Here is a 142,379-nt window from a genome sequence, read left to right on the forward strand (position 1 = left end):
TGAACCAGAAACAATGTTTGTTTGTTCATTTTGTTTTTGAGACAGAGTCTCTCTACATAACTCCAGCTGTGCTGGAACTCACTCTGTAGACCAGGATGGCCTCAAACTCATGGAGAAGTTCTGCTTTCTGCCTCCCAAGTGCTGAGATTAAAGACCAACATGCCTGGTAATTTGCCCTTCTGAAAAAACGTACCACCCCCATCAACACCTGAGGTGGGAGGGAGAACTACCCCTTTCCCCCACCAGCTGAAACCTGAGGCAGGTGGGAGGCAGCAGGCCCTGCACCTCTGGGCAACACAATAGAGCCAGCTCTATTAGTGGAGGCGAGGGTGAGTCAGCCTGAAGTGTGAGCATGGGAGAGCTGTCCCCATTACTCATCTGTCACGTGGTGGATAAATTCCCACCCACCCCAGCAGCGCCTGAGGCAGGTGAGATAGCTTGCCCTGAGGTCCTAAGAGTGGGAGAACTGTCCCTGCCCCTCATCAACTGTAGCACTTGGGAGAGTGGCCATACACCACAGCTGGGCAACACAGAGCTGGCCCTGAAGGTGTAGGTGTAGGAGAGCAACCCTGAGGATTTAGAAGCAGAACTGGCCCCACCCCTTCTCCTTGCTGCAAGGGGCGAACTAGCCAGGTGAGGACAGGGGAGAGCTGGCAGGCTGGCCAACCCTGTAACTACCCAGGCCCAGAACCAGGGTTACGAGTTGACCCATCCCAACATCCACCACCATCTGTGATCTACTGGAGCATGTGAAGGGACCAGTCCAGCAGACCCAAAATTGCAGGATCTCCATGACACAGGGCAACAGCAGGATAATCCACAGGAGTTCCAGTGAGGTGCAACACTAATATCGTAGCAGAAACCAGAGGCATCGAACCAGACCAATGAGTCTGCAATGAACACTCACAAGTAAAGCTGTACAGACACACACACACATACATACACACACACACACACACACACACACACACACACACTACATGACTATGGGTTCTTGGAGGTCAGAGATAAGTTTGCTGGGAGTGGTTTCTTTGCAGCATGAGAGTTCCTGGGATCGAACTTACGTCATGAGGCTTAGAATAGAGCACTCTTCCTACAAAGCAGTCTCTCCACTAGCCCCTTCCTGAAAGTATTGACTTCATCAGCTGATAATCTAACAATTCTGAGTACTCAGACAAAGGAGCCTATTGTGAGCCTCAGTCTACATATATCAGCAAGTTTCTTCCTTTATTGTTTTTCTAGAGTTTCCTTGTGTAGTCCTGGCTGTCCTGGAACTAGTTCTGGTCACAAAGATCCACCTACCTTTGCCACCCAAATGCTGGGATTAAAGGAGTGTGCTTTAATCTGCCTGGCTTCTCCTCATATCTTAAAGTTATTAATTGAAAATATAAAAAACATTTAGAGATTTAATCATGATTTGGGGTTAATAACAAGAGAGAAACTTAGGGGTGAAGCAAAATTGTTTATTTATTAACAAACTATTTATAGCTATTTAACTGATTTAACCAATGAGGTTATGTACTTAAGATTTGAACACACATATTGCTTAAACAGGCCAAGTTCAAAGAAAGATTGATTTAACCAATCAAACCATTGTGCCAAGGTCAACAAACCAAGATTATTCCAAAGGAGTTGGCTATAAAGAGACCATTAAACCAAGGGAAGTTGGAACCCATGGCATTTACCTCTCTGAAGAGTGACCTTTTTTTCCTGACCTCACAAAACTTCAGTTTCTGAGTTCCATTTTCTCTTTAAAGCAAGATTTGTGTTTGTGTTCGGTTTTTTGTTTGTTTGCTTTATTGTTCTTAAATATGTTTGGGTTGGTGTCATAGATGCTCTTAGGTGAAAGTTTGATTAAAAGTATCTTTTTACTAAAGAAGCCTACACAGAACTTGTAATAAGGGGGAGAGAGATGGAGAGACACCTCAGCAGTGAAGAGTACTGGCTGTTCTTGCACAGAGGACCAGGGTTCCATCACTCACATCAGGGCGTTCACAATTGCTGGTCAACTCCAGCAACAGGGGATGCAACACCCTCTCCTGGGCTCTGTGGGCTCTGCATCCACGTGGTGTAAAATACTTCCCTGTAGGCACTCACACATACAAAAAATAAACTTTAAAACAATCTTTAAAAAAAAAAAAAAAAAAAAAAAAAAAGCAGTTGAAGCCAGGTGGTGGTGCACGCAATTTAATCCCGGTGCTCAGGAGGCAGAGACAGGTAGATCTTTGTGAGTTCAAGGCCAACATGGTCTACAGAGGGAGTTCCAGGACAGCAAAGGTTACACAGAGAAACCCCCGCTTAAAAAAAAAAAGAAAAAAGAAAAAAAAAAAAAAAGAACAAAACAAAACCAAAAAAGAAAAACAAAGAAAGTTGAATTTCACTCACAGATAATATATTTTAGTATGGTTATAATAAAAAATCCAAGTTAGGATAATTTTTTTTGTTTTGTTTTCTGGTTTTTTGAGACAGGGTTTCCTCTGTATAGCTTTGTAGGCTAGGCTGGCCTTGAACTCACAGAGATCTGCCTGCCTCCTGAGTGCTGGAATTAAAGGCTCACGCCACTGCCTGGCAAAAACAAAACTTTCTGGGCAAAGTGGCATAATTAGAATTCCAGAATCACAACAGGACTTAGGAATTAGCATTGGAGCCTTTCTTCTTGCCAAAGGTGGGCACGACATTGAAAATGAAATGGCTGACTGCACTCGACGCTTGGCCGGGCCTGTTGTCTTTTTTCTTTTCCTGTTTGGCCACCTTGGTAGTTTGACCTCTCACTTTTTCAGAACAAGCCAGGGAACCATGAATTTTACCTCCTAGAATGCAGCCAGCTACTTCCGGAGTGGTAGCCTCTACGCCATACTAGTCTAGGGTGGCCTCATCCTCCAGTTACATGACTTGAACTTGCAGGGCAATGCCTTCCAGTGAGGCCACAGGAGCTTTGATCTGGGCTACCTTCGATGGCCAGTCACCTCGAGGGTGTGTAGTTCCTGGGCGCCACTAACCCTCGGACACTGAAGCTGCTATGTCGAAGGAGTAAAGAAAGAGGTTATATTTTACTGCTTGCTTCTTGGGACTTGACAGTTTTAGACTGTTCTTTTTCTATGTATACTTCACAGCAGGCGTTAGATGTTTAACGAATTAGGTAAGATGTACTTTCCCCTGACGTTGTGAAACTATTGTCATAACACCACACTTTAATCAGCAGTACACATCTATGAAGGACTTTGTCATCTGCTTAGAGCAGGAAAAACTGAAGTAGAATGAAGGTAGCTAAGATTACTACTGATATCGTTAATTATGTTGTGTAATCAACACCAGTTTCTACTTCTTTTTGGCCTTAAAAAGTCTATTTGGGGGTAGAAAAACAAAACAAAACAAAAAATTTTAAAAAGCTCACAAACTACTTGCTCAGAAAGGGAAGTCTGAATTATTTCCCTTAATGTAAAGACTCAGAAGAGGAATTAAACTGCAAAACTGCCTTTGGGGTGTTTTTTTTTTTTTCCCCTTCATTTTTGTTTTTCAAGACAGGGTTTCTCTGTGCAGCTTTGGAGCTTGTCCTGAAACTCGCTCTGTAAACCAGGCTGGCCTCGAACTCAGATCTGCCTGCCTCTGCCTCCCGAGTGTTGGGACTAAAGACTTATGCCACCAACGACCGGCGCCTTTGAATTTTTGAACAGGTTTTCTTCCTACAAGGATGAGTAAACTCTCTACCAGTAACTTATATCCCTAACCGTTTTCTGAGAAATTGTGTCCTGTTAAATTGCCCAGACTGGTCTTGGATTCAGCACCTTCCTGACTCATTTTCCAGTAACCAGAAATACTGGAGTACACCACCACCACTGATTTAAAATTACTACTTAAATATGTTATTAGGCCATGAGCCTCAATATTAACTAAATACTTGCTATTAGAAGCTGTGTAGCTCATTGGGAAATGAGTGCTTCCCTAGGACCCTGGATTCCATTGTCAACACTGGGAAAGGAAGAGTAGGGATTGCTGATCCATCCATGCAGGGTGAACGTACTCTGGAGTGACTATGCTATGAGTAAGCTAACTTCAGAATTAAAATACCCCTGAATCTTCCAATTGAAAAGAAAATGCTTCCTCCTTAACATCAATTTTTACCTTGACCTCTCTTCAGCCTTGGCAGACCTGATTAGGCTGCTTTCGAACTTAAAAATCAACACGCCTGCCTCGGCCTTTCATTTGCTACCACTTTCGGCCCACGACACTGATACACACACGTGTTATTTTAACATTTCTTTTTAAAATTCCCCACACTCTACATCCGGCATGGCACCGACTGAGTCACTAGCGATGACTGGGTCCGGACTGCAGACGAAGACATCTGTTTCAGGTAATCCTCAGTGAATCCCGGAATAGGACTCGAAGTCCACACCTCCTTCAGATTCCCGATCATCGATCATCTGACAGGGAGGTGACGTTCTCCACGCCGGGGATTTTCGTAGTGGCGACACTTGCCACTTCCGGTGGGCGGCGGGAGCCCGTGACGTGGACGGCGAGTCCGTGCACGGTCCTCCGGGCCCGGCCACGGGACTATCAGGTGGCCTCGGGGCAGCTCCGCCAGGACAGAGAGCGCCCAGCCGGAACCGGAAGTGCCACGTGTCCCCACTGTGCCTGCGCGGCGCGGCCGGCGGCTCCTCCCAGGGCCTGCCTCCTCTCCGGGTTCGGCTGGCGCCTCCGAGCCCGGCGTTTGCGGCCCCGCCGGCCAGACTCCCGAGCCTCTCCGCGCCCAGGCCGGGTCGTGGTCGCCGGCGGGCTGAGGAGACCGAGACGCCATGCTTCGGCCTTGACCTGCCGCCCTCAGGCCTTCAGCTTCCTCCCCTCGGCTTCCTTCTCCGAGCTCTCGGTCGACCCCGACGACTCCGTCCTACCCTGAGAACCCCGGGCGCCATGGCCCAGCCCGGGATCCCGGCCGCCCGCGGCGCCACAGCCAGCCTCCAGGCCCAGAACGGGGCTGCCTCGGCCTCGGGATCTCCCTACACCAACGGTGAGTGCCGCATGGGGGCGGGGAGGACGGCACGGCCAGGGTCCGAGGTCTCCGGGCCGGCTCAGCCCCGGGAACGGCGGTAGAGGTGCACCTGCAGAGCTGCGTTGGGGAGAGTGTTTCACATGTATTTATACATTCAGTCAGCAAACAGTAAGCACCTGCGGTATGCTGCGTCTGCGATAAACAACTATTTCACATGTATTTATTCAGTCAGCAAACAGTAAGCACCTGCGGTATGCAGTGTCTGAGTTAAACAAGAGGTGAAAAAGAATCGCGGGCGAAATCAGTTCCTCAGAACTGCTTTACAAGGGAGGTCATAGTGTCTGAGTGCCATCACCCTCCTCGCCACCTCAGTCCGCTGTCCTTGAGGGCAGGATTCATCTCGGGTCTGTAAGATCCAAGCGCCGAGGGATGCTGGTCGTGTTTATTAGTTCGAGTTTGCGGAGATGAATGAACGACTCCGCCTTTGGCAGACCCCTCTAGGACTTACTCATCCCTCCAGCGATTTTTCTCCAAGGGTCTTCCTACAGCGGCCCCTGGGCCGCCTGTGCAGTTTTTCGGTTGTGGAAGAACCTCCTCACTTGGAACGTAGTTAGATACAACCCTCTAAACCCGAGGAGAGTGTACATCTGGCACTATAATTTATCACTTGGCATGAGAATATCTTATAATATGATACCTCTTCTAGGATTCCTGGAGCTTTTCTAAGTGTGAATTGCTAAGCGTATTTTAATTGATATAATAAAGACATTTTCTGCCTACTTACAAATTAGCCTACAAGTCTTTGCTTCATGGGAAGAAGACAGGGAGAATAATACTAAAGTACTCACTGTGCCCATTGAAGTCTGAGAAAATAGCCAGTGACTAAAATTGCTGGTTACAATGCATTTAAAGAAGACTACTGTTTTCCTTACAAAGAGGGCTCTTTATAATCCTTAAAAATGTCTGTGGGTAGGCAGCTCTGTGGGCAGGGCAACAAGCTAGAAGTATTGACAAGTTAACTTCAATTGGTTCTTAAGTTTATAGTAACAGATTATGTAAACTCCATTTTGTTCAGTGACAGAAGCATTTACATAGAAGATGAAGTCATTCTCTTTGAGGTGAAAACAATTGAGCAAGGTGTCTCTGGTGTGGGTTTTTCTTATAAATTTCACTTAAATGGCAAATTCTGCAAATGTGCCTGTGAGATTACATACAAGTATAGTTGTCAGGATTTTGAAACACTGCAGGAATTTAATTCGTATGATAGGTTGTGCTGGAGGTATTTAATTGATTTTAGTTAGTTTTTTTGAGACAGTGTCTCATTCTGTATGTCCAGTTGGCCTGAACTTGTGGCAATCCTCCTGTCTCAGCTGCCTGAGTGTCTGGATTACAGAGCAGGAACTTTCATGTCTCCACTTACTTTGTCTTTTGGTCAAAGCACCTGTTGCACATTCACGTTCTGACCTTGGGGATAAAAGAGACTAAGAGAACACTCACATGTGGGTTGTTTAGAGCCATTTGGGAATTCAGATGTGGAACTGGTGATTGTGCTTTAGTGTGGTAGGAGCTGGAAAAAAATGTGGCCAATAAAAGTAAGGAGTTTAACTGCAAATGTAACAGCCATCACATCAGGCTCCCCCCCCCCCACCTTGGTTATAAGGGTGATTTTTGTTTGTTTGTTCTGTTTTTATTTTCCAAGACAGGGTTTCTCTGTGTAGCTTTGGCTATTCTGGAACTAATTCTGTAGACCAGGCTGGCCTCGAGCTCACAGAGATCCACCTGCTCTGCCTCCCAAGTGCTGCGATTAAAGGTGTGTGCCACCACTACCTAGCTATAATAACCATTTTTAACATTTTGTTTTGAGTCAGTGTCTTTCTTTGTAGTCCTGGCTGACCTGCAATTCACTATGTAGGCCAGGTTGGCCTCAAAATCACCGAGGTTCACCTGCCTCTATATTGGGAGCACAGGATTAAAGGCGTGTACCACCACACCTGGTAGCTAATTGTGTTTGAAAATTCTTAGGTGTTGGTTTAATGTGCTTGTGTAAGTTACCATGCTACAGTACCACTAGATCTCAAGATATCATTTAGATTTAACCAAGACTTAGCAAGAGTGGCTATTTTCATTTTCTGTAAGTTGCTTTCTTGCTATATTCTTTATACTAAATAAACTATTTTGCTCAGCAATATGGTATTATGTTGCATTACAACCTAAAGATTGTCTAGAAAGGTTTCCCACAGGTTTTTGTTTTTTTTTTTTTTTTTGTTTTTGTTTTTGTTTTTTCAAAACCAAAGGTTTCTCTGTGTAGCATTGTAGATCAGGCTGTCCTCGAATTCACAGAGATCTACCTGCCTCTGTCTCCTGATTGCTGAGTTTAAAGGTGTGCACCTCCACTGCCCAGCTTACCCCCAGGTTTTTTGTTTTTGTTTGTTTGTTTTTTGTTTTTGAAGACAGGGTTTCACTGTGGCTTTGGAGCCTGTCCTGGAACTAGCTCTCATAGACCAGGCTGGTCTTGAACTCACAGATATCCACCTGCCTTTGTCTCCCGAGTGCTGGGATCACAGGTGTGCACCACCACTGCCGGGCCTTTCCCCCAGGTTTTTAATACTGACTTGTATATTTCCATTGCAGTATGTTGATAGTGAGGCTGCAAGATAACTTCAACTGATACCTTATCCTGATGATCGTAATAAGGCTAAAGGGAAATAAGAGTTCCTGTCATTCTGTACCTCCTTTGCTAGCTTTTAAACCAACTTGCTACAGCAGTTAAGAGACTGAAAGTTTATTAACTTCATTTCTGTGTGATGTCTATGTAACACTTCTATTTACACATAGCCCTGAAGCTGAGAGGGTCAATCTCCTTTCACCTTCCTTTGGTAGGCTGTAATTTTGTAAGAGTATCTGACTTCCCTCGACTTGTAAGTCCTGTGACTTCAGAGCCCACATAGTGTCTAGCACATTTAAGAATTACTAGTTTGGGAGGCTGAAGACATGGCTCAGTAGTTAAGAGCACCTGCTGCTCTTGTAGAGGACCAGGGTTCAAGTCCCAGCACCCATGAAGTGGCTCACAACCAACCACTTCAGTTCCAGGATTGGTATCTGTCTTCCTCTGCTGGCCTCTGTGAGCACCAGATAGGCATGTGGTGCACAGATACACAAAAAGTACTTACAAACGTTTTATTAAAAAGTTTCTGTCAAGCAGGGTGTTGGTGGCATACACCTTTAATCCTAGTACTTGGAAGGCAGAGGCAGGTGGATCTCTGTGAGTTCGAGGCCAGGCTGGTCTACAGAGTGTTCCAGGACAGGCTCCAAAAGGAATACAGAGAAATTCTGTCTTGAAAAACAAAAAAAAAAAAAAGGAAAAAAAACATTCCCAATTTTGTTGAACAAAAGCTTTAGAATCAACTGTTTGCAGTTCAAGTCAGTGAATATGTAGTAATTAAATTAGAGTACATTTTCAGTTTATATAATTCAAATTATGTATGTATTTATTTGCTTGTTTTAGTTTCTTGAACAGGGTTTCTCTGGCTGTCCTGGAACTTTCTTTGTAGACTAGGCGTTCTTGAACTCACATAGAATGAGTTCTGTCTGCTCTACCTCTGGAGTACTGGGATTAAATGGGGCTTAAAGGTGTGCACCACCACTGTCTGGCTTTTATGTATTTTAAAGTAAGTGTGTGTGTGTGTGTGTGTGTGTGTGCATCCATGTTTCCGTGTCACATGTGTGAAGGTGCCTTCAGAGACCAAAAGAGAGCATCAGATCCCCTGGAGCTGGAGTTACAGGCAGTTGTGAGCTACCTGATATGGGTGCTTGCAGATGAAATTGGGTCCTTTGGAAGAGTAGCAAGTGCTCTTAGCGGTATATGAGCAGTCTTTATTCAGAAACAGGCCCTGAATAAAGGTGGTATCTAGTCCCTCCCATGTTTATTGTTTTCAGAATGGGCAGAAACTGAACTCCCATAATCCTTTGTGTACCTCTGTACATTGTTGTAGGCCAGAGATAACATTAAGTGGTGAAGCACCTGCTTAACATGTACAAGGCTTGGGTTCAATGCTGAGTACTGCAAAAAGAAAAAAAGCAAAGCTCGAAGAAGGTAACACTGTTGCATGTAGTAGCCATTGAACTGCTTTTCTCTCTCTCTGCTGATTGACCATGGCTCTGGAAAGAGAGACATAGTAACTAACAGGAGCTAGCACTCACTGTTCAGGTACAGTGCTTCCAGGCACTGGCCAATGGCACACTTTGTCATCTGATTACCCACTTTTCTTCTCCTTGATCCCAGGACCCAGATCCTTGAACTAGTGTGGGAATCAGGGATCAAAGCCTTATTTTTTGTCTCCTTATATAGGTATATACCTATAACTACAGCAAAGAGTTGCTGGCTTTTTGTTTTTGTTTTGAGACAGGGTTTCTCTGTGAAGAAGCTCTGGCTGTTCTGGAACTCCATCTGTAGACCAGGCTGTTCTCAAACTCAGAGATCTGTCTGCCTCTGCCTCCCGAGTGCTGGGATTAAAGGTGGTTTTTGTTTGCTTGTGTGTGTGCTGACAACTTTTAAGAGTGCTTCTTTCTGTTAATATTTAGTCCATTCTGTTCCTGTCCCATCATAGACTTTCCTGTTTTCTTTTGTTGTTATTATCCCTCAGTCTCATAGTCCTCTCTATCCTGTGTATATATATGTAAGTATCTAACAGGTCCTTAGGCTTGTGAGGCAAACACTCTACCTCTGAGCTCCTGAAATTGCTCCTACCCTAGCTTTGATTCTCAGAATTTGCTTTCCTCCTTTTTTTCCCCTTTCTTTTTTCCTTTTGGTTTTTCAAGATACAGTTTCTCTGTGTAGCCCTGGCTGTCCTGGAACTCTCTCTCTCTCTCTGTAGACCAGACTAGCAGGAAACTCACATGATCTGCCTGCCTCTGCCTTCCTAGTGCTGGGCTTAAAGGTGTGTGCCACCACTGCCTGGCACTTTCTCTTTTTGTTACTGTTTTGTTTTATGGTTCTGAGAAGCAAGACCAAGCTCTCAGCATGTTAGGCAGACACTTCACTACTGAGCTGCATCCTCAACTCCCTCCCCCCTTTTAAGCATTTGTGTATATACGTGTACATATATGTGTGAGTGCCATCAGAAGCCAGAAGAGGGTGTCTAATCCCCTGGAGCTGGAGTTACATGGAGCTGTGGGCCATGTAATGTGGTGCTGGGTACTGACCTCTAGTCATCTGAAAGAGCAGCAAATGCTCTTAACTATGCCTTCAGCCTTATTTGTTTGTTTTTTTGAGACTGGGTCTCATGTAGCTCAGACTGACCTCAAATTAACTATGCAACAAAGATGTCTGTAAATTTCTGATCTTTAAGCCTCCACTTCACAAATGCTGTGGTTATTGGTTTATGCCACCACAACTATCTTTTCTTTCCTTTTGTTTTTGTTGACAAATTCTTCAGGTGAAGAATGTATTTTGATTAATAATGTGAGATGAGGTACTAAGTTAGATCCCCTAGGTTGTCAGATTCCCTGGGACTGGATTTTCAGGTTTGTGAGTTACCCTGTGAGTGCAGAGAATTGAACCCAGATTCTTTGTAAGAATAGCCAGTGCTTTTAACCACTGAGCCACCTCTCCAACCCCTCTGAATTAATTTAAAATTAGTGTTTCTTTTGGGTAAATGTTCGATAGTTGACCACTATAAACTGCCTGCTAAGTAGTGGTTCAGTATATAATGTACTAGTGAATGAATGGCTGAAGAATGAAAAGGCCCTCAGTCTTTGTCCTACTTAGAATTTTAAGGAAAACCATTAGGGACATATCTGCTTCCTTTACATTTTTGTTTATTCATTTATTATATGATACTGAAGATTAAACACTGGGCTTCCTGTGTGCTTGGCGAGCAACATCCCACCCTTTTTTGTGTTTTTAAAATTTGAGACAGTCTCAGTGAGTTTCTCAGGCTGGCCTCGAGCTCATTCTGTCACCTACCTCAGCCTCCCAAGTTACAGGCCTGAACTGCCAGCCTTTTTCTTCTACATGGACTTTTATGTGAAAGAGGTAGTTAATTCAGTGTGTTCTTAATTGTTTACTAGGCTTACTAAGGAAATTTATAAATTGTGATTTTGTATTAATTGGTGTGATACTATTTTACATTCTACTTATGAATAATAAGGACATCAATGATTCTAAAAGTTATCGTGTACCAGTGAGTTTTTTGTTTGTTTTGGGGTAGCTGGAGATTGAACACAGCCTCTCATAGCTAAGGGGCATGCTGTCATAGAGCACATAGTCAGGCACTCCTCTCCCACTTTAAACTTTATTTTAGACAGTGTCTTGGTAAGTTACCAAAGCTTGACTGAACATCTGTATGTAGTGTTTGTATGTATGCTCCTCACCCCTGTGCTGCCACTGCCATTTCTCTCAGGACAGAAACTTACTGTGTAGCCATGGTTGGCCTACAACATGGCTGGCCTATGGTCTACAGAGTGAGTTCAGGACAGACTCTGAAGCTACACAGAGAAACCCTGTCAAAAAAGAAAGAAAAGGAAGAAAGAAAGGAAGGAAGGGGCTGGTCTTACACCTGATGAAGTGTTCCTGTGTCTGCTTCCAGCTTGTTAGAATTACAGATGTATGCCATAACATCCACTTTAAATCACTGGTTTCTAGGTCCATTCTGAAATCTATGTGAATGGTCAGTACATGAGGCATGTACTCTCCTAGGATTCTGTTATTTATTTATTTGTTTGTTTCTGGCTGGTTGGGAGGAGTGAAGAAGTGCCTCTTACTATATGTAGCTCAGGCAGGCCTCCAACTCACAGCAATCCTCTAGTATTTGCCTTCCAAGTACTGGGATTACAAGTGTGAATTACTGTCTTAGGGTTTCTGTTGCTGTGAAGAAAGGAAAACATTTAATGGGGGCTCACTTACAGTTCAGAGGTTTAGTCCATTATTGTCATGGTGGGAAATGGCTGTGTATAGGCAGACATGGTGTTGGAGCTGAGAGTCCTACATCTTAGTCAGGGGCAACAGGAAGTGATCTGAACACTAATTTGGCCTCTGTGGTGGTTTGAATGAAAATGGACCCCATAGACTCATAGAGAGAGGCAGTATTAGAGGATGTGGCCTTGTTAGAGGAAGTGTGTCACTGGGGCTTTGAAGTTCCAGATGCTCAGCCAGGCCCAGTGTGCTTCTCTCTTCCTGCTGCCTGCAGATCTCAGCTCCTTCTCCAGCACCATGTTCTGCCTGTGCTGCCACTGTATTTCCTGCTATGATGATAATAGACTAAACCTCTGAACTGGTAAACCAGCTCCAATTAAATGTTTTCCTTTATAAGATTAGCCATAGCCATGCAGTGGTGGCACACACCTTTAATCCCATATCTTGGGAAGCAGAGGCAGGCAGATCTCTGTGAGTTCGAGGTTCAGGGCAGCCTGGTCTACAGAATGAGAACTAGGCCAGCCAGGACTACACACAGAGAAACCCAGTCTCGAAAAACAAAACAAAAAGAGTGCCGTGGTCATGGTGTTTCTTCACTGCAATTGAAACCCTAACTAAGACAGCCTCTGTTTCCTCACGTTCCTCAGATTGTCCCTAACAGAGCCACAGATAAAGTAAAAATGCTTGCTGGCTATGGTGACATATGCTTACAATCCCAGCTCTTGTTAGGTAGAGGCAGAGGATCAAGGAGTTCAAGTCCAGCCTTTCCTACATAACAAACTCAAGACCAGCTAGGGCATATGAGATGCTGTCTTAAAAAGAACAAGGAAACCAAACAACCAAAAAACTAAATCCCATGGGGCCAGAGAGATGGCTCAGTAGTTAAAAGAATTTCCTACTCTTCTAGAGAATCCAAGTTCTATTCCCAGTATTTACATCAGGCAGTTTACAACTACCTATAACTCAAGCCCTAGGGGTTCCAACCCCTCTTGTCTCTGTGGGCACCCTCATGCAGATACATACACATAATTACAAGTAATAAAATAAATCTTATTTTTTTTTTTAATACAAAAGCCGGGGAAGAAAAAGTATTTAGGGCATTTAATTTTGGTTTGGTTTGGTTTTTGAGACAGGGTCTCACTATATAGTTCTGGCTGTCCTGGAACCCACCAGGTAGACCAGGCGGGCCTCAAACTCAAGATCCACTTGCCTTTGCCTCCCTAGCACTGGAATAGAAAAAGTGTGTGTCACCCTGCCAAGCTACTTATGAAGGGTTTTTAATGCAGTCTTACCAGGGAAATGAGAAGAAGAAGTAGATACGCAATTAGGGGAAACAAATGACTTTGAGAAATAGTTGTCCCTCCTACACTTGTTTTAAGATAATGGAGTGCAAAACACTGAGTGAGAAATAAATTGCTCAGTAATTGCTATGAAGGGAATGTTACTGCTGGTGTTTCCAAGCACCTGTGAGGTCTGTGGGGGAGGCAGGGGCACTGTGAAGAGGTCAGGAGCAAAGGAACAAACACTGCTTCTCTGTGCTTGCCCTCACACAGCAGAGAGCTCTCCTGTGATCACCCTGGGGTGTGGGCACATGCACTTCTTCAGTGGACACCAACTGCAACAACTACAGCCACCCTGTCCTGTTCAGTTATGACCCCATCCACCTGGAGATACCATCAGATTCTTCAGGTCAAATAAGGATTCAGCCCCATAAATTGCTTCAGATGTGGTAACAAGTCCAGGTTTCTGACCTGTGCTTCTGATTGGCTATATCAGTGAATCCCATGACCTTCCTGCTTGGATGCAGTAATTTGGTAGACAGTTCACAGTACATGGGGAAGCATTGGTAATGGTTCCTATGGGCAGGGCATGGGGGAGGGTGACCATCTTAGACCGTCTATATCTTCAGCAACCTTGAAGGTCATCACATCTATAGGATGGGATAGTTTTATGACAGTGACCAGGTATGTAGTATGGAAGATCACCCCCAACAGGGTCTCTGTTGCTTAGGCTGGTCTCATACTCTGAGGTCACAGAGATCCTCCTGCCTCAGCCTCTGGAAATCTGAGATTATGGGCATGAGCTACCTACTGCACCTGGCACTAGTATGCAGACTTAAAGAAACAACACTTTTGCCAAGCAGTTGTGGCACACACCTTTAATCCCAGCACTTGGGAGACAGAGACAGGTGGATCTCTATGAGTTTGAGGCCAGCCTGGTCTACAGAGCGAGTTCCAGGACAGTCTCCAAAGGTACACAGAGAAACCCTGTCTTGAAAAACAAAAAAACAAAACAAACAAACAACAACAACAAAAAAAAAACCCAATACTATTTTGCTTAGTGTGTGTATGTGAGTGTGTGTGGTGGGTTGTACACATGCCATGGTGCCACATAGGAGGACAGAGGACATCTTTGGTGAATTGGTTCTCTTCTACTGTTATATATAGCAAATGGCCTTTCCCCAAGGAGCCATCTTAGTAGCCCAAATTTCAGAACATTACTACCCCCAAAGACAATCAAAATCCTTACTCATCACTCTAGTGCCTCAACCACGCATGAATCGGCCTTTGTGTCTGGATTTTCCTATCCTGGACATTGTATATAGGTTAATTATACAATGCATGTCTAATTACACTCTCCTGTGTCTGGCTTCTTTCAGTGAAAAGATAGTGTGTGTGGTGGTGGGAAGTGAACTCAGGGCCTCATACATAACAGCAGATGCTGAGCTTGAACTCCAGTCCCCACATGTAGTAGCATTTTAAGGTTTATTCATTTATAGCCTATTAGTGCTTTGTTTTTTTTATGACAAATCCCACAGGGTTATCCTGTTGATGGTGGTGATTGTTTCCATTTTGGGGATATTGTCTTAGACACAGTTCTAGTGTCTAAGTGACACATGACCAAGGCAACTCTTAAAAAAAAAGGAAACTGTTAGCAGCTTGCTTACAGTTTCAGAGGCCTAGTCCATCAATAACATGGCAGGAACCGTGGTGGCATACATGGCACTAGAGCAGTAGCTAAGAGACACATCCTTATCTGCAGGCCACAGGAAGAGAGAGAACTGGGCTTGGCATGGGCTTTTGAAACCTCAAAGCCCACCCCCAGAGACACAAGCCTACACCTCCTAGTCCTCCTCAAATAGTGCCATTCCCTGATGACTAAGCATTCAAATGCATGAGCATATGGAGCCATTCTTATTCAAATCACCACATTCTACTCCCTGGCTTCCATATGCTTTTAGCCATATTGTAATGCAAAATGCATTTAGTACAACTTCAAAAGTCCCCATATTTTTTCAGCCTCAGCACTGCTTAGAAGTCTAAAGTTCAGCCAGGTGTTGGTGGTGCATGTTTTTAATCCCAGCACTTGAGGAGGCAGAGATAGGTAGGTAGATCTCTGAGTTCGAGGGCAGCCTGATCTACAGAGTGAGTTTCAGGATAGCGATTAGCTATACAAAGAAACCGTATTTCAAAAAACAAAACCAAAACAAGAAATTTAAGTCTTTTCTGAGACTTATGGGGTTATCTTAACTGTAAGCTCTTATAAAATCAAAATAAAAAAAGCAGGTCACATTTCTAATTTGCAGTGGCACAGAATATACATTACCATTTCAAAATGGGGGAAAAGGAGCATAGTGAGGAAATATTGTGCCAAAGCAAGACCTAAAACCATCGGGGCAAACTCCAAAGTCTGCATCTTTATGTCTGATAATCAAAGCACTCCTCAGATCTGCAACTCCTTTCAGCTTTGTTGACTGCTGGTTCCACACCTGAGGTGTGTGGCACGTATCCCACGAGTCTGGCATCTCCATCCTCTTGAAGTATTCAATGAAATCCAGGTTCCACCTTAACAGCTTCACACAGTGGTCTCTCTACTCAGGGGTGTCCCTAACACATACATGTCCTTGACAGCTTTCCTTAGCATTGGAAGGAGATTCCATATTCCCTTTCTTGTATCCCTGACTCTAAAACTAGAACCACATGGCCAAAGCTGCCAAGTTTGGCTATTTGATGGGGATAGAACTTGGCCCCCTTATTCAATTATATCTGCACCAGTTTTCTGTTGTATGTGGTTTCCTTTACTCCCTAAGCTTTTCCTTGATTCCTTTTCACACCTGGAAGCCTAGCTGGGTGTGGTCTTGCCCAGAGGTCACCATTCTGTTTACTTCAATTAGCTCCAGGCTTTTCTTTTTAAACTGGAGCACTAGACTTAGCTTCATTAGTTTCCTGGTGCTCCTTTTCCCTCAAACTATGCATGTTTTTTTTTCTCTCTCTCTTTTCTTAAGATTTGTTTATTTATTATGTACTCAGTATTCTGCCTGCATCTATGCCTGCATGCCAGAAAGAGAGCACCGGATCTTATTGTAGATGTTGCTGGGAATTGAACTCTGGACCTCTGGAAGAACAATCAGTGTTCCCAAACTCTGAGCTATCTCTCCAGCCCACATGTTTTATTTCTTGTTGCCTCACTTATTACTTTTCATTGTAGATCAGGCAGATATTTAGAAGGACAAGAAATGGCCACAAGAATGATTTCTAGGCCACTTGCTACTCTTCTTTCCTCTCTGAAATTTCTTGAGCTGGGCCCCACCGTTCAAAATTCCCTTAGCACTGTCTTCCATTCTCCTACTAGGATGGCCCATTAAGCCTGGTTTAAAAGTATCCAACTGCTTTTCTAGTCTGAATCCCAATGTCTTCCAGGTTCCTCCAACAAACAGTATGGTCAGGCCTGTCACATAATACTTCAATCTGTGGTACCAACTTCTGTCTTATTCTCTGTTCCATTGCTATGAAGAGACACCATGACCAAAGTAACTGTTAAGAGTATGTTTTTTTCCCTGCCGGCCCCAAATAACACACAGAGATGCTGTATTAGATATAAAGCTGTAGGCCAGTTACTAGTTTCTTATCACTAGCTCTCTTAAATATTAACCCATTTCTATTAATCTAAGTATTTCCACGTGGTCTCATCTTACCAGAGAGAGGGCCGGGACCTCTGTTCCCTCAAATCTCTACATGTTGACTCCTCCCTACTACTTCCTCTCTCCTCCTAGTCTCCTAGTCCCGCCTATCTTGCTTTCCTTTTGGTCAACAGTGCTTTATTCATTAATCAATATGACAAACATATTTACAGAATGACATCTTCCATCATCTCTTCTTTTCTGTCTAAAATAAAAAGAAGGGCTTTAACTTTAACATAGTAATATATATAAAACAAAACAGTTATCAAACAAGAACTATAGTTAACAATATTTAGTTTATTAACATTTAGCAAGATTTAAAGAAAATATTTCATCATTTATCTTATCTTTGTGAGTCTGAAGTCCTATATGTAACTTATCTTTAATCCTAACTAAGGAAAATTATAACCATAGCTATCTGTCTTTAACTCCATCAAAAACCACAGAAGGATAATATATAAACTCTAGAAATGACAGAGACATCTTGCTACTTGATCAGTCACCTGAAGTTTTTTTGTAATGTTCTATCTTTATCCTATAGGCCACAGTGTGTCTGGCAGACTCCTCAGCAAAGCAGGAAACTTTAAACTATCAGTATTTGTAATTTGTCAGTCACCTTTTTTTGTGTCCTGCAGTCTGGCAGACTCTTCTTCCATGAAGCAAGAATCCTGTAGCAATGTCCATCTTGTATCAGCAGTCACTTTCCTGTGGGTCCTGCATGTCCAGTTTATACAGCATAAAGTCAAACAGACTAGAGCAGTATCTTGCCCAAATGGCTAGTCTTGCCATTTTGAAAGCAAACTCCATGACAAGTTTCTTTGATGTCCATCTTCCTTTCTGACATAAGTGGTGTTACCAGGAGCAGTTACGTCTCATTGTCAAGAAAAACCCTAAACCATTTTAAATGCCATATTCTGTAAGTCTTTGAAAGGTTTGAAGAATGTCTATTTATCTCAAGTACATCTCTGTATATCTAGAAATCCTAACTAACAACTATAAGTTTTGACTATTATAGGTAACTATGATCTGTGCTAAGTTATACATTATATTTTTAAATGAGTTATATAAACACAATACCTAAACATATCACAAAATTGACCTTAAATTTGTATCAATATGTGAAAATCCATATCAAAACAAAGTATTTATATCTATAAGTAACGGTTTAAAAAACTAATTATTTATGAATGCTCTGTATGTACACCCAAATTTCAGAAGAAGGCATCAGATGTCTTTACAGATGGTTGTGAGCCACCATGTAGTTGCTAGGAACTGAACTCAGGACTTCTGGAAGAACATCTAGTGTTCTTAACAGCTGAGCCATCTCACTAGCTCCCTAAGATAACTCTTAGAAAGGGAAGCATTTAATTGGGGGCTGGCTTACAGTTTCAGAGGCTTAGTCCATTATCATCATGGTGGGAGCATGGCAGCACTATGGATATTGTAAATAATGCTGCTGCAAGCATTTGTGTGAAGTCACTGCAACGTAAGGGGATTGCAAGCTCATTTGGTAACCGTTTAAAATGTTGAGAGCAGGAGTGATAGATGCATGCGCTACATTCCCACTAGCATGCTGACTCCGTTACTGCACTCTTTTTTGTTTTAACCACCTGATTTGTCTGGGTGGCTATCTTGGTTTCATTTTTGTTTCTTGTTCTCCAGTGTCTATTATGCTGAATAAATATCTGGTCTTAGATTTTATTTATTTATTTATTTATTTATTTATTTATTTATTTATTTATTTATTTGTGTGTGTGTGTGTATGTAGGTGTAAGTGTCTTTGCCTGTGTGTGGCCAGAAGAAGGTCTAAGCGTCCCCCTACCCCAGCTGGAGTCCCGGGTGTTTATGGAATACCTGGTTTGTTCTCTTCCTGCTAGACTCTAGTCTTCATGATGACACATCAAGTTTTCTTATCTACTGAGCCATCTCTGTGGCCCCAAGTTAATGTCTGTGCATATAATTATTAAACATGTATGTTTTGCTTCTCTTTCCATTTTTCTTTCTTCACTTCTCTTTGTGGTGATATATTATTTATGATTTATTAAAGCTTGCCTGAGGATTCAGAAAGCAGAGTCAGCCACAAGCCATAGGAGTCAGGTACACAACTTTAATCCCAATAGCCAGAAGCTAGGAGGTAGTGGTACATACCTTTAATCCTAGGACTTGGTCCAAGGCAACCCAGATCTACACATGATTGATCCAGTCCAAAAAGTCACACAAAGATGATCTCAGCACCTGGGATTACATGCCTTTAATCCCAGTATTAGAGAGAGATATAAGACAGGAGCAAGGTCTCAGTATCTGCCATTCATTCTCCAGCCACACTGAGGAGAGGAAGACATTTAGTCTCAGGATTCTATAGTCACACTGAGGCGAGGCAGTAGGATCAGCCCATTCAGCCTGAGGTAGTGATAAGAGCTAATGGCCTACTACTTTACTTTTCTAATCTTCAGCTTGAAGTTTGAACCCCAGTATCTGTCTCTGGGTCTTTCATTTATCGTGTTGCATCTCTTTTCTTCTGACAGGATTTATCTGTGTAACAGCCCTGGCTGTCCTGGAACTTGCTTTGTAGACCAAGGTGGCCTTACTCTCACAGAGATCCATCTGCCTTTGCCTCTCAAGTGCAGGAATTAAAAAAGCAGTGGTTCTCAACCTTTCTAATGCTGTCACCCTGTAATACAGTTTCACATTATGGGGACCCACATGAAGAGCCCTGCTCCTCAACAAAAGCAGCCATTGTCCTTAACTGTTTATTCATCTCTCTAGCCCCTGAGTGTAATAATAGTTAATATTTTGTTGGTTTTATGTGTGAGTGTGTTTTGACAGGTTCTCACTGTTGTAGCCCTTAGCTGGCTTGGAACTCTCTATGTAAATCAGGCTAGCTTTGAAATTCCAGAGATCTGCCTACCTCTGCCTCCCAAGTGCTAGGATTAAAACCATACATAAACTGGTGCACAATTCTGGCACTTGGAAGGCAGAGGCAGGTGGATCTTTGGGTTCCAGGTCTGCCTGGTCTATAGGAGTTCTAGTACAGCCAGGGCTACATAGAGAAACTTTGTCTCAAAAAACCAAACCAAACAAACAACAAAAGTATATACCACCATTCTCAGTTTGGTCCTGGTTGTCTTGAAACTCACCATGTAGACCAGGCTGGCTTCAAACTCACAGACCTACCTGCCTCTGCCTCCCTAGTGCTGGGATTAAAGGCTTGTGCCCCCATGCCCAGCATATAGTATATGCTCTTCCCTCATGACAATGCTGTCTTCAGGCCCTTGTTTTGATTTTCTGATACAGAGTCTCACTGTAACCCAGGTGTCTTGGAATTTACAATCATCCTGCATAAATGTTCTGAGTGCTATACTTACAGTAAGTATAGCTCCTGCGTATTGAAATCAGGATTTTGTATGAACCCCATTCTTAGCCCTATTGTTGTGTCTTTAAAAGTATTGTTATATTTGTTTGTAAGACTAATTTTCCTTCTTTCTTACCTGAAGGTCCTGTTCAAAATACACTGATGTCATCACAAGTGTCATCGAGCCAAGGATATGATTCCCAGCTTCCAGGATCCTACCCTCGTCCAATGCCAGCAAAGACTTTGGATCCAGTCTCTGCACAGTTGAACTATGGTGGTTCTCAGGGATCTGGGCAGACTCTTAATAGACCACTTGTGGCTTCCAATCCAGTACCACCTCCACTTCACAGTGGTCCTGTTACCCGAATGCCACCACCTACTTCTCAGAACCTAGCTGCTACACCAATGCCTTCTGCTAGCTTTCTTCCTGGAGCCAACCCACCACCACCTTTGAATTGGCAATATAACTATCAATCTACAGGACCACAGACTAACCATTTTCCTCATGTAGCTCAACCTACTATGTCTGGGAATACAAACTTAACAGCACAGCATCAGTATGTTTCTTCTGGAGACCCTGCCAGCTTCATAAAGCCAGGTACTGAGGAATGTGTGAAATGTAGAAATGTAAAACTTGCTCCTTTAGATTTGCCCTGAATACATGAAGCTTTATAGAAAGATGGTTTTTAAAATCAATTAATCGTTAAATAAGTTTCTTTTTATATCTTCAAGTTAATAACTTGCTTACATTCCATTCCATTCCTGAATTCTTACTGCTTTTGCTTCGTAGGTATTTCATTTTTCTTTCCTTTTTTAAGGAGACACGGTCTTGTTATGATGTCTATGCTGAATTGCAATTCCTGTACCCAAGCCTCCCAAACATCTGGTTCTCTAAGCTATCTTTTCTTTCAGTCTCTCCTAAGATTTCCAGGGACTTAGGTTTTTGTGCAGTCATTTCCATAGGCCTAAAAGATGATAGGTGTGACACGTGCCTTTTTAAACCATAGCATTTGGGATATACACACATGCAAAGAGGTTTGGTGATACCCTAAAAATAATAAATATTTAATAAAAGTTACTCCTAGTTATTAGTGGAAATGGTATGACAACAGTCATGTGGAGAGTGAACTGAAGGGGCTGGGTGTAACAGTTGTGCAGTCCCGGGGTGTGTGAACTGAAGGGGCTGGGTGTAACAGTTGTGCAGTCCCGGGGTGTGTGAACTGAAGGGTCTGGGTCTAACAGTTGTGCAGTCCCAGAGAGAGTGAACTGAAGGGGCTGGGTCTAACAGTTGTGCAGTCACTGGAGAGTGAACTGAAGGGGCTGGGTCTAACAGTTGTGCAGTCACGGGGTGTGTGAACTGAAGGGTCTGGGTCTAACAGTTGTGCAGTCCCGGGGAGAGTGAACTGAAGGGTCTGGGTCTAACAGTTGTGCAGTCACTGGAGAGTGAACTGAAGGGGCTGGGTCTAACAGTTGTGCAGTCACGGGGTGTGTGAACTGAAGGGGCTGGGTCTAACAGTTGTGCAGTCCCGGGGAGAGTGAACTGAAGGGTCTGGGTCTAACAGTTGTGCAGTCCCGGGGAGAGTGAACTGAAGGGGCTGGGTCTAACAGTTGTGCAGTCACGGGGTGTGTGAACTGAAGGGGCTGGGTCTAACAGTTGTGCAGTCACTGGGAGAGTGAACTGAAGGGTCTGGGCTCCACCACTTTGTCTGTTTTTCTTTCAGCCTTTTCTTTGGGGAGATAGGATATTCTTTAGTTTGGGCCAACCTTGTCCTTGAGTATATTATGCAGCTAAAGATGACCTTGAAATGGTCTCCTGCCTATATGTCCCTAGTGCAGGGACATGGGAATGTGGTTAAATTGCAGCTGTGTGCTTATCAAGTGCCAGGACCTTAGGTCAGTCTCGAGGACTGCCCACTCTACCCTCTACCACCATTAGATCACTTTCAGCAGCTAACAAATTACATGCTTGGTAGAAAGTATTTGTATATAGTTAAGGGAATATGAATAAAAGAAGATAGCTATTGATATTAGCCATTTCATTTGGAAGCTTTTACTGGTTCATTTCCTCAGAGTATGTGCTAAGAATAAATCTGAAGATCTCAGGTTGATGAGATGGCTCAGTGGGTAAAAGTGCCTATGCAAGCTTGGTTATCTGGGTTCAGTTGCTAGAACATGCAATGGTAGAAGAGAACTAACTACAGATAGTTGTCCTCTGACCTCCACACAGTTGTGTGTGTCTTGTGCCCCCTCGCATCATTCATACACATGCACATAATAATAATAAAATATGCTGGGCATAGTAGCACATGGCTGTAATTCCACAACATGTGAAACAAGGCAGGTGTACTAAGGCTTGCCTGGGCTATACAGAGATTAAAAATGTATATTGAAGCCTGGTGGTGATGGCACACGCCTTTAATCCCAGTGCTTGGGAAGCAGAGGCAGGTAGATCTCTGTAAGTTCAAGACTAGCCTGCTCTACAGAGCTAGTGCTAGGATAGGCTCCAAAACTACACAGAGGAACCCTGTCTTGAAAAAAAAAAACTATTAAAAACTATTTTAAAGACTGGAAAGATGGCTCAGCTGTCAAGAGTGCTTGTTGTGCAGTCATGAGGACAGGCGTTTAGACATCAGTACTCATGTAATAAATAAGCCAAATAGCCTGGACATACCTATAACTACAGCTCTGAGGGATCCAGCACCCTCTTTAGGCATTGGGCATCTGCACACATGTATACATACAGATACACAAACACAAATAATAATAATAATGAGTCTAAAATAAAACGAAGAACTATTTCATCTACTTTCCCAGTTGCTCAAAAGGCTTAGGCAGGAAGATTACTTAAGTCCAGGATTTGGGGTCTTTCCTGAGCAACATTCTCAAGTAAATAACCAATCAACTACATCACTCAGGAGGCAAAGGCAGTTGGATCTCTATGAGTTGAAGCTTAGCCTGATCTGTATAATGAGTTCAGACCAGTGAGGGCTACAAAGTGAGACCCAGGCTCTAAAGATAGATAGACAGATAGATAAAATAAGTACAACCTTGGTGGAAAGGGTACATGATCAATAACCTAAAATTTCCTTGGCCTTAAAAAAAAGCTCTAAGGTAGAATACTTTGACACCAGCATTGTGTTTAGAAAAACATAAATAATGATCATTCCCACATAAAAAAACAAGGGCCGGGAGTGTGGGTACAGTAGCATGGGCCTGTAATCCCAGTACTTGGTAGGCTGAGGCCAGAAAAAAAAAATCACAGTTTAAGGCCAGCCTGCTAAGATTATATCTTTAAAGAAACAGAATGAGAATTGTATAAACTTTAAAATGAAAGTAAAAAAGATATATAGCTCTCTAAAAAAAAAATCTGTTTTAATTTCTATATTCACTTCTTGTACTTGATAGTGTTAAACTAAAAACTCTAGTATCAAGCTGGGTGTGGCAGTTCCTACCTGTAATACTGCTAACTTGGAACTAAGCCATGAGATTGCCATGACTTTAAAGCCGACAGAATAAGATCCTGTCTCAAAATACAAAACAATAACAACAACAACAACATACACACACTGCAGTAATGAGATGGTTCAGTGGGTTAAGAGGTACCATCTATCAACATTGGTAACATAAGTTTCTTCTATCCCTATTACACTGTTCACTTGAGAGAAGGCTAGAACTGACTTCCACAAGTTGTCCGCTGAACACCAGATGTGTGACTCACACAGGAAATAACTGTCATTAAAAACCGGAGCTGGGTTAAGAGCACTGGCTGCTCTTCCAGAGGATCCAGGTTCAATTCCCAGCACCCACATGGCAGCTCACAACTGTCTGTAACTCCCAAGACCTGACACCTTTACACAGACATACATGCAGACAAAACACACCAATGCACATAAAATAAGTAGTAGTAGTAGTAGTAGTAGTAGTAGTAGTAATATCCTAACCCTACTTTGACACAGGACATTAAAAGAAAAAGAAAAAAGCCTAATGTAAGTTATACCTGTTTCTAGTCTCACATTCTGTTTTCTAGTTTTTTTGTTGTTTGTATGTTTGTTTCTGCATTTTTTACCCTCACATTAATTAGCTTTTAGGGATCTGAAAAGGCCAAGTCCAGAACTCTGACTCTTCTTGTTATAAATAGGTATTGATCAATTTAACACTTGCCTAGCATGTGCTAGGTAGCCATTGGGACCAATTTCTAGCAGTGAAGAAACAGGAATTACTCTGTCTATAAAAAGTCTATTTTATGGCCTAGCATGGTGGTGCACACCTTTAGGCCTGGTCTGCAGAGTAAATTCCAGGACAGCCAGGGCTACATAGAGAAACCTTGTCTTGAAATACTTTTTAAACAAGTCTTTTGTGAAATATAGCATTTTCTGAATTAAAACGTGTTCTAAGATATGAAAAACACCCGTAAGCTAACTTGTGTTTTGTTAAACATTAAGCCATTGGAACTTTGTGGTTAGACATCTTTTGGTGGTGTCATGGTCATAGATTCTTATTAATGCTGAGTTGGGAGTGCACCTTGCCCTTTGTTCTTTTAAATTGTGTGTACTGTCATAGATGAATGGGTGCTTTCTTGATAAGGAAGCTGCATGGCAGCAATCTTTACTTTCCCACTGAACACTGATTAATTTTTGCTAAATCAATAAGGTTTATTAATAACAAAGATTTTTCCATTTGGTCCTGGAGAATTTAGCAGTATAAGATGACTTTTTCAAATTTTTCATATTTGGCTGTCTTTGTTCCTTTGGTTTTATAAAATACATGTTTACTATAAGTAAAATATATTAACTATATCACTAACAAGTATAAAAACAAGGAGGTTTTATTTAGTTTTGTTTTTTATGTTTTGGAACCTGGCCTAGGGGATACATGCCTATCATCCCAGCACATGAATAGCTGGAGAGATGATTCAGTGCCTAAGAGCACTGGCTGCTCTTATAGAAGAAGAAGAAGCAGGTTTGGCTCCCAGCATTCACATTAGTTAGCTCACAACCATCATTCCAGCTCCAGGAGATTTGTTGCCCTTTGCTTGTCTCTATGGGTACCGCATGCGTATATATTCACAGACATACATACAGGCAAAGGCCCATACACATAAAATAAAAATAAGTAAATCTTAAAAATAAATGAGCATTCAGGAGGCTGAGGTAGGAGAATCATGACTTCAAGGCTATATAGTGAGCTCTGTCTTAAAAAACTGGAGAATGGCTCAAAGTAGAGCTCAATCAGTAGAGTGTTTGCCCAGCTGAAGATCTGTGTGTGTACCCCCAGTTCTCCTGAATCTCATAAATGAGGCATGACAGCATGTCCTCAGGAGGTAAAGCAGGAAGATCAGGGTTCAAGATCATCTTCTGCCATATAATGACTTGGAGGCTCATCTGTGCCATATGAGGCCCCATCTCAAATAGGTACACAGACAGACGGACCAACCGGCCAAAGGACTGGAGAGGTGACTCTAGAGCTAAGAGTGTATACTACTTTTTACAAAGGACTTGAGTTCAAGTCCCAGCACCCACATAGCACTGAAAACTGTCTATAACTCTGGCTGCAGGGGATCTAATGTCCTCTTCTGGCCCCTACCAGCCAGCACGGCATGCATATGGTGAATATACATCACTCATGTACACACATTCATATAAATAATAATCTTCTTTTAAAATTTAGATTTTTGTTCAATAATGTTTTGCCTGCATCTATGTTTGTTTGTTTTGTTTTTTGGACATAGCTCCTCTGTGTTAACATCCCTGGCTTTATTGGAACTTTTTCTATAGACCAGACTGGCCTCAAACTCACAGAGACTACCTGCCCCTGTCTCCCAAGTGCTGTGATTAAAGCTGTGAGCCACTAAGTTCAGCTGCCTGCATCTGTCTATGTAAGTGCACTACATGCATGCCTCATACTGTGCCAGAGGTTAAAAGAGGGCATCAGCTTCCCTGGAACAGGAGTTATAGATAGTTGTAAACCCAGTGTAGGTTCTGGGAATCAAACCTGGGTCATCTGCAAGAGCCTCTTATTTGGTTAGTGTGTGAATGTGTGAGTAAATGCCACGGTGCAGATGAGGTTAGAGGACAACTTGTAGTAACAGCCTTGTCTGTCCCAGAACTAACTAGCTTTGTAGATCAGGTTGGCTTCAAACTCACAGATATCCACCTGCTTTGTCTCTCAAATGCCGGGATTAAATGTGTTTGCCAACACTGCCCAGCATAATCTATCTGTCTGTCTGTCTGTCTCCTCTCCCCCCCCCCCCCAGACAGGGTTTCTCTTTGTTTCCCAGACTGTTGTGGAATTTACTCTATAGACCAGGCTGGCCTCAAACTCAGAAGGATTAGCCTGTCTTTGCCTGCATGCTGGGATTAAAGGTAAATGCAGCTATTCTTGGCCATAATCTCATTTTTAAACAGAGGAAAGTGAGAAGGAACTCCCCATAATGACATTAGAGATCGAGCCACCAAGGGAGGAGTGCCCTGTAATTTCATTTTTAACAAGTTATACCATAATAAAAACAAAATAGCTGGGTGGTGGTGGCGTACGCCTTTAATCCCAGCACTTGGGAAGCAGAGTCAGATGAATCTTTATGAGTTCAAAGATAGCCTGGTCTAATCCCAAAGTGATAAAGAAGCCATTGGAGAGGAGGGGAGGTGACTTAAGTTTTAGATGCTGAGAGCCACGTTTAAAATACCTCAGGCTAATTACTGTTCATTTTGGTGAAGGAACTTGTTTTCACAGGGTATATTAATTGGATTGTACTTGGAGGACAGTATCATTCCTGCTGTTAATAAAATTGTTTTACATCGAGGTTTTTTTCTTTAGTGGAGAGATGATAGTTCTTTTTGTGAAATTTTAGTATTGAGGTCTTAGGGTGTAAACACCTTCTTTTTAACTACTAGAAGCCCTTAACCTGTTATATTTCCTTTATTTTGAAAATGGTTGGTTGCTTTCTATTAGATGGTTTGTGCTATTTTTAGTAATCCTAGTTCATCTAAACACAGCTTATTTTCTTGACCATTGAAGTTTGTAACCTAAAGGTAGAATTCCACTTTTTTAAGGAGCTAGCACAGTCTTTCCCTCTCTCCCTTCCTTAGGAAGTAGCTATTGCCAAAGTGATCGGGTAGCTGGTGGCTCTTGCATAATGGGATGTGCTTTGTGGATGGACACCGGGGGTCAGTGTTCATGATGACATTTGGTTGCTCTCCAAATGGTTATACCCCATTCCAGAAGTTTGAAATGTGTAATTTGAAATCCTTAATAAAATTGGATCTACTTTTATTAAAAAAAAAAAAAAAAAAAAAAAAAGGGAGACAGAAAAAAGAAGATTGAAGAATTAGTTCAATACTCTATTTTTAGCAAGTAAACAAAATTAATAAACTGTGCTGGACATGGTCACAACACACTATGGTAATCCCAGTATATGAGAAGCTGAGGCAAGAGGATTACATCATGTTTGAGGCCACCCTTGATTATATAGTGAGGACCTGTATTTAAAACAATTACTGCTGAGCATGGAGGCAGAGGCAGGTGGATCTCTGTGTGTTCAAGGCCAGCCTGGTCTACAGAGTGAGTGCCAGGACAGCCAAGTCTACACAGAAAAACCCTATCTCGAACCACCCCCCCCCAAAAAAAAATTTTTTTTTCATTCATTTTAATTTATTCTTGGGATATTCCATATGGTTTCTTAAAGTTTTTATGATCAGATAGTGAAATAGATAATCAGAATATATCAGAATATTCTGCTTACCCTAGAAGTGATTTGATGATGATGTGTGCATGTACTTTGTGGAGACAGGTCTTCCAGTACAGCTTGGACGGACTCCCAGCTTCCTGAGTTTATGGGTTGCTGGTTTATTTATATTGCATTAAGAACTGACAGATAAGAAGCATGGTAAAAAAGAGTTATAAAATGTAGACTGTACATTGAATGTCAAATTTAGGAAGTTACTGTATTTCTATTAGTTTATTGGTGGCTATTTTTATTTTAAAATTCAATTTAGAAATCTGCTTGGTTTTAGTAAAGATTGTTGGAGACCTTTGTCTTAAATTTGTACATGACATGAAAAACCCATGTTTCCATAGGTTCTGCACTTCCCTTACAGAATCCACCTCTGCCTACCACTTTTCAGCCAGGAGCTCCTCCAGCTGGAGGCCCACCTCCCCAGAAAGCACCTCCTAGGGCTGCTGTATTCCCACCTTCATTGAATTCAACTGTCAACCACGAAGGTAAGTAAATGGAAGCCAAAGCCACTGCTCAGATTCTCAGTTTAGGATGGAAAGGAAGATGTGGAGAGCATCCCGTGCTTTAAAAGTCTGTTTCTAGATATGTTAGACTATTGTATCATCTTTCTTCAATCTTCAGGGGAAAAACAGATTCCAAGACTGATGTTCCTTTTTCACAAAGCTGCATCTAAGTTATTTGAAACATTGGTATATTTGGAGGCTAGCCTATGTTGCATGATATCTCATCTCAAAAAGCAAAAATTTAAAAACTTGTGTTTTTTTTTTTAAATTTATTCTGCTTTATTTGCTTTTGTTTGTTTGTTGTTTTGTGGTGCTGAGCATCAAATCTAGGATCTTGTGTGTGCTAGGCAAACACTGTATTATTGTGTAGCAGTTAGCCAGCAACTTCCTTTAAGCATACACACACTCCTACCTTCTGGTAGGCTGTGTGTTTTGCCTGCATTTATGTTTTCACCACATGTATGCCGGCTACCCAGGTGGGCCAGAAGTCCATCAAGGTCTTTGAAACTGTAATTATAAGGCAGATTTGAGCTGACATCCAGGTTCTGGGAATTGGACCTGGATCCTCTGGAAGAGTAGCCAGTGCTTTAACCACTGAACCATCTCTAGTCCAGCAGCTTCTTTTTTACTTGTTTATTTTTTTTATGTGCTGAGCTGGGAATTGAACCCAGGGATTTATGTGTGCCAAGCAATCTTTCAGCTACTAAGATATATTCTTGGCTTTTTTCCTGCAATATTTAAATTTTTATTTTCTTTTTTTTTTTTTGGCTTTTTGAGATGGGGTTTCTCTGTGGCTTTGGAGGCTGTCCTGGAACTAGCTCTGTAGACCAAGCTGGTCCCAAATTCACAGAGATCCGCCTGCATCTGCCTCCTGAGTGCTGGGATTAAAGGTGTGCACCACAAGGCCCAGCTATTTTTTTAAAATACATTTTTATTAAATGTGTGTGTGTGTACATGCAAACATGCAAGAGTCAGAGTACAATTTATAGAAGTTGGCTCACTCCTTCCATCATATGGTTTCATTCCTTTACACCTTCCTAGTAATCAACTCATCTATATGCTTGATGGTAGGCACATTTAAACATTTATTCTTTTTGGAGGTAGAGGCAGAAGGATCTCTGTGAACTCAAGGTCAGCCAGGTCTACAGAGCTAGTTCTAGAACAGCTGAGGCTACACAGAGAAACTCTTCCTTGAAAAACCAATAAACAAGAGGATTTGTTATTATTTCTCAGTGTGTATCTGTGTGTGGATATGTGCACATATGTGCAGTGCTCTCAGATACAAGAACCAGATCTCTGTGGAGTTACAGATGTTTATGAGCTCTTCTAAAAAAGCAGTAAGTGCTCTTAACCACTGAGCCATCTCTCTATCCAGATTTTGTTGTTTGGGATGGTTTTGTTTTTGAGCTAGGGGTTTGCAATGTAGCCTTGCATGAAACTCACCATGTAAACTAGGCTGGCCTCAAACTTACAGAGGTCTACCTGTATCTGCCCTCCCAGTGCTAGGATTAAAGGTGTGTGCCTCAGCACCTGGCAACATTTGACACTTCATAGGCTATGATTTAAGTTATTTTTTAAGGATTTCTAAATTTTTAGGTATTAGTTCATTTTGTAGAGAAACTATAGCAGTCATTCTTCTTTAAATCTTGTTGATGGATTTCCATTTTAGGTGTTACATCAAATCCCAATAATGGATCTATGGTGGCTCATAGTACTTACGATCAAATTGAAGGAGGAGGCTTCTTAGGTGAGATGCTAATGAACAATTTTCTTTCTTCTCTGATCATAGAAGTAATATGTGTTCATTGAAGGAAACAGAGAAAAAAGTTTATGTTATGTATATGTACCCACTGTTAATATTTTTTTTACCTCTAGGCATTCTAAATTGGAGCTTCGGGCTTTATGTGCCCAATTTTAATTAATTATACATGTTTAAATTCATGTACCTAAGCCCCTAAATTGCATTTAGGATGAATTTGTTAAAGGTTTTTTTTTTTAAATGAAATTTAGTCTAAATATGAAATTTATTATATGATATGGATGTAAATGAAGAATGCTGAACTTATTTCTGTGTTTATGGCTGTAGTCTACACTAACTAGATATTGATCTTGCTATTACTTGTTACTAATGATTGTTTCTCTTTAAGTTGATAAATGAAACTAATTCAAAAGGATTGATGTTATAATTTTCATAATTTAATGGATTATTATGGTGTATTATGTACTGTGGAACATAAAATAGAACTTAAAAGTTACCTTGTTTCTAGCAACACCACAGCTTATTAATCAGAACCCCAAAATGAGCCGAAGTGTGGGATATGCATACCCCTCCCTACCACCTGGCTACCAGAACACAGCGCCATCTAGTTCAGCTGGAATGCCACCCTCGTCCCTGAATTACCCAAGTGGCCCACAGGCCTTTACTCAGGTAAACCTTTTTTTTTTTTTACCTTTTGGTAAAAGGTACATTGAACATTTTATAGCCATTTAGAATAAAAATATTTCATAAGGCGTTTTTAAAGATTTATTTTTATTTATTATGGATACAATGTTCCTCCTGAATGCCAGAAGAGGGCACCAGATCTCATTATAGATGGTTGTTAGCCTCTATGTGGGGGAATTAAAGTTAGGACCTCTGGAAGAGCAGCCAGTGCTCCCAACCTCTGAGCCATCTTTCCAGCCCCATTTCATAAGACTTTTGTTTTGTACGTACTAACTTCTCTAGAACCTCAGCATGGCCAGGAGTTTAGAGGATGCTCTTCTAACCAAACTCTATACACCTACAAAGGTTATTCACTTTGAATCTGTTTGTAGACTTCTTTAGGTGCTAATCATTTAACTGCAAGCATGAGTGGATTAAGTCTACATCCAGAAGGTCTAAGAATTGTCAATCTTCTTCAAGAAAGGAACATGCTTCCCTCGACACCTTTGAGGCCTCCAGTTCCAAATTTGCATGAAGACATTCAGAAACTCAACTGTAATCCAGAGTAAGCCTTCAAATAGTGTTTCTTATGACAGTGTCTATGTTCGTAAGTTTTCTGGTGTGTTTTTTAGGTGTTACGAACAAGCAGTACAGGTAGACTGTGTATCTTAAGATAGCACTATTATTGCATACCTAATTTCTGTGTATTCTAAATAAAGAAATGGAGTCAGTTGGCAGTCTTTAAGAGTGCAGCCATGCTGCTTCCCAAGATTATTCATTTTCTGAATTACCTGGAAAGCCTGACTCTTCCTCTTCTGTCACCCTTGTTCTTAGCATGCTTTCCCTAACACTTTGGACTTCCTACTGAAGCTTCCTCCCAGCCATGTGGTTCCTTGTCTACCATGAGTCTGACCTCTAAGCCAGCTTAAGCAGCATGGCAGTTTATAAGAGTTGCAGCTTTTGGCAGTGCCTTGGTGGCGCACGCCTTTGATCCCAGCACTCAGGAGGCAGAGACAGAGACAGGTGGGCTCTGTGAGTTTGAGGCCAGCCTGGTCTACAAGAGCTAGTTCCAGGACAGCTTCCAAAGCCACAGAGAAACCCTGTCTCGAAAAACCAAAAAGTTAAAAATTAAAAAAAAAAAAAAAAGAGTTGCCGCTTTCCTGGTCTGGTTTTTCCTTTTAAACTCTAGTAAAAGTGTCCTGGAACTTAAAAAAAAAAATGGTCTAGGGAATGGGTTTATGTCCTTGAATTGATTGTTCCTTTTATTGGCTCTAATAAGATTATTATATTCATGATCATTAGATTAGCTACATTTCAAAGTACATAGCCATGCCTGTCCTAAAATTCACTGCGTAGACCAGGTTGGTCTCAAACTCGTAGGTATCAGCCTGCCTCTGCCTCCGGATGCTGGGATTCAAGGTGTTTGCTACCATGCCCAGCCTGGCCTCAAACTTCATCCTTGACTTAGTCTCCAAAATTCAAAGCCATTATGATCAGCTCTTTTAGTCCCTAAATCATTTAAATGTATGTAATAAAGACTCATCAATTACAGAATTTGTTATTTTGACATAATATTTTTAAAAGCTTTAGTAAAACTGCTTTTTAATAACCTTTGACCTTGTGTATGTGTGCACACATAGTCCTAGCTATTTGGTCAAGTGACATACGAGGATCACTTGAGCCTAGGAGTACAAGACCAGCTTAGGTGGCATACCAAAGCCCATCGAAATAAATAAACAAATAAATAAATAAATATGTGTATTACATAATGAATTGTTTAAAAAATAAAGTTTTGTTTGAGGATTTGAGTCAACACCTATTGATTCCAAGGTAATAATTATTAGTCCAGACTATTTTACACAGAAGCCAGATAAGACTATTCTTCATGATTAGTAGGTCTTTGATTTAATTTTTTATTTTAGTTTCTTGAGACATGGTCTCACTGTGACCCAGACTAACTTCAAAAATGTAATCCTAGTGCCTCAGCTTCCTGGGACCTGGATTCATGGTTATGTGTGGCATACATGGCAATTTAAATATTTTAATAATATAAAATGTAAGGTCTATGATTCATTTGTAATCTTATCTAAGATAAAAATATGCACTTTTTATTTTATTTTATTTGTTGTAAATAATGATTTCACGTGACATGTGCATTTTCTCCACCAACAGGTTATTTCGATGCACTTTGACTAACATCCCTCAGACTCAGGCCTTACTGAATAAAGCCAAGCTTCCTTTGGGGCTGCTTCTCCACCCTTTCAAAGACCTAGAGGTATGCTTCTTTTAGAGGAAGTAAATGTTTTGTGGAAATTATCTTAAATGGTAAAGTATTTCTGCAACAGTGTAAGAGTGAATGTAAAGTCTGTTATGTGGCAAACTTACTTTCATTTTAATTTTTAATTTCAACCAACAATTTTATTATAATTTAAGAACAAGGTAGAAGAAGATTTATTGAAAAACTCAAGGGATGCTATATAGATGGACATAACAACAGCAACAAAAAAATTGTACCCAGGCATGGTAGTACACACTTGCGATTCCAACTCTCAGGGAACTAAGAGCAGGATTTTGAATTTAAGGCAAGCCTGGGCTATATACTGAGATATTTTAAGAAAAAATAATTTCTTTATTCTTATTTTATATGCATTGATGTTTGCCTTCCTGTATGTCTGTGTAAAGGTGTCAGATCTTGGAGTCACAAACTGCTGTTATTTGCCATGTGAATGCTGGGAATTGAACCCAAGTTCTCTGGAAGATTAGTCAGTGCTCTTAACCACTGAGCTATCTCTCCAGCCCCTGAGACACTTCTTTAAAAATAAACAAACAAACAAACAAAAAAAAAAAAACTGAACTACTCTATTTAACTAAATTGTAAATTACCATTAAAGTAGTTTATCCTAGCTTTTCCAGTCAGATGCTTTTGCAGTGAAGTCAATTGCTCTAAGAAGTTGATTAAAGGCGTGCACCACCAACGCCCAGCTTTTTTTTTTTTTCCTAATTTTTTTTTCTTTTATTATGTATACATGCTTGCTTGCTAGAAGAGGGAATCAGATCTCAGTTCAGATGGTTTGAGCCACCATGTGGTTGCTGAGAATTGAACTCAGGACCTCTAGAAGAGCAGACAGTGCTCTTAACCTCTGAGCCATCTCTCTAGCCCTGACTCATAAGTCTTAATATAGTTGATAATATAAAGTCAAGACTATGCAACAGTTTCATTCCTCATTATTTTAGAATATACTTTATCTTCTGAGAGCTGAGACAGAAAGATTACCTAAATCCAGGAGTTTGAAACTAATCTGGGCAACATGGTGAGACCTATCTAATCAAAAGGGAATGTTGTTCCTACTTCCTTTATATTTTTCCTTGAAAACACATTGTTTTCTTGGTCTGCAGTGTGAATGCTTAGTGAAAAGATGAATACTTTTCTAATTGATACCTTTCACTATGGACTGACGCCACTCCCATGTGGTGTTTTGAGAGTAGCTCTGGCTCTGCAGCCTAGGCTGGCCTCAGGCTTGCTGCCTCCCTTGCTTCTTCTCCTACACTCTGGCCCCAGATGTGAGCCTCTGCCCACACTTTTTGCCCTAGGTTTCACTCCAGAGTTAAAATGTCTTGCTAGTTATTTGGAAGGGATAGATTAATGTCTTCTTGCTCAACTTAATGAACATTGCCTTTAACAACTTAGCTTTTGGTTTTTTTTGGTTTTTTTTTTCCCAGCAATTGCCTGTGGTCACCTCCAGTACAATTGTGAGATGCCGTTCATGTAGGACTTACATTAACCCTTTTGTCAACTTTCTTGATCAAAGAAGGTGGAAATGTAACTTATGTTATCGAGTCAATGATGGTATGTATTTTTTAAACACTGTCTTAAAAAAACATATTTATGTCAGGTGATGGTAGTACCTGTGAGTTCAAGGCCAGCATGGTCTACAGAGTGAGTTCCAGGACAGCCATGGCTACACAGAGAAACCCCATCTCAAAAAAGCAAAAACAAAAAATTTATTTTAATTGTGATTATGTGTGTAGGTATATGTGCCCGTTAAATACAGGTACCCTTGAAGACCAGAGGCATCTGATCCCTCTGCACCTGGAGTTCCAGATGGTTGTGAGCTGCCAGATGTGGGAACTGAATTGGGATCCTCCACAAAAGCAGTATACACTCTTAATGATGAGCTGTTTCTCCAGCCCCCTGAAACATTTTCTAATTTTTACTTGCAATGTGCATAAAACCAGACAATAAAGTACAGAATGACAAGAGCTGGGCTTGGTGGTTCACTTCTTTAATCCCAGCACTTAGAAGGTAGAGCAGATAGATCTCTGAGTGAGAAACCAGCCGGTCTATACATAGAAAGAGATTCTGTCTTGAGAAAGACAGAGAGAGCACAAGTACGTGAGATTCTAACCACTAGGGAGCCTGAGCAGGATGGTAGTAATGGTGAAAGCCTAGTTCAAGAAAAACAGCCCTTAGCTGGGCAGTGGTGGTGCACACCTTTAATCCCAGAACTTGGGAGGCACATGCAGGTGGATCTCTGTGAGTTCAAAGCCAACCTGGTTTACAGAGTGAATTCCAGGACAGCTAGGACTATTACAAAGAGAAACCCTATCTTGAAAAAAAGAAAAACAGCCCTTTTATTTACTTGATCTACAGATAATTAGTCTCTTTTTTTAGTTCAGATAGCTATTGTTAACTTTTTTTATACCTTTATACATAAAAATGAGTACTTTTGGGTAGAAATGAGATAATTTTGAGGCACTAGTTTACATTTATTATATTGAGATTATAGTGGAATAGTTCACAGTACTGTTTAAGTTTTTTGTTTTATTTGGTACATTTTTTTCCTGTATCCCTGGTTAGTCTGAAATCACTGTGTAGCTAAGGATGCCTTGAGCTTCTGATCCTCTTTCCTCTTCCTACTAAGTGCTGGGGTTACAGGTATATGCTGCCATATCTGGTTTATGTAGTGCTGGAGGTTGAACCCAGGACGTCTTCCATATTAGGCAAGCACTCTTCCATCTAAGCTATGTCTCCAGCCATAAATATTTTATTTTGAAATTAATTTGTGTAATTTCCCCCTAGGGTGATAGAAAGTAAGTTAATAAGTACCAGTTGCTTTATTCCCTCACTGCTTTTGAAGAGTGGGTCAGTACTAGGTTAGCTGAATGAGTGTGATCAGTAACTGAAGAAGAGGTGTGCTTTCTCAGTAACTACTTCATAATTTATATTTGAAGGGCATCCTATTATCAACAGCATTCTGTTGGGATCCTTAGCACTTGGGAGACAGAGGCAGCAGGTTATGTTATCCCTGGACTATATAGGAGAGTTCAGAGCAGTCTGGGCAGACTACATGACAGCATGACTCAGAGAGACAGAAGAGAGAGAAAAGAGAACAGGAGAGGAAACGATTAAATAACTTTTTGGAAGAAATTTAATTAGAGATGAGACTATAGTTGAGTGTGGTGTCACATACCTGTGATTTGCGCCCTTGAAGAGGCTAAGGCTGACCTGGGCTACAAAACAAAACCAAGTATATTCTCTACTTTATAAAAATTCAGGGAAAAAAAATGTAGTGTTTAATTCACCTAATCTTTTGTTGTTGTTGTTTTGGTTTTATTTATTTGTTTGTTTTTTTGAGACGGGGTTTCTCTGTGTAGCCCTGACTATCCTAGAACTAGCTCTGTAGATCAGGCTGGCCTCAAACTGGAATTAAAGATGTGCATAACCACCACTGGCTTTCATCTTTAAAATCTTGAGTATATGTGCACAAATGAAGTTTTGATAAAAGTTATAGCCTCCTAGCCAGGTGGAGGTGGTGCATGCCTTTAATTCCAGCATTCGGGAGGCAGAGGCAGGTAGATCTCTGTGAGTTCAAGGCCAGCCTGGACTACAGAGCCAGTTTCAGGACAGCCTCCAAAGCCACAGAGAAACCCTGTCTCCAAACCCCCCGCCCCCCAAAAAAGTTGTAGCCTCCTTCATATGCCATTGAGCTATTTAATAAACTGTACCTTACCCTTTGAATACATAAAGATTTTAGATTGGTGTAGTCATTGTGACTTATTTGCTAATTTTTAAATCACATTTATTTATTTTGTGTATAGGGGGGTGGGAGACACATGCCACACACATATGCACATGGAGATAAGAGGACAGCTTGTCAGGACTCAGTTCTCTTCATTCCCCAATGTGAGTTCCAGGGGTCAAACTCAGGTTGTTAGACTTGACTGCAGCTACCCTGATCAGCTGTGTCATCTTCCTGACCCTTTACTTTTTGAGACAGGGACTCGAATTATACCCCTGGTTGGCCTGGAATTTATTTGCTAGGTAGCCTAGGCTGCCACCTAATTTGGTCACACACCCCCACCCCCCACCCCTGGCCTCAGTCTCTCACATGCTGGGATTATAGGCATGCGTCACTTCACCCAGGCTAAAGATTCAAACAATTTCTGGGAAGCTAGGTTTCAGTGACAGCTCTGAGCATAGTGAATAACAAGTTGGGGCAGTTGGTGTTGTATAAAGGCAATTGGTATTTATGAAACTTGTTGATTCCTCCTGGCTTTCACCCTGAAGCACTTGCACCTCCATTTTCTGGTAGCACCCAGCCTTCGTGCCTTCTGGGTCAAAGGTTAATTTTTGTACATTTGTGAGATTTTGGAAAACAAGTGGCATTTAATGTAAGTCTGAGAGGCTAGCCTGCTCTTCAGATTGAGTTTCAGGACAGCCAGGACTATTACACAGAGAAACTCTGTCTCAAAAAACAAACAACAACAAAAAGAATTTAGACAGGACATCAAGTGCTGGGGAAAGTCACAGTGATTACAGTTGTCAGCAAAGCCTCTTATTGCCATCTAGTGTGGGAGTTTAAATGGAGCCTTTGTAAAAGTCATTGTGTTACTTTATTTTTTGCTTGGATTAAATTAATCACAACACCGTAAAGTAAAATATCCAAGTACAAGGTATTGAATTAATCCTTTTATCAATATATTGTTTGTGTTGCATAGTTCCTGAAGAATTCATGTACAACCCTTTAACCAGAGTTTATGGAGAACCTCACAGAAGGCCTGAAGTTCAGAACGCTACTATTGAGTTTATGGCTCCTTCAGAATACATGGTAAGCATTCTTTTTGTTTCTTTGTTTGTTTTTCCAGATAGGGTTTCCTGAGTAGCTTTGTAGCCTGTCTTGGAAATTGTTCTGTAGATCAGGCTGGCCTTGAACTCACAGAGATCCACTTTCTCTGCCTCCCAAGTGCTGGGACTAAAGGTGTACACCACCAATGCCTGGCATGGTAAGCATTCTTTTACTTTTCTTTTTTAAAGGAGGGGTTATGCTGATTATTTTATTTTATTTTGCAAAAGGATCTTGCTATGTATTCATGGTTGGCCTGGCATTTGCTAATTTGCTGAGATAGCTTCAGAGTTCCCATAATTCTGCTTTAGTCTTCCAAGTGATGTAATTATGGTTGTGAGCCATAACCCCAACTATAATATTGAATTTTAAGAAAAACAATATAATAACCTTCAACAAAATTCTGTTCTTAGCTGAGAAGATACTTATCTGACAAGTAGAAATGCTTGCTGTGCAGGCCCAGGACTTGAGTCCCATCCCTGGAACCCACACCAAGGTGCAAGGAGAAAAACAGATCCTGAGAGTTGACTTCCATACATTCTCTATAGTGTGCATGTACCCACAGTGCACACATCAGCATGTTTGTGCACATGTATGCACATACACGCATGTAGTTAGAATAAGATATTCAGAGAGTAAAGGTGTGTAAGGTTCCATGTTAGTGTATAAATGGATGTTTTCTCTCCTGCCCACTGGTTCCCAAATAACCATTCAGAGGCTTATATTAAATACAAACACTTTGCCGATAGCTCAGACTTATTAAGTAGTTCTCACATTTAAATTAATCCATTTATATTAATCTGTGTATTACCACATGGCTTGTGGCTTTATCTGTCCTCTAACATCTTGCCTTCCCAGCAGCCAGCTTGGGTCTCCCTCACTCTGCCCTTCTTCCCTTCCTTAGTTTGTTTTTTCTGCCTAACCTTATCCTGCCTGGCTATTGGTCAGTCAGCTTCTTTACTAAACCAATCAGAGCATAATTTACACAGTGTACAGGAATATTCCACAGCATCAGTATCTTGTCTGTATCAAGCAATTTGTAATAAAATATTGTGATCATATTTATATTTCATATATTTCAGTCAAATATGACTTCTGTATTTTACAAATAATGCTGTGTAATCCAAGCACTTAAGAGGTAGAGGCAGGAGGATTAGAAGTTCAAGCCTGCCTTATATGTGAGTTAGGTCAGTGGTGGGCTATATAAAATAATTTCCAAAACAAAACAAAAAAACCCCAGTGGCTGGAGATATGGTTTAGGGGTTAAGCACTCTGACTGCTCTTACAAGAGGACCCAAGTTGTAATTCTGATTTCAGGAGATCTGAATCCTTCTTCTGGTCTCTGTTTGGACTGTATCTGAGTAGTACACACACACACATACATATATACATGCTGGTATTCACACATACACATAAAACAAAGCAAATAAATAAAACACAGAGCCCAGGCCTCTTGATTTAGGATTTCTTTCTTTTACTAAGCCTTAATTGCATCTAATAAAAAGGAGTGTGATAATGATACTACCGTGTAATACCATCGTTTGTTTGTTTGTTTGAGATGGGTTTTTCTGTATTGTTTTTGGAACTTGTCCTGGAACTTGCTCTATAGACTAGGCTGGCCTCAAACTCATAGAGATCTGCCTGTCTCTGCCTCCCGAGTGCTGGGACTAAAGGTGTGAGCCACCAATGCCTGGCTAATACCAATCTTTATTACTAGTTTATTATTGTTGTGTGTGTGTGTGTGTGTGATCCTGTAAGACAGAGAGCAACCTCTAATGTCATTCCTCAGGTGTCATCCATCATGATTTTTGCTCTTTTTTGTTTGAACCAGGGTCTCGTTATGTAGCCCTGATTGTCCTGGAACACTGGAGACCAGACTCGCCTAGAACTCATAGAGATCCGCCTACCTCTGCCTCTTGAGAGAAACTGGGATTTTGGGAATGCATTACTAAGCCAACCCACCTTGGTTTTTGCTTGTTTGTTTGTTTGAGACAGGATCTCTCATTGACCTGGGACTCGTTGATTAGGGTGGGCTAACTAGTTAGAGAGCCCAAAGGACCCTCCTGTCTTGGCCTCCTCAGCACTGTTTACAAACTCATGCCAACACGTTAGATTTTTCACATGGGTTCTGGGGATTAAACTTGGGTCTTCATGCTGGTATGGCAAGCATTTCAAGTGAGCTGTCTCGCTATTTTAGAGTATGTATATATAGTATTTTTGTACTTATATGTAAGGTTGAATCCATTTTACTAGATAATTTTTGAGGGAGTCTGACCTTTTTTTTTTTTTTTTTTTTTTTTTTTTTATTCTTTGAGTTGCTGAAGTGATTAGTAAAGTTCTCTGCACTTTCTCTGTCAAATTAAAGAGCCCAAGCATCTGCTGTTTCAGCCAAATGTGGTGGCACATGCTTTTAATCCTAGCATTCAGGAGGTAGAGGCAGGAGGATCCCTGTGAGTTCGAGGCTAACCTGTCTACAGAGTGAGTTCCAGGACAGCCAGGATTAGAGAAACCCTCTCAAAAACAAAACAAAAAAGATGATGATGATGATGATGAAGAAATTTGCTCAATAGACAAGCCAATCATAATCGTATAAGTTATCAAATAATCATGAAGTAAACTACCTTTGTTAGTAATGTCTTGACCACTACCTACCTTAACATTAGGTGTTGCAGAGATGTCTCAGGGATTAAAAACACTGGTAGACTTCCAAGAGACCCAGATTTGATTCTTAGCACGTACATGAGAGCTGATGCCCATCTGTACTGCAGTTTCAGGGGATCCAACATTTCCCTTCTGGCTTCCAGGGTGTCTGTACATGGTGCACAAGCATGCAGGAAAGCACTCTACACATCTTAAAAAAAATAAGAGCAGAGCATTTCCAGCAGTGCCGGAGCCTTGTGATGGCACATACTCTTTCCTGCTTGGAGAGATCTCTTCTGAACTGTGCAAACACACTTCTCTTCCCTTATATTTGAAATAAGTAGTGTCTTCAAAATGAGCAATCAGTTTGTTTCAAAGATATGTCAGCTTAGACCTTACTTAGAGCTTGTGGTAGATGGGAAATAGTTCACTGTTGCCTCCACTTAGCCCTTTAATAGTGCTTATGTTGTAGTTTTGCTGTCTGTGACCTCAGCATGTAAATTTAAATGTAATACTGTTGGATGTATTTAATGGAATTCTTTTTCCCTCTAGTTACGACCACCACAACCTCCAGTGTACCTCTTTGTGTTTGATGTATCTCACAACGCAATAGAAACTGGATACTTGAATTCGGTTTGTCAGAGTTTGTTAGACAATCTGGATCTGTAAGTGTTGTAATTCAGCTTAATTTGAAAGAGATAGTGTTTTCAAAATGAACACTTAGTTTATTTTAAAGGTGCATAAAGATGTTCTAAAGGACCACTTAAATGGGTTGGGATAGCTTAAGCCATACTTAGAGTACTGGGAAGAGGAGTCTGAGGAGCCCCTGTGCCTGTCACCTTCAACATGCTGCTGGTTTGCTTCATGGAGCCCTCTTTCATACACCTTTTCTACTTGCCTATTTTCAACCAAGCCTCGGCCATCACACCATATTACCTTTCAATACCTCCAGGCTTTTTAAGTACAAGATCTTGCTCTGTAGTCAGGGCAGGCCTCAAACTCACTGTGTAACTCAGATTGGCTCCACACCTCCAGCACTCTTCTTGCCTTGGCCTCTTGAGTGCTGGTATTATAGACATGAACCACTGTGCCTAGTCATGGTATGATTTTTCACTTATATATACGTATTTTTAAAAATTTTATTTACTTTTTACATCAGACCCCACAGTTTCTTTTCCTTCTCTCTTCTCCTCGAAGTCCTGCCTGTCTTCCCCCGTCCACTCCTCCTCCATTCTCTTCAGAAAAGGGCAGGCCTCCCATGGATATGAACCAGCCATGCTCTTATATCAAGATGCATGGAGACTAGGCACCTCCTCTCCTATTAAGGCTGGACAAGGCGACCTAATAGGAAAGAAGGGTCCCCAAAGCAGACAGCAGAGTCAGACAGCCCCTGCTCCCACTGTTAGAAGAGTCCCACAAGAAGACCAAGCTACACAATTGTAACATATGTGCTGAGGGCCTAGGTCCATCCTGTGCAGGTCCATCATTTCAGTTTCTGTGAGCCCCTATGAGCCCAAGTTAGTTGATTCTATGGGTTTTCTTGTCATGTCCTTGACCCCTCTGGCTTCTATAATCCTTCCTCCCCTTCTTCATAGGATTCCCCAAATTCTACTATTGTTGAGCTGTGGGTCTCTGGATCTGTTTCCATCACTTGTGGATGAAGTCTTTGTGATGACAATTGGGCTAGGCACAAATCTATAAGTATAGCAGAATATCATTAGGAATCATTTCATTGACTTTCTGTGATGGGGACAGGTTTTCAAGACAGGATTTCTCTGTTTAACATTCCTGGCTGTCCTGAAAAATTACTCTGTAGACCAGGCTGACCATGAGATCTGCCTGCTTCTGCCTCCCAAGTGCTGGCATGTGCCACCACTACCCGGCTTCACCCAGTTTAATGCATATGTTTTAAATGTTATGTACACATGATAGAATTTATAAAAATTAGTGTGACTAGGCATTATTTCATCACAACTCCTTCACATTGGCCAAAAGGGCATTCTTGCTCCTGTCTGTGTTTGTATCTCATGTTCTAGGCTGTATATTATGTGGTGACTGTGTGTGGCTGAGAGGGAACATTAAGTTACCCAAGCATGGAAAAGGCTGGAAGCTAGTTCCTTTCTCACTCATTTTGTTCCATATATTGGGTCCTTTAAAACAAATACTTTTGCTCCTTTTTGTTCTTAAAGGTATTAAGTAAAATAAAAGGTTTATGTAATTCTTTTAAATAGATACAGTAGCTAAATTTACATTTCATTTTAATTCCTTTTTTTAAGATTTTGGTTTTTTATGTGTATATGAGTGTTTTGCTTGCATTTATTTATGTGTACCATATGTGTGCCAGGTGCCAGAGGAGGTCAGAAAAGAACATTCAGTCTCTGGAACTGAAGTTACAGATGGTTGTGAGCTGCTATGTGGTTGCTGGGATTAAATTGGGTCCTCTTCAAGAGCAGCCAGTGCTCTTAACCACTGAGCCATCTCCAGCCCCTACAATGCATTTTAAAATGCTATATCATTTTTTGAAGCATTCTTTTTTCCTGTGGTGCTAGAGACTGAACCCAGGGCCTTAACACCTGTCTGCCATGTTCTCTACCACTGAGCTAAATCCCCAGCCCCTGCATTTTTTTTCTTGATAACTTGAAATTCAGCCCAGTTTTGTACAGATTTTTCAGGTTTTTAAAAAACTCACATATGCCAAGAAATTATTTATAACTATATAGAAGCAGTTGATTTTAAACTGCTGTAGTATTGCTGCTTTTTGTTGACAATTTGGTTTTTCACTTGAGGAGGTTGTTTTCACAGCAGGTAAACATTGGCTGATGTAAATACCTATTTATCCTGGGCCACTTTCTCTACTATTTCATTGAATGCTTACCTGTGACACTTAGCAGAGAGAGAGTGTGTGTGTGTGCACAAACACTGATTAAAACTTCCTTATAAATTTATTTCTAGGCTTCCTGGCAACACTAGGACAAAAATTGGCTTCATAACATTTGATAGCACTATCCATTTCTACAGTCTTCAAGAAGGTCTCTCCCAACCTCAGATGCTAATTGTTTCAGATATTGATGGTAGGTATTATATACCTAAACTCACTGAACTGCCTGGAGAATTTTCCTGAGTGCTTGGTGAATCAGAAATATGTGACATGACGCTAGTATAATGAAGAAATTTTTTTTTTTTTTCCCCAGAGCTCAAACCACTGAATAGCTCAGGCTGGCCTTAAACTTGTGTGACACCATACCAGCCTGAAGAGAAGTGTTGGGTAGAAAAATATTAGATTGATGGAGTTGTCAGAATCTTTAAGTTCAGTCTCTTATCAGAAAGCAAAAGGGTTGTGGAGGAGAAGTGATTTCTGAGCAGGGAACACAGACATGTTTCTGTTAGAGCTTATGAAAGATGTAGCATTGCAGAAGCGCCTGAGGACCTCGGGTGGAGCTGTGCGGGTGAGTTCCTAGCGGTACCACCCAGACACAAAAGAACTTGAGTACAGATTGGGAAGAAAAAGAGATCTTGAAGCTCAAAAAAGACCCTGAAGAAACAGTCAGTTAGTTAATGATTCCAAGACTACTCAGTGAGGGAAAACTAGACACACGAAAGAATGAGACTGTACTGTTTAAAGAGATTAAGTAGGCCAAATGTGGTAGCACCTGTGACCCCCCTGAGCTTGGAAGAAGTTGCCCAGGAGAATCACTACAGTCTGAGGTTACCCTAGTCTGCATTGTGAGGGCCAGGCAGCCAGGGATAAATAATGAGACTCTGTCTCAAAAAAACAAACAAAAAGAAGTAAACTTGAGTTAAAAATAGATTTATTAATTTAAAAAATATTTTTTAAAAAAATATTTTTTAAAAAAGGCCATGTGTGGTGGGACACATCTTTAATTCTGGCACCCAGAGGCAGAGGCAGGTGGACACAGAATTCCATGCTAGCCTGGTCTACACAGTGAATTCCAGGACAGCCAAGGCTATGTAGTGAGGCACTGTCTTTTAAAAAAAGAAGAGTTAAAAATATAAAACCTGGGGTCTGGAGAGATGGCTCAGAGGTTAAGAGCACTGGCTGCTCCTCCTGAGATCCTGAGTTTATTTTCCAGTAACCACATGGTGGCTCACAACCATCTGTAATGAGATCTGGTGCCCTCTTCTGGTGTGCAGGTAACATGCAAGCAGAACACTGTATACATAATAAATAAATAAAAAATTTTTAAAAAGTAGATGGAGAAAATGGACTCCTGCGTGCTGTCTTCTGAATTCCAAGTGAATGCTGTGTGTCTCCCTCAATTGCACACAAACAAACAAATAAGTAAATAACTTTGCTGATAGACTGGAGTGGCTCAGTTGATAATTTCTTATCTAATATTCATAGATCCCTAAGTATGATGGAAATAAAACCATGCATGGGCCATGTGTTGGGAGCACACACCTTTAATAATCCTAGTACTCGGGAGGCAGAAGCAGGTGGATCTCAGTGACTTTGAGGCCAGCCTGGTCTACAGAGCTAGCTTCAAAGCAATACAGAGAAACCCTGTCTAGAAAAACAAAAAACAAACAAAAACAAAAAAACCATGCATGGTAAGACTGGTCAATAGTGGTGTGTTCCTTTTAATCCTAGTACTTAGGAGGCAGAGCCAGGTGAATCTCTGTGAGTTTGAGGCCAGCTGGGGCTGCAGAGCAAGTTCTAGGACAGCTAGAACTGTTACACAGAAACACTGCCATGAAAAACAAAAATCCAATGCCTGGTGATAAATACCCAAAATCCCATCACTTAACATTCAGAGGCAACCCAGCACTTAGAAGGTAAAGACAGCCAGATCACTGTGAGTTCAAGGCCAGTTCAGCTGGTCTGTATAGCAAGTTTCAGGCCAGCTGGGGATATACACACACAGTAAAGCCCTGCCTCCAAAAATTAAACAAACAAACAAATAAATAAAAAGCAGGAGGGTTCAAGTTCAGATTCATCCTCAGCTACATAGTGAATTCAATGACAGCTTGGAATATGTGAGAGCCTGTCTCAAAACCAAATTTTTGATATGTATGGTCCCATATACTTGTAATACCAGCCATTGGGAGGTATTACAGAATTTTAAGACCAGCCTGAAATACATAGTAAAGCCCTGTCTTAATAGGCTTTTGTGGCTAGGAAAGTAAGTAATAGAGTGCTCATTCACAAGCAAGGCCCTGGGTTTGAGCTCTAGCATTGCAAAAGAAAAACAAAATACCAGTTTATCAGAGAACATAGCATATAGAAAACAGCCCATAGGAGGGAAAAAAATACTTGTAATTATATATCTGATAATGAACTTACTTTATCTATGTGTATGTGTGTCTGTTTCTGCTGATGTCAGCAGGGGCCAGAGGGCATTAGATCCCCTGAAGGTAGAGTTACAGGCAGTTGAGTGCCTGACATGGGTGCTGGGATTTGAACTAGCATTCTCTGGAAGAACAACTCTGAACCGTATCTCCAGGCCTAATAATCAATTTAATGTGGATAATACATTCAAAATTTATTTTTCTTAGGAATTAAATTCCTCTTCTTAGATGGAATCAAACTTGAAAGAAAACATGGGTACATGGAAAATTATAAGGGATCAGTTCTATATTATCAAAAAGTAAGGATTTTAATGAAGGTTCTAAAAATAAGTTAAAAAAAAAAATTGTTTTCAGACAAGGTCTCATGCACCCTGGATTGGCCTTGAGCAGGAGTTTTTCTTTTAACGGTAGTTTATAAGTTGGGCATGGTAGTGCACACCTGTGGTTTCTGCATTAGTGACACAAAAGTGGCAAGATGATCCAAGTCAGTTTGGGCTACATGGTAAGACCCTGTCTCAAAACCAAACAAGGGGCTAAGGAGATAGCTCTGTCAGTAAAGTACTTGCCTTGCAAACCTAAGGACCTGAGTTCCACCTCCAGAACCAACTTAAGAATATCAGGCGTGGTGGTGTACTTGAAAGACAGTCAGACAGATCCCTGGGCCTAGCAGGCCAGCCAGTCTAGTCTAATAGATGAGCTCCAGACCAATGAAAGATCTTGTGTCAAAGGAAGTGGTTGGCATTTCTGAAGATGCTACTTAAGACTGTCTTCTGGGTTTTACATGCACTGGCATATATAGCACATGGACATTAAAAATTAAAAACAAAACAAACCATATCACCAAACGAGTAAATGAAAGAACAAATATTCTGAGAGGCTCACCTAAAGTGATCAGAGCAGCTTCTGGTTCACCTGCATTTGTAGTCCAATTAGTAGGGCACTGGTTTGGAATTTGCTTTATAAAGAAGCATCTGCCTTCTGAATAACAAAAATATTAATAAACTGTTATTTCGGATAAAAAACAAAGCAATCTTGCTGAACTTAGTGGTGCACACTTTTAAGCCTGGGAGGGAGGCAGAGGCAGGCAAGCTTGGTCTATAGAGTGAGTTTGAGGACAGCCAGAGCTACATAGTGAGACCTTGTCTCTAAATAAAACAAAACAAAATTATTTTTGTATGTTCCGTTAATCATTGTCTGCAAAAGTCAGAAGGTAATGTTGGATAGCCTGGAACTGAAATTACTGATGGTTGTGAGCCACGTGGATGCTGAGAAGTGAACGTAGGTCCTCAGAAGAGCAGCTAGTGATCTTAACCACTGACCTACCTCTCTAATCCCATAGCTGGCTTCCTAATATTAAAAATGTGTCTTTAACAGGTATAGTAACCACATACTATTAATTGTAGCACTTGGGAAACAAAGGTAAGTGGATCTCTTGTGAGTTCCAGGTCGGACTGGTCTACATTAATAGTGTCAGGGCAGCCTAGGCTACACAGTGAAATCCTATCTCAAACAACAACAACAACAAAAGATAAATAATAAAATGAATGCTTCTTTATTCTTTCAGATGTTTTTATACCTATGCCAGAGAACTTACTAGTAAACTTAAATGAAAGTAAAGAGGTAAGGCATAGTTTCCTTCCTGCCATGTTTATTTTAACACAATGCATTTTTCTGAAATGAACTTAAAATTTTGCTTTTCTTTGGTATTTTTAGGTTCTGTATCATTTTATATCTACCCTTAATTTAAGCTCACTAGATAGATGGTTCTTGAGATCAGTCTTGTACTGATCGTCTTTTAGTCTAAGGCAGCAAGTTCTTTGTAGTGGAACAGAAGACAAGCCTCTTCCTGAAGGAAGAGCACCCACCTGGAGGAGGCGTGGCCTGAGGCCCTGTGGGCAGTGGGAGGGTTGCTGAAAGAACACTGCTGGTCACTGCACGGAAGCACATAGCCAGGCTGCTCTCAGTGGTTTTGCTTTTCTGATTCACAGAGTGTCATTGGGTCAGTTCAGAAGAAACTCTTATTACCTGCCTGGAAATTGCCATGACATAATACAGTGAGAGGTGAACAGAATGTGTCTGAAGGGGGGATGTTGTCTACCCTGTACCTGCATATATGGCGTAGGGTAACATTGAACTAGCAAGTCTGTGGTCCCCGCTCTCATTAGTGGGGACTGTGCTGTAGCACAGAGTATTTTTCCCCATTAATTCTCCTTTATCTGTACAACCTAACTTAAATAGGCAGTTGGTTTTGACTTTGTTTTTCTTTTATAGTAATACTACTAGTTGGCATCGTTACTGGATATCTTAGATTTTGCAACAGGGAGGAGTTAAACTCACTTTGGAACTTAAGAGAATAAAGTATGTAAAGGTGATGGAGAAAGCCATATTTCATGGCTTTAAAATAGATCAATTTATAAATTGCATACATTCTGGATTTACAGTCTTGCTGGACTATTGCATGTGCAAGAACTGTAAGGCCCCAGTTTTAATGTCTTGCTTGCCAATTTATATTGTTTACTTAAAATGGCTTTCTTGTCATTGACCAACTTCATTGTTTCTTGTAGTGTCCATAGATTCTCTGACCATCATCATGATTCAGTGTCCTGTCTATTGTATTAGATAATGATTTATTGTGAAAAAATGTAATTGTAACTTTCTTGAGTTTTCTTCTTTATTTCACAAGCTTGTCCAAGATTTACTGAAAAGTTTGCCACAGATGTTTACTAAGACACTGGAGACCCAGAGTGCCTTGGGTCCTGCACTTCAGGCTGCATTCAAACTAATGTCACCAACTGGGGGTCGAATGTCGGTCTTCCAAACACAACTCCCAACTCTTGGTGTGGGAGCCCTGAAACCACGAGAGGAACCCAACCAAAGGTCATCCGCTAAGGTTAGACTACCAGGTTTATAGCCTGGCCTGTGCTGGTGCTGTCTCTTACACCGTTTGTTTGTTTGTTTGTTTCCGTTTATTTGTTTGATTATTTTCTTGGCTGTGAGGAAGAGGGACTGTAGGTAATGAATAAAGGGTTTCACTTTTTTTTTTTTTTTTAACTCTTTTTTTTGTTTGTTTGTTTTTTTTCTGCCAGCCTCTACCTCCCGAATGCTGGGACTAAAGGTGTGTGCCGCCACTGCCCAGCAAGGGTTTCACTTTTATGTACACATAACTGTTTTATTATTTACCCTACCTGCCTGATGCATCTGTGCTTTATTATCTTTAATATCTTACACTCTTAGAAATTGAACCTGGTTTTGATGAGAAAGTCTGGAAGACTATGGGAATACATTTGTTAAGACAAAATGGAACTAAAACAACAGTAAGAAATGGTTCATAATAGCCGGGTGGTGATAGTGGTGGTAGTGATGGTGCACACCTTTAATCCCAGCGATCTGGAGGCACAGGCAGGTGTATCTCTTGAGTTTGAGGCCAGTCTGGTTGAGAGGGGGTGAGGGAAGAAGAGAGAGCGGTAAGTGTGTCATTATCTGGCAGACTAACAGCCAGGAATTGCTTGTGAGCTCCTTGTGTGGGTGAGTTAGGAATTTGCATTTCCCAAAAGATAAGAGAAAAACAGGTCTACCACATACTTCTCATATCATTACTAGACAGACAGCCTAAGTTCTACTGCCTATTAAATAGGGGTTAGACATCAGTAACTGATACATTACATCCTTCTATTTCTTTGTGTATGAAGAGAAGATGATGCTAATGCCCACCTCTTCGGGTAGCTGAAATGACTAAATACATGCCATGTATGAATTGTTAGCATGTCCCCAGCATATGGAGCATTTAGTAGACTAAAGTTAAAAATAATAATTACCCTTGTTTATTACAACATTAATGCGATAAAAGTTCTTTTCTTTTTAAAAATATTTCTTTTTAGTAATAAACAGAATAAACCTAAATCCTCAGAAAGTGCTTTAACACTGTGGTATACCTAAGTGTGTGTGTGTGTGTGTGTGTGTGTGTGTGTGTGTGTGTGTGTGTATATATATATATATATATATATATTTTTTTTTTTTTGATGAATTTAAAATTTTCTCTTTCTATCCTACAATTAATAGGAAATACACCTGACACCATCTACTGACTTCTATAAGAAATTAGCGTTGGACTGTTCTGGCCAGCAGGCAGCTGTTGACTTATTCCTTCTCAGTGGACAGTATTCTGACTTGGCTTCTTTAGGTATGTTGTTACCTCTTCCTTTCTTTTCTTTCTTTCTTTTTTTTTTTTTTTTTTTTTTTTTTTTTTTTTTGACAAGGTCTCAGGTAGCCCAGGCTCACCTTGAACTTCATCTGGTTCCCAGGAAGACCTTGAACAATCTCCCAAGCGCTGGAGTTACAGACATATGCTATCACACCCATTAGCAAGTCCTTTTTAAATGATTTTTAAAAAATGAATGTCAAAATGATGTTGTTATGATAATGTTCAGTTTTTGAAATGGGGTCTTGCTGGTCTCCATTTTTTTTTTCCTGAGACAGCGTTTGTCAGTGTAGCATTGGCTATCCTGGAACTCACTCTAAAATCAGGCTGGCCTGAAACTCAGATATCCACCTGCCTTTGCCTCCTGAGTGCTGGGATTAAGGGTGTGTGCTATTATACCTGGCAAGTAGTCTCTACCTCTGAGCTCAGTAATTATTCTCCATCCTCCACGCTAACACCCCACCCTCTCAAGTAGCTTGAACTATAGACATGTGCCACCATGCCTGGCCACCCTGCTAATCAGTCAGTTTAATGTATTAAAACCTAATACTCTTTTTTTTTTTTTTTTTGACAGGGTCTCTCTATAGAGCCCTGGCTGTCCTGGAACTCACTGTGTAAACCAGGCCAGCCCCAATCTTACAGAGATCTACTTGGCTTTGCTTCCCAAGTGCTAGGAATAAAAGCATACATCATTATAACTGGCATTCTACTCTTAACTTAGTGAAAGGGAAGTAAAGAAATTGCTTGCTCAACCACTATTATAAAGGAATATAATTTTTTTTTTTGAAGGAACCTTGAGAAGCCAGAGGAAAATGTGTGCAGTTCCTTTGATGTGAAGCATTAGTAGTTACTATTTTACAGGAGTGTATTGAGAGGCTGGGGAATGAGGCACTCCTATGAGTGTGTGTGCGGATTGATAGATAGATAGATAGATAGATAGATAGATAGATAGATAGATAGATAGAAAGAAAGAACATAACCCAAGTTATGTTACCAGCATCACATTGTGGTTCACAACTGCCTGACTCCAGCTCCAAAGAATTTGATGCCTCTGGTACAAACCTGACACACTTGCACATCATTTAAAATGATAACAATTTTTGCTTGTTTGTTTGGGTTTTTTTGTTTGTTTTTCGAGGCAGGGTTTCTCTGTGTAGCTTTGGAATCTGTCCTGGAACTAGCTCTTGTAGACCAAGCTGGTTTCAAACTCACAGAGATCTGACTGCCTCTGCCTCCCAAGTGCTGGAATTAAAGGCATGAGTCACCACCACCTGGCAACAATAAATATATGTATATTCACTCAACACACACACTCGCGCGCGCGTGCGCGCACGTCCGTGTAAATGAAGGGTTTACTTAAAAAAAAAAAAAAAATGTCTGTTCTCTTCCAGGCTGTATTTCTCGGTACTCAGCAGGCAGTGTTTATTACTATCCCTCTTACCATCATCAGCACAATCCTGTCCAAGTGCAGAAATTCCAGAAGGAACTACAGAGATACCTCACTCGGAAGATTGGATTTGAGGCAGTCATGAGGATCCGGTGCACCAAAGGTGGGAACACTTTATTTCTTTCATAAGGCTACATCTTGTTGTTTTTAAGATTTATGTATATGAGTACTCTATCTTTATGTACACTTGCTTGCTAGAAGATGGCATCAGAATATTGTGAGTCACCATGTGGGTGCTGGGAATTGAACTCAGGACAGTGCTCTTAATCACTGAGACATCTCTCCAGTCCCTACATGGTTTTTTTTTTTACATAATAAAAGTATACAAAGATATATTGCTGAGTTTTAGAATGTGAAATTATACAATATGCACTTAAAGAGGAAAAACTATTTAAAAACAGGGAATATTGGAGCTAGAGAAATGGCTCAGCAGCCAAGAGCACATACTGATCTTGCAAATGACTCAAGTTATGTTACTAACATTCACACTGGCTTACAACTATCTGTAACTCCATCTCCAGGAGACCTGATGCCTCTGGCCTCTGTAGGTACCAGCACTCATGTGCTCATAGATACACACATGCACATAATTTAAAATGATATCAGTAAATCTTTTAAAAATGCAGGATATTGTGAATGTATTTAAAACCATTGAACTGTGTACATGAAAATGTTAAATTTTATGCTAAATGTGTTATTTCAGTTTTTTTTTTTTTTTTAAGGTGTATTTATTTACTATGTGTACAGTGTTCTGTCTGCATGAACATCTGCTTTCCTGAAGAGGGCACCAGATCTCATTATAGATGATTGTGAGCCACCATGTGGTTGCTGGGAATTGAACTCAGGACCTCTGGAAGAAGAGCCAGTGCTCTTAACCTCTGAGCCATCTCTCCAGCCCCCAGTTTTTATTTTTTAAAGAGACTGTATCTCCAAAGAAAATGCATAAAAGAATGCATAAAGAAAAAGTGAACACTTAACAATCATGGTGATAATTTCTTTGTTCTAGGTCTTTCCATTCATACTTTCCATGGGAACTTCTTCGTCCGTTCTACAGACTTACTGTCTCTTCCTAATGTCAACCCAGATGCTGGGTATGCAGTGCAGATGTCAGTAGAAGAAAGCCTTACTGACACTCAGCTGGTTTCTTTTCAGTCAGCACTCTTATATACATCAAGTAAAGGTATGTTTTTGTTTGTATTTATTCTCACAGTACATGTTTTTTATTTTGGAGACAAAATCTCAACACTCTAGCTCTGCTCTGACTGGCTTAGAACTACCTGTGTAGATAGGCTAGCCTCAAACACTTAATTCAGCTACCTATGCCTCCCTCCTCTGAACAGATGTTTAGGTATATAGCACATGATTAACTAAGCATGAAGTATAAGGATCAAGTAAGCTTTATGGTGTGCTGGTGCCTATTATGGCTTATGGTCCTATCTTCAGTACCTTAGATATTGATAATAAATAATACAAATTATTTGTAATGATAAGACTCTTATTGCTGTTCTTGGTAGTCAAAAGATTTTCTTTTTAATTTTTATTTTATGTTCACTGGTGTTTTGCCTCCACATGTGTCTGTGTGAAGGTATCAGATCCCCTGAAACTGGAGTTACGGGCAGTTATGAGCTGCCATGTGGGTGCTGGGAACTGAAACCCGGTCCTCTGGAAGTATAGCCAGTGCTCTTAACTGCTGAGCCATCTCTGCAGTCCCCCATTTCATTTTAAAAGAAAAAATTTTTTGGCTTCAGCATTTAGGAGGCAGAAGCAGGTGGATCTTTGTGAGTTTTTTCTTTTTCCTTCCCTTCCTTCCTTTTTTTTTTTTTTTTTTTTTTTTTTTTGAGACAAGATCACTATATATACACAAACTTGAGCAACCCCCGAAGCTTCCCAAGTACTGGCATTATAGATATGCCCTTGCACTACTCCCAGTACCAGCTATTTATCTATGATCAGACACTCTAATTTAAAAACTTCTCTCTAGACTGGAGAGATGGCTCAGTGGTTAACAGTGCTGCTTCCTGCTCTTCCAGAGGACCCAGATTTCTGTTCTCAGTCCCTGTGGCAGCTCACAATTGCCTATAGCTCCAGAGGATCTTAGACTGTCTTCTGGCTCCTGTGGACACCCACAGACATGTGATGCTTGCACGCACACAAGCACATCACACATGTGCGCATCACACACACACTCGCGCGCGCGCAAATAAAAACAACAGTAAACTTTAAAGAATCCTATTTGGGCTGGAGAGTTGGCTCTGTGGGCACAGCATCTGGATGCCTGCTATCCATGTATCTATATACCCAGGGCTATAGGGCAGAGACAGGCAGATCTGGGGCCTTGTTGACCAGCCACTCTAAGTGTGACATCCTATACTAAATACTCACTACCAAAAACATAACACCAATCTAACATTGGTGGTGTGGGTAATTAATTACTAAAGAAAGGTGATGGTGTGATGTTAAAATGAGAGACTGTCTTAATAAATAAGGTGAAGAGTGATCAAAGAAGAACATCTGATGTTGGTCTCTAGCCTACACATGTGCATGCATGGTACACACATGCGTACACACACAAAAATCTTCTTAGAGCTAAGCATAGTCGCACATGCCTTTAATCCCAACACTTGGGAAGCAGAGGTAGTTGGATCCCTGTGCATTCAAGACCAACCAGGGCTTTACAAAGAGACCCTGTCTAAAAGGAAAACAATTCCCTTTATTATGCTAAGGATGTAGCTCTGATAGGGTGTTTGCCCAGCATACACAAAGTCCAGATCTATCCCCAATGCAGCATAAAGCAAGCATGGTGGTGCACTCCTGTGATCCCAGCATTTAGGAGTTGGAGACAGGATGATCAGAGTCATCCTTGGCTATATTATCAAGTTTGAGGCCTGCCTGAGAATTATGAGACTTTGCCTAAAATACATTACTGATTAATGAGGCTAAAATTATAACGTGTGGTGGGATTTGTGCTTAGCTTGTATGATGCTGTGGTCACAGTGCTCAGCACTAGGAATAACCACAGGTCTGGCATTTAGTATTACCCAGAGATTTTCATATTGGTCTTTTTATTCATTAATTGCTGTTGTGATTACCAAAGAAAAGATACTGTGATATTAATTTTTAAAATTTTTTTCTGTGATTAAAAAATACATGCTAGTTGTAGTAGCACACACCTTTAATCCCACCACTTGGGAGGAGAGGCAGATGGATCTCTATGAGTTTGAGGCCAACCTGGTCTATGTAGTGAATTAATGAACAGCCAGGGCTACATAGTGAGACCCTGTTTCAAAAAAGCAAAATAAACAAGGTATATAAAATTGGGGGCTTCAGGAAGCCTGGGCAGTCCATGGGACCTCTAACAGTGGAACCAGTATTTATCTCTAGTGCACAAATGGACTTTAGGATCCCATTCCCTATGAAGGGATACTGTTTCGGCCCCGATACATGGAGGAGGGCCTAGGCCTGCCCCCAAATGATGTGAGAGACTTTGATGATTCCCCATGGAAGGCCTCACTATCCTTGGGGAGTGGGTGGTGGGTGGGTTGGGGGGTTCAGTGGCAGGTATGGGAGGGAAAGGGAACAGGATTGATATGATTGCTTCTGAATAAAATAATTATAAAAATAAAATAAAATAGGGTACTGGAGAGATGGCTCAGCACTTCAGAGCATTGACTAAGCTGGGCAGTGATGGTGCACACCTTTAATCTCAGCACTCTGGAGGTGGAGGCAGGTGGATCTCTGTGAGATTGATTGAGGCCATCCTGGTCTACAGAGTGAGTTCTAGAACAACCAGAATATACAATGAAACTCTGTCTCTACAAAAAACAAACAAAAAAGAGCATTGACTGTTCTTCTGGAGGACCCAGGTTCAGTTTCCAGCACCCATATGACAGCTCATAATCATCCGGGACTCTAGTTCCAAGGGATCCCATGTCCTCTTCTAGCACCAGGCATGAATATGGTATACTAACATACATGCAGGCAAAACACTCATAAAATACAAATAACAAGTACGGGTTTTTCCGCCCGCCACCGCTGGTCTTGTCCTGCCGCCGCGCCAGCCCCAAATAATACACAGAGACTCTGTATTTGATACAATACTGTTGGCCCGGTTACTTGTTTCTTATTGGCTAGCTCTGCCTTTAATTATTAACCCATTTCTGCTGATCTATGTATTTTCACATGGCCTTCTCTTACCGGGGAGGCAGCTGGCGTCCAGCTTTCTCCAGACTCTCCATCTTGACTCTCCTTCCTACTTCCTATTTCCTCCTTGTCTCCTAGTCCCTCCTATCTTCCTTTCCTATTGGCCAACAGTGCTTTATTATTAACCAGTATGAGAAACATATATACATAATTGCATCTCCCATCATCTCCTCTTTTCTGTCTAAATAAAAAGAAGCGTTTTAACCTTAACATAGCAAAATATATTACGTAACAGTTATCCAATAAGAGTCACAGTTAACAATATTTAGTCCATTAACATTTAGTAAGATTTAAGAAAATATTCCATCATCTATTTTATCTTGTGAGTCTAAGTCCTATATGTACCTTATCATTGAATCCTAACTAAGGAAAACTATAACCATAACTATCTGTCTTCAACTCCTTCAAAGACCACAGAAGGATAGTATATAAACTCTAGAAATGACAGAGACATCTTGCCTTGTCAGTCACCTGAAGTTCTTCTGTAATCTTCCATCTTCAGCACATAGGCCATAGTGTGTCTGGAAGACTCTTCTGCAAAGCAGGAAACTTTAAACTGTCTTCTTGTATTGGCAGTTTGTCAGTCACTTTTCTCTGTGTCCTGCAGCTTTCTCGCAGACTCTTCCATGAAGCAGGAACTCTGTAGCAATGTCCATCGTGAATCAGGAGTCACTTTCCTGTGGATCCTGCATGTCCAGTTTATACATCACAAAGTCAAACAGTCCAGACACAAGAGCAGTATCTTGTCCAAATGGCTAGTCTTGCCATATTGGAAGCAAACTCCATAACGAGTTTCTTCAATGTCCATCTTCCTTTCTGATGCAGGTGGTATTGCCAAGAGCAATTATGTCTCATTGTCACGAAAACCCTAAACCATTTTAAATGCCATATTCTGTAGGTCTTTGAAAGGTTTGAAGAATGCCTATCTATCTCAAATACATCTCTGTGTATCTTGAAAATCTAACTCACCTAGCTATAAGTTTTGACTATTATAGGTAACTATGTAAAATCTGTACTAAATTATACATTACATTTTAAAATGAGCTATATAAACACAATACATAAACAAGAAGAGAAATATACATATCACAACATTGGCCTTAAATTTTATCAATAAATGAACATCCATTCCAAAATGAAATATTCATATCTATACCATAATCCCCTTTTTACCTTTAAAAAGATATTGGTTGTGATCATTAACCATTTATAACCAAGTCCATTTAAATGAAAACAAACATTTATAAACAATATTTGGGAATTTGGGTGTCGTTCTTTCCAAACTACTTCCTGCTGACAGGGGGCGCTGTCATGGGGGATCCTGAGAAGACGCAGAAATCTTGGCTGTAGTCTGCAAGGCTGCTTTGTTCAGCTGTTTTGAATGTAGGATCACCTGGTACTCTGTTTCAGGCGGTCTGGCTTGCTCAAACCACATTAGTCTGGAAGGAATCCACAGCTTTTTATTTCCTGTTGAAACAAAAATAGAAATCCTTTTCCCCAGTAATTTGTCCTCAGACTTAAATTTTTGAGTCAAAGCATTTTTAAAATATATAAATTGAATTAATGCAGAAGCATTTCCTTTATCAGTTGTTATTTTCTCAGCAGTCAAACAATGCAGAGACAACACAATAGCATACAGTAACCAGAATCTCTCTGAGCTTTTCATCATTACGTGGCTTTATTATTACTCTGTTTATTTTACTTTTATTTTTTTATTTTTTGACATAGGGTTTCACTGTGTAACTCTTATCTGTCCTGGAATTTACTCTGCATACCAGGTTTACTTTGCAAATCACAGAGATCTGCTTGCCTCTGTCTCCTGAGTGCTGGGATTAAAGGCGTGTGCTACAACACCCAGTTCCTCTTTGTCTTTTTAAAACCATTTTTTTTCATGTCTACATATATTTTAAAACACACTGTAAACCTTTAGAGGTTTTTCTTAATATGAATCTGTCTTTACTGTAAATCTTTATCTTCGTCTGGCCACAAGTCTTTTATCTGGTAAACAACAACATTGCTAAAATGAAAGTCATAGCTGTGTCTGCCGCGGTTTACCAAAGATGTGGCGGATACTTTTACCGCCAGCACGGAAAGCTGTGCTCACCGCCTTGGTCTGCGCTGCAACCCATAAAGCATGCTGCCTGCTTGGAGATTGCCATCTCTCATACACACCAATAAATTGTTAGCAGGGTTATTTAAAAGCTGTGCGTTTTTTTTTTTTTTTTGGTACAATGCTGTTGGCCTGGTTACTTGTTTCTTATCGGCTAGCTCTGCCTTAATTATTAACCCATTTCTGCTGATCTATGTATTTTCACATGGCCTTCTCTTACCGGGGAGGCGGCTGGCGTCCAGCTCTCTCCTGACTCTCCATCTTGACTCTCCTTCCTACTTCCTATTTCCTCCTTGTCTCCTAGTCCCTCCTATCTTCCTTTCCTATTGGCCAACAGTGCTTTATTATTAACCAGTATGAGAAACATATATACATAATTGCATCTCCCATCACATCCTGGTCTACAGAGTGAGTTCTAGAACAACCAGAATATACAATGAAACTCTGTCTCTACAAAAAACAAACAAAAAAGAGCATTGACTGTTCTTCTGGAGGACCCAGGTTCAGTTTCCAGCACCCATATGACAGCTCATAATCATCTGGGACTCTAGTTCCAAGGGATCCCATGTCCTCTTCTAGCACCAGGCATGAATATGGTATACTAACATACATGCAGGCAAAACACTCATAAAATACAAATAAATAGATCTTTTAAAAGGTGGGGAGTTTATTATGTATAGTTGTGTGCCTGTCTAATCTTAGCAGTCAGGAGGCTGACGCAGCAAGATTATGAGTTGGTGGCCTGCCTGGGCTATACCTCAATCCTGTTCAGGAGGGAAAGAGAAAAAGCCAGCATATTATCACCTACAATTTCTGCTGCCTACTTAGTAATAACTTAAACAAGAGGAGTTCCATAGTTAGCATATAAAGCCTGAAAACATACTTTCTGATGGTATCCCTGTTTCTTATGTGACCTTCTAGGTTCTAATTAAAGAAAAAATGATTTTAAGGCCTGGTGAGGTGGCTCAGCAGGTAAAGGGGCCCAGTCACCAGGACTGGTGATGCCCATGGTGAGAGAGCCAGCTTTCAGACCTCCACACCCAATAGATAAACAGAGTGATTGTCTGACAAGTATGGGAAAGGGAAAAAGGAGTGACTTTAACATAAACTTATTTTTAAAAAAAGCTATTCTGTTTTTCCCCTAAAGGTGAAAGAAGAATTCGTGTCCATACTTTGTGTTTGCCAGTAGTTTCCACCTTGAATGAAGTTTTTCTTGGAGCTGATGTTCAAGCAATTTCAGGGTTATTGGCCAATATGGGTAAGAATTACCAGTTTAAATATTTTACATCATACTGTTAAACACATATAAATGTTTTTGTTTTACCTAAAGTTGTCGCCTTAGGGTTTTGATGTTTGAGTGTGTCTTTGTCAATGAAAAGGTCCTCTTGAGCTGATTGGGCCTGTTTTGCTTGTAAACAGCTCTATTGAAGTATAATTATGTATTAAAGGAATTCCAGCCATTTAATTGTATAATTCATCATGTTTAACATGTTTACTGAGTTATACAGCCAACATCACAGTCTAATTATAGAACATTTTTATCAACTGAAAAGAATCTCATGTCCAATTAGTGCCCGCTTCTTGCTCCTTCACTCACTGGCCTTAAGCTGTCATTGAATGTCTCTCTATAGGTATTTGTCTGCTTTGGACTTACTATATCTTTTTTTGGAGGAGTGGTTTTTTTTTGTTTTGCTTGTTTGGTTTGGTTTTGGTTTTTTGGATTTTTTTGTTGTTATTGTTGTTGTTTGAGGGTTTCTCTGGCTTTGGAGGCTGTCCTTGAACTACCCTGCCTCTGCATCCTGAGTGCTGGGGATTAAAGGTGTGAGCTACCACCGCCTGGCTTTGTTTTTGTTTTTGTTTTTTTCAAGACAGGGTTTCTCTGTATTGCTTTAGAGCCTGTCCTGAAACTCATTCTGTAGACTAGGCTGGCCTCAAACTCACAGAGGTCCTCCTGAGTACCAGGATTGAAGATACGGGCCACTACCACTTTCTTTAAAAATAAATAAATAAATAAATAAATAAATAAATAAATAAATAAATAAAAATCCTATATTTTCTTTTAAAACCCTTTTTTTTTTTTTTTAAGATTTTAAAAATATTTTTATTTTATGTGTATGGGTCTTTTGCCTACTTGTATGCCTGATATCTGAGGAGGCCAGAAGAGGACATTGGAGCCCCTATATCTACAGTTAAGGATGGTTGTAAGCTGCCATATAAGTGCTAGGAACTGAACCCAGGTCCTTTGCAAAATCATTAAGTGCCCCTAACTATGGAGCTACCTCTCCAGCCCCTTAAACATTACTTATAGAAATGTTTAATATGAACACTTGTTGGAACTGTTGCTGATTAACTCTGCATTGGATAACAGATGGCAGTGAACTGTACCCTTAACAGCTGAGCCCCTGCACCCAAGAATATTTCATGCAGCCCTAGGTATACAGGTGTAGGATAGAGATTTACATATACAGATCATGTTTTTATTGATGATGAATCATAAAGAAACTTTAAAACAATTTTTGGCATATTCGTAATTTCTTCATTTACCATATATAAAATTGCTTTATTTTTTTCATGAATTAAACCTTGGATATCTAGAGTGTAGAGTATGTTCAGTATTTCTTAGAGTTGATATATATTTTGGTTTTATTATCATCAATACTGAGAGAACTGCTTCTTATAAATACATAAACACAAAATAGCTAAAATATGTTTACAGCCATTATTCTGTCCTGATCTCAAGATTAACTCATTTAACAACTTTTTATGAAACTTAACTCAGTAACTCAAACAACAGCTTTTAAAAATGAAACATTCAGGGCTGGAGAGATGGCTTAGCAGTTAAGAGCACTGGCTGCTCTTCTAGAGATCCTGAGCTCTGTTTCCAGCAACCACATGATGGCTCAAAACCATCTGCAATGAGATCTGGTGTCCTCTTATGGCTTACAGGCATATGTGCAGGCAGAACACTGTATACAACATAAATAAATCTTTAAAAAAAAAAAGTCTAATGTATACAGTCCAAAGCTACTTATATGCTGAGACAGTATAGAAAAGTATTGAATGTGCATTCTTCCTAATTAAACCATTGTCTTGTAAGAGTGTGTACAACACCACCATCCATTACACAAAGCATCTGATCTGAGCCAAGAGGTCTCAGGTTCAGCTGTGTGTTCAGATAGAGGCTACTTCAACAAATTCACTGTAGTACAACAAGGCTAAATGTTCCCAGAAACACCTTGGGTTTGTTATGTGTGTATTTGTATTAACTTTTACTTGTTCCAACTTCAAAAACCTTTTACATCAGGTAGTGGTGGCACATACCTTTAGTCCCAGCACTTGGGAGGCAGAGACAAGTGGATCTCTGTGAGTTCGAGGCCAGCCTGGTCTACAAAGCAAGTTCCAGAACAGGATAACCTCCAAAGCTACAGAGAAACCCTGACTCGAGAAAAACAAAACCAAAAAATGTAAACATATGTCACTTTCAAACACATGTTCATAACCTTGCTTAAATCTGCTGTGAAGGTATTTGCCAACCAGCCTGACTACTTGAGCTCAATCCCTGAATTCACATGATGGAAAGAGAACCAACTCCTGCAAACCATACTGTGTGTGTGTGTGTGTGTGTGTGTGTGTGTGTGTGTGTGTGTGTGTGTCTGTCTGTCTGTCTGTCTGTCTGTCTCTGTCTGTGTTCTCTTCTGCCCTTTCTAGTAGAATCACCAAACTTCTATCTTGTCTCTTTTTTGTCCCCACTTTGACCTCACTAGCTGTCGATAGGTCAGTGACTGCCAGCCTGAGCGATGCCCGGGATGCTTTGGTGAATGCTGTTATCGACTCTCTCTCAGCATACCGATCTTCAGTCCTGAGTAGCCAGCAGCCAGGCCTTATGGTTCCTTTCTCTTTGAGGCTTTTCCCACTCTTTGTGTTGGCTCTTCTCAAACAGGTAAGAAAACACAGATTAGCATAGTAAGAATATTAAAAAGATTTTTATTCTGTGAATTCCTAAATATAGCTTTAAACCAGTTAAATTTTCTGAGGATGTGAATACTATCTTTTATTGAAGAATTGAAGGGATTTACAGCCAAAGAAATGTATAGATAATTTAATGCCAGTACCACATGTAAGTGATAACTCACTCATCAAGGATTCAGTGATGTGACCACAAATTTAAATGATAATTAGCTTTCCAAAGAAAGAGCTAGAAATTGTGTTGTTGGTATAATAAGCCACACATGCATTGCATATTCTCACTTATACCGGAAGCTTGAAAATGAGCACATGGGGGCTGGAGAGATGGCTCAGTGGTTAAGAACACTAGTTGGGTTTCCAGAGGACCTTCCCATCACATAGCACTGGGATACCCTTCATTCCTCATCCCACCTATATTTTTTTCTGTGCCAACTGTCACTGAACACATAGTTTGCTTATTTATTATTTTTCTTTTTTTTTGTTGTTGAGACAGGATATCATTATGTAGCCCTCAATGCCCTAACACCCACTTTGTAGACCAGGCTGGCCTTGAATTCACAGAGATCCACCTGCCTCTGCATCCCAAGTGCATTGTTATACTTGATTGTATCTCTCATTTTATAGGCAGTAAACTATGAACACAAAGATTTTTGTCTTTTTTATTCACTATTCAAGTCTCAGCACCTAGTATATAATAGACAATAAATGAAAAAGATTTTAATGTATTATTTCACCTGTAACTATATATGCAGTGGTTATTTATTTTACACTTCATTTTATTTTTATTTTATATGCCTGGGTGTTTTGCTTGCATGTGTACCTGGTGCCTGTGGAGGTCAGAAGAAGACAACCAAGTGTATGCTGGGAACTGAATCTGGGTCTTCTGCAAGGCTAGCCAGTGTTCTTAACCACTGAAATTTCTCTCAAGCCCTGTTTATATTTACAGGTGAAGTAATTCACTGACATCTTTCTCATGCTGTGCCAAAGCCACTATTGCAGTTACCTAGGTCATCAGCTTTCAGCACATGCTGATTAATGGGCAGCCTCACAAGTACAGTTATCCAGGTCTTTGGGACAGTGAATGTGACCGTCTAAGTTAGGTGCAATGAAGTGTTCACCTGAGCCTGCCTTGAGAAGCTTTCTGCTCATATTTGTTTTGTTGTTCCCTGCCTCTTTTACTCCTTTCCACAAATTGGAACCCTTTAAAACCTCACCTGAGACCCTCACTGGTCTCATGAAGCTTCTGTAGCAGTAAGTCTGTCACAAACTCAGCCACTGTGCTGTTGTTTCCACTCGTGTCTTCCTGTATAGGTTTGTAAGATATGGTATATTGTTTAATTTCTCTAGTTGTGGAAGAAGCAATTTTAGATTTAGCCACTATTGATTGCCATGCAGTAGGCATAGCACACTTGGTGAGTCTTTCTGCATGTCACATGTACCTTTATCCTATCTCCAGTGTCCCATACTGCTCAGCTCCTTCACCATCACTGTGCAGACAGTGCTGGGCTTAGCTTAGCGATGAGGAAGCAGACCCCAGGGAGATCAGATAGCTTCACTGTGGTCCAGTGTTTGATTACTTGAGACTTCCAGGTGAGGCTGCAGTATAATTTACTACAGGACTTCTTAAAAGATATTTTCAAGGGACAGTTTATGATAAATTTGCCAGTTCTACCTGAAGATCTTTTAGCAAGTGACATTTACAAAAAATCTGTCTTTTTTTTTTTTTTTTTTTTTTTTTTAATATTGGGGGGCTTGGTTTTTCTTTTGTTACAGAAGTCTTTCCAGACTGGGACAAATGCACGTCTAGATGAACGAATTTTTGCCATGTGTCAAGTGAAGAACCAGCCGTTGGTTCACCTTATGCTCACAACACATCCCAGTTTGTATAGAGTTGACAACCTCTCAGATGAGGTAAGGGCTACTCCCTGTTCTGTGGCTTTTTCTGAAGATTGTTTTGCTTAATTATATTCAGTTCAGAAATAAGAGTTTGTTGCTTAATTATTTGCTTAATTATTTGCTTTTTTCTAGGTAAATACACAGAAACTTTGATTTTTAGGGAAGTTCCTGAAAATGATGACTTTTAAGTTTTCTAAGACAAAGTCTCTAATTTGAGATTTATAGATAATTTAAACATATACTATAGGAGGTGTCTCAGTTTCTATTGCTGTGCTAAAACACAATGACCAAAGGCAACTTAGCAAGGAAAGGGTTTATTTCAGTTTATAGTTAGTTGGTAGTTCATCATGCAGAGAAGTTAGGGCAGGAACTGATAGGAAAGCCAAGGAGGGATGCTGCTTACTGACTTGCACCTACTGGTTTGCTCAGCCTGCTTTCTTACACACCCCAAGACCACCACCCACAATCGGGCTACTTTCACATCACTCACTAATTGAGAGAAATGTCCCACAAGCCAATCTGGTGGATGCATTTTCTCAGTTAAGGTTCCTTCTTTTCAAATGTCTAGGCTGTGCCAAGTTGACATAGATAGTCAGCACAGAAGACCCTTACATGCCCTAGCCAGTCTACTCTGATGTTTCATTTTCTAGTTAGCTGAGTTGTAGCTAATTGGTTTATGCCTATCGTTCCAGTGACTTTGGAAGGCTAAAGCAAGAGGATCACTGGAGCACATAAGTTTGAAAGTGCCTGGACTCAGAAAACAAAATTGAAACGCTTTAAAATTAAATGCAAAACTGTCTTACATTTCTAAAATTCAAGAAAACAAAATTGCTGGGACTAGTAGTACACACATGTAATCCCAACACTCAGAGGCAGAAGCAGGCAGATCTCTGAGTTCAAAGCCAGTCTGGTCTACATGCCAAGATCTAGGACAGTCAAGGCTTCATAGGGAGACCTTATCTCAAAAAGAAAGAAAGAAGAGAAAATTAGTATATTACTGGTAACTAAATTCTAGATTTGGTTTATATTTCATTAATATCACTTATCTGTTCACTATATGTTGTAGTCATTGAATTAATTTTTTTATAATAGTAGTTAAAAAGCCAAGCTTGGCAGCTCATGTCTGTAATCCTAGCACTTGCAAGGTATATTAGGATTGAAGGCCAGCTATAAAGGGAGTTCCAGGCCTACCTGGCTAACAGGAGACCTCTCAAAACCAGACAATTTGAGCTGAGAATGTACTAGGTTGGTAGAATGCTTGGCTAGCATTCGAGAAGCCTGGGTTCCCTCTTTAGCCCTGCATAAACCCAGAGTGATGGCTCATACCTGCAGTCCCAGCACTTGGGATGTAGAGGCAGGAGGATCAGAAAAAAAAGTTCAAGGTTATCTTTAGCTACATAGGGAGCTACCAGCTATCTTGTACCTAAAGATCTGGTCAAAAAAAAAGGGGGGGGGAGGGGGAGCTGGAAAGATGGCTCAACAACTTAAGAGCACTGGCTACCCTTCCAGAAGATCCAGGTTCAATTCCCAGCTTCCACATGACAGTCACAACTGTGTGTAACTCCAGTGCCAGAGCTTCTGACATCCTCACACACACATGCAGGCAAAGCACCAATAAACATAAAATGAAAATTAACTATAAAAACAACAACAGAAGATGAGAATGGGCTGGAAAGATGATTTGTTGGTAAAGTGCTTGCACAAGCATGAGGACTTGTGTTAGTTACCCAGGACTGGGAACCAGAGGCAGGAGGATCCCTGGAACGTGCTGGCCAGCCAAGATAACTGAGTCAACAATCTCTGGGTTGATTGAGAGCTGTCTCAAACAATAAGATGGAGAATAACAGAAAAGACATCTGCCATTTACTTCTAGCTACACACGCAAGAAATAAATATGGTCAGAATCTGATTTCAATTACTAGAGTCACAGTGGCTTTGGTGTGTGTGTGTGTGTGTGTGTGTGTGTGTGTGTGTGTGTGTGTGTGTGTGTGTGTGTACATATCTTTACTATGGATAATTGATTTGCCTAAGTTCTAAGCTCTTAGGTCGAATTCATTTAGCTGTAGTTGTATAGAGCTAGGCATGATACCACATACCAGTAATTTCAAAATTTAAGAGGATTGGACAGAATGATCAGGAGTTCAAAATCATCTTCAGCAAATAAGAAGTTTGAGGCTAGCCTGGGCTATATCAGACCCTTTCTCCAAAAAAGCACTGAGGCTGGGGGTTTGGCTCAAAGGATAAAGTACTCATTGTGGAAGCATGAGGATCAGAGTTCAGAACTTACATAAAATGTAGGGCAAACAGCCAGGCATTGATGGCACAGCATTCGGGAGGCAGAGGCAGACAGATCTCTGTGAGTTCAAGGCCAGCCTAGTCTACAGAGTGAGTTCCAGGACAGGCTCCAAAGCTACACAGAGAAATTAAAAAAAAAAAAAGTAGGGCAGACAAAAGGCAACAAGCAGGCATGACAGCCACTTGTAATTGCATTACTCTGAAAATAGGCAGCAACTCTCTGGAACAAGCTAGCTAGCTAGACTGTCTGGAATTGGTGAGCTCCAGGTTAAGCAAAAGACTGCCTTGAAAAAGTAAAAGACACAGCTAATGCACAGGTACACACATATGAACATGTGCCATATACATGTATGTGTGCAAATATATGTATACTGTGTGTGTCACCTGTGTCTAAAAACCTCACTCTTTGCTTCATTCTTCAGGGAGCTCTCAACATCAATGACAGAACCATACCTCAGCCCCCCATTCTTCAGCTCTCAGTGGAGAAGTTGAGCAGGGACGGAGCTTTCCTCATGGATGCAGGCTCGGTGAGTGGATTTACACAGCCTGATGACCTCAGTGTGCTGCTGTGCCTCCTTAGGTGTGGCTTCAGCTACCTTTCTTTAATCTGTACGTTAGCGTTGGCCGTCTCCCTGCAGCCTCCTGTTTCATGGTGTGCAGTAGTTCTCTGTACAGTCTCACTAAGCATGCTTATCCTTTTGATTTTTAAAACATAACCGGTGACAAAAGTGTCAGACTCACTGTTGGGCTGCCTCTCAGAACAGTGTGTTCCTCTTTGCAGGTACTGATGCTTTGGGTTGGAAAAAATTGTGCACAGAATTTTCTCAGCCAAGTTCTGGGAGTTCAAAACTATGCATCAATTCCACAGATGATGGTAAGCTTTTTATGTTAATAATCACATGGGATTTAAAGGATATTTTAAATAAGACAAAAACATGAATGCAATTTCCAAATCAGAAATTAATACTCCAAATTTCTCCTGAAGAGTAAATGTCCTCACAGAGAGTATCTTTCTCTCTTCCAACTATAAGTGTTCATTTTCTGGTTTGGTTTGGGTTTGTTTCTAGGCAGGATCTTGCTGTGGTGCTCAGGTTTATCTGTGTTCCAATGACTTAAAGGGACCCTTTTGCCTCAGCTTCCCTAGTAGATAGGACTATAACCACATACTGCTATGCCAGGCTCATCTTGCCTTTTTCATTTTGTTGAGTTTGAGTTTTTTTGGTTTTTTCAGACAGGGTCTCACTTTGTAGCCCTGACTGGCCTACAACTCACTATGTAGACCAAGTGGGCCTCAAACTCACAGAGAACCACTTGCTTTTTTATTTTGGTTTTTCAAGACAGGGTTTCTTTGTATTGCCTATCTCGTCTGATAATGATATTTTGGTTAGCCTTAGAGGCATTTTTATTTTATGTGTATGAATGTGTGTACCATATGCATGCCTGGTGCCTGTGGAGGTTAGAACAGGGTATTGGATCCCCCGAAACTGCACTTAGAGTTGGTTGTGAGCACCATTTGGGTGATGGGACTTGAACCCAGGTCCTCTGCAAGAGCTTACATGCTCTTGAGCTGAGCCATGTCTAACTGCTTCTCTCAGTTTTTTGACAAGACTTGCTGTGTAGCCCAAGCTAACCTGGCATACAAGTTCTCCTACCTCTCCTCCTGAGAATTGAATAGCACAGTTATGTGTGTTCATGTGTGCACTTCATTTCATTGATTTTCTTTTGGGGATGAGTCTTGTGGCTAGGTGTGATAGTACACACCTTTAATCCCTGCATTCAGGAAATAGAGGCTTTGTAAAGTCCAGGCCAACCTGGTCTGCATAAGAAGCCCCAGAACAGCTGGGGCTATGTAATGAGACCATCTCAAAACAAAAACAAAACAAAAAATTCCACCAAACTCAAGGTGGATCTTACTCAGTAATCCATGTTGACTCAAATCAATGGCAATCCCCCTGCCCTCTGCCCGATTGCTAGGATTATATGTATGCACTACTGTGCTGAGCTGGGAATGACATTTGTTGTTGCTTTTTCTTGTGCTGGTGGGAGGGGGGATTCTTTTCAGCTAGGGTCTTACTACTCAGCTCTAGCTCACCTGAAACTCACAATGTAGACCAGGCTAGTCACCATCTTACAACATTTCTCTTACCCCAGCCTCCTCCAAAGTGCAGAAATTACAAACATGCACCATCATCAGCTGTCTGACATTTCTTAAGTGTTTAAAACAGTAATTCTTAGCTGGGCATGGTACACTAGGTCAGGAGGATCTCTGTGCTCTAAGGCAGCCACAGTGAGATGCTGTGACCTGATCTGAGTTTGGTCCCCAGAGCTCCACAGAGTTGTCCTGACTCTACATGTCTACTGTATGTAGCATTGTTCATATGTGTATACATCATGCACATATACACATAATACTAAAAATTTTAATATGAGTATGCCTGCATGTTTGTCTGTGCACCTTGTGCTTTTAAGAATTAAAATTTTTAAAAAGCTGGGCAGTGGTGGCTCATGCCTTTAATCCTAGCACTCGGGAGGCAGAGGCCAGCCTGATCTACTGATTGAGCTCCAGAATAGCCTCCAAAGCTACAGAAAAACCCTGTCTCAAAAAAACAAAAAAAAAAACAAGCAAAAAAAGCTTTGTTGCTACACATGACATTAGTGTCTGTCTGTCTCTGTCTCTTTTCCTCTACCAATCCCTCTCTTTTAGCAAGGGTAATTGAATCCAGAGCTTTGCACACACTTGGCAAGCATCAAATCTACCAATGAGCTTACTTGCTAGCTTTTTGTCTTTGTGTTTTGGGCAAGTGATTGCTTGATCTTTGACAAGGTTCTTTAAAAATTGCTGTGTTGATACTAGATGTGGTCCAGCTTTAATCTCAGCAAAGGCAAGGTCTCTAAAGTTTTTGAGGTTGCAAGAAACCCTGTCAAGAAAAAAAAAATTGTACTGTCTCGAAAACTATATGGCCACACTATTTTATATAATAACAATACTTACAAAGTTCTATAATATTTGCATTATTTTAAACTATGAAGTTAAAGTTGTCTTATTTTTTCAGTACCTACTGCTAAGTGGGTATCAGACCTTGGAGTAAATGTGCGTTTAATCACTTACAACCAACAGGTTCCATACTGGTGGGTTCTGTGCTGCATTTATTTAATTATTTTAAGTGATTTATTTATTTTTATTTCACATGAATTGGTGTTTTGCCTGCACATATGTTTGTGTGAAGGTTTCAGATCCCCTGGAACTAGAGTTACGGGTAGTTATGAGTGGCCATGTGGGTGCTGGGAATTGAACCCGGGTCCTCTGAAAGAGCATCCAGTGCTCTTAACCACTGAGCCATCTCTCCAGCCCCTCATGCATTTATTTTTCAATTTTTATTTTATTTGTTTCTTTATTGGAGTTGGGGATATGAATATCAAGGATCAAGTGTGGAGTCACTCTCCAGGGGACTGAACAGATGGCTCAGTGGTTAAAAACACTAGCTAGTCTTCTAGAAGTCCTGAGTTCAATTTCCAGCAACCACATGATGGCTCACAACCATCAGTAATGATATCTGGTGCTTATATAAATGTTCAACAACAATAAAAAAGTGTATTCACTTTTTTGTATTCAGGGACAATTTTGGGGTTCTGTTTACCAAGTGGGTCCCAAAGATCAAATGCAGGTCATCAGGCTTGGTAGCAAGTGCCTTTACCCACTGAGATATCTCTAAATCCTCAGGATTCATATATTTAGAAAGACTTAGATATTAAGATTATAGTTAGTATATTAGTTTTCAGATCTTGAGCAACACTACTGGACTGGATAGATGAATAGGCATGTTAAGTAATGAAATAAGAAAACTGTTCTATTAGAAATAACCACCTTGATGAATTGGTTGATTTGAAATTTCATTATGGAGTAAAGAGCTGGGAGGTTTTCCTAGATCAAAATCATACAAACTATGCCCAAGAACCTGCCACCTGTTTTTTAATTAAGATTTCATTGCAACACAACACATCTATTCACTCAGTGGTTCAACAAAATCATCAGCTGATTGTTAAATGTTAAAATCTGAAGAGTGCTTCAGACTACACAGTAATTGGAGTTTTGTTTAACAGACAAACCTTCCAGAACTTGACACACCAGAATCTTCCAGAACAATAGCTTTCATCTCGTGGCTTAGAGAACAGAGGCCATTTTTCCCAATACTCTATATAATCAGGTAAGTCAGATTTTTAATGTTGTCAGTGTCTGGCCTTACAATGATATGTTTAGTATGAGCATGACCTAATTTGCAATTAAACCTTTTAAAAGAACATAGGAATGTCAGGGGATGTAGATTAGCTGGTGGAATCTTATGTAGCATACTCTGGGTTCCATCCCCAGCACAATATAAAACAGTGCATGATGATATATGCTTGTGATCCCAGCACTCCAAAGGCGGAAGCAGGAGCATCACTTTAGGTTCATCCTCAGCCAGAATGAGTACAAAGCCAGCCTGGACGACATGAGAGACTCTCTCTCTCTCCCTCCCTCTCCTTCTCTCTCCCTGTCCTTGAAGTAGACCAGGCTGGCCTCAAACTCACAGAGATCTACCTGCCTCTGCTGGGATTAAACACATGCACCACCAATGCCTTGCTTTTTTTTTTTTTTTTTTTTTTTTCTTTTTAAATGTAGTTTTTTTCTTTTGTCACTGCCCAACTTTTTCTCTTTTGATTTTGAGTCCCTGTCTCAAAAATACAAAAGAATATTGCTGGGTAGCTGGATAGTGGTGGCATACACCTTTAACCTCAGCACTCAGGAGATAGACACAAGTGGATATCTATATGAGTTTGAGCTTAGCCTAATCTAAAAAGCAAGTTCCAGGATAGCTAGGGCTACACAGAGAAACTGTCTTGAAAAACCAAGAAAAAGAATTACTAATCTTTCAATAAACTTGCTAACAAAAATATCAGTAGTTTCCCCTAGTTCTGAATTAAAATTTTCCTAATTAATTTGTTTACATATCAGCCAAGTGTTCTCAGAGAAAACTCTAGACATAGCTTCTGTTTTGAAATTCAATTATTTATGTGTGTAGGTGTGTATCAGACTTTATCTTTTGCCTGACACCCAAATCATGACATGGAAACTTACTAGTTTTGAATGTTCAGCCTAGCTTAAGCTTGTTTCTGACTAGCCTTTTAACTTAAATTAACCTTTTTCTTAAAGGGCGTTAGTGGCACATGCCTTTAATCCCAGCACTTGGGAGGCAGAGACAGATGGATCTTTGTGAGTTCAAGGCCAGCCTGGTCTACAGAGCTACTTCCAGGACAGGCTCCAAATCAATACAGAGAAACCCTGTCTCAAAAAACAAACCAAAAAAGAAAGAAAAAAGAAAAAAAAAAAAAAAAGAAAAGAAAGGAAGAAAGAGAGAAAGAAAAAATAACCTTTTTCTCTTTATCTACCTTTTTTACCTTTTCTTACTTCCTTGCTTGTCTGTCTGTCCATCCATCATCCCTCCATTCCTCCATCCCTCCATCATCCCTCTCCTGCCTAGCTATTAGCTGTTCAGCTTTTCATTAGACCAACCAGGCACCTTAGACAGACAAGATGAAACAGGTGCAACACATCTTTACATAATTAAACACACATCCTTATAGTGTTAAACAAATGCTGCATAAACAAATGTAACACATCTTTGCCAAGTTAAAATAGTATTCCACATGTATTTTGCCTACCATTGGAAGTCAGACAGAGGGCATTGGATCCTCTAGAACTGGACTTAGAGGCAGTTGTGATCCACCATGTAGAAGCCAAATCAGCATAGTTCCTTTGAAGAGCAGCAAGTGCTCTAAACCATTGAACCTTCTCTCCAGCCCCTAGGTGGAGCTATTTACATGGTGGTCAAATTTATTTTCATTATAATCATAGTTTATTCTTCTGTATCTAACGTACATGAACATTCTTGCCTTTTATTTCTAAGGGAGGAGAGTCCAATGAAAGCAGCCTTCCTTCAGAACTTAGTAGAAGACAGAACGGAATCAGCACTATCATATTATGAATTCCTCCTGCATGTACAGCAGCAAGTGAACAAGTGAACAGAGCTGGTACTGCTGAGGAGTCACTCACAGAGTTCCTGAGAATGCAGTACCTTCCTTTCCTCCTTCAGATTGTGAACAAATGTGATGATTAAGATGTTTCACTGTGATTTCAACAACTATAGCAAATAAAGGACCACATCGTGAGTCAGGTGTGAACTCCAAAATACTGTATTTTTCAAATCAAAATAGAAGTCTACACAATTGGAAACCTCCCCTCCCCTTTGCTGCCAACTATGTTTGAGTTGTTACAGATTGAGATGAGACAATATCACAGAGGCAAAGTACATTTTATAAAATAAAGACTTCTGTGTTCTGCATTTCTAGTTCTCTCTTTTTTTTTTTTTTTTTTCCCCCTAAGTTTTTGGCTGCTACATTTAAAAACCTCACAAAACCAAGTGTTGCAGGGAAGTTTCAAATGTATCAGTAATGATCTTTTTAAATTAGAAAATTTAAAAGTCAATAGACTGTAGAAAAGCTAGATTCCAGTCTCTTTGCTTTTTTTTTTTTTTTTTTTTTCTTTTTGCCCTACCCTTCTTTCTTAAGGAAGGAAAAGGATCATGTTAACAAAAACTGGAGTAAACTAGCTCTGGCCTTGCTTGGGAAGAATATAAAGTAATTGTCAAGCTTTAAAGTCTGTCAGTATTCTCTCTACTTGAACAAAGTCACTTTAATTTGAGGTGAAAACTGTAACTAGGTGGTTTTCTGTTTTATTCTGCCATGAATAGACTAGAGCTGTCTTCGTAAATATATCAGGACGGCAATGATAATAGGAGCTTGGAAATTTGGGTTATTTTTGAGTCTCTGAGTACGTTTTTGTTTGGTACATTTCTGCTGTGACTGGTAAAAAGTTAAAGTGATATTTTGGTAAAATGAGACTTGAAAAAGTTAAAGGTTCTGTAATGCTATCTCAGAATACAACACCATTTCTTTAAGGAGTTTAATAATTAAATTAGAAGCCACTCACTTATTCTGGGATGTTAAAACCTGCTAAAGTATGAATGCTGCTGTTCAAGGTGGTGTATATTAAGATTGTACAAATCCATCCTGTTAAAGTTATAAGAGAAACTTGATTCCTGAACATGCTCTAAAAACTGCTTGTTTTGATTCAGTTAGAAGACTATTACAGTCAAACTATCAGATGGCTTTTGTTTACAAATAGGTAAATTATCCATATGTATTTAAAGTGCTGTGATGTATTTTTAAAAGAGTTTGGATCAGTTTTCACAGGTTCATCTTGTCTTATATGAACTTCTTCATTGACGTTTGTGTGTAATAATGAAGAGATTTTTTTTTGTTTTCATAGGTTAGAAATGTGTTTACAATCTTGGTCTCACATGATCACCAGTGAAACAGTAACTTTCAGGTTTACACCCACATGGGCTGACTTTAACTCCTGGGAAGGGAAGCAGCAGGTCCCTGGAGTATACAAGTGCTGTTTGCAAAACAGCTGCTGCAGAATAACCGTGCTTCATGAGATTAACAGTGTTAAGGTTTTTCTCTTTTAGTCCCAAGCCAGACCTGATGGTACATGCCCCTAACCTGGTACTTGAGAGGCCAAGACTGGAGAATCGCTAACTTAGGCTACATAACAAGTGCCAGGCCAGCCAGACTTTGTCTCAAAAAAGACATTTGAAAAATTAGTTTGTTTGAAATGTACACATACTACACTGAACCCAATTTCTCTTGAAAGGTGTTTCATTTATTGAGAAGCACTTTTCAACTATAACCAATTCAGTTTATATAATTTGCCCTCTCTTAAAAAAAAAAAAAAACAGCCATTATGTAGAGATGTTCCTTTAAATGAAAGAAAGCTTTCTTCTTAGTATGATTTGAAATGTTGGTATTTGTAGGTTCTTTCTTCATAATAAGGAATCTTCAGAGGGAAATGTTGCACTCCTAGGGAAACCTTCCTTGTGCCTCAGACCTTCCCTGAGTGAGTCTGACCCTTATTAGTTAGCACCCACTTGGTTAATGTATTTCACTTTTAAATTTTATTTTATATATTATGTAATGTGCAATCCAGAGTAATTTTATAACAGGCATAAAAGCATAACTATTTAGGGTTCATGATTTTCATTCTTCAGATAAGAGAATGAGCCTTTGTGGAATATTGATATAATTATTTTTTTGCAATACTGAATGTGTTTTTTAGTTTGTGGGGTTTTTTGTTGTTGTTCTTTGTTTTGGCAATAAGACACTACCCATCCTATCACCCTATATTACTTTCTGATGTAAAGCAACTAATATTGACACTACGCCATATTTTTTTTATTGTAGTTGTAAATTATGAAAGATCTTTGAATTTTCTACAGATCTACAACTACTAAAGAGACAGACAAGGGCAATCTTGATATATAAATCTGAGCATGGCAGTTCTACCATAAAAAGTACTCTATTTTTCTAATTTCTAGAATTTTTAAAATAATGTTTCTCTAAGTCTGACATACTAATATTCATTCAAGCAGTACCATTTATTTTAGCTTGCATATATTTTAATTTAATGTAATGTATTGAGTCTAATAGACTGTTTTGCAATAATTAAAGATTTAAACTTATAATCAGAGATGCATAACAGCTGTTATCTAGGGGACCAGCAAATGTGATTTCACAGTTTTAACTATTAGAAACACAATCCTTACATAGAAATTTTAATTTTGTAAAGTAGTGTATAATATTGTAACATTAAGTCCTTGTTCTTGAATCAAAAATAAGTATTGATCTTCAATGTGTTGTGTTCAGTCTTGTTTCTCTGAAATGTTAAGAAACAAAATGTCTTCCTTTTTACAGATTGTAATTTTCACTGTTTTATTCCTGTTTTTTAAAAAAGTCATTTGTAACCCATGCAAACAATCCTTTGATCTGTGCTAACTTATGAATCTGGCTATTCAATAAAGTTAATTAAAAGAGCTTATAAACAGTGGCTGGTTATTTATAGTCCAGATTAGTAGCCTCAGCCTGCACAAGGTTTTGTTTTGGGGGATAGGTTCTCATAAAGCCTAGGCTTGCCTCTGACTCACAATGTAGTCAAGGATAAAACCTTTAACTTCTGATCCTCCTGCCCCTACCTCCTAAGTATAGAATTACAAGAGTATGCCAGCATACCTGGGTTTATGTGGTAATGGGGAGGGAGCCAGGGAGCCTTCATTCAAGCTAGGCAAATACTACCAAATAGGCCATATCCTCAGTCTTAAATTGAATCCTTGATGTTCTGCAAGAGTAGCTAGGTTAGAAATTCTAGATTGAAGGGAACTTCTTACTGAATGATGACACCAGTCCAATCTTCTGGACTATTTTGTTCCTGAAAATATGACTACTGTATGTAGGTCCAACTACTGTTCATTTGAAGACAGTCTCTTAGCATTTGAGATTTTGTTCTGTTTTTATCCTTAATGTTCTGCAGTTTTATTTCTCTGGGCTCATTGTTTATTTTACTTGTTGTTCAGATAACAACTTTAATCAGAAGATCCTTGACCTCCAATTCTCAAAAGTTCCTAGCCATCTTCTTTTCAAATAGTTTTTCTGTTTTGGAGGATTTGTTTTGCTTTTCGATACGGTTAAATAAAAGTCGAGGCAGGCAAGCATAGGAATAGTTAAGTAAAACGGTACTGTTTTCCTTAATTTTTGTCTTTGCTTAAACTGGAGTTTAATCTTTTTTTAATTTAATCTTGATTTTTACATTTGTATGGCTATATTTTTTTATTTCCAAAACTGATTTTAATAGGCTTGTGTTTTTAATTCACTTTTTATTTTACTCAACAATGTTTTTGTTGTAGTTTTTCAAGACAGGGTTTCTTTGTGTAGCCCTGAATGTACTGGAACTTACCATGTAGACCAGTTTAGCCTTGATCTCACACAGATCTGCCTGCCTCTACTCCCAAGTGCCGGGACCAAAGGCATGTGCCACCACTGCCCAGCTCAATAATGTGTTTTTAATGCATATAAACCATTTATTTCTGAGCATCTCAAGCATACTTATTGTAAAACTGTAAGATTGCCAAGCTAAGTTTGATAAGCTTAAAGCCAGTCAGAGCTACACAGGGAGACTGTCTCAAAAAACCAAGATGAACAGTGACTTCAACTTTTGGCCGTTAACTGCTGTTGTTCTAACAAAGATACACAGTCCATAAATCTCCACCTAGTGGAAAAAAAAATTTTTTTACATGAACTACACACAGCCTTTCTCCCTCCAGAATTCGCTGCTGCCTAGAGCACAGACCCTTTATTTCTTTCCTCTGCTTAGTCTTTCAGAACTAACCAATCACAAAGGTCGGACCCCAGTCAATGAGGAAAAGACGTAGTCCCCACCTGTTAAAATAAAAACCAAGGGAACCTCCTGCCCTGGTAAACACAATTTTTACAAACCGAAAGCGCCTTGCAGAGCTCCTTTGTTTCGTTTATTTGTTACTTTGTGGGACACCAAGATTACTGTTTCCAGCACACACAAAATGAAGACAGTAACGCCAAATTTCGTCCTTAAGTCACCCTGTGGCCCCAAGAGATAAGTCAATGCTCTTTAGCAAAAGCAACTTCAGAGTGTCCGTTTAGGGCATAAAGGGATACAGAGCACCATCACCAGGAAAGTCTAGTGTGTAATAAGTACATTAGGAAAAAATTGTGAAGAAACCATGTATACACTTGAGAAAGCAGAGTGCGAGATAAAAATAAGCACTGGACACAAACCCCAGCTGAATTGCTCCCTAAACCATCCTCCTCCTATTACGCATTTCCGCCCACGCATGAGGCCCGCAGGCACCTGGCGCTACAACCTCCATTTTGCTTTCTGGCACCGATGTAGTCTCAAACTGCGCCTCACTTGGCATGTCTCTTCCGCCAGTCACGCCAAATTCCGGTTCTCTACACGTCCAAGTGAACATCAGTGACAACAGCAAGTAAGCATGCGGTGAAGGCTGGACAAGGCCCGCGGGACCCGACGTCCTACCATGCCCTGATCCAAGATGGCGGCCATATCCCGGCACGCAGGGCCCCGTCGTCCGAGACGCCCTGATCCAAGATGGCGGCCGGAGCCCGGCGGGGGACCCAACACTTGGCGCTTTAGCGAGCATGCGCAGCATTCCGTCACCCACGAAATCAAGATGGCAGTGAGGGCGGGCCTTTGGGTGGCTCCGTGATAGGCGCGAACGCGTACGCATGCTCAGTTGGCCACCCCACCTCTCCGTTGGGCGGAGCTATCCTGCTAGGTGGACGTTAAGTTTGGGCCATGGTCGTTTGACCCTTCTCCGCCCTCACCGGAACCACTACTGCTCCTGAACTAGAGGGAAGCCGACTTATGTGAGGTATTTGTAGTTGTCAGAGCCCCACACTGGGCAGAGTGGCGCGCGCCTGTAGTCCCAGCGCTTACGAGCCTGAGAGGATGGCCAGTCTGTGTGACAGCAAGACTGTCGCAAAACAGAAAGTTCAGAGTTAGAGAGTGGAAGAATGGAGGTTTTCCAGGGGGAGGCAGGGTGTGTACTTTGTTCTACTTAGAATGGGGTGTGGCTCGATGGTAGAGCTCTTGTCTAGCACTGAGGCTTTGGATTTGGTCCCCAGCACCTGAAATAGTTTAAAAAAAAAAAAAAAAGAAGAAGAAAATTAAGAGGGGTCTAGTGTGGATAATCCCAGCACTGGAAAGGGGGAGGCAGAAGGGTAAGATATTCAAAGCCATCTTCTGATAGTTGGAGGCCAGTCTGGACCGCATAACACCTTGTCTCCAAAAAAGAAAAAAAAAGGAAGATAATAAAATCAAAGGCAGAATCAGCGGGTTTATTTAGTGGATTCTTATCCCATTGGTTATTTGATATGTCTTAACTTAGGTTAACTTAGGCCGGCACCACTCTGTCATGATTCTGCAATTGTGTAGTAAGTTCAGAAACATTGAATCTGTAGATCAGTAGGAGTAGTGCCCTCTTTAATCCATTAACATTGTTATGGTGGAAGCTTCACCCCAGTCCCTAGCATCCATAGACCCAAAGAGTCAGGGATGTTATGGTGGAAGTTCCACCCAAGCTCTCTCCCTATCTCTCTCCAAACCCTGCTGCCTCTCAGAAAGCCAGCCAAATGATGACTTCTCCCTCAGAGATGCTCAAGATGACTCCCACAGGGATTTAAACTGTCCCCCAGAAAATAAGACATGTAGTTTTCTGGTCTATATTTTTCATCTCCTGGGGGGAGGGGGACTGTAAGGCCTTCCAGGAGTGTGTTGTATCCATTAAACGTGGGTATTTTTATTTGATTTGGTCTGATTTGGATTCCAGTCATGGATGACATTCCTTTGTGTAGTTTCTTTTTTACAATTACCTTTTGACAATTTCATACATGTGCATACTTTTCACACCTCATTACTCTCTCATGCCACTCCCATTGAACCCCTTCTTCCTGATGTCTTTACATTTTTAAAATTATTATTATTGTGTTTGTATTCAATACACTAGTATGAGTGCCTATGCACGTGTGGAAGTCAGAGGACAACTTTGTGGAATCAGCTCTTCAGTCTCTGTGTGTGTGTGTGTGTGTGTGTGTGTAGACAAGGTCTCTTTGTGTAGCTTTGTGAACCAAGACAGCCTTAAACTCTACCTCCTGAAGGGATTAAAAACATGTGCCACCAAACCATATCTAGCTTTGTAAGGAGTAGGGTTTTTCCTCCCGCCGCCTGGTCTTGTCCCGCCGCCCCAAATAATACACAGAGACCCAAATAATACACAATGCTGTTGGCTTTGTTACTTGTTTCTTATCCGCTAGCTCTGTCTTAATTATTAGCCCATTTCTATGTATTTCCACGTGGTCTTGCCAGGGAGAGGCTGCTGGCGGTTCTACCTTCTCCAGACTCTCCATCTTGGCCCCTCCTCCCTACTTCCTCTTTGCCTCCTAGTCCCACCCATCTTGCTTTCCTATTGGCCAACAGTGCTTTATTCATTAACCAGTATGAGAAACATATTTACAGAATGACATCTCCCATCATAGCTTCTCCTTCCACCTTTATGTGGGTTCTGGAATTGAACTTGGGTCATCATGCATACATGGCAAGTACCTTTACACACTAACCTCGTGTGTGTGTTTGTGTGTCTGTGTGATACAGAGAGGCCCACAGAGTTTAATTAATGAGCATGGGTAGGAGATTTACTGGAACATAGACGACTTAATAGTGGCTTCACCATTGATGAAAATGACTCCATTATTTGCCCTATACCTGTTCAAGAATGGGTGAGATTCTTTAATTCTTCAATGATTTTCAGTGCTAACCTTGCTCCTCTGAAAGAGCAGCCAGTGCTCTTAACCACTGAGCCATCTCTCTAGCCTGGGAAGTGTTTCTTAAGTGACTGTACCTTGTCCTATTCATCACTCTTGGATTAGTTGCTAGTCTACAGATACCCAATTGTTTCTGTCTTGATCTCATTTTGCTGAACGGCCCTGTAAATGGTTCTGTAGGGTGTTTTATTTGTATGATGTCAACTTCAGATAGTTGTGACTCTATAGTATGGGAGTGCTTTGTGCTTCTTTCCATTAGCTTTATTTTCCAGCTGACATCTCCAGTACAGTGCTGAACAGTGGAAGGTGTTCTCCCCAGGCTCCTAAACCTGATCTTAGCCGAAAGATAGAGGCCTCATTTTGTCTTTTAAGAAGAAAGCTTGTAGCTTGAGCTTTTCGTTTCTGGGTTTTTTTTTTTTTTTTTTAAACTATTTGGGGTTTTGTTTTTAGAGACAGAACCCCATACTATAGGTGTAGCCAGGCTGGCTGACAGCCTATGTAGTCCAGGTGGCTTCAAATCCTGACAGTCTTCCTGCCTCAGTCTCCCCAGTGTTGGGGTTTCAGGTGTGAGCTACCACAGCCTTGCAGTCTGTGACCATTAATTGTAAAATTACTTTTGGATTTGTTGGTGGTGGTGTTTTTTCAGGTTAAGGAAATTCCCTTCTTTTGTATTTTTCCTGGGTTTTTTGTTTGTTTTGGTTTTTCAAAACAGGGTTTCTTTGTGTAGTCCTGACTGTGCTGGGATCTCTCTGTAGACCAGGCCAGCCTGGAACTCAGAGATCCACCTGCCTCTGCCTCCAGAGTACTGCAACTAAAGGCCTGCATCACTACCACCAGGCTATTTTTCTGGTCTTAATCAATGGAAAGATGGTAGATTTTTGATAAATTTATTTTCTGAACCTATTGAAATGATATAGATGATAAACAGTTTTCCCTTTGTTTCATAAAAAGGACAAAAACCCAAAGTTAAAGGAAACACATATATGCAAATTGGGTGTATGGTAGAGGTATCATACCATATCATATGGTAGAGGGGGCAGGTGAAATTTTAATAAATATAGCCAATAGCTAATGCCTATAAGACTAGAACTTAGGTTAAGGTGGAAGGGTTGGGATTTCAAGGCTAACCTGGGCTATGGAGTGAAACCCTGTCTCAAAAACAAAATAAAATAAAAATTTTCATGTATTGACCGAGTGTTTTTGTTGCCAGCATTTCGCTACAAGAGCTGTACATATACAGAAGACAATGTCTGGAAGTTTCTACTTTGTAATTGTTGGTCACCATGACAATCCAGTTTTTGAAATGGAATTTTTGCCAGCTGGGAAAGCAGAACCCAAAGATGAACATCGCCACCTGAACCAGTTCATAGCTCACGCCGCTCTGGACCTGGTTGATGAAAACATGTGGCTCTCCAACAACATGTACTTGAAAACTGTGGACAAATTCAATGAGTGGTTTGTGTCAGCTTTTGTCACCGCTGGGCACATGAGATTCATCATGCTTCATGACATGAGGCAAGAAGACGGAATCAAGAACTTCTTCACTGATGTCTATGACTTATACATCAAGTTTGCCATGAATCCCTTTTATGAACCCAATTCTCCTATTCGATCTACTGCATTTGAGAGAAAAGTTCAGTTTCTTGGAAAGAAACATCTTGTAAGCTAAATGCAGGAAACCTGAGAATCACAGTGAAGTATGCTCAGGAGTATATGTACTGTGAGTAACTGGATAAAACAGACTGACAAAAAAAAAAAAAAAACAAAAACAGCCTGGCAATGGATCTCTGTGAGTTCAATCCCAGCCTGGTCTACTGAGTGAGGACAGCCTCCAAAGCTACAGAGAAATCTGTCTGGAAAAACAAAAACAATAAAAAGATAAAAAACTGGCAAACTTCACATGTCTCAATTTAGCTGGGTTACCATGAAATTTCTTTTATATTTAAAAATCTTGTTTTCATGTTATCAACATTAGTATTTGTTTGTAAATAGTTATCAGTAATTTAAAATGTTTTATTTCAAACATTAAGAATAAGCCTACATCTTTACTGACTGAGATAATTAAAAAAAACACTTAGATTCATTTTACATGTATGAATGTTTTTCCTGCATGCTTATACAATCCATCTTTATGAATGGTGCCTGAAGAGACTAGAAGTCCTGGGATCCTCTGGAACTGGACCTATTAATGGTTATGAGCCATCCATGTGGGTGCTGGCAATCAAACCTGGGTTGTGCTAACCCATTAAGCCATCTCTCTGACCCTTTACTGAGATAACTGTATCTCCCAGCTCCCCAAGACAGGGTTTCGTTATGTAGCCTTGGCTGTTCTGGAATTCTTTCTGTAGACCAGGCTGGCCTTGAACTCACTGAGATTCATCCACCTGCCTCTGCCTGGGATTAAAGGCAAGAACTACCACTGCCTGGTGAGTTAACATAATTATATAATGTATAATCTCATGATTGTACAAACCTTTAATCCCAGCACTCAGGAGTTAGAGGCAAGCAGATCTCTGTGAGTTTGAGGCCAGCCTGGTCTACAGAGTTAGTTCTAGGACAGCCCACTCTATACAAATAAACCCTGTCTTGAAACAAAACAAAAGTTTAAAAACTATTGCTGGACCTTGGGGATGGGCATGTTCTGTTCTTCCAGAGAACCTGAGTTCAGTTCCCTGCAACCACATCAGGCAGGTCACAACCATCTGTCTTTCCAGCTTCACTGGAACCAATGCCCTCTTGTGACCTCACAGTCACACTCTCAGGTCCACATATCCACACGCAGATACACATAGGTATATATGATTAAAAGTAATCCCAACACTGTGTCATAAACCTGTTTTGTTTTGTTTTTCAAGACAGGGTTTCTCTGTGTAGCTTTGGAGCCTGTCCTGGAACTCACTCAGTAGACCAGGCTGGGCTTGAACTCACAGAGATCCGCCTCCCTCTGCCTCCTGAGTGCGCCGCCACTGCCATCACCACCACCAAGCACCATAAACATTTAATCCCAGCACTCAGGAGGCAGAGGCAGTCAGAGCTCTCTGAGTTTGAGACCATCTGACCTATATAATGAGTTCCAAGACAGTCAGAGGTATAAAGAAAGACCCTGTCTCGAAAAAAAGAAAAAAGAGAAGCAAGCCAGGATTTGTGATGCACAACTTTAATCCCAGCACCTCAGAGGTAGAGGCCAGTGGATCTCTGAATCAAAGGGCAGACTGGCTACATGGTGAGTTCCAAACCAATCAGAGTCAGGGCTATATAGTGAGACCACACCTAAAAAAAACAAAAAACAAAAAGGGTTGGCCTCAAGTTGCTGCTCTGTAAGAAGACCTGCGCTTGAGTCCCAACACCTACATAATGGTTCATAACCATCTACAACTTCAGTTCCAGATCTAGGACCCACTGCTGGACTCCTGGGCTATCTTAGCCACAGATACACCTTAAGATAGCCCATAACTGTTTGCCTAGTACCAAGTGGAAACTCTTAGAAACCAGTAGCCACCCCCCCAAAAAAAAAAAGAAAAAGAAAAATAGAACAATACAGTTCACTTGAGTGAGCCACAGTCCATCAGAACTCTGAGGTTCAAACACCTCTGCAAGGATTTGTGTCTTCGTGGAGAGTTTCTACTGCCATGCTGACAAGAAAAGGCCTTGGAATGAATGAAGTCTTCCATGACCCAGAGATGAAAGGTGTACACAGCACGTGTTGGCCTAAGTTTAACCCCATGCTTGCTGTCATCTTAACTGCTACTAAACATAGCCTCTTGGAGCATCACAGTGGGTGGCCTGAAGGCTGCCAGCCACCAGGCAGATGCTTATAATCCCCTTCCAGAAGCAAAGTTGAGATCTGGCGATGGAGCCACTGAGTCACCTGCCATACCACTGAACTGGTCTCTGCTCTTTAGGCACAGCCTGGGATCATACCCACCTTGCAAGATGACCACAGCAGTTAAAGCAGGTATCTAGTTAACCCGACACCCTAGCTGCCTGGGCACCATGTTCTCCAGATCCTCACATAGCCACTCTTGGTCAGGTTGAGGCAGCTCCTTCCCATATCTGATTGTACCGTCATCACATCTTGAGACCTATCCCATCATTACTTTCAAGTAGTGCAGTCAGGACTCTCCCTGGCTGAGACACCTGTGGACAATGAAAGGGCAGGGTTCTGGCGCTAACCTAGTTCTGCCTGGCTCGCAACTGGGAACCCTTAGGATCTGTGAACATAGATACTGCTTCTTAGAGAATCTTAGAGATGGGACCCAAGGGTGGGACACATAATGCATGCAAAGGCAAACCCTGAGATACAGGGGATGTGAACATCCAGTGTTTGCTGTTAGAGAAATCATTTGCAATCAAATTATAATTTACAATGAAATCACATGCTGACAACTGTTTTCCAGTAGGAGGTGCTGTCCACTCAGTAATGTGCAACAGACTTGTTGGGAGCTGGCAAGTCATAACAACCAAATGCTGACATGTTCTTTGCTGTGTCTACTTATTAAATTGTTGACTCGGCTATAAGCAGTCCCAGACACATTAAGCAAACAACACTGTTCTTTAAAATTATGAAAGTGCATGTTTCTGCAGCACACCTATAATCACTTGGGATATGTACTGCCCCAGCATGTCTACCACAAGGCTGCAAAGCAAAGCTCCAGATTCCCGGGTCATTCTCTCTCTCATCTTTAGAAAAGGTCCTACTGGGACCTAGAGCTTCATCTGTGGGGAGAGCTTGCCTTGAAGGCAAAGGTTCTGGACTAGATTTCCAGTGCCATAAGGAAACAAAAGTTCAAACTTTTATTATCTACCTCCCCTTCTTTGTGTTCTAACTCCTGCTCCTAGTATAATCTTTTTCCCCCCCATTGATTTTTTTTTTTTTTAAAGACAGGATTTCTCTGTGTAGCCATGGTTGTTCTGAAACTCACTCTGTAGACCAGGCTGGCCTCAAACGCACAGAGATCTGCCTGCCTCTGCCTCCCAAATGCTGGGATTTCCTTCACTGGTTTTGTGTATGCATGTTCATGTATGTGTGGAGACCAAGGTGTTCTTCAGGCACCACCCACCTTTTTTTAAACTTACATTTATTTATATGTGTGTGTACTACCAATAAACGTGGAGGTTAGGAACCAACTGGCAGAAGTTGGTTCTCTCCTTCCACTATGTGGGTCCCTGGAATCAAACTTTGGTAGTCAAATTAGCAGTAGCCACCTTTACTCAACAAGCCATTGTGCTTTTGTCTTATAAAGGGTTCTTGCTTTACAACCCTGTTTCAGTGCTGGGGTTTCAATCATGAACAGGCTTAGAAGTTAACAACAGGGTAAGGGTATGCAGTGCAGTTGGAAGAGTGCTTGCCTAGCATTCATCAAAGCCTTGCTCCTATCCAATAGCAGGGTGAAGAGGGAAGGATCCTTGGGCCTCACTCACTGCCAGCCTAGCCAACAAACATAAGCTCCAGGTTGCAGGAGAGACCCTACCTCAAAAGAATGAAGCGGACAAGGGTAGAGGACACCTACTCTGGCCTCCACACATGCACAGGCAGGTATCTACACAAGTGTATTCATACAGAGTATACACACACACACACACACACACAAATGGATTAATCTGTTTAGCAAAGGAAATTTCAAGATAGCATAATGTGCAGATTGTGTTATAGTTATTGCTCAATGTGTTTAGTGAAGTTTATAGTAAGAATTCAAAGAGCAGAAAAATGTGAAAATGTAACTGGGAGTTTGTTAAAGCTGTAGACAGGATAGACAAGATGGGTGCCATAGTTATTAAAAAATTAGCACAATTAAGGAGAAGCCTCAATTTGCATTGGGTCAATAGCTACAGGTGCCTTGAGGGCAGGACCTCCCCCACAGACAGCTCTAGAATGTAACAGTGAAGAGTCATTTGAAAAGAGAACTTTAACCAAGAGCCTCAAGGCATCTTGCCCAAGCAGGGCCACCTTGAGAAGTGTTTCCCAAGATCAGCCAGGTAGGTGCTCTGAGGTTCAAGGGCCAGGCTACACATTGAGCTGGTAGCAGAACACGATGTTATTCATATGGTTCCTGTTTTGCAGAAATGCATGATGTAACAGGAAGGGAGTATACTGAATGTAGTGGCTCGAAAATTTAATCCCAGAACTGGGGAAGCAGAGGTAAGTCTGGCCTTCTATGGTGTGTGTGTGTGTGTGTGTGTGTGTTTTCCAGGCCTTCCAGGGATACAGTGTGAAAGAGATCTTGTCTAAAAATTTTTAATTAAGAAAAAAAATTTTTTAATTAAGGATTAATTAAAATTAATTAATTAGGTCAATGGTGTCACAGAGGCAGGCAGATCTCTGTGAGTTTGAGACCATCCTGGCCTACAAAAGCTAGTTCCAGGACAGCCTCCAAAGCCACAGAGAAACCCTGTCCCCCAAAAAACAAACAAAATTAATAATAATAATAATAATAATAATAATAATAATTTAAAAAATTATCTTGGAGGCTTACGTAAAGATTCCAGAGAGCTACTAAGGCCCAGCAATATGGATCAGGATCTGATTTCTCCCCTTGAAACATCTGAGAGCATTGTACGTGAAGCTATGAAGGTGAAGCCTAAGTTGTAATGAAAACCCCAGAATGCTGGAGCCAGACACATCTACAGAGGCTGACTGCAGGGACCACTTGGAGTTGGCCCAAGGAGAGGCCACATGTGCCACAGACAACAGAACTACAGGGCTGGGCTATTTGAGTTCAATTCACAGCACCTACATCTGGGAGGGCATAATCACCTGTTAATCCCAGCTCCCGAGGATCCGTCTTCCTCTTCTAGCCTTAGTAGGCAAAAGTACTCATGTGTACATACCGACACACAGACAAATCCTTAAAAGTGAAAAGTATTGCCGGGCAGTAGTGGTGCACGCCTTTAATCCCAGCACTCAGGAGGCAGAGGCAGTTGGATCTCTGTGAGTTTGGGGCCAGCCTGGTCAACAGAGTTCCAGGACAGGACAGGCTCCAAAGATACACAGAGATACACTGTCTTGAAAAAAAGAAATGTGTTTACAATCTCAGCCTCACATGATCACCAGTGAAACAGTAACTTTCAGGTTTACACCCACATGGGCTGACTTTAACTCCTGGGAAGGGAAGCAGCAGGTCCCTGGAGTATACAAGTGCTGTTTGCAAAACAGCTGCTGCAGAATAACGGTGCTTCATGAGATTAACAGTGTTAAGGTTTTTCTCTTTTAGTCCCAAACCAGACTTGATGGTACATGCCCCTAACCTGGTACTTGAGAGGCCAAGGCAAGCTGACTACAAAGCTGGGTTACAAAATGAAAGCCTGCCAGAGAAAAGAGAGTGGAGGGCAATGACAGGGGCAAAGGAAAGCTGAAGATATATAGTAGGGAACACGGGCCAGCCGAAGAGACACACCCTGAGCAGAGCCAAAGAAACACACTCTGGCCTTGAAACCAGAGCCAAATCTGACCCTAAACCTGTGCAGAAAACCAATCCCTGAGCAGAATGAGCCAGTCTAAGCTCAGGGATTGAAATCTGACCAATGCCCACCCCATAAAAACTCCTCCCATAAGAATCCCTATATAAACCCTGTGTCTGTCCAGCCCCCCTGGCTGCCCTTAGTTACCCTGGCAGAAGGCAGCCACTCTCCTGGATTCTTCCCTCCCAATAAATCTCTTGAACGAGGTTTGGAGGTTTGGGTGAGAACTTCTTTTGCTGGAGCAGAGACGACCCTGAGAGGAGCAGAGTAGGGCTGTAACACTTTTCACCATGGGAACCCTTCCTTGGCAGAACTGTAACAACTTCACTGGGGAAACCCTCTCCTGCATAGCAGAGCTGATACACTGGGGAAGTCTTTCCCTGAAGCAGGGCTGGAAGCTGCTATGCTTACTGTGACCTGTGGTATTCCTTGGCTCCCGAGTGCCAGAATACCTTTCCATCCAAGCTGTAACACTCAGTATTCTGGCTCCCAAGTGCCAGAGACCCTGTCCATCCCATATGAGCCGTCAAAATACCTACAGACACAACCTCAGTGGTACAATAGTAGAGTATCTGCCAAGTGTGCATGAAGCCCTGGGTTCAATTCCAGCACCACACAAAACTGGGCATGGTTGGCACACCTTTATAATTCAGGGCTTGGGAGACCGAAGCAGGAGATTCAGACGAAGGCTTTGCCAAGGGAAAGAAATGACAAAGAGGCCAAGTTCACTTTTGGTGGTTTTGCTGGTTGGAGACAAACCTGGGCTAAACTACCCATACAGCTGCTGACTGTCAAAGGAGTATAAGAGAACGGAACAACAGCCCTTCCCCTTCCCTGGTGGTGGTGTTGACGCTGAGTCATTGAGGTAGCCTGGCCAAGAGCAAGTCCTGAGTACGAATTAAGCTCACCTGTCTGTTAAGCCTGCAGTAGCCTGGAGAGAACAACAGAAAGTTTTCTTCGGAGTCAGGCCTAGTGGGACAGACTTACTCTAGCTGTAGACCAGGCTGGCCTTGAACTTGGTGATCCACCTGCCTCTGCCTCCAGAGTGCCCGGACTAAAGGCATGTGCCACCACTGCCTGGCTTGAAGAACACTTTTAATGTGAGCAGAGGTAGTGGGGTAGAAAGTTCAAGGCCAGCCTGACTAAGACCTTACCTCAAAAAGAAAAGTCAAAAAGGACAGCTGGCCATGTAAAGTAAATAAATACATAGATAAATACAAAAGTATCAGCAGACAGGCATAGCCAATCCTCCTTGGGAGCCCTCCCTTTCTAGAAGTTATTTCTCACTTTTGTTTCATAAATCTACACATACTCTGCTAAAAAAAGAAGGGGGGGGAGAGAGAGAGAAGGAAAAAATGAGCCAAGCATGGTGGTGGAGTAAGGAGTTAGCCACCACCACAGCCATTGGTGAACTCCAGGCTTAGTAAGAGACCCTGTCTCAAAAAATCCCACAGAGTGATTGAGGAAGTCACCAATAGTCACTTCTGGCTTCTTCATGGGCATATGTCTGTGTGTGAGCACACACACACTTTTTTTTTTTAAAGGCACAGCAGAGTGATGGCTCAATGGTTAAGAGCACTGTTGTTCTTGCAGAGGTTTGGCTCCCAGCACCCATATTATGGCTCACAATGGTCTATACCTCCAGTTCCAGGAGAGTCCTGGTAAAGAAACATGCAGGCTGGAGAGATGGTTCAGCACTGGCTCTCTTCCAGAGGTTCTGAGTTCAATTCCCAGCAACCACATGATGGCTCACAACCATCTGTAATGAGATCTGTGCCCTCTTCTGGCCTGCAGGCATATTTATAGGCAGAACACTGTATACAAAATGGATAAATAATCTTTTAAAATGCACATAAAATGAAATTTATCTAACTTTTAAAAGAGAGAGAAAGAGAGCTGGGGATACACTTTAGTGTCAGCTTGCCTAGCATATGTAAGGCCTTGGGTTCAGTCATCAGAACAAAAACAAGGAAAAAAAAAAAAAGACTGTTAACTTTCACCCCTATACACAAATAATTTTGCACAGCACTTTTTGTTTCTTTCTTTCTTTCTTTTTTTTTTTTTTTTTTTTTTTTTGAAATCATTTCTTACCATGTAGCCCACATCTGGATCATCTTGTTTCCATCTCCTGAGTGATGGGGATATAGCCAGTACCACAACAACTCACCAGCTAAGGAGACAACTGATATAATACCACAGTGAAGGATGAATAATGGAATTTGGATACTTAGCACTTAGGTTAAAAAAAAAAAAAAAAAAAAGCCAGTTGTGGGGCTAGAGGAATGGCTCAGTGGTTTAGAGCATGTACTGCTCTTGTGAAGGATCAGACTTTCTTTCCTAGCACCCACATTGGCCAATTCACAACCATTAACTCCAGCCCTGGGAAACCCCATGTCCTCTTCTGGACTCTTCCAGTACCTGCACACACAAATTCATGCATCCTCACACAGACACAGGTATATATACATAATTAAAAAGAAACTTAAAAAAGAAAAAGCCAAGTATGTGGACATACAACAGCAACACTACTGCAACAGGGCTGGAGTGGAGACAGACAGACAAACAAACACACATGCCAGGCATGGTAGCTGCAACACTTGGGAAGTTTGTACAGAACTATCAACATGAATTTGAGATAGCCTAGGCTACATATAGATTTCTAGGCCAGTCTGGCCTAAGAGTGAGACCCCATCTAACAAATCCAAACTAACTGGGCATAACACCTTTAATCTCAGCACTAAGGAAGCAGAGGCAGGCAGATCCTTGAGTTCAAGGCCAGTCTAGTTTACAAAGCGAGTTCCAGGACAGCCAGGGCTACACAAAGAGAAATCCTCTCTTGAAAAACCATAACCAAAACCAAACAATCAAATCGACCGACCAACCAACCAACTAGAAAGCTGACTCTCTACTAAGTCTGCTGACCTCTGTAAGTGCATCAACAGTGTTCATAAGTGAGTACATACACACAAATATACAAATGCATACACACTCACACACACTTTTTGAAAAATCACAAAGCAAGTCAAAGTTAAGTCATGAAAGCTAGCCGTGGAAAACAATTTACTAAGCATGCCAGTATTTGCCTCTGGTAGGTCCCAGGCCACCCTCCTAGAATCCACCCGTGAGGGTGGGTGCGCACTGTAAAGCGAGTCCTTGTAAATAGACTTCCTGCTAGGTTCTGTAAATGGGGGCACTTCAGGGAGAGTTGATGCAGGGAGAAGATACTCCTTCCTGTCCCTGCTGCCAGCAGCCTTTACTTCCCACCCTTGGCTTCTGTCAACATTCCAGAGCAGCTGTGGTAGTTTCCCTATGAGGAAAAGCCCAGCCTGGTTGGGCCCTCCTACGGCCATCTGTAGCTGGGGTCCTCCTCCAAGTCCTCCATCCTGTCAGCCCTACTTCCTGAACCCTTTCATCCTCCCAAGCCCAGGGGTGGTAGCCACCCACTATAATTACTAATATCCGGAGAATCTCTGCTTCCTTCTTGGCTCTTTCAGGTTTACAGCGTGAGTAAACAACCTACCTTGAATATCTTACCACACTGGCCTGAGAAAAACTAGTGTGCTTAGTATTTTCCTGTGGACCCTAAAAATCTTACAAGGTTCTGCAAAGGAGACAGTGTAATGGACTAAATTACTGCTGACAGTTCCTTGTTAGCAATGAGCATGCACACAGTTTAGATCTGCAAAACCTGACCACACCCTGCTCAAACCAGGCTTTGGCTAATGATATGTGAGGTTAAGTGATGTCTGCCGCCAGAAGCTTCCAGAGCTGTCAAAGCATTTTGCCACTGTTCTCTCTCTCCCTACCAGGAGCCTGGTGTGTCACCAGCTACCCCACAAAGGAAGAAATAAACCTTTGTTGTTCAAGAAGCCAGTGGTTAAGAGGGTTTCCCATTCTTGCAGAGGACCAGGGTTTGGTTCCCAGCACCCATATTGGGTAGCTCACACCTGCCTGTGACTCCAGCACCAAGGGATCCGGTGCCCTCTTCTGTCCTCCATGGTCACCTGAACATACACACACACACACACATACACACCACACACACACACAAACGTCTGATTCACAGAACTGGACCATGTTTAACAACTCACAGCACACAGCTGAGCATACTGAGGTGATTACTGTCTAGAATTTTGAGCTCAGAAAATCTGCCTCAAGATGCCAAAAACATTTTCAGACACCCAAAACAGCAAGAAGATGCCACTAGGAGATCCTCACCTGTTCAAGAAAATTCTAAATACAGAGAAAAGGAAAACTAAGGTGGAGCATGGATGTGAGAGGGAATGAAGAAACAGCAATAGGTACCTGAGTCAGTTTTGTTGAAGACAGACTTTCAAAAGAAAACCTGTAATTGTGGAGTGGGGGTGGGGGAGGGGAGTGAATGATCCATGCCTGTGTGTGTGGGGGGGTGTGAATGGTCCATGCCTGTTGTAATTCCAAATGCCCTGAGGCTACAGCAAGGATCTAGAGTCCTAGACCAGTCTCAGGAACTTAATGAAACTGCCTCAAAAACAAACCAATGAAACATCAGCATGGAAACCAGAAGACAGGATAGATAAAGATGCCTGTACCGTTCTGCTAAAGGGTAAAGGCACTGATTAATTTCAAACATTAAGTGAGACTCTGTGCCAAAAATAAACCACATGCCAGACAGTGGTGGCATACACTTTTACTCCCGGCACTCAGGAACTTGGGAGCCAGAGGCAGGCGGATTTCTGAGTTCCAGGTCAACGTGGTCTACAGAGTGAGTTCAGGGCAGCCAGGGCTACACAGAGAAAACCTGTCTTGAAAAACAAAACAAAGAAAAACTAAGTTGTGAATACATGGGGCAGAGAATGTCTGCAAAGTGCTAGTCAGATCGCCAACACCCTAATATGGTGTTGAACACTTGCAATCCCAGCACTCAAGAGGCAGAGGCAGGCGGATCTCTGTGAATTCAAGGTCAGCCTGGTCTATACAGTTCCAAAACAGCCAGAGCTACAGAGAACCCCTGTCTCACCCCACACACACAAACACACATCAAAAAAAGAATGTAATCTAATGGTTTTTACCAAGGAAGAAGGAATGGGGTGAGGACAAGGCCTGCCAGAGCCATGTTTGCCATGCTTCAGCCTTCTAGAGTTCCTTCAAGTCCCCTATGCCCAGCTTTCCTTCCCCTCCCCCCTCCCTTTTTTCCAGGTTAGCACCAGTACCTGCCAGAGAATGGTCTGCCATGCTGAACTCTTGGATTTGGTTGAGTTTGTTAAGCTTGTAGCAAGCAAAGTTAGAAGCAGCAGGGACAGTAGACCAAGTAAGGCTGCAGCAGTCTTACTCAGCAAGTAAGCAGAGGTAGCAGCATCAATCAGGCACTGAAAACATCCAGCAGGAATGACTAGGGTAGCCTGGATGAAATACTTTTGCTTGAATTTCCTGATTGACAGAGTGTTTTCTCCATGGATGGGGTCTGGCTTCTCGTTCCTTTTTAAGCTATTTTTATACCATGAGATAAGCAATTACCTCTGCTGGAAATGGCTTTTTCCTTCAGCTCCTCTTATGGTCACACTGTTTCAAATTTTGATTTTACCTTTTGTGTATATGGAGGTTTCACCTGCACATATGTATATCACTTATGTGCCTGTGCCCAGAGGGGGTAGAAAAGAGCATCAGATTCCCTAGAACTGGAGTTACAGAGGATTGTGAGCCACCACGGTGCTGAAAATTGGAACTTGGCTCTGTTAACAGCAGCCCGTGCAGTTAACACTGAGCCTCTCCAGCCCCAGGTCACCATGTTTGCTTGCTTGTATTACACACACGCACACGCATTTTTTGGTTTGGTTATGGTTTTTCCAGATAGGGTTTTTCTGTGTAACAGCCTTGGCTGTCCTGGAACTCACTCTGTAGACCAGGCCGGCCTCAAACTCACTGAGACCCATCAGCCTCTGCCTCCCGAGTGCTGGGATTAAAGGCGTGTGCCTCAACTACCCTGTCATCACAAAGTTTTTAATGCAAGTATCCGGGGAGCTGGAGACATGGTTCAGTGGTTATGAGCACATTCTGTTCTTCCAGAGGACCTGAGTTCAATTCCCAGCACCCACATGGCAGCTCACAACTGCCTGTAACTCCCGCACACAAACATACATGCAGGCAAAACACCATGCACATAAGATAAAAAAATTAAAAAAAAAATACAAGTAGCTGTTCATTGTTTTTCTTTTGCCCTGTTACAGGATAAAAGGGCCAGCCTGTCCCCAGAACAGAGAGCTCTGAGACTTGGAATAAAATGCTTGAGTTTGAGATGGGTGAGAAGCCTCCTCCTGTTCCCAGAGTCTGGTCTCAGTGAGTACAGACAGCATGTACCAATACCAATATAGTGTCTGACAGATGGTCTCTGAACTTCTGAGTGATCCTTTGGCCTCTGTTCCCCTAGCGCTGGGATCACAGAATGTGATGCTAATGCCCAGGGCTGTGGGCTCTTAATATTTCAATTAACTTTTAAAAAAATTCAAGGCCAGCAAGATGGCTCTACATGTCAGGAGAGAGTCACTCCCACAAGTGTCCTCTGCTCTCCATATGCATGTCAGATACACAGATAAAAACATGCAATAGTTGTTTTAGTATTTATTTATTTATTTTTGGGGGCAGGGTTTCTTTGTATAGCCCTGACCTGGAACTTACAGAGATCCACTAAGACTAAGAGAATGTATTTGTTAGGGTGAAACCAAAATGATCATTAGAAGCGGTCATAAAAGCCAGAATGTGGTGGTGCATACCTTTAGTTCCAGCATTTAGGAGGCAGAGGCAAGCAGATCTCTGAGTTTAAGGCTAGCTTGGTCTGCAGAGTGATTTCCAGGACAGGCAGGGCTGCAGGGAAGTCCTGTCTTGAAAAACAAAAAACAAAAACAAAAACAAAAACAAAAAAAAAAAAAGAAAAGAAAAACAAATAAATTTAGCTAGATGTGATGGCAAACACTTTTAATCTCAGCATTTGGGAGGTAGAAACATGGGGATCTTGAGTTCGAGTCTACCCTGGCTTACAGAGGGAATTCTAGAACAACCAGGGTTACACAGAGAAAACAAAACAAAAACAAGCAAAAATTAAAAAAAAAATATGTTGGATGGTGGTGGCTTTAGTTCCAGCACTCTGGAGGCAGAGACAGGCTAATCTCTGTGTGAGTTCGAGACCAGCCTGGTCTACAGATCTACAGAGAAACCCTGTCTCAAAAAACAAAGCCAAACAGAAATTTACTGTTTTATTTTGCTTGTGAGCCTAACCTTCATCAACATCTCTCCAGCCCTTATTATTTTAACATTCTGTGCATGTGTCTGTGTGAGGTGAGTTCAGGGGTTCCTGGAGGCCTTGGAACATGAGTTATGTGTGGCTGTGAACCACTTGATGCAAGAGTTGGGAACTGAATTTGGATCCTCTGCGAGAATAGTTTGTGTCCAAAGGAATAAGGTGGACTGTGACAGAGCAGGGTACCTGATGTCCACCTGCCTCTGTACATGTGCACAAAGGCTACATACACAAGCACCACATACACACTCTCACATGTACACAAATCCTGTGGTCTGGAAGGCCTCGGCCCCCACCACTCACAGCTTCCATTCCAAGTCTGTCTGCCAGGTGTATAGTACCTCTCTTTACCACAGTCCTGTGTCCATCAGTCCTGCCGAGGGCATCACAAACGCCAAACCTCAGGAACTTCCTAAGGACCTGTGTGGTGGGCTCTGGGCAGAGGCAGTGTGGAGAAAACTGCTGTTCTGGTAGGTCTGGAGAGAGGGCCAGGCAGGAGTACGGCAATGCCTGGCAGGTGAGGTGTGTGCAACTGTCTGGCTCTCCTGGGTGAGGCCTGGCGAATGTTTTGGGATAGGCAGTGACATTGCATAGTCTGGATGCAGGTTTGGGAAGGAAGCCAGGAGCTGGGCCATGTGCCAAACACATCCATTGACTTACGGGATTAGGGAAGCTGAGCAGAACTGGGCTCTAGACAAACTTCTGCCTTAGTAGCGATGTGTAGGAGAGAAGGTGGTGCTTGGTAGAGAAAGGAGCCCAAGAGCACGGAGGGGGAAGTGTGTGAGTGGTCACATGCCTGAGAACCCTGACACCACAACCCCACAGGGGCATGTCTTTGGGGGCTGAGGTAGGACTCCGCATCTTAGCCATCTTTCCAACATACTGTCAGAGGTCATTTTTTCCTGGCCTTCCTCGGAGGGAATTTACAGGGGTGAACCTTCCCCTTGCATCGCCAGCGGGCAAGGGTGGCAGGGCAATGCGGAGAGCGTGCCTCACTACAGAGCCACCTCCAAGCCCTCAGCTTTGCTTTTTTGCCTGTGAAGTCATACAGAAAAACGAGTGCAGGGCTGTGGTATAGCCTGGTGTCGTAGAAAGCTTGCTTATGTCTGGAATGGTGGTGCTAGACTTTAATCCCAGATCTCAGAAGACAGAGGCAGGCGGGTTTCTGTGAATTACAGGCCAGTCAGGTCTATATAACAAGTTCCAGGGCAGCCAGGGTTACAGTGAGACATTGTCTCAAAACACAAAGTCAAAAAAAAAAAAAAAAAAATTTAGAGAAAGCAAGCATATTTAGTACATGTAAAGCTCTGAGCTCAATTTCCACCAAACTCCCAAATAGAAGCGCAATTAATACAACTTAAAATGTCTTCCCTACAGTGTTTATAGACAAAGCAGGGTGATGGTGTTGCAGGCCTTTGATACCAGCACTTGGGGGCAGAGGCAGGAGGATCTTTGTGATTTTGAGGCCAGCCTCAAGCTGAGTTCCGGGGCAGCCAGGGCTACACAGAGAAACCTTGTCTCAAAACTACTACAACAAGAAAGATGTTTATAGATTAAATGCTATTATCTGGAACTTGTTTTGAAGTAAGCCAGGAGGGCTGAGGGTGGAACAGGGGGTACAGCTTGGTACAGGTGTTTGGTGGATGTAATGCCCTAGCTTCAGTTCTCAGGAAAAAAGGTTAAATTGCCAGGAGAGCCAAGCTGTACTCCCAGGTTCTCCCTCAGCAGGGTGCTGAGGTAGGATGGTTTGGACCTAGCAGTACCAGCTGAAGGTCATCTCAGACATAGAGAGACCATGACTTTATATTTTGTTTTCAGTTTTTAAGGCAGGATATCATGAACAATACCTAAGAATCCAAGCTCACTTTATTGAGCTGATATTTTCCTTTCTTTTGTAAAATTGTAAAATACACCTTGAATAGGCAGTGCCACCTTAGCCCCCTTGACTGTGCTCAATAGGTAGGATGGGGTATGCTAACACTGCCTTTTAGGCTAGACTCCAACCCACATCCCTAAACATTTGAATGCCTTGAGCCCAGGCCTCCACAGTCCTGGAACTAAGTGCTGTGACCACTCAGCCTGGCAGGTCCTCCTGGACTGGCTGGTACAGATCTCCCTGTAGCCCAGGAGTGGGCCAGCTAGGTGGTGTGGACTTCCGGGGGCGGGTCTCCTGGCTGGCTCCTGCAGGTCTGAGCTGCCTGCCCTAAGGCACCTGAGCAAGTCCTGGCAGGTCTTGGCTTCCACCCACTGCCTGCTGGGGGCTGCCCAGGTCACCAGGTCACCCAAGGAGGAAGGAGAGAAGTCAAGCAAAGGTTCCTTCCAGTTCTGACGACTCAGGGAGGGCAGTTCGAGTCCACTTAGTATCTGGTAGCCTGGCCTTTGCAAGGACTAAAGTCCTTAGTGTCCACCAACACTGCTCAAATCTTCTCTGTCAGGCTAGAGCTGGCTCAGCTCCAAGGGGACAGAGAGGAGAGAGGGTGAGGAGTGAAGGGTGGGGGATAGAGGACTGTCAAGTCCCTGGATACCATGCCAGTCCCTGCACCCGAGTGAACTTAATCTAGTGATTTGTCCTGTTTTACAAACCAAGAATCCAGGGCTCAGAAAGGTCACTAGGTAGTTACAAAACCAGGATCCAGGATAGGAACCACCTTTCTTTCTTCTCTTCCTGATTAGAAAACAGGCATGAAGTTCTTTCTGGGGCAGATGGTGTGCTGAATAAGGAGGTGGCCAACTGTCAGGCCCTGGAGGAGACTGTAGTGAGAACAAATGGCTTCCCTCTGCCCTCCTCCTAAGTTCTTTGTCGGTCTACTAATTAAGCTGTCATTAGACCGGGGCTGGAGAGGTGCCCAGCCATTAAGCAGCTACTACTCTTACAGAGGACCAGAGTTCGACTCCTAGCACCCACATCAGGCAATGTAAAAGTGCCTGTGACTCTAGCTCCAGGGGAATCCACCGCCCTCTTCTGGCCCACTTGGGTACTACATAGACATGAGGCACATAAAAACAGGCACACACACATACACATAATTTTTTTTTTTTTTTTTTTTTTTTTTAAGGAGAAAACTGGAGGCGTAGCTCAGTTAGTAGAGTGCTTGCCTAGCGTGTACAAGGTTCTGAGTTCAATCCCCAGCACCAGGGCTGGGTGTGGTACCAAACCTCCCTAATCTCAGTATTTGGGGGATAGAGGCAGGTGGATCTCTGAAAGTTCGAGGCCAGTCTGTTCTACATAGTGAATTCCAGGACAGCCAAGGAGAGACTCTGCCTCAAAAAAACAAACAAAACATGCAAAAGGAGAAAAACTATTTCTTTACAAAACAATGGGTGCTACAGAAAAGAATATGTGTTCTCTGCTTCTGGGACGGAAGGATGGCTATGGCACTGATTTTGGGAAGGTGACTGGAGGAGCTTCATGGTGAATATCTTTCTGGTAAATATTGGTTGTCTTGCTATATACTGAAGCCAGACATAGTGGTGCACATCTCTACTCCCAGCACTACAGAGGGAGGCATGTCAGAAACTAAAAATAGAGCTGTCCAGCTTGTTCACTGGGTAAAGGCTCTCCTCTTGCTGTTCCCCAACCATCACAATCAGTGTAATATGCTAGGATGGCATTTCCCAAACCTCTTCAAGACCTTGGGGAAATCTGGGCTGGACACCAGTCCCTATGTGCTCAGGGCTGGCTATTTTCTGGGAGTGACAAGACAGGACGGGCGACCCCTGAGATGATGGAACATGGTAAAACGACAACTGAAAAAGGAAAAGTCTGAGTGGAGACCGTGTGACCAGTTTCGTATTGAGGAAAAGAGACTTTGAAGGCAGAGGATGACCTCCAAACCAGCCAATTACAGAGGAGGAGACTGAGGCAGCTCCCCGGACATGGGTGATGGGAGCCAGGGTAGTGTCTCAGCCTGAAGTAGTGGCACGACCAGTCCCGAGGCTGAGATTCTGCCTGTCAGGCTGTAGAGAACTGGAGACAAAAATGTGTGGGCAGAGTGGAGAGGAGCCTAGGAAGACTGTTGCAACTGTCAAGAAGAAAGGCGATGGGCCGCCAGGGTGCAATGAGTTCCTTCTCCCCATGGGTAGCCCTAGGACCCCACTGCCCTGGGCACTTTCAGGCAGCAGATAACTGGAGGAAGTTAAATTGTTCAAGGCTAACCAATTCAGGATGTAGGTACCCAGGGAATCTGGTTTCACTTCAGGCCTGGCCTGGTGCCTGGAGTGCCTCACCCCTTGGCATCTGAACAGCATGGCTCTCATGCCAGACCCATAGGTCTGTCAAATATAAGGACAAGAGACTCATGTACACCTGTCTACATGATGAACCCAAAAGGTGGACAGAGTTCAGTGGGTACACTCCCCTCCCCAGGGCCAACTGCCTACATGAGTCTAATCTCTTCAACGTTGTGAGGCAAGATTGGAGTGGGAGGAAAAGAGGCCTGGCCTACTGATGGCCTCTGACCCCCATCTCCGTCCAACACACCTTCTCTCCAAGACCTCAGACAGGCAAGTCCTTTTGGGCCCTGCAGCACTGAGAATGTATGTAGTTTGGTGCAGGCAGATCATGTCCCCCTTCTGGATCCCAAGTTTTCCATCAGAGAAAGCTGAACGGAGGACATCCAAGAATTCAATGATAGGTCCTATGCTTTAGCCTTGAAAACACACAGAGGAAGACATAGGCATGCTAGGGGAAGAGGAAGTCCTAGATTGTGACTGAGCCTACTTCCCTACAGGGTCAGCTGGTCCTGTCTGCCTTGCCATTACCCATCAGGTAACCAGGGTAACAACATGCAAGGCCTTAAAGCCAGGCAGTATCTGTCAGTCAGGCCAGCTGTCTAGAGGCAGGAGATGGTCTTAGCAGTCTGGAGTCTCCAGTCAGTGTAGAAGGCGGTGACAAGAAGCCTGTTCCTAACCTTCCCTTGCTTCCCTGGATGACACTTCTCTTCAGGCTGCCCCAGCCTCTGCCCCAGCCCCTCAGCTCTACAGCCAAGCCAGGATCCTTACCTGAAGACAGTCCTGAGTGTTCTGTTCTGTCAGGACCCTCCACCTCCTCTTCTGTGTTCACTCTTGATGTCTCTGGGCTCCAGAGATCCAGTCCTTCCTCCTAGGATGCCTGAGACACAACCACCATCCTCCTCCACTGTTAGCTTGGTATAGGGGAAGAACACTGGACAGCGTGGGAAGAAACCACAGGAACTTGGGTAAAGTACTGCATCTGTAAATATGAAAGGGGTTTGGGAAGGGGAGGGATGTGGGCTTGGGTCTTACTGAACCAGAGTCACCATCAACACTTACAGATGGGGAAGGTGGGGTGGCTCAGTGGGCAAAGTCCTTGCTGTACAGGCCTGAGGACCTGAGTTCGATCCCCAGAACCCATGTAAAGGTAGAAGTAAAGAAACTGAGTTCACAAAGTTGTCCTCTGACCTGCACCTACATGCACACACATGTACATCACACAACAACCATAATAATTAGTATTTACAGAGCCAGGGCACATATAATCCTAGTATTATAATGTGGGAAACAGGGGTTCAGGAGTTCAAGCCCATCTTCTGCTACAAAATGAGTTCAAGGGCAGCCTGCCTTATCCAAGACCCTTTCTCAAACAAAAAAGAATCTAGGATTTAGCTTTGACTTCTTTTTTTCCTCAAAAAAAAAAAAAAAAAAAATTTTTTTTTTTTTCCCTTTAGAGACAGGGTTTCTCTGTAGCTTTGAAGCCTGCCCTGGAATTTGCTCTGTATACCAGGCTGGCCTTGAACTCACAGAAATCTGACTGTCTCTACCTCCGAGTGGTGGGACTAAAGATGTGAGACTCTACAGCCGGCTCCAAGTTAGTTCTTTATAACCATTTCATGAACTCCCAGATGACACACTTCTTTTGCCTGGGTGCCTATAACTCAACCTCCCCACTTTTCCCAGCAAGCAGGCTTGTGTGTGCAGCACCCAGTCCGTCCTGGTGCACACGCTTGCCTTTAGGCATCCTACACAGGCCTGCGGCATGTTCCGTGCGGCACATCTAGGCTAACGTGTATGTGTCACCTCAGAGGGTCTCTCAGGGCTTTGTCCTCCCTAGAGAGCTCATCTCTTCGCTCTGGGCCACAACATCATGAGTGCACTTTCCTGGGGAAACATTAGAGTTCTGCCCTTCTGCTAGGCTACTTACCCAGAGAGGCCTTTCCTCAGGTACCCGAGGCAGTGTCCTTGCCATGAGTGTCCATCTCAGTAGCCTCTCCAGTACTGAGATAATGAAAAGCTGTGAATGAGTTTTCTTAAAGAGAAAACCCCAATGCTTGACATTTCCTTTGTTAGGAAATTGCCAACAGTAGAGCAGAAAGCAGAGGCTGCAAACTGGTACCTGTTGAGCCACAGGTGACATTTTGTTTAATTAAGTAAGTTTTGCATGACTTAACATTATGTTTGAATTTGGAGTGCTGGGGACTGAACTCAGGGCCTCATGCATGCTCTGAGCTCATGCTCTACACTGAGCCACACCAAGCCCTCTGAGACATTTTAAAGGGAATAGCAGAAAGTGCTGCGTCCATTGCCTGACACCAAGGTGAAACCCCACAACTAGCAAGGAATCACCCCCACTTCTTCCCTGCAGTGTCTAGTCTAGCACTAATCTGCACAGTCTGTCCATAGGGTTTAACCTACTTCACAAAAGTGAAATGACTCCGCACACAGCCTTTTGTGGGCAGTTTCTTTGATTTAGCATCACTTCTTAGAGGCTTACCTGAATTGTAGCATGGGATGACACTCATTCCTTTTCTGTGGTAAATAATATTCCACTGAATGGGCGGATCACATTATCCATTAATGGGTGGAGGGTTTGATCTGTTTCCTCCTCTGGACTACTATGAACACCTGACTTCAAGTTCTTGTTGGCATACCTGGTTCTTTGGCCATATATATATACCTGGGAATGGAAGTGGTAAGTAACATTCTAAATCTAGGTTTAACTTATTTATTTATAAATAAATTTTTTGAAATCTTAAAAAGAACGCCTTGCCAGGAGGTGGTGGCACATGTCTTTGGTTCCAGCACTGGAAAGCCACAGGTAAGTGGACCTCTGAGTTTGAGGTCAGCCTAGTCTACAGAGTGAGTTTCTGGTCAGCCAGGGCTACACAGAGGACCCTGTCTGGAAAAACCAAACACACACACACACACAACACACACACACTGTGTGCCTGCGTGAGTTAATGTGCACCACGTGTGTGCAGTGTCCCCAGAGGCCGGAGGTGAGACACTGGATCCCAGGGAAGGAGTAATAGAGGGTTATGAGTCGCCACGTGGTGCTGGGAACCAAACCCGGGTCATCTGATGTTCTTAAACCACAAAGTCATCTCTCCACCCTCGCCCATCTGTGTTTAACTTCTTATGGGAGAAAAGGCGTTCTAACTTCCTGAACTTGAATTTGTTGGGTGTCCAGCCTTCTGTTTCCGTCCCGCTACTACCCAGCCCATGTGACTCATTTACATTATCGGTCTGGCCCCTGAAGGCATCTGAACCTGCCGCCCCTAGAAGGCATGGGAGGCAAACTAACCTTCCTCCAAAATAAAAGCCCTGCGCTCAATCCAGCTGCCAACCACTGGAGACGCCGACTGTATACCTTTTCGGCTCTCGGGGAACTACTTGGGTTTCAGAAGAGGAAAGTGGTGCTTACCTGAGAAAGAGGCGGCGTGGAGCAGAGACGTGACCATCCCACCCCAGCGCGCCAGTTTGGAAGCTGGTTCGGGAAGGAAACCGGGAGAGGCGGGCGAGGCCCGGAGCTGGAAGAGGAGAAGCAGCTGGGAGACGCGGGCTCTGGAGCCTCGGCTAGACCGGAGTCCACCGAGCTGAAGCACGCCAGCGACAGCAGAGAGAAATCTTTCAACCGGGGGACCCAGCCCCTCTGCACCAGCGAGCCGGGGCGGGGCTCAGGTCGCTTGGGGGCGGCGCCGGTGCCCGCCCCCCACATCCGGGGGCCGGGCCGGGCTCTGGGGCTCGCGCCGAGCGGGTGAGTCAGGCCGGGTTTTCCCTCCGCCTCTGGGGCCAGAAGAGTGTCGCCCAGCGCGTCCTCTGCCCGCGGATCAGGCTCCCGCGCCAGTCCGAAGAACCTGCAAGGATAAAGGTTCGAGACTGAACAGGGGACTGCAGCGCGCCCTGAGATCTCGGCGCCAACATGGTAAGTGGGCTGGGCAGGTCGCCTAGGTCGTTCTCAGACTCTGGCGGGGGTGGCAGGAGGCGGTACGAGCTCCGGTGTCCTCCGCTCCCGCGCATAAGGCTGATCTGTGAATGCGCTTTCCGTGGAGCATCGCCCGAGACCCCTGCGCCGCAGCCAGGAGGGGCAGGCGCCCTTGGCACAGGAGTCTGACCTCGGCCTCCGCCTCCTGCAACAGCTCCAGGCAGGCCCCGCAGACCGCGGGCGGGATTTGCGTACCCCACCCCGCCCCCCTGGGTAGCTCTGGGCCTCCAGCAGTTCTGGTATCTCTCGATTTCTCCACTGCCTTCCCTGGCGTAGTTCCACCAGGATGGCCAACCTGTCTTCTCTGGCACCTTCCCGGGAACACCACTCACCTGCCCTCGCCCTCAAGGTATCATCTTCCTGCCCCAGCCTCCTATCCTGTCTGGTCCTCAGTTGAGGACCTGCGAATAGGGGATGTCCCGAGGTCCGGGACTCAGTTCCAGTCCTGACCTCAGCCTTTGACAAAAGTGAGGACCGGGACCCTGGCTCTATTCAGATGGGGACCTGGGACATCCCCACCCCAAAAGTACAGATTGGGCATGACTGTCCTTGGGAGGAAGCAGAGGCGGGAGGTCCTCCTGGACCTGGTAATCAGCCTCCTCCCAGGCTCTCCCAAGCAGGGCTCCTCTGCCGACTGGCTGCGTGTGGGTGTGTATGTGCGAGACTGTGAATGAAAGCGACCAGCCAGCTCCGACACCGCCTCTAGCAGTTTCCAGAGTTGAGAGTCCCTAAACCGGCGCCACTTCCACTTCTTCCTACCCTCTTCCCCAGGGCGACCTAGGAGGGATCTCTGGCAGTGGGTTAAGTCCATCCTATCCAGCCTAGCCATAGATGCCCTTGGGAGAAAGAATCATGGGGGCTGGGCAGGCTAGATAGACAGACAGCAGAGTATGCTGGTGGAAGGTGACCCCTAGCTGAGACAGCTGGGTGTAGTATAGAGGGCTTTACTGTGGGGGATCCAAATTGGCCCTGTTAGACTCATCCCTCAGTCTCCTATCTGTAGACAGGATCCTTAGTGCCCTGTGTGTCTCCTCTGGCCACTGTGGAGACATTATGATGTGACATTATGAAATAGAAGAGAAACACGGAAGCACTGTGCATTGAGCGAATAATTCTGCCAAGGGGGCAGGGTATGCCAGCCACCCCCACCACTTCTCAGGCTGTCCCCATTTTTGGACTTGGGACATTCCAGTCTCATTCCTCTGGGGCAGCTGCAGACACACCCCTCAGAAGGGCTGATCCCCCAGCAGGTGGTGTGACCCTCCCCTGGGGCACTCTGGTGGGACTAAAGGCAGTTCAGCCTGACAGTACTGGCACATGGAGGTTGAGGTGCCCCCAACCCAAAGGAAATGCAAGGAAAACTGCACCTAGGAAGCCAAGGGCACTTCCTCCCATGCAGCTAAACGTGACCTTGGTCACATCATTTCACCTCTTGGTCTCCTTGTTTCCTCTGGTGAAGCAAAAATTAACTGTGTTCACCTCCTGGGTGTGTTTGGAAGAGGTGCCCAGGATCTGGTGCTGGGGTGCCCCACTGTGTACCTCTGTTTAGGGATTTCTGCCCTGCTGGCTAATCTTGGGGCAGAGGAAGGCAGGAATGAAGGGTACTGCTGTGGCCAGCCGAGTGATGGTGTGTATTCTGCCCCTTACAGAGCGCCAAGCATTACACAGGCCACAGCGCAGGCACTTGGTGGGAACCCCGCTTGCTGCTCTGCTCTTCTCCCCCAGAGGTTGGGAGGCAACTTGCCAGCTCTCACCTCCACCCCCACCAACTCGCAGGCCACAGAGAGCCCACACAGCTGCCCTGGGCTGAGCAGGCAATCCCAAGGCTTCTAAGCAACGGGAGGGAAGGAATGTATGGGTTGGGGGAGGGGCAGAGGTAGGTCTTTCGTGAAGAGGGTCTGTCTCCAGACAGACCTGGGTGGCCTGGGGCCTCAGCCCTGCAGATGGAGCAGACAGTGCCATGTGAGAGACCTTGAGTAGTGTGTGTAGCTGGTCATCTTGTACAAACTGTGTTGTCTGCTGTTGGATCCCACTGTCCTCAAACACACTGTCCTCAAACAAACACACGTTTCTGCGTGGGACTGATACTCTGACACTGTGTTCTAAAGCCATTTACATAGTTGTGGCTCAAGGCCATGCTAGTTCATCTCTGGACCTGAGTGAGAGAGACCTTTTGGTGGGTGCCATAGAGTGCCAGTTTTTTTTTTTTTTATTTTGTTTTTGTTTTTTCTCATGAGATTGGAAATGAGTGTATCTGCACAGAAGAAGGTGAGGGTGCATATGTTTGGCAGTGTCCCCAACCCCTGGGCACACAGGACTTAATAGTTTCCGAAGCCATCTCACCCCTGTTGCCTCTCTGTCAGTTGTCATGACAGAGGTAAGGAAGGCAAGGCAAGATGCAGAGGCAAGCATCTAACACACACACACACACACACACACACACACACACACACACACACGAGGGAAAGAGGTGGCTGAAGACAAGATCGGTCGCTTTCCTTGAGTAGTAACAGAACATTTCACATGCAGTGATGTCTCACAGGGTGGGTTTGTCAGGGTAAGGCAATGTTGAATAGGGAGGCAAGGTGACCCCATTCTAGTCTCTTGGTTGTGGGTGACACCCTGACTCCTGCTAGACACTTAGCAGCTGTGGTATTAATCCCAAGAGCTTGCATTTAAAAAAGAGGGGGTGCTGGAGCCATAGTCTCCTTGAGGCTTCTGCAAAGTGCCATGTTACTCTAGTAGCCCTGGCTCCAGTAGTCTTCTAACCTGGTTGAGTCTCTTGAATTTACAAAGCTTGTGACATCCCTAGAAGGATATGACTCTGGCTGGGCAGCGTGTCTAAACTCAGACTTGCACCCCAATTTGAGTGGTGTAAGAAAGTTATTCAGGAGAGGGCTATGACTTTTTTTTTTTTTTTTGCTGAGGATGCAATTGAGGGCTATAGAGTGGAGCAGGGACAAGGCCTGCCCTCCGTCTACCAGAGAGAGCTTTGTCTTTCACAAACACAAAGCCTGGAAATGGTTGAGGATGGGGCCTCCTGACCACCATTGTTTGGAGGTGGGAGTGGGTGTCCCGGAAGCATATTGGGTGGGTGGTGGTGGGTACTCCCAGTGGCAGCCTGCCTGCCAGGCATCTGCTTGGCATTGGGAGCAGCTGTGTGTGTGAGTGGGAGGCAGAAAAGGTGCCATTCACCGCCAGTTGTTTGCACTTAACCGTATGCCAGGCAGTGGGTGTGGTACAGGCACCGGTCTCCAGAGTGTTGGGCCTCAGAGCATGTGAGGAGTCCATAAGCCTGGTCCCTTGGTGTGGAGTTGGAGTGTGTGACTAAGCTCAGCCTCGGGTGTTCTGTGTTGATCGGGGCTTCAGGCCAGACCTAGACTAGGTACCTGGTCAGTTTCTTCCCCCTTCCTTTCAGCCTCCCTAAGTGATAAAGGCTGTCTGTCACTACCTTTCTGATCCCAAGGAAGACAAGAAGAGATTAGGCATGGCTGAGGTCACAAGCTGCCAGCTCCCAGTCCAGGCCCTGGGGACCTGGCTAGTGACAGCTACCAGCAGAACTCAGTGTGGCCTTACAGAGAAAGGGTGCTTCTCCCCTCTGCCCCCATCATCGCCTAAACACCTGTTCCGGAAACAGCCATTGTTCTTCCCCTTAGGCTCTTCCTGTGTGCATCACCATCCTTCCTCCCCTTGGGCCTTTCCTGTTTGTATCCCTACCACTGTATTCCACCTCCCAGCCCCACCCATCCAGATGTTTCCTTGGGGAAACCTCTGATCCTTTGAGGGAAGAGGGGCTTCCCACCTAGAGAAGGAACAGACCTCCTCCAGTCCTGGTTTGCTGTGCTTGCTTCCCATGCCACAAATTTAGTGGAGAACCTGTCAGAAGTAAGCAGGACCATAGGTCAGACAGTGCCTGAGTCCACCCTCCGCCCTTTGTTGGCCTGGTTCTAGGAGGAGGGCCTTGTCCTACTGCCTAGGAGTCTCTCCTTCCCTGCCTTGCCCCTACATTGCACAGCAGACCCCTATCTGGAGCTGTTCCTTTAGGTGTCCCAGTGGAAGCCCATTTGCTTCTCTCTGGACTTAGTCTGACACAGTGTTCCATGCACACTTTCTCTTGCCCTTCTGTGGATCCTATCCTGTTCACACATATCTGCCTCTGATGGGCCTGGGCAAATTGAGGAACTAACAGATGGCAAGCGTCTGGTTTTAGAGCATCTGCGGACTTGGGTACCGAGTGCCCATCTGCCACTAATGGAGCCTTTTGATTCCCAGAATCAGCTACCTGTGCCCTGTTGAACCTTCATGGCCACAGCCTCAAGCCCTGCTGGCATTGCCATGGGCAGCGTAGGCAGCCTGTTGGAACGGCAGGACTTTTCCCCCGAAGAACTTCGGGCTGCACTGGCTGGATCCAGGGGCTCCCGGCAGCCTGATGGGCTCCTCCGGAAAGGCTTGGGTCAGCGCGAACTCTTCAGCTACCTGCATCTCCCCAAGAAGGATGGCAAGAGCAGCAAGCGAGCACCTCGGAATGAGCCAGACTACGCTACTCTCTACTACCGGGAGCATCCTCGGGCTGGTGACTTCAGCAAGACCTCCCTGCCTGAGCGGGGTCGCTTTGACAAGGTGCATTGCTAGTGTGGGGGTTGGGCCCATCTTGGAGACCATGATGCTGGGTGGTCAGCTGGGAGGCCCTGACAATAGGCTAGGGCAGGCTGAGGTGTGAGACGTCTGCTCCACATGAGCTGGCCTGAAGCTTGACCACTGCCTCCCTGTGACATGTACCCTGTATTCTAAGAGGGGATCCTGAGGGCCTTTCAGGAACATCAGGTAGGCAGAAAAGAGTGACCAACCCAACTCATGCCTGAATTCTTTTCCTGGCAGTGCCGGATTCGTCCGTCGGTGTTCAAGCCTCCTGTGGGCAGTGGGAAAGGCTTCCTGTCCATGCAAAGCCTGGCAGCCCACAAGGGCCAGAAGTTGTGGCGAAGTAATGGCAGTCTGCACACGCTGGCCTGCCACCCACCCCTGAGTCCTGGGCCTCGGGCCAGTCAGGCCCGTGCACAGTTGCTTCATGCCCTCAGCCTAGACGAAGGTGGCCCCGAGCCCAGCCTTTCAGACTCTTCCAGCGGGGGTAGTTTTGGCCGTAGTCCAGGCACTGGCCCCAGCCACTTCAGCTCCTCCTTAGGCCACATTAATCACCTTGGGGGCTCATTGGACCGTGCTTCAAGGAGCCCCAAGGAATCTGGACCTCTGGCTGTACTGAGCTGCCTGCCTGAGCCACCTCCCCCCTATGAGTTCTCCTGCCCCACTGCCGGGGAGGTAGCCGTGTTGCCTGAGACCTGTGAGGAACTCAAGAGGGACCTCAGTGACCAGGATGTCTCTAACCCCTTTACTCAGGTGAGAGAGCCCCTGCCCTGGCGTGGTTTGTCGCTTAGCATTGAGAAATAGACCAGATTAATTTCTGACAGCTGGCACAGCTGGGGGTGAGGACAAACCATCAATAAGGCCTAAGCATAGTATGATGTTGAGTCCAGTTGTACGGTAGAGACAGTGGAACAATGAGATGGGAAGACACCTGTAGGCTGGGACTATAGCTCAGGGGTAGTGTGCTTGCCTAGCATGTGTGAGGCCTAAGTTCAATTCTCAGCACTGGAAAGAAAAATTCTAGCCTTGGCTATTCCTCAGCTACATATCAGGGATGCCCTGTCACTTTGGTCCTGTCTGGGAATTGTGTAGGAAGAAGGAGGGAGACAGCCACTGTGAAGATCATGTTTTAGTAACACTGCCTGTGGAGAGCCTCTTTGGGCGTGAAGCACGCATGGCCAGGACGCTGGGCTCTGTGGCCTAGGTGCACAAGACATTAGTGACAAGTGAGCATTGTTATTAGGGGGCAGGCCAACTATCTAAATCTGAGTGAGGCTGTGCCCACCGTTCACCAGTTCCTCTTTTCCTCAGCAGGTGCTAGAGGAGCGCCAGCGGTTGTGGTTGTCTGAGCTGAAGCGCCTGTATGTGGAACGGCTGCATGAGGTGGCCCAGAAAGCTGAGCGCAGTGAGCGTAACCTCCAGCTGCAGCTGTTTATGGCCCAACAGGAGCAGCGGCGCCTGCGCAAAGAGCTGCGGGCTCAGCAGGGCCTGGCCCCAGAACCCAGGGCCTCTGGTCCCCAAGTGGAGGCTGACCCCAACGTCCGATCAGAGGAGGAAGCCCGATGGGAGGTAGGACACCACCCTAGGCATCAATTAATGTCTCATTGCCCTGGTCCCATACCCTGTTGCCTCCACCCTGGAGCTGGCCCCGGTATCACACTGTGTGGTTGGCCTTTGCTCACAGTTTCTCACTACCCTCAGGTGTGCCAGAAGACTGCAGAGATTAGTCTGTTGAAACAGCAGCTTCGGGAAGCCCAGGCAGAGCTGGCACAGAAGCTGGCTGAGATCTTCAGTCTGAAGACCCAACTTAGAGGCAGCAGGGCACAAGCCCAGGCTCAGGACGCTGAGCTGGCTCGGCTGCGGGAGACAGTGCGCAGCTTGCAAGAGCAGGCACCTCGGGAGGAAGCTCCAGGCAGCTGTGAGACTGATGACTGCAAGAGCAGGGGACTGCTGGGGGAGGCAGGAGGCAGTGAAGCCAGAGAAGGGGCCGAGCAGCTACGGGCAGAGTTGCTGCAAGAGCGGCTTCGTGGCCAGGAGCAGGCGCTGCGCTTCGAGCAGGAGCGGCAGACTTGGCAAGAGGAAAAGGAAAGGGTGTTGCGCTACCAGCGCGAAATCCAAGGGGGCTACATGGACATGTACCGCCGGAACCAGGCACTCGAACAGGAGCTGCGGGTGCTGAGGGAGCCCTCTACATCCTGGAGTCCCCGGCTGGAGTCCTCCAAAATCTGACACTAGCCAAGTGTGCTGACAGCAGGCATGCTATGAGAAGATACCCTGAGATGGCAGGCTCCTCCCTAGCACTGGTCTGAGGCAGAATCTGTAGAGGCTAGGTCAGGGATGGGAGGCCCACCCAGAGGAGGGACCCAGCAGGCAATGGGCTGGATAGGGTGCCTGCCCCAGAAGCTATGGCAAAGTCTTGGTGGCAGAGAAACAGACCCGGGCAGGGCCCAGCCCTGCTCCCTACAGTGGGTGTGGCCCAGGAAAGTAGGTTGGTGCCATCCAAGCCCCAGCCCCAGGATGCAGAAGGGCAGAAGTGAGGGTGGCCTGAGGTCTTTCTCCATGGAAGGAGCCAGGGGTGGGAAGACTGGCCTCCAGAATAAAAGCACATTTTTTTTTTTTTTTTTTATGAGGAGGCCCAGTTGATGACATTGTCCTTGGCCTGAGTCCAGAGGGTCCTGGATGGTCAATGTGCCCGGCCTTGAACCTAGGCTGTAGCTCTGTGGTCGTGGTGGGAAGGGTGTGCCCCTGTTCTTGTGTGGTGGAGGATGGAGGAATGTTATTCCTTGCTTCCATGACACACAGTCCTTAGCTGCTGTGTGGGCTGCAACCCCTTTCTTCAACACCATCACATGTTTGAGAAGAAACAATGCCAGAGAAACAAAAGGATTGGTCCACAGAGGCATTTTGAGAACACAAAGTGTTCTGGTGGGATGTCTAGACCCTGGGTGCCCAGGCAGCTGCTGGGTTTGGACCCAGCTCAAGACAGCTTCCTCTGTAACATGTTAAAAGCTCCTGTGGCTTCTGCCACATTCGGCTGTGGCATGCCCTTCCCTCTATGGCCAGGAGCCAGAGGCAGGTGCAAGAACTGTGGGTAATTTTCTAGGCAGTAGAGGCCTGTGGGGTATTTTATTTATGCAGATCTGTTTGTGTTGTAGAAAGCTCCTGGAAAGCAGTCCCTCATTCTGTACCTGACCTCAAAACTGACCCTTTAGACCCCCTGCTTCCAGCTAAGGTCCCAGGTCCTCTGAAACCCTCAGCCGCCCTTACCTTAGCAGTGTTACACATCCTAAGGACTTTGCTCTCCTTGGGTTAGTGACTGATATAGCTGATATCTCTGCCTATCTCCTTATTTACCTTTTTTTTTTTTTTTTTTTTTTTCCTTCAGGGTTTTGTTATGTGGACCAAACTAGCATGGAAGTCTTTGTAAACTAGGCTAGCCTTGAGGGATTCTGCTGCCCAAGTGTTGGAATTGTGGCCCTGTGCTCCATGCACCTTAGTCTGCCTGCTTTCTTTTGCCTTGTTTTAGACAGGGACTCCCATGCTGGCCCTGAACTCAAAATCCTCCAGCCCCTGCCTCCCAAATGCTGGGATTATAGGCATGCACTTGCATTTTGGACTCCCTTCCTCTAGAGCAGTGGTTCTCAACCTTCCTAATTCTTCAGTCCCTTAATACAGTTCCTCATGTTGTGGTGACCCCCAACCATAACATTGTTGCGTCATAACTAATTTTGTTACTGTTATGAATCGTAATGTAAATATCTATTTTCCTATGGTCTAAGGTGACCCCTGTGAAAGGGTAGTTGACACCCTCCAAATGGGACTAGACTCAGAGGTTAAGAGCCAGTTCTCTAGAGATACATCACTTTGTTGCAGATATGCCAGGGGAATAACCGCTGCAAACTTACTGTCTGCCTAGTTGGCTCCTTGTAGTCTTGGAGACACAAGGCAAATTCACTGTGCTTCCCTGCTCTAGGGGAGACCATAGCTGGTTTCTTTTATTGTTGTTTCTGTTTTTTCCAGACAGGGTTTCTCTGTGTAATAGTCTTGGCTGTGTTGGAACTTGCTTTACAGACCATATTGTTTTGATTTTTTTTTTTTTTTTGTTCGTTTGTTTATTTTTTGAGACAGGGTTTCTCTGTAGCTTTGGAGCCTCTCCTGGATCTTGCTCTGTAGACCAGGCTGGCCTCGAACTCACAGAGGCCTGCCTCTACCTCTGACTCCCAAGTGCTGGGATTAAGGTGTGTACCACCACTGCCAGCTTGTGTTGGTTTTTGAGACAGGGTCACGAGATGTATCGCTAATTGTCCTGGAACTTAATATATAGACCAGGCTGACCTTGAACTCACAGAGATCCACCTACCCAACTGAACACAGCCAGTTTTTTTTTTGTTTGTTTGTTTTGTTTTTTTGTTTTTGTTTTTGTTTTGTTTTCCAGTCCCTTCGTTGGCACTGTTCAAGAATCCTTTTAGGCTCCTGTCACAGAACTCTAGATCTCAGGCCATGTCTGTGAGACTCTGAGGCCCAGCAAGTAGGTGCCAGGGTTTAGGTGACCAGCTAAGGTCTGTGACACCTAAATGATGGGCCCCACCCTTTTTAGGGTGGAGGATTGGGTGTGAATTGTCTGTTGCAGGGATGCTGTGTTTATGATCTGTGAGTGGCAGGTGTGTGTGTAGATGTGCTTGAGGGTGGTAGGTGTGTCCAAGGGGGTGTGTTTGGGGCCCTGTCCCGAAAAGCCAGCTCCTGGGTGGAAGCCAGGAGTGCTTCCTGGTTCTTTCCCTTCCATTTCTCCCCAACTGTTCAGCCCTTTGCATTGGTCACACTAGGTAGACCCTATATCCCATAGTTCCCTGGGAGTAGCTGAGACACACATATGCCCACACCTGAGCTCTGGTCCCCACCTGAGGGAAAGCAGAAGTGGGTTAGGCTAGCCAATCCCCACAGACCATGGTTCCCGCTTCCATTTCCTAGGTCCCTGCAAATGCAAGTCTCTGGGCCAGTAGACCCCTAGAAGACCTTCCCCTAACAGGTCAGATTTTAGCCTGAAGTCTGAGTTACTTCCTCCCCAGGGCCAAGAGCCAGTAGGGCTAGGTGCCCACGTGCCCACCTTTTGGTGTACCCACTCCACAGTGCACTTCCCCACCCAGCAATTACTACCTGGGCTGGCCAGTAGAGCCAGCGGGGGTGGGTGGGCGGTACCAAAACTTGGCAGTGGTGCCAGAAACCAAGGCCAGGCCCAGATGTAGGGGGGGGGAGGGTAGCCCAGAACTAGATCTCTCTTGTTAGCTCACCCTTGCTTGGCAAACCAGTTCCCTGGTCCCCAAGCAGGCTGGGTGGCTCTGGGGCCAGCTGGTCACAGAAGTCACAGTTACTGGAGAAGCCTGTCCCTGTTGCCTCTGGAGGACCCCTGGCCCAGCCAGTTCTATGTGAAAGTGTAGTAAGCCCCTCACACTACTTTCAACTCTAGTCTCTGGATCCCTCCTGTTCACCTGATGTTTCTTCCCCTTGGCCAATCACTTAATAACCCACCGCCTTCCAGAACCTTCCGTCTTCAGGTGACTTTGGCTCTCTAGAGAGCCCACTCCTGTCTGTCCTGGCCCAAATCAGGGTTTTCAGGGAGAAGAGATCGTTCTGTCTGGAGCTCTTGGGGGAATAAAAGAAAGGTTTAGCTGGGGCACGCGTGGTTGGGTCCTGTGTTCAAGGTACCACACAGAGGCAGCCAGCACTTGGAAAGAAAACTTCACAGAGCTCCCGGTGGCTGTCTCCACCAGGTGTTTCTGTTCTGCTCTAACTGTTGACTTGCCTGATTCCATTAAGCTGTGAGCATTGTCAAAGCAGGGTGGTGGCCTCCATTTTCCTTCAGACTGTCCTGTCTCCACCTCCAGAGTTAGGGAGGTAGAATATGGAAGCAAGAGTGACCAGACTCCTCCACTAACTGGTATGGCTTTGAGGTGAGGGCCTGGGGAATGCTTTAACTCTAAGCTATTGATAGGCAGTAGTTCTAGGTCAGGTCAATGCCAAGTTCAAGCCTTTAGCATTAAGTCACCATTGAGCCCTTGGGCCAGATGCACCTCACTGGTGAAGAAGATAATGTGTGTACTTTGGGGAGGAGGATGAAGATGTCTACACTACTGAATGCTGTTTTAGATAGCAGGGACGGGCAGGGGATGAAGAAGACGCAGGGCTGAAGAGATAGATGGCTCATCAGGAGAGGCCTGGTTGCTTTTCCAGAAGACCAAGGTTCTATGCCCAGTTCCTACAAGGCGGATCATAACCACCTGTAACTCCAGGCCCAAGGGACCCGATGTTGCCCTCTTCTGGCCTCCACAGGTACTGCATTACACGATGCACAGACATACATGCAGGGAAAGCACCTACACGCGAAAGATATTTTTAAGCAGAGGAAAAATAATCCAGAATGTCTCCCCCGACACACACACAAGATTTCTCTGTGTATCTTGGCTGTCCTTGAACTCTGTAGACCACGCTGGCCTCAAACTCTCCTGCCTCTGCCTCTGCTGGAATTAAAGGCATGTGCCACTGCTGTCCAACTGATAATTATTTTTGAGACATAGTCTTATATAGCTTAGGTTACCCCCAACTCTGTAGCCTAGCCAAGGGTGGCTTTTTTTTTTTTTTTTTTTTTTTGGCCAAGGTTTCTCTGGAGCCTGTCCTGGAACTAGCTACGTAGACCAGGCTGGCCTTGAACTCACAGAGATTCACCTGTCTCTGCCTCCCGAATACTGGGATTAAAGGCGTGTGCCACCAAAGCCCAGCAGGATGGCTTTTTAAAAATACTTTTATTTATGTTTTTATGTATGTCTGTGTGTATGCATGTCTGTGCACTTGAGTGCATATGCCTGAGGAGGACAGAAAGCATCAGAGCCCTTGGAGCTGCAGTTACCGGTGGTTGTGAGTGGTTCAGTGTGGGTACTGGGGACTGAATTTAGATTCTCTGCAAGAGCAGTTCATGTTTTTAACCCCAACCTTGAACTTCTGATCCTCCTGTTTTCAAGGGTCCACCTCCTCAGTTGTGGGGTTACAAGTATCACCATCACATCTGATTTAAGTAGTGCTGAGAAACCCAAGCCTTCCTGTTAGTACTCTCCCAAGTGCTACATCCCCAGCCCAAGATTATAATTCGTGAGACAAAAGAGGCAAGGTTCCCTGGGGCTCCAGAGAAGAGTGCCTTATTTATTCTATGCAGTGGGAGGAGGTAAGGCTCCCCCAGGGCTGGGATGGCCAAACTGACCTTCACTGAGTCAGGAGTGCATTTCTGAGCAATGTGGAGGGCATCCTGAATGAATTTGGACTTGGATGTAGCAGGAAGTCTGGGGTGAGCTCCGGGAAAGACAACATCCTGCCTGAACTTATAAGGAGAGTAAAGAGAAGTGAGGGATGGATGCCTGGAAAGCTTGATAGGTGAGCTGGCGCAGGAGCTCCTAAGTAAAAGGAAATGGGTGTGTACAACCTGTGGAACACACAGGACCCCATACTTGGTGTTCATTTACAGTCGCCATCTTAAACTCCTGAATGTTGGAAAAAGGGACCTCTTTTTTTTTTTTCTTCTCTTTTTGAGACAGGGTTTCTCTGTGTAGCCCTGGCTAACCTGGCATTCACTCTGTAGACCAGGTTGGCCTTGAACTCAGGTATCTACCTGCCTCTGCCTTCCCAGTGCTGGTATTAAAGGCATGTGCAGCTGATTCTCATTTTTAACAAGATTTTATTTTTAAATGTGTGTTTTGCCTGGATGTAAGTGTGTACATCATGTGTAACCCCCACTTTACTTTCTCCAAAGAAAAAAGTCTTGCAGTTTTTTTTCTTTTCCTTTTTAAATGAGAGGTTATTTAATCACACCTCTTTTATAGATCACATTACACAATAACAAGAAAATCGTATAAAAATAAATCTACACTTAGATGGAGAGAATGGGGATCCAGATATAAACCATATTTTTTCAAAAACAACAAAATTCTATAGAATAAAGGGAAAAACTAAGGAAGGGACACAATTTAAGCAGTGCTGTTTGGCTTGACTTCTAAATATGGGACAAAGTAAGTCATAATGTGTACTACCTTCTAAAATAATGTGGACATGGAAGGTGTTCCTGTTTGTGCATGGGGAGGTCAGAGGTCAGCACTGGGTATATTCTTCAATTCCACTCTCCATCTTTTTTGAGGTAGGTCTCTCACTGAATCTGGGGCTCACTATTTCAGCTATGCTTGTACATGCTTTTAGTCCCAGTACTTGGGAGGCAGAGGCAGGTGGATCTCTCTGAGTTTGAGGCCAACCTGGTCTACAAATCGAGTTCCAGGACATCCAGAGCTATTACACAGAAATCCTGTCTTAAAAACGCAATAAATAACTCCTATGAAACTGGCCCAAAAGAAAGAAAATACTGAGAAACAGCTTTTGGTCACTCCACTTTGAAGCACTCTCTTCCAACAAAAACTAAAAATCCAGTCTGAAAAAGGAAAAGACTGACAGAATCAAGAGAGGAAGAAAACTCATACGTAGGAAAAGTAGAGAATAATACAGAATGCAAGGCCCACCACATTGTGAGAAAGACACATTCAAAGCTGCCCCAGGTTCTAGTAGAAGCCGGCTTTGTTCACACCCTGCTTGATGGTGAGGCATTCTGAGAGAGGAAGTGGGAAAGCCTGGGGCGTTCTAGAAAGCTTGTGAGGTCCTGCCTGCTGGGGCTCGAGTTCTTCAGCTCTGGCTCTTCGCCCCAAACAGGGCTCATTCAATTTCTCGCCCCCGCGACTTCCGCGTGGGGCCAAGACCACCCAGGCTCTCAGGACACCGCCAGGCATCTCCTGGATGCTGGGGTCATGATGCTGCTGCCGGCTCGCGTCCTACTGTGCACCGCCCTCTTCCGTGCTGTGCTTTAGAAGGTTGTGAACCACAGTTTTCTCTTTTATAAGCAGAGGATGTAGGGCAGCTCCCAGCATCTTTATGATCACTCTGTTACAGTAGCAATAAGGACAAAGTCCTCAGCCCAAAGGAGCTTTTATCCTAAAAGTTGGGGAGGCAGAGATAAAGGTCAGGGGACAGAATCAACACAAACACATGATTTCAAGCTAAGGCTGTAAAGAAAACAAAGCTAGATTGTGCAAGGTGGGGGAGGCGGAAGAGGGGGGCGATAAATGGCCGGGAGGGAAACCAGCAGTAAAAAGGAAGCTGCTTGTCAAGCTACGATGCCTTGTCTTCCTCAGATCTGAGAGAGAAGGGATTCTTCTTTATTCTGTTCCGAGGCAAGAGGGGCTGGAGGAGGACCCTTGATGGTGACCTGTTCTCCATGACATAAAGAGTTCAAGGCCAGTCTGGGATACAAAAGACCCTGTCTCAAAAGAACAAAAATAATAAAATTTTTAAAAGTTAAATATTAAAATAAGAAAAATTTAGTCCTTTTCAGTTTTGGGGTCACCACCCCCTCTCTTTTTTTACCTTTGTCCATCTGTCACCCCCTTTTTAGGACTCAAACTCACAATATATGCCACTACAACCAGCTCCTTCACCCTCTTTAATTAGGTCAGATAAGAAACCCCCTACTCCATCTTACCACTAAAGAGAGGCGACCCACAGAGAGCAGCAGGTCTATGGGCTGTGGAAAATAGGGTTAGGTGACTGACAAGAACAAAAAAAGGAAAACTTTAAACATTGTGTATATGTAATGTGAACGTGTATATGTTGCTGTGCTTGCCTGTACAAGTGTGAGGAGGCAAGAGGAGCATTTTGGTCCTCTCTCTCTCTCTCTCTCTCTCTCTCTCTCTCTCTCTCTCTCTCTCTCTCTCTCTCTCTCTCTCTCCCTCTCCCTCTCCCCCCCCCACAGGGTTTCTCTGTGGCTTTGGAGACTGTCCTGGAACTCACCTTGAAGACAAGGCTCACCTGGAACTCACAGAGATCCGCCTGTCTCTGCCTCCCGAGTGTGCTACCACCGCCCAGCCCACCTTATTCTCTTGAGACGCGGTCTCTTTTTGAGCCTGGAGCTCTGCTTTTCAGCTGTTAGCTGGCAAGCACACGCGGGTATCCTCTTGTGTCTACCCACCCTACTGCTGCAGTTACGGGCCTGCGCCACTAGGCGTGCGCGCCAGCTTTACAACAATACCAACGATCCCAACTCAGGTCCTAAGGCTTGCACTGCAAACACTTTACTCATTGCCTCGGGACTCTTCCTTTAAACATTGCTACTTCAAAAAGCATCACAAGAAATACCTAATCACTGGGCCACATACATGTAACGGGCTTTTGAATTTTTTATTTTTCGGGTACTGAGATGGACTGAGGGATTGGCAACCTCTCCACCGCTGAGCAACGCCCATTTTTGTTTTGTTTTTCCTGGTTTGTGTGTGTGTGTGTGTGTGTGTGTGTGTTGGTTTTGTTGAGATAAGGTCTCAAATAGCTCAGGCTGGCATAATTCACTATGTATCCATGAACTTTTGGTCTTTCTATAATCATAGGATTATAGGCAGGTGCCACAGTATCCAGCTTTGTCTACTTTCTGAGACAGTCTCACTCGGTAGTCCATATTCGTCTGGAACTCGCGGCGCCTCCTGCACCAGCTTCCCCATGCACCAGCCTCGACCTTTGAGAGACAGGACTAGCGCTTGGGGACTCCAATTAGGCAGGTTCGCCTGTTCATACTTCCGGTAGAAACCAGGGACCACCCTCCTGTGGTTCCGGCCTGCGGAAACCAAGGCTCGCTGCGGGTCACAGGAAAGCGGCGCCCGGGCACTGCGCAGGCGCTGATTGCCGCCTGGCTCCCGCGGGCGATTCCATTCCGCACTCCGGGCAAAGCCACGGGATAGACGGGCAGTCTCCTCACGCTCTCCGACAACGCGCATGGGCGAGCCCGGACCCACCCGAGGGGCAACCGCCGCGCCTTCCGGTTCCGATGACAGCGGCGCCGGAAGCCGGCTGTGCTGCACGACTAGGTGACAGCCTGCGGGCTCCGGCTTCGGGTCCGGGGTGCGGGGCGCCCCGACCTAAGCCCGGAGCAGTCGTCTGCCACACCCTCCAAGGGCCGGTGGAGTCACCCCGACTTGGACGTCCCATCTTAGTGCACCTGACTGGGTCAGAGGTAACCAGCCGCGGACGGTGGAGTCCTAGCAGGACACTGCAGGAGGGTCTCTGGAAGCATGAGTAGCAGTTTGCCAGTCTTTAGCACTATAATGCGGGTGAAGCCCGGGTCGTGGCAGAGTAAATTGTGGGCTTTCCTGTACTTTCAGTTTTAGGTGAAGACGTTACGATTTGAAACTTTCTAATATTAATAGGGATGTGATTTGAGGGTAAGGTACAGGGCATTAGATGTTGTGATCTGAAAAGATGACACTTGTGTCGAGACCTAGATGAGGAGCCAGCTGTGGGAAGATGTGAAGAGACAGTGTTCAGGCAGAGAGGGTCGAGGCAGAAATGAACTGGATGTACCCTGGAACAGAAAGGCAGGGGTGGTGGAGTATGGCAAGTGATGGGGAGAGTGATTAGAATAAGGACTTTTTTGGATAGAGCATTTGTTTGTTGGTTTTATTGTTCTTGTCTTTTGAGACAGGGTCTCCTATAGCCCAGGATGGTATTGAGCTTCCTAAGTAGACCAGGCTGGCCACAAACTCACAAAGATGCACCTGCTTCTGCCTCCCCAAATACTGTATGTATTAAAGTCATGCACCACCACACCTAACCTCAGATTTATATATTTCTTTTTTGTTTTGTTTTTGTTTTTCGAGACAGGGTTTCTCTGTGTAACAGCCCTACCTGTCCTGGAAGTAGTGTGACCTCAAACTCACAGAAATCTGCCTACCTCTGCCTCCTGAGTCCTGGGATTAAAAGCATGTGCCCTACTATCAGGCCTTTATTTATTAGTTTATTAATTAATTATTTTGAGACAGCGTTTCTGCCTCTCCCTCCGAGTTCTAGAATTAAAGATGTGAGCCACTACACCCAACAGATAGTTTTAATTTTTTTTCTTATTTTTATGGGTATGGTTTTGCCTGCATGTGTGTCTGTTCACCACATGAATGCAGTGTTGGAAGAGAGCATCAGGGCCTCTGGAACTGGCGTTACAAGGTTTCTGGATGCCACCTGGGTGCTGGGAACTGAACCTGGGTCCTCTACAAGAACAGCAAGTGCTCCAAAACAGTGAGCATCTGTCTGGCCCCTGTAGTGTAAATTTTTAACATTTCCTTCATATCTCTTTTTGCCTACTGGGAGATTTTGACTCAGGCCTGCTTAGCCAAAGGCCTGTTTAATCACTTAGGGTGACCTCAGGCCTGTGGTGGCCCAGGCCCAGGCGAGGATGGAACTGGTCTCCAGGCTTTGCTGGTAGTCCAGTACAGGAGACATACGTGAGGAGGCCAGCAGAAGGATTCAGTTCTGTGTGGGGCCGACATATCAGGTTTGTCATGCAGACAAGGAGGCTATACAAAGCAGTTGGCTTGGTGAGTAGAAGCCTGCGTGGAATCCCTAGCATTTACAGTGTAAAAAGATGGCTGTAACCGGACTGGCAGCACATGCCTTTAATCCAGCAGGTGTGGCAAGCACTTTACCAGTGAAGCCATCTTCCCAGCTCCATTCCTCAGCTTTTTACTTTTTTAAAAAAGATTTACTTATCTATTTATTATGTATGCAGTGTTCTGGTGTATTTATACATACATGTCAGAAGAGGGCATCAGATCCCACTATAGATGGTTGTGAACCACCATGTGGTTGCTGGGAATTGAAATCAGATCCTCTGGAAGAGCAGCCAGTGCTCTTAACCTCTGAGCCACCTCCCCAGCACTACCCCCCCCCCCACACACACACTTTTTTCTTTTAGTCATCTTCCCCAGCTGGTGGTTTGCATTCTCTCCAGTTTAACTTCCTGTTTGTTGCCATAACTGATGGACCCTATGAGTTCACCCTAGCCTTATGCACATACACCCGCTTTCCTTTCCTGCTAGGCCAGCAGCCTGCTTTGCTGGTCTGTTGTGCAAAGAATTTAAGACGAGGGCCTCAGCCTAGAGCCAGATAGCAGGCTTCCTTCTGTTCCCACTCCTCCACTTTCCAGCTGTGTGGCCTTGGGGTGTTTATTTTATCTTTCCCTGTCTCATTTTCTCAGCTGCAAAGTGGGTCTAATAACTGTACCTACCTCATAGTGTTGTGAGAATTAAGTGAATGAGTTAATGGGTGAAGTCATTGGAGCAGAACCTAGCACATAACGAGCCTCTGGGGAATGTTAGTTATTACCAAGAAAAATAATTATATCATTTTAAATGGGAGTCCCTGTTATATTTTACCCATAATATCTTATAACTGTTGAGTCTGGTTTGGGGGTTGTAACATCTCTGGACACTATGATTACAAATTTTAGTGTGTACAATAACAGCCAAGGTCCAGCAGTTTTCTGTCATTTGACCCCCATCTGGGAGGGAGTTAATGGCTGTAAGTGGAGCTGAGATGGTAAAGCCCAGATGGATGATGTCACTGGCTGATTGTGCTAACATTTTTTTTTTTTTTTTTTTTTTTTTTTTTTGAGATGGGGTTTCTCTGTATTGCTTTGGAGCCTGTCCTGACACTAGCTTTGTAGACCAGGCTGGCCTTGAACTCACAGATCCTCCTTCCTCTGCCTCCTGAATACTGGGACTAAAAGCATGCACCACCAGCACCAGGCTTGCTGCCATTCTTTTGAGAGTGGATAGCTGGTTGCATTGACCCCTTTAGAGGGTCACATAACTCAGTCCTCTTATTTCTAGTCGTCTGAGTGGGTGCAGAAGATCTACTCTGTTGCCAACAGTCTGAGGATTATCTGTGTACTCCATGTCAAGGACTACTTAAAAAAAGTGGGAGGGGAGGATAGAAGCCAGGCGGTGGTGGTGCATGCCTTTAAGTCCCAGCACTTGGGAAGACAGAGGTAGGCAGGTCTCTGTGAGCTTGAGGCCAGCCTGATCTGTGGAGGAGTTCCAGGACAGCCAAGGTTGCTATACAGACAAACCCTGTCTCGAACCTCCCCCACCAAAAGGGGAGGGGGCAGTGGCAAATGACTTTAATCCCAGCACCTGGGAGGCAGATGCAGGCAGATTTCTGAATTCCAGGACAGCCAGGGCTACCCGCAGAAACCCCGCCTTGAAGGGGGTGGGGGGAAGGGGGAACAACATGGAGAGGGCTAGGAGGAGGTCTCGGTGAGAAGGAGGTGGATTGAGGTGTCAGCTTTGGGCTGGAGCACTGGCTCAGTGTTACTTACTGCACAGCATAAGGACCTGAGTTTGAATTCCCAGGACCCACATAAAGCCAGGCATGGTAGAGGATAACTAATCCCAGCATTCCATTTCTATGGTGAGATGGGAGGCAGAACCATCACTGGAACCTTTCAAGCCACCTAGCCTGGATTACGCAGCAGTGAACAACAGAGAAATCTGTTTCAAACAAAGTAGAAGGTGAGGACTGACACAAGGCTATCCTCTGACCTGCATGCGCACACTGTACCATGCACATATGTGCCTGTACTCAACACATGCATACATGCAATGCACATCACACATAAATCCCTCCCTCCCTTCCTCTCCATGCATATTTAAGCAAGAAAGCATCTGGTGTGGTGGGGAGGCAGGCCCTGAGTAATCATAAGAAATAAGGAAAAACAGTGAGAATGGAAGGAGCCAGGTAGGCGAGGCTCGGGCCATCTGCCTGTGACAACTGGGGAGCTGGACTAGAGGACCGAGCAAGCCACACCATGTTCCAGGGCCTGGAGCCATGAGAGCAAGAGTTCTAGCTGTCCAGACAGAAGGAGCTATCAGCAGGCAAGCAGTGGGGGAGGCCCATCCACTCTGCACAGTTGGTAGTTCACTATTCCTGATGCTGTACTTGGAATTAACAGCCATTCAAAGACTCTCTTCATGGCTATCTCCCTACAATACATGAGAAACCAGTTCCACTAACTGGAAGAGGTGGCCATAGTGAATATGTGAAATATATATATATATATATATATATATATATATATATATATATATATATGCAATATGAGCCTAGGTTGTTCTGACATGTAGCCTGCTGAGGATCTGCTGAGGCCCAGGCTTCTGATTAAGAAAGAAACTGAGGTGGGGCACTGATGGCGCACGCCTTTAACCTCAGCACTTGGGAGGCAGACGCAGGTGGATCTCTGTGAGTTCGAGATCAGCCTGATCTACAAAGCAATACAGAGAAACCCTGGGAGGGGGGCACTCTGCTGAGGGTTTGTCAAAGGTTCAGTCTCTGAAGTGTTTGCCCTTTAGGACTTGAATTTGGCATCCAGAATCCAGTAAAAAATGCCAGTTGTTGGGGCTGAAGAGATGGCAGCTAAGAGCACTGGCTGCATTTCTAGAAGGCCTAGGTTCAATTTCCCAGCATCTACAAGGTAGCTCATAACTATCTGTAAGGGGATGTAGTGCCCTCTTGTGGCTTCTGCAGGCACTGCACATACATGGTACACATATGTGTTGGTTTCTGTTGTCTTAATGGCTGCACCAGAATCTACTGATACTTTAACTACTATCTGTGCCCCACAACCCTGCAGTAAGCACCCCACTGCCCAGATTTCTGCCTGGGGGAATTTCTGCCCTGCTGGCACCTGCTCAGTCACCAAATGTAGGTTTTAACTAAGTCTCTATAGTCCTATTTACCAATGAAGAGTAGGAAGTCAGATGTTGAGGTGAAAACCTACTAGATCAAAGAAGCCAGAAGCAACCAACAGATCTTCCTTTTTGGCAGGAGACTCAGCAAAAAAAGTCTTTCCATTTGTCCCAAACTAAAAACCCACCTTGAATCTCTTAAGCTCCTCCCTACTCGTTCCTGTGAGTCTATCCATATCCCTGGCTCTTCTGTCCTCTCTATGACTAATTCCTGTCAACTAGTCACTGGCTCTGTCCCTTGATCCAAGGTTAATTTTATTAGCACAGTCTTGCACAAGTTTCACAGTGTGATCAACTATCCCAAAATGTATATGTATGTACATGAAGCAAAACACCCATACACATAAAAAAATAAAGTAATTTTCCTGGTAGTGGTAGCACACATCTTTAATCCCAGCACTTGGGAGGTAGAGGCAGGTGAATCTCTGAATTTTGAGACCAGCTTGGTCTACAAAATGAGTTCTGGTACAGCCAGAGAAACCCTGCCCAGGGGGCAGGGGATGTCATTTAAAGAAATGCTCAATATGGTGGTTCATGCTTGTAATATCAGCACTAAGGAGCTGGAGACCAGAGGACTCCTAGGGCTCACTGGCCAGCCAGCCTGACCTAATTGGTGAGCTCTAGGCCAGCGAGAGACCCAGTCTAAAAAGTAGACAGCACTCTTGTGGATGATACCCAGGTTGCTCTGTACATTAAAAGGGATAGCTGGAGATAGCTCAGTATTCACAAGCTCTTGTTGCTCTTGCGGAGGAACACTTTGGTTTCCAGCACCCATATGGAGCAACTCTACAGTTCCAAGCTCTCCAAAACCCACTGACCTCCTCTGACACCCACATGCACACATATAATAATCTTTTAGGTGTGTATTGAGCTGAGCGGAGGTACCACATGCCTTTAATCCCAGCACAAAGCACTTGGTAGACAGAGGCAGGCTGATCTCTGTGACTTTGAGGCCAGCATGGTCTATAAGGCAAGGAGTTTGAGAAACCCTGTCTGCAGGGGGAGGGGAGTATTGTATGTGGGGTGGGCAAGACAAAGATAACAGGGCATAAAGTAGTAATTTTCTTTATTTGCTTTTGTTTTTTGAGACAGGGTTTCTCTATGTAACAGTCCTAGCTGTCCTGGAACTTGCTCTGTAGACCAGGCTGGCTTCGAACTCCAGCCTTTGTCATGCACCGGACACCTCAGTGAGGATGGCTGGGAAGCACCTTATTTAGCAGGGGAATGATGTATTGTTATTCAGGAAGGGTGAGAGGGACCTGAAGAAATGCTGTGGGGTTCCCCCACACATTGGCCTGACCCAGTTGACTTCACTAGGCAGAGGCCACCATGGAGCAGTGTGCATGTGTGGAGAGGGAGCTCGACAAAGTCCTGCACAAGTTCCTGACCTATGGGCAACACTGCGAGCAGAGCCTGGAGGAGTTGCTGCACTATGTGGGCCAGCTGAGGGCTGAGTTGGCCAGTGCAGGTGGGTGACAATCCCTAGGGATCATGTAGCCCTAGGCTGCTGACTGGGTGGTAGAGTCTTGAACACACATCTTCTCTAGGTTTCCTTGAAGGTGATAAAGGTAACTTCAGAAAACCTAACAGAAATTATTAATTTACTTGAAATAGTAAACAATGTCATCTTATTTTCAACTAACTTTTATTTCCTTTTGGGGGGGGGGGTGTTCCCAGGGTTTGTTTCTTTATTATTAATAGTGTTTTACCTGTATGTATCTCTGAAGGCCAGAAGAGGGCACCAGATCTCATTATGGATGGTTGTGAGCTACCATGTGGTTGCTGGGAATTGACCTCAGGACCGCTGGAATAGGCAGTGCTCTTAATCTCTGATCCATCTCTCTAGCCCCAGGGTTTATTTCTATTGTAGCATTTATCAGTACCATATACCTTTTTTTTTTAAAAAAAATATTTATTTAGTTATTTCTCGAGGCAGGGTTTCTTTGTGTAGCCCTGGCTGTCCTGGAACTCACTCTGTTGACCTGGCTTGCCTTGAACTCACAGAAATCAGCCTGCCTTTGCCTCCCAAGTGCTAGAACTAAAGGTGTGCGCCACCACAGCCCAGCTACCTTACATCTTCTATGGCTGACTAATATGTGTGTGTGTGTATGGTATTCTGTACCCATTAGTGGGTGGACATGGGATTGTTTCTATCTCTTGGCTATCTTGAAGAATGCTAGGAAGAGTGTTCGCGCACATGGCTTTTTTTTGACACATTTTCATTTCTCTTGGAAGTGGAATTGCTGAGTTCAGGGTAGTTCAGAGTTAACCTGGTGGTTCACAGGAAGCCTGCAGCACAGCTAATACACAAGATAGTACAGTACACAGGAAGGCAGGTCAGCATTCACAGCGTCCTAGAATTTTACAGCTGAGAAAATGAAGTCACCCAGGTCCTGGCTTGTGGGAGAGAGCCCACTCCTGAAAGTTCCCTTCTGACCTCCAGAGTACATCATGGCACATATTTGTATCATGTTTCCCCTCCATCCCCCACCCCCCACCCCCCTACCCCCGTGCAACTAATTAAATAAAAATTTTTGTTTGTAGTTCGGTTCCAAGACAGAGTTTCTCTGTAGTTTTGGAGGCTGTTGTGGAACTCATTCTGTAGACCAGGCTGGCCTAGAACTCAGAGATGTGCCTGCCTGTGCCTCCCGAGTGCTGGGATTAAATCAGAGGTAGGAGGATCTCTGAGTTAGAGGTCAGCTTTGTCTACATAGTAAGTTCCAGTACAGCCAGAGGTACATAGTGAGATCCAAAAGAAGTAGCTGACCACAGGGCTGGGCCACCATACTGACATGTAGGAGAATACAGTGTGCTGCAGAAGCAGGTGCTTAGGATCTGCCTCCTGACCCAGTCTGCTATCTCCACAGCTCTCCAGGGGACCCCTCTCTCAGCTACCCTATCCCTTGTAATGTCCCAGTGCTGTCGGAAGATCAAAGACACAGTCCAGAAACTGGCTTCAGACCATAAGGACATTCATAGCAGCGTCTCCCGAGTGGGCAAAGCCATTGACAGGGTGAGTATTGTGGGTGGCCCAGGGTCTAAGGGTGGGAACACTCCAGAGCTGATGTGTGCTGGCTTGGCCAGGAACACAAGTGTGAGCCCCCGAGTCACAGATCCGTCTCTCCTCTGCCAGAACTTTGACTCTGAGATTTGCGGTGTAGTCTCAGATGCCGTGTGGGATTCACGTGAGAAGCAGCAGCAGATCCTGCAGATGGCCATTGTGGAGCACTTGTACCAGCAGGGCATGCTCAGTGTAGCTGAGGAGCTGTGCCAGGTAATGCTGGCCGTGGGAGCACAAGGACACTCGCCTCTCCTGCTGTTTGAGATAGCCGTGCTTACGTAACCCATCCTGGCCTCAATGTTACCCTCCTGCCTCAGTCTCCTAAATCCTGGGACTATGGGTGTACACACCACCACCCAGCCAATTGCATCATCCGTTAGTTTTCTATCCCACTCCTGATATTCTTGGCTAGTTTTGTTTTGTTGTTGAGGAATGCCTGGAACTCACTATATAGGCCAGGCTGGCTTCAAACTCAAGAGATCCTTCTGCCTCTCAAGGTGCTGATGCCGCACCCTGTCTCTTATGTTTCTGGCTGTATAGTGGAGGCTGGCCTCCAACTGGTCCTTCTCCCCTTTTCTCTCAAGGGCTGGCATTGCAGGTGTGTATGGCTTCCCCATAGGCCTACTCACTGACATTATTTTAGAAAGGAACTTGGTCCCCCTACCACACAATAGGAGGTAGATCTAAGTGTATCTGATTAAAAAAAAAAAAAAAAAAAAAGTTACTGATTTCTAGTTAGAGTTGGTTGCCTGCCAGAGCATGGAGACTTGCTCTCCTTTTTTATTAAGGGGATTAAATAAAAATAGCACTGGTTGGGTGTTAAATACACTGGGAACGGAAGAGATTCTGCCTTAATGTAATTAAATAGATTAAAAGTAATTTTCTCACTATGCCATTCAGTGCCAGGCCTGGGGGCTTTACAGTAGGAAAGAGTTCTTCACTGTGGCTGACCAATAATGGTGCTTAGCCTTGGCAAACCGGACACTGAACTGGGCTCATGCTACTGACAGATCACAATTCCTCTGGCAAACAGTGCCTTTCCCCAGCCAACCTTTGGCAGGTAGTTCTATTTTGGCCAGAATTTCAGGGACACTACCTTCCATCTCCCTTAGGAATCAACATTAAATGTGGACCTGGACTTCAAGCAGCCCTTCTTGGAGTTGAATCGGATCTTAGAAGCTCTACACGAGCAAGACCTGGGACCTGCACTGGAGTAAGGGTGCCCAGTGGTGCTTCCTGTGGTCATCTCACCTAGATATGCCCGTCTTACTCCAGCCCTATCTTAGGGATCCACATTGTCCTTTAGGGCCCTGTGTAGCTACTACCCACTACACTACACTGTTCTCTCTCCCCAGATGGGCTGTCTCCCATCGGCAGCGCCTGCTGGAGCTCAATAGCTCACTGGAGTTCAAGCTGCATCGGCTGCACTTTATCCGCCTCCTAGCTGGCGGCCCTGAGAAGCAGCTAGAGGCCCTCAGCTATGCCAGGCACTTCCAGCCTTTTGCTAGGCTGCACCAGAGAGGTAAGTGCCCAAGGTGCTGGGGAATAAAGGTCAGGCTCCAGCCAATATCTGGACATGTCAGGTAGCCTGTCCTTGTACCCACAGACAGTTCTATGTACCAGAAAGATGACTCCCCACAGTTCAGAAACTTTTGGTCCTCTTTGCCTCTAAAGTGAAGTCCAAGCTAGAGGCAGAGCTGAGGCAGGGAGACCACTTCAGTCCCAGCTTAGACTAGCATGGCAGCAGTAAGACCCCGACTCAAGAATTAAAAGACAAGACAGAAATACAAGATCAAGAAATAAGTCATCAGTTATTGGTGGTGCACACCTTTAATCCGAACACTTAGGAGGCAGAGGCAGGTGGATGTCTGAGTTTAAGGCCAACCTGGTCTACAGAGTTAAAGTTTCAGAACAGCGAGGACTACACAGAAAGATGCCGTCTCAAAAAAGCAACCAAACAAACCAAAGCAGTGATTTTATTTTTTGTGGTACTGGGGATGGAACCAGACTTTATCAGTACTGTTACTACTGACAACCATTATACCACTGAGCCACGTCCCCCCATAAACAAACAGCAGTTTCAGCTCCGCCTCCTGAAAGCGTCAGACTTGGATTTGCTGTTACAAGGGAGAGGGTGGGTAGTGGTGTGTGCCTTTAATCCCAGGACATGGGATGCAGTTTGAAATCAGCCTTGTGTACAGAGACCTGTATCCAAAAAATCTCGGGAGGGATGGTTAGAGTTAGTGAGTGGGGACATTTTCTGCCAAACAGACTTGCTAGTGATGCAGTCAGAAAGCTGGAGAGGGTCTCACAGTCCTACCTGCCTCCATGTTGGCAGCAGGATGGAGATGCCAGTGCTCTGTATATTAGAGGGTTTTGCAGCCCTGTGCCTCCTTGGGGTATGGCCCAGAGCCTCTGCCTTCCCTGAACTGTTATCCTATTATCTTTGTAGAGATCCAGGTGATGATGGGCAGTCTGGTGTACCTGCGGCTGGGCTTGGAGAAGTCACCCTATTGCCACCTCTTAGATAACAGCCACTGGGCGGAGATCTGTGAGACCTTTACTCGAGATGCATGTTCCCTGCTGGGGCTTTCAGTGGAGTCCCCTCTCAGTGTCAGGTACAACCCAGCCTCCTGAAAGGCAGGGAGCAGAACAATTGTTTGACTCTGCCATGTGCTTTCACAAACCTAAGCTGGCTTACCATCTTTCCTTGAGATAGACACTGCTTGTTTTTATAGAGAGGGCCCACCTCTCCTGCACGTTAGGTTCCCTTGGGAAACTACACCACCCTCTCACAACCTCACCAAAACATCACCTCCATACATGGAGCCTGGGGTGCTAAGTAACACACTTGAGCTCCTGCTTAAATCTCGGCACCACAGTGGTCTCTGCTCACTCTACTGCAGGCCCAAATTATAAGTCCTGTTACCCAAGTTAACAGACAAGAAGATGGAGGTCTGCTAGCCTGCAGGGTTTCACAGGAACAAAGAGCACCTAGACCATCCCCAGAAACAGTCTGCACCATAGTGGACAGTTGTCATACTGTGGGGAGTCTTCACTCACTTATGCTGTTGCTGTGGGTATGTCACAACAGCATGTCCCAGTAAGATCACCACTGTCCCTAGAGAGGATCTACTGGGGAGAGCTGCACTGTACTCTCAAACTGAGGTTCCACCCACTGGGCTCCCTGCTATCCTGTCTTCTTGAAATAGAACTCATGTATGGATGTCTTTGCTCACTGACTTACTCTGTACCATAGTAATAGTTGGTTAAACTATAGGCAGGCTCTGGCCCTTTCAATTGAGCGCTGTCCCCATCAGGAGCTCTCCACTGTCTTGGACAAGCACTTCATCTGCCAGCTGTTTTCTGTACTGCAGCTTTTCAGATTTGCATGTATATTAGAGCAAATACGGAGCTGAGCATGCCTAGCCCTTTAGGAGCAGTCTGGGAGGAGAGATGGCTTAGGGGTTAAGAGTACTTGCTGCAGACTTGAGTTTGGTTCCCAGCACCCTCAAGACAGACAGCTCACAGCTCTCATTAGCTAATTAGCTATAGTTGCAGAGGATCTGACACAATCTTGTGGCCCCAGCATGTACATGGTGTATGTACATACATGTAAGCATGCACTCATACACATATTAAGAGTCTTGTCCCCAGACCTGTATGGGACGGTGTGCTGGTCCTTTGTCTGCTTCAGTCTCTGCTCTGTTCTTCAGCTTTGCTTCTGGCTGTGTGGCGCTGCCAGTGCTGATGAACATCAGAGCTGTGATCGAACAGAGGCAGTGCACCGGCGTGTGGAGTCATAAGGATGAGCTGCCGGTAAGGCCAGGCTGGGAAGTTGCCCCAGAGGCAGGGGCTGGGGCTGGGGCACACTGCTCACATAGGAAGTGGCACTCAGCCCTTTGCTGGCCTCCTCAGATTGAGATCGAGCTGGGCATGAAGTGCTGGTATCACTCTGTGTTTGCATGCCCTATCCTGAGACAGCAGACCTCAGATTCTAACCCTCCCATCAAGCTCATCTGTGGCCACGTCATCTCCAGAGATGCACTCAACAAGCTCATTAATGGAGGAAAGTAAGTTGCCCCTGTCTGGCTCCATCCTAGCCTGGCTTTCTTGGCCTGCCCTGAGATGTTCTTCCTTTGTCTTTCCTTGCAGGTTGAAGTGTCCCTACTGCCCCATGGAGCAGAATCCAGCAGATGGGAAACGTATCATATTCTGATTGTAAGGAACTTTGCTGGAAGGTGTTTTCCATCCATGGGCCTTGGTTTACCTTGGTGGAGGGACTGGCTTCAGTGGACTGTGATGCCTCTCAGACCAGCACTACCAAGAGGCCTGGCAGGCAGAGGCCAAAGAAGACTGTGAACCAGCCTGCACTTCCTTGGCTAGGAGGGGGACTGGCTGCTGTGTTCCTGCTGTCATTGTTTACACTTGCCCCTCATAGAAGCAAAGACTTTGACTATCAAAAGCAGACATCTTTCTACTCCTGCCCTCAAACCAGGGTGTTCAGCTGCGGCCCACCTCCTTCTACTGTACAGTCAACTGTATGTATCCATTCTCTACTGTAAATAGCCCATTAGAACTGAATGCTGTTTTTTAAACTTTGAACAAATATATTCACAGCCCTTCTCCTCCTTGTTGGTCAGGCTTGAGCATCACTGACAAATAACTGCTTGCTACATAAGGTACGGGGCGTGAAAACCTAGATGGCAGGCCTGGCAGGGTGTTTTCCCATATACCCAAGTAAGACCTCTCACTTCAAAGACGTGTAAGGGGACGCTGAAAGAAGATAGCTTTTACTTCCTACCAGCTTGGGACCTCTAGGCCCAAATTCACCTGATCATTCCAGGGCCATTGAACTAGGATGCTGTGCCCAAAACCGAGGGGCTTTTTATAGGAAGGACCTGAAGTTTAAAAATGCTTCAAAGTTTTGTCAAGTTAGAGAACTTGGGGTTTTGTTTTTAACTTATGTGTGGGAGTGTTTTGCCTACATGTATGTCTGTACACCATGTGGGTGCTGGGAACTGAACCCAGGACCTCTGCAGGAGCAGCCAGTACTCTTAAATGCTGAGCCACCTCTCCAGCCTCCAGGGCCTAAGGTTGTGTAGTTAGCTTCATTTCCAATTTGACATTTACTGTGTGGGTGGGCAAACTAATTTTATCAGAGATGTAAGAGGCCATTGGAAGCATCCCTGACACAGGGGCCACAGGCTTCTGTGAGATGGGGCCTGAGCCCCAATGCCTCGTCTCTTAAGACCCCCACCTATCCTAGAGTGGGAAATGAGGCTTGGCTGGGCAGTAGAAACAGCACAGAACATTTGCTAGGTACATTCTTGGGACTTGCTGCTGAAAAGCCGCTTCCATTCTCCTGCCAACTTCTTGGCTCCATAGGCAGCTGGAGTTTAAAAAACACCCACACACTCACATTTTTGCCTCAGCTTTTACTTCCACCCCGAATTCTTGGAACTGTCTTCATCTAAGCTCAACAGGAGATGGCACTGATGGAAGATGCTGGCTCTACCTTCAAGAACAGCTGCTGGAGCTGCTGGGGAGAAGTCCCACGTCAGGAAACCAGGGAGATGCTGTTAGGGTGGGCAGCCGCCTGCAGCCAGCCCAGCAGCTCCTGGAATAGGCTACAGCTCCAGTCTCTCACAAAGGTGTTGGCAGGGCCTGCACCTCCTCCAGGCACTTGTCATAGGCCTCCTGATATTCCTCATGGGGCTTCACCATGATCACACAGGTGGGACGCTTAGAGCCTGTAGCTGCACCCAAGTCCTATACGAAAGAGGAGAAAAACTGTTGGGAACAGGAGCCACAAGTGACCCACCAGCCTCATCTGGCCCACAGTCATGTCCTATTGGTACACATTACATTTTAAAATATTTCAGATTAGCTGTCATCACTTAAACTAAGCTTCCCCACATGGCCTGTGAGGGTATCCTCATAGGCGGGGCAGTGACTCTGTTCTACAAGTCCTGCCACCCTTCACTTCTTGTGCTCCACTCATGGTCCTAGCTATGTGTGCAGACAGTTCCTCAAACTGCCCTGAACACATGCCTACTTAACAGTACAATCATGGGCATCACATATTAAAGAGTTTACAAGGTACATTCAAATGTAGTCTACTTCCGTGCCCAGCCACACAGAAGGCTGTGGCAGAAGATTGCTTGGGCTGCAGAGACTGGGGCCAGTCTGGGTAACATAAGGAGACACCACCCCAAAAAGAAAAGAAACAAGCCACCCAGACCTGTGAATTCTAACACTTGAGTTACTTCCTCATATAACCTCCCTAGGGCCAAGTTGGGAGTGGGGCAAAGCTCCTCACCGTCTTAGAGGGGATATAGACATAGGGCAAGTTCTGGTCCTCGCACATAATTGGCAGATGGCAGTAAACCTCAATCGGCAATGTGTCTCCTGCCAAAACCATGATTCTGCAACGAGAGAAACCACCATCATTTCTATTTGCTGCCTCCTTCCCCACTTTTAGTTGTTCAGTTGTAAGCACTACCTCCAGCTGGGCTGTAAGAGCGAGCGAGTGAGCAAGCACAAGGACGGATAAGGTGCCCTGCCTCCAAGAAGCCCATAGTTAACACCAGCCTCCGACACTGGAAGGGGTGTAAAATCGTGTTTGGCAAATGCATTTCTTCTGGGGGACATGCTCTCTGCTTGACAGCACATAAATACCACCAAATGTGACAAGTGGTACAATCCTGGGACAGATGAGGTATGGGAGGAATGACAGAAATAGGAACTAGGTTCTTAAGAGTCAGTGATGTTCTAGATGAGGCAGGGTTCTGTGTGGGATGGTCCTGGCTATCCTGGAACTCTCTCTATAGACTAGGCCTGCCTCTGCCTCCCAAGTGCTGGGGTTAAAGGTGTGAGCCACCACTGCCTGGCTAGGCGATGACTCTTGAACAGAGACTTGAGTGTCATGAGGAGGTTCCCAGAATGGCAGGGGCAGGGACAGAATAAGGCCAAGGGAACAAAATGGTAGGTACTGAAAGGCTGGTTGCCAAGAACAAGGATCGCCTTTTGCAATACATACTAGAAGGGGCCGAAGAGCAAAGCCATAGAGGAGGGAGCAAATCTAAAAATAGGGTCTGTCCCAAAAGTTTGCCAGAGTATCGTCCCTCAATTAAAGATGAGTTGTCAGCCAGGCGTTGGTGGCACATGCCTTTAATCCCAGCACTTGGGAGGCAAAGGCAGATAGATCTCTGTGAGTTCGAGGCCAGCCTGGTCTACAGAGCTAGTTCCAGAACAGGCTCCAAAACAATACAGAGAATCTCTGTCTCGGAAAAAAAAAAAAAAAAGAAAAAGAAAAAAGGATGTGAATTTTTCAGTGTACTGTACAGACCTGTAGTCCTAAAGATCCTTCCAGAGGGGAGGAAGAGTGTTCTCTAAGAGTGAGTGACAGTTTAAGAGCCCTTGGTTCAAAACCCTGCTTCCGTACTCCATTCCCTTTGGTATAGGGTGGTCCTCACTGCCTGCTACTTGTCTGTCCTCCTTTGTGGTCCCTTCTCCTTGGCTTCCCTGGCATAAACATGGTGCCAGGTGCCACCTGGAAATAGCAGGCCTCATTTGCCCTACCAGATACACAACCATCTGCCAGGAGGACAGTGACATTTTCCATGTCAACTCAGGATGCCTCAGTGGATACAGGCACTCACTGCCAATCATGACCACGTGAGTTTGGTCAATTCCTGGAACTGAAACGATGGAGAAAATCAACTCCCACAAGTTTTCCTCTGGCATCCATATATGCACACAAATATGTGCAGACACATGTCACACACATGTATTAAAGATACCATTTGAAATACTGAAAAGTTGTCACTCTTGCCCATCACCTCTCTTGGGCCACAACAGCTCCCTAAATCAGATTTGCCTCTCCTAATTCTTCCTCGATATCACTTTCCAGCGTTCACTGTTCTGAGAAGAAAAACAAGTCCCACGAGGGCAGGAGCGATGCCTCAGCTGCTCTTCCAGAGGGCCCATGTTCGATTCCCAGCACCCACAAGGTGGTACTATAAACCATCTGTAACTTCAGTCCAAGGGGATTGACAATGCCTTCTGGCCTCCAAGGACACCGGTGACACACAAACATATACACTTAGGCAAAGTATTCATACACTTATTTTAAATTTAAAAAAAAAAAAAGAAATTTAAAGCCTTCATGAGGTGCCGATGCACTAACCTGTGCTCTGTCTGCCCCAGTCCCCCAAACTAACATTCATTCATCCATTCTCTCCGTTTCTTATGTATCTATGCACAGTTCTGGCTGTCCTGGAACTGAAATCCGCCTGCCTCTGCTTCCCAAGTGCTGGGATTAAAGGCGCACCACCACTCCTGGCTAGCATTTTATCCTTTTGTTTTGCTTTTTGTGAAGTCTTCATAGTCCACGCTGGCCTTAACTTGCTATGTATCAGAAGGAAGCCCTCATTCTCCTCTGGTCCAGTTGTGAAATTGTCTCCCTACACCACATTGCCAGAATGAACGAACAGGGAGGGGATTCGCGGGCTGGGTTTGTGTTCCCTTTCCTGTTGTTCATTGGGAGTTCCTGTAAGTGATGTGGGTGTCCATAGTGAAGGCAGTTTCCTGCCTTGACTGGTCAGACTCAAACTTCACCTTTACTGCGCACCCAGGTAGGTGGAATTCAGTCTTACCCAACTAAAAACGCAAACCCACGTGGCAGAGTTAATTGTCTAGCATGCACAGGACCTAGGTTCAATCCCCAGCGTTGCAAAAAATTAACACATAAAACTTAAAAACCAGCGAAAGGATTAGTTCTTACCCTTTCTCGCCCTTGTTGACAAATTTCTGAACCTCCTTCACCCCGCGCCGAATCTGCTTCTGCTTCACGGCTGCAAAGAGAAGGGTGAGCCGCGACTTCATACAGCCCGTGCCCGCCCTCCCGCCCGCCCCGCGTTCGCCACGCGCCCGCCCGCCTCACCCTTCTTGATGCACTTGTAGAGCTTGCGCGTCAAGCGGCGGGACGCCAGCGGCTGCGCGATGGGGTTCAGGTTGACCAGCAGCTCTTCGTACGTGCGCTCCTCGCTACAGCCCTCCGCCTGCGCCTCAGACTCCTCGGGAACGGACTTTATTTTGGTCATCTTAGCAACAGCGGCAACCCAGTAGGTGAATAGGCGAACCACGCGGCCGCCGCCTCCGAGATCACTTCCGGGTCATGAAGCCGCCCTTACCCTGTGACCAATTGGGAAACGATCTACACTGCACCGACCAATCTGTAAATAGATCTGCGAGGGGCGTGGTCTTGGCCATAAGGGCGGGGTCACAAGGCAATCTAGGCCCGGAGTTTGGATTTCGCCCGCGGAAACCAAGGGAAGCGGAGTTTGGGAATCCGGTTCCAGAGGGGGAAGGGGCGGGGCCTGGGAGAGAGAGGAGGGGCCCAGAGGGAAAGAGGCGGGTGCTGTTGGAAGGGGAGAGGGGCGGGGCGAAAGGGATTACACTGTACTGTGGCTCCTGAGCTCCTGGGCGGTTGTGACCTGGAGCTACTGGTTAGCTGAATCCCGGTGCGGCTAAAGGATTTTCAAATTTTCTTTTCCCCTTCCTGAGTCCTGTAGCTCAAACTATAAGCCTTTGATCCCAGCACTGGGGAGTCAGAGGCAGGTAGATCTCTGTGAGTTTTAGGTTAGCCTGGTCTTACATAGTGAGTTTGAGGTCAGCCAGGACAACACAGTGATACCCTGCTAGGGCAACATAATAGGGTCCTGCCTCAAAAGTAAAACAAAAGTTGTGATATGAATTCATTTATCCAGGCATCGGATTGAAACAGTGGTACACACTGTTTCAAACAGTCTTGCCTAAGGCTGCGCTTTCAGGAGCCATGGCAATCAGCCGAAGTGCTTATGTCATTTTCTCAAGGCATTATGGAAAGTGCCTGCTGAGCTAGCTGGCCTTCAGGTAGTCCAGGTGACTGTGAGACTGACCGTCCTTTTGCTCCAGGCAGCCAGGGCAGCAAGGAAGAATCCAGCTGCTTATGAGGGAGTCAAACTGCCCCATGCCCCATGCTCCTTTAGCAGAGAATGAACATCAGGAGTGCTTATGAATATAAAGAATTATTAACTGCTAGTTGTGATTTTTTTTCCTTTGTGTGGATTTTTTGTTTCTTTGTTTTTGTTTTGTTTTTGAGGCAAAGTCTCATTAAGTAGCCCTGGCTGTCCTGAAACTCACTTTGTAGATTATGATGGCCTTAAACTCACATAGATCCATCTCCTCTACTCCCTGAGGATTGGGTGGTTTATTTTTCAAGACAAGATTTCTCTGTGTAGCCCTGGCTGTCCTGGAACTCACTCTTTGAACTCAAGAATTCCTCCTGCCTCTGCCTCCCAAGAAAGGTGTAGCTGTACTTAGCACCTGTCCAGTGTTCCAGAGAAAGCTAGTTCCCTACTAACTGTATCATTGGCTGTTAAAGAGGGGGAGTTTGGAGAGATGGCTGAGTGGTTAAGAGTACTGGATGCTCTTCCAGAGGACCCAGGTTCAATCCCTAGCAGCTCATAAACATCCATGACTCCAGTTTCAGGGGATTCAAAAATTGTAACATACAAGGGCCCCAGGCATGCATGTGCTGTGCAGACATATGTTTAAGCAACACACACACCTAAAAATAAATCAATTAAAAAAATGTTAAAACTGCTAGTCATTAATAGTGCACTCCTTTACTCCCAGCACTCAGAAGGCAGAGGCAGGCAGATCTCTGTGAGTTCCAGGCCAGTATAGTTTACGAAGTGAGTTCCAGGACAGGCTCCAAAGCAATACAGAGAACCCTGCCTTGAAAAACAAAACAAAAAAACAACATTGTTAAATAGCCGGATGGTGGTGGCACATGCCTTTGATTCCAGCACTTGGGAGGCAGAAGCAGGGGGATCTCAGAGGTCAAGGACAGCCTGGTCAACACAGTGAGTTCTTGGACAGCCAGACTGTTATGCAGAGAAATCCTGTCTCCAAAAACAAAAACAAAACAACAACAACAACAAAAAGGTTGTAATAGTCCCTCCTTTTTCAGATTGTAGGGAGGACTAACTGTGTATGCAGTAAGTGATTAATAAACATTGGAGGATATCAACTGTTTAGACAGTAAATGCTTAATACTTGACAGCTGGAGCTGAATCTGAGGAAGACCCAATTTAAGGAGACAGATAGGATTAGCCATCTATGAGTCACCTCTGTCTTCTGATGTTAAGTGTCCCCAGAAGTCCCCAGAAGACATTGTGATGGAGAAGAAAGGTGGCCCTCTCATTGCCCCAGTTCTAATGGTCCCCAGCCTTACAGGGGTCCAGGAAGCTTGCCTGTCCTAATCCACTACCTTGCTTATACAGCCACCTTCTGGAGAGCCCTGGAATTACATGAGCTGAGCCTGGCACTGATCTGTTTGTAGCATGGACTCCATCCCTGGGTTTTGTTTTCTGTGTGGCCCACTTAGTCCAAAAATACTAGATAAAGATTTCATAAACATATGGTTAATAAGGTTTAAATAACTTTTATTACAGCATATGGTTGTTTATTCTTTTTGGTTCTTTTTGAGACAGGGTTTCTATGTATAACAGTCCTGGCTATCCTGGAACTCGCTCTGTAGACCAGCCTGGCCTTGGACTCACAGAGGTCCACCTTCCTCTGCTTCCCAAATACTGGGATTAAAGACATGTGCCGCCACACTGGACTATCAATGTGCATATTTTATAAATTATGCTCTGAGGAAAGATGGTTCTGCTCTTGCTTTAGACCCAAGTTCAATTCCCAGAACCCAGGTTGGGCAGCTCAAAATCACCTGTATCTCCAGCTCTAAGGGAGCAGACACTCTCTTCTGGATTCAATGGATACTTGCATTCATGGGCACATACTCCCTAACATATACACATAATGTACAAATTATTTTTTAATTCTTTTTAAATTTTTTGTCTAGGTATAGTGGTGTGTGACTTTACTTTAATTCCGGCACTCAGGATGCAGAGGCAGGCAGATCTCTGAGTTTGATGCCACCTGGTCTACAGATCAAGTTTTGGGACAGCCAAGGCTACACAGAGAGCCCCAAAGTGAAATAAATATTTTTTATTTTTATTTTACATATCCATCCCAGTTACTTCTCCCTCCCTCCCTCTTCCCCTTTCTCTCACCCTCCCATGTCCCCGACCACCCTTCCCTCCCATTCCCCCCCACAGTCCACATGTAGGGTGATACCTTCCAGGAGGGATCATCTAAATCTGTCAAATCATTTGGAATAGGGACTAGGCCTTCCCTCCTGCCTCTAGGTTAAGGGAGTATCCCTCCATGGGGAATGTGCTCCCAAAGTCCTTTTGTGCACCAGGGATACATCCTGGTTCCACTGCCAGAGGTCCCTTAGACTGCCCAGGCCTTCTAACTGAGACCCATGTTCAGGGGGTCTGAGTAGGTCCAATGCTGGTTTCCCAGCTATCAGTCTGGGGCCCCATTAGCCCCTCCTTGTTCAAGTCAGCTGTCTCTGTGTGTTTCTGAAGCCTGGTCTTGTCCTCCCTCTCTGCATCTGGATTCCAGTTCGGCTCAGTGTTTAGCTGTGGGTGTCTGCTTCTGTTTCCATCAACTACTAGATGAGAGCTCTATGATGGTGGATAAGTTAATCATCAGAAATAAATATTTTTAATGTTTATTTTCTTTTGTGTGTATGAGTATTTTGTCTGCATACCATGTGTGTGCCTGCCAGAGAGGATATCAAAGCCTGGAGAATTGGAGTTAAAGATGGTTGTGAGCCCTCATGTGCATGCTGTGAATTGAACCTGGGTCCTCTGCAAGAATAATAAGAGCTCTTAACCTTTGAGCCATCTCCTTAGCCCAAAATAAGTCTTTAAACATAAAATCACAGAATAAGAGGCAACAAGGTGACTAGGTAGGCAAAGGTTTTTACTGCCAAGCCTGAGGACCAGAGTTCAGTCTTCAGGGCTCCCCTAAACTGTCTTCTAATTCCTACATGTTTACAGTGGCACTGGAGTATAGCCACACACTCACACACATACGCACCACACACACAGAGAGACACACAGACACACACACACCACAGACACACACATCACACACATACCACACACATACCACACACACACCACACACACCACATACATACACACCACACATACAACATATCACACACCACACACATATACACACACACCACACATACCACATCACACATACATACAAACACACCACACACACACACACACAACTTACATACACACCACACACACACACCACACATACACCATATCACACACCACACACATACACACACACACCACACATACCACATCACACATACATACAAACACACCACACACACATCACACTCCACACACCACACACACCACACATTACACACACACACACAAAATATAATGTTTAAAAACACACACAAGCTAAGTATTTTAGGCATTTTAGATTTAGAAGCAAATTAGAAATCCTGTCTTGAAACCCCCTCAAAAAAGAAGCAAAATCAAGGATATTATGTAGGTTGTTACATAATACATTGAGTAATAAAACAAATTTCAGTGATTGCCGGAACTGTCTGTTGACAGAGTTTAACACTTTATTTATATAATTTTTTTCTGGTTTTTTGAGACAGGGTTTCTCTGTGGCTTTGGAGGCTGTCCTGGATTTAGCTCTTGTAGACCAGGCTGGGCTTGAACTCACAGAGATCCACCTGCCTCTGCCTCCCAAGGGCTGGGATCAAAGGTGTGTGCCACCACCGCCCAGCATAGTTAATAGAGTTTTTACGAGTTGAGAAATACCATCCTTGAAGTGCGAGGGTGATTTGATTGCAGAATGCTCATCTAGTATAAGGGAGGCCATGGGTTCGATACCCAACACTGTAACACACAGGAATATTCAGACTTACACTCATACATACACACATATATACACAGAGACATAGGCACACACATATACAGATATATAGATATTGTTACTATTTTTACTTTTGAGACTTTTTTTTAAAAATTATTTTAAAACTTTGAGCTGGTGCATGCCTATATTGATTCTGTTTGTTTTTTTGAGACAGGGTTTCTCTGTAGCTTTGGAGACTGTCTTGGAACTCACTTAATAGACCAGGCTGGCCTCAAACCCACAGAGACCCAGCTGTCTCTGCCTACTGAGTGCCTGGGGTTAAAGGTGTGTGCCACCACTGCCTGGCAAGTGCATGTCTTTAATACAAGCACTGAGGAACAGAGGTAGGCCAATTTTTTTCTTAAAGATTTATTTATTTAGCTGGGTGGTGGTAGTGTATACCTATAATGCCAGCACTTGGGAGGCAGAGGCAAACGGATCTGTGAGTTCCAGGCCAGCCTAGTCTACAAAGCGATTCCAGGACAGTCAAGGCTACCTAGAGAAGCCACGCCCCCACCACACACGCGCGCACACACACACACCACAAAGATTTATTTATTTACTTTATATGAGTGCTGGGCTACTAACATGTATGCCAGAAGAGGGCATCAAATCCCTTTATAGATGGTTGTGAGCCACCATGTGGTTGCTGGGAATTGAACTCAGAACCTCTGGAAGAGCAGCCAGTGCTATTAATCATTGAGCTCTCTCTCTAACTGAAGGCAGGCTAATTTTGAGTTGTAGGCAAGCCAGGTCTATGTAGGAAAACCCTTTTTCAGAAAAAAGTGGGGCTGGAAAGATGACCAGTGATTAAGACTCTAGCTGCTGAGCTGGGTGTGGTGGCACATGCCTTCAGTCCCAACACCCAGAAAGAAGAGGCAGGCAGATCTCAGCTTTTGAGGCCAGCCTGGTTTACAGAGTGAGTTCCAGGGCAGCCAGGACAACAAAGAGAAATCCTGTCTCAAAAACACACAAAATCTACTCTATAGCAAGTAGCAGATTTTTAAAAATGTTTAAAAAAAAGATTTATTCGTTTTCTGTGTGTGAATATTTTGCCTGCATGTATTTCTGTGTACCATGTGTTTTGTGCAATATTATTTTAATTAGGCAAAGATGTGTTACATTTGTTTATGCTGCAGAATATTACTTTAACTATGTAAAGGTGTGTTACATTTGTTTAATGGTATAAGAATGTGTGTTTAATTATGAAAAGATGTGTTGCTGTTTCACCTTGACTGCCTAAGGCACCTGATTGGTCTAGTAAAGAGCTGAATGGCCAATAGTTAGGCAGGTGAAAGGCTAGGTGGGGCTGACAGGCCGAGAGAATAAATAGGAGGGACGAGAAGGAGGAGAAAGAGGGGGATACGCCAGGGCCAGCCAGGCAGTCATCAGTCAGCCAGACTTAAAGACAGCAAGAAAGTAAGATATACTATACAGAAAGGTAGGTAAATATCCCCAAGGCAAAAATGTACATAAGGAGAAATAGATTAAAGTAAGAGCTAAGCTAAGCCTGAACTTTCAAAACTAATAATAAGTCTCTGTATCACGATTCAGGAGCTGGTTGGTGACCTAAAAGAAAGAGCCTGGTAGGTTTGTGTGTGCGTGCGTGTGTTAGGTACCACAGAGGGCATTGTGTGTACCATGTGTGAGTTTGGTGCTCACAAGAGAACAGGGGATCCTTTGAAACTGGATTTATAAATGGCTGTGAACCGACATGTGGGTGCTGGGAATCAAACCTGGGTCCCCTTCAAAAGCAGTCAGTGCTTTTAACTGCTGAGTTATCTGTCCAGCCCCACCCCTAAGTAAATCTAAAAACAAAAAACCAAAGGAAAAAAAATTGAAATGGGTTCGAGCTGGGTTTGTAGGCTGTATGCCTGCACGGACAAAGCCCTGGGTTCAATTCCAGCAACAGGAAAACTGGATATGATGACTCACACCTATAATCCTAGAATTTGGGAGGATGTGAAGTTCAGAAAGTTCAGAAGTTCAGAGTCATCCTTGGTTGCATTGGGAGGTGGATGCCAGTCTGAGCTACCTGAGACAGTGTCTCAAAAGAAAACAAAAGTGTAGTTTTCAGGCGGTTACACAAGTGAATATGAATCAGAGACATAGTTCCATCTTGTCATCCCAGGCTGAGTGACAATGTTTTTATCTTGCACAACAAGCCCGGCCTCCCTGGAGTAGTCTAACTAGTTCCCTTTTATGGGTGTGGAAACAGGAGGCCGCATTCAGTCTCTAGAATCCAAGAAGCTGGAATAGACTGTTTGCCCCCTGACCCGGATCCCGTATCTTTCCTCTCCCTTGCAACTCCTCCCAGCCACTTGTTGGGATTTGGAGCTCAGGCCGCTAGGTTTGCTGTGCAGTAGCAGCAAACTAGCTTTGTTTTTCCCTCTGCTGTGCAGGGAGGAGGGAGGAGCCCAGCCGGTGCGTTTTTCTTGTCCCCGCCTCTTCCGGTTTCTGGCTTAATGGAAGTGCGGAACTGGTGTCTGTGGGCTCTGTGGCTTTCAGAGCCCTCTCCTGCAGGGTGAGGGCACAGAGGCCCTCCTCTCTCATAGGTATGAGCAGAGCGAAAAGCCTTTGCTCTGGAGCAGCTGAGGGGCAATGGCCATGGAGGCTGCCTACCTTACTCTTTGGCCTCCTCTTTGTCCACTTTGCAGAGTTTTGTCAAAGACAGAGTTGAGCTTTCTTTTTGAAATAGAGCAACTCGTTCTTTTATAAAGGTTTATTTTTATCAGGTCCGAAAGGAACTCCAATTCCCCAAACTCCAAAACTCAGTAAGAATATCAAGAATTCAACCTGGACTATGGGAGGATTTCTGGCAGTTAGATGAAAGCCAGCATTCCCCAGGAACTTGTGAAATT

General features: G+C 43.9%; 5 protein-coding genes and 1 long non-coding RNA gene across 11 annotated transcripts; 4 read left to right on the plus strand and 2 right to left on the minus strand.

The window, feature by feature from the left end:
- Positions 1 to 4,796: 4,796 nt before the first annotated feature.
- Positions 4,797 to 72,435, plus strand: Sec24a (SEC24 homolog A, COPII coat complex component). Its single transcript, XM_051180737.1, has 23 exons — positions 4,797 to 5,008; positions 20,358 to 20,813; positions 28,289 to 28,432; positions 30,120 to 30,197; positions 30,718 to 30,878; positions 31,265 to 31,437; positions 33,045 to 33,147; positions 34,593 to 34,719; positions 37,872 to 37,981; positions 41,189 to 41,301; positions 43,589 to 43,707; positions 47,508 to 47,563; positions 48,627 to 48,833; positions 50,003 to 50,123; positions 51,533 to 51,691; positions 52,595 to 52,768; positions 59,046 to 59,156; positions 61,663 to 61,838; positions 63,638 to 63,775; positions 66,478 to 66,582; positions 66,837 to 66,929; positions 70,157 to 70,260; positions 72,001 to 72,435. The coding sequence occupies exons 1-23, from the start codon at positions 4,912 to 4,914 to the stop codon at positions 72,113 to 72,115; spliced, it is 3,240 nt and encodes a 1,079-aa protein (XP_051036694.1). The 5' UTR covers positions 4,797 to 4,911; the 3' UTR covers positions 72,116 to 72,435.
- A 4,893-nt stretch (positions 72,436 to 77,328) lies between these two features.
- LOC127219321 (trafficking protein particle complex subunit 2) lies at positions 77,329 to 81,208 on the plus strand. The gene is made up of 2 exons (XM_051180754.1): positions 77,329 to 77,412; positions 80,571 to 81,208. Exon 2 carries the CDS (start codon positions 80,607 to 80,609, stop codon positions 81,027 to 81,029), a length of 423 nt encoding a protein of 140 aa, XP_051036711.1. The 5' UTR covers positions 77,329 to 77,412; positions 80,571 to 80,606; the 3' UTR covers positions 81,030 to 81,208.
- Positions 81,209 to 99,019: 17,811 nt separating this feature from the next.
- On the minus strand, positions 99,020 to 101,938 carry LOC127219323 (uncharacterized). Its single transcript, XR_007834266.1, has 3 exons — positions 101,752 to 101,938; positions 100,822 to 101,004; positions 99,020 to 99,303 (listed from the first exon to the last, which is right to left on the minus strand). It is a non-coding gene; the product is annotated as an uncharacterized LOC127219323 (long non-coding RNA).
- Positions 101,939 to 101,961: 23 nt separating this feature from the next.
- On the plus strand, positions 101,962 to 109,567 carry N4bp3 (NEDD4 binding protein 3). Of its 3 annotated transcripts, none has more exons than XM_051180756.1 (5): positions 101,962 to 102,252; positions 106,585 to 106,932; positions 107,191 to 107,703; positions 108,262 to 108,519; positions 108,652 to 109,567. In XM_051180756.1, the coding sequence occupies exons 2-5, from the start codon at positions 106,615 to 106,617 to the stop codon at positions 109,177 to 109,179; spliced, it is 1,617 nt and encodes a 538-aa protein (XP_051036713.1). In that variant the 5' UTR covers positions 101,962 to 102,252; positions 106,585 to 106,614; the 3' UTR covers positions 109,180 to 109,567. The 3 variants fall into 3 exon arrangements, with proteins under 3 accessions (XP_051036713.1, XP_051036715.1, XP_051036714.1); XM_051180758.1 differs by having other exon boundaries at positions 101,964 to 102,252; positions 108,265 to 108,519; XM_051180757.1 differs by lacking the exon at positions 101,962 to 102,252 and adding an exon at positions 102,518 to 102,661.
- An 8,097-nt stretch (positions 109,568 to 117,664) lies between these two features.
- On the plus strand, positions 117,665 to 130,278 carry Rmnd5b (required for meiotic nuclear division 5 homolog B). 4 transcript variants are annotated; one of them, XM_051180761.1, is made up of 11 exons: positions 117,904 to 118,030; positions 121,263 to 121,358; positions 123,909 to 124,059; positions 125,459 to 125,604; positions 125,725 to 125,865; positions 126,765 to 126,865; positions 127,008 to 127,174; positions 128,105 to 128,270; positions 129,369 to 129,471; positions 129,571 to 129,725; positions 129,808 to 130,278. In XM_051180761.1, the coding sequence occupies exons 3-11, from the start codon at positions 123,921 to 123,923 to the stop codon at positions 129,869 to 129,871; spliced, it is 1,182 nt and encodes a 393-aa protein (XP_051036718.1). In that variant the 5' UTR covers positions 117,904 to 118,030; positions 121,263 to 121,358; positions 123,909 to 123,920; the 3' UTR covers positions 129,872 to 130,278. The 4 variants fall into 4 exon arrangements, with proteins under 4 accessions (XP_051036716.1, XP_051036718.1, XP_051036719.1 ...); XM_051180759.1 differs by lacking the exon at positions 121,263 to 121,358 and having other exon boundaries at positions 117,665 to 118,030; XM_051180762.1 differs by lacking the exon at positions 121,263 to 121,358 and having other exon boundaries at positions 123,913 to 124,059.
- A 792-nt stretch (positions 130,279 to 131,070) lies between these two features.
- Positions 131,071 to 134,836, minus strand: Nhp2 (NHP2 ribonucleoprotein). Its single transcript, XM_051180763.1, has 4 exons — positions 134,600 to 134,836; positions 134,441 to 134,510; positions 131,975 to 132,080; positions 131,071 to 131,424 (listed from the first exon to the last, which is right to left on the minus strand). The coding sequence occupies exons 1-4, from the start codon at positions 134,757 to 134,759 to the stop codon at positions 131,299 to 131,301; spliced, it is 462 nt and encodes a 153-aa protein (XP_051036720.1). The 5' UTR covers positions 134,760 to 134,836; the 3' UTR covers positions 131,071 to 131,298.
- Positions 134,837 to 142,379: the final 7,543 nt, after the last annotated feature.

Source organism: Phodopus roborovskii, unplaced genomic scaffold (assembly GCF_943737965.1).
Source record: "Phodopus roborovskii unplaced genomic scaffold, PHOROB, whole genome shotgun sequence".
NCBI lineage: Eukaryota > Metazoa > Chordata > Mammalia > Rodentia > Cricetidae > Phodopus > Phodopus roborovskii.

Coding starts and splice junctions, on each gene's coding strand:
- Sec24a (XM_051180737.1), top strand. CDS start 4,912: ATGGCCCAGCCCGGGATCCCGGCCGCCCGCGGCGCCACAGCCAGCCTC. Junction 31,438..33,044: donor AAACTCAACTGTAATCCAGA/GTAAGCCTTCAA, acceptor CTCCACCAACAG/GTTATTTCGATGCACTTTGA. Junction 48,834..50,002: donor ACCAAAGGTCATCCGCTAAG/GTTAGACTACCA, acceptor TACAATTAATAG/GAAATACACCTGACACCATC.
- LOC127219321 (XM_051180754.1), top strand. CDS start 80,607: ATGTCTGGAAGTTTCTACTTTGTAATTGTTGGTCACCATGACAATCCA.
- N4bp3 (XM_051180756.1), top strand. CDS start 106,615: ATGGCCACAGCCTCAAGCCCTGCTGGCATTGCCATGGGCAGCGTAGGC. Junction 106,933..107,190: donor AGCGGGGTCGCTTTGACAAG/GTGCATTGCTAG, acceptor TTTTCCTGGCAG/TGCCGGATTCGTCCGTCGGT. Junction 108,520..108,651: donor AGGAGGAAGCCCGATGGGAG/GTAGGACACCAC, acceptor CACTACCCTCAG/GTGTGCCAGAAGACTGCAGA.
- Rmnd5b (XM_051180759.1), top strand. CDS start 117,845: ATGACAGCGGCGCCGGAAGCCGGCTGTGCTGCACGACTAGGTGACAGC. Junction 125,866..126,764: donor TAGCTGAGGAGCTGTGCCAG/GTAATGCTGGCC, acceptor CATCTCCCTTAG/GAATCAACATTAAATGTGGA. Junction 129,726..129,807: donor AAGCTCATTAATGGAGGAAA/GTAAGTTGCCCC, acceptor CTTTCCTTGCAG/GTTGAAGTGTCCCTACTGCC.
- Nhp2 (XM_051180763.1), bottom strand. CDS start 134,759: ATGACCAAAATAAAGTCCGTTCCCGAGGAGTCTGAGGCGCAGGCGGAG. Junction 134,511..134,599: donor CTACAAGTGCATCAAGAAGG/GTGAGGCGGGCG, acceptor TTCTCTTTGCAG/CCGTGAAGCAGAAGCAGATT. Junction 132,081..134,440: donor GTCAACAAGGGCGAGAAAGG/GTAAGAACTAAT, acceptor CTCTCGTTGCAG/AATCATGGTTTTGGCAGGAG.